At 59.2% G+C, this 137,284-nt stretch overlaps 7 protein-coding genes across 9 annotated transcripts in view; 3 read left to right on the top strand and 4 right to left on the bottom strand.

Annotated features, from left to right (window-relative positions):
- Positions 1 to 1,126, bottom strand: part of EWSR1 (EWS RNA binding protein 1) — a gene marked incomplete at its 5' end in the record, with an annotated part of 20,813 nt that extends 19,687 nt beyond the window's left edge. For all 3 annotated transcript variants that reach the window (XM_084272274.1, XM_084272275.1, XM_084272276.1), the window contains one exon: positions 1,051 to 1,126. In XM_084272274.1, the coding sequence (XP_084128400.1) occupies positions 1,051 to 1,126 (76 nt within the window). The remainder of the gene's footprint in view (positions 1 to 1,050) is intronic.
- A 1,118-nt stretch (positions 1,127 to 2,244) lies between these two features.
- EMID1 (EMI domain containing 1) lies at positions 2,245 to 12,545 on the bottom strand (the record flags this gene model as incomplete). The annotated part of the gene is made up of 15 exons (XM_084272072.1): positions 2,245 to 2,783; positions 3,854 to 3,944; positions 5,637 to 5,681; positions 5,774 to 5,809; positions 5,922 to 5,975; positions 6,079 to 6,131; positions 6,216 to 6,302; positions 6,545 to 6,682; positions 6,904 to 7,002; positions 7,489 to 7,594; positions 7,712 to 7,773; positions 7,879 to 7,965; positions 9,498 to 9,604; positions 9,975 to 10,088; positions 12,397 to 12,545. The coding sequence occupies 15 exons, from the start codon at positions 12,543 to 12,545 to the stop codon at positions 2,653 to 2,655; spliced, it is 1,359 nt and encodes a 452-aa protein (XP_084128198.1). The 3' UTR covers positions 2,245 to 2,652.
- Positions 12,546 to 18,741: 6,196 nt separating this feature from the next.
- Positions 18,742 to 27,360, top strand: DTX1 (deltex E3 ubiquitin ligase 1; the record flags this gene model as incomplete). Its single annotated transcript, XM_084272035.1, has 9 exons — positions 18,742 to 19,000; positions 22,313 to 22,973; positions 25,033 to 25,094; positions 25,229 to 25,390; positions 25,559 to 25,620; positions 25,757 to 25,915; positions 26,033 to 26,194; positions 26,311 to 26,400; positions 27,136 to 27,360. The coding sequence occupies 9 exons, from the start codon at positions 18,742 to 18,744 to the stop codon at positions 27,358 to 27,360; spliced, it is 1,842 nt and encodes a 613-aa protein (XP_084128161.1).
- A 659-nt stretch (positions 27,361 to 28,019) lies between these two features.
- On the bottom strand, positions 28,020 to 36,919 carry RASAL1 (RAS protein activator like 1; the record flags this gene model as incomplete). Its single annotated transcript, XM_084272071.1, has 21 exons — positions 28,020 to 28,132; positions 29,296 to 29,416; positions 29,491 to 29,647; positions 30,005 to 30,012; positions 30,186 to 30,323; positions 30,409 to 30,584; positions 30,829 to 30,973; positions 31,663 to 31,800; positions 31,893 to 32,085; positions 32,257 to 32,369; positions 32,487 to 32,551; positions 32,714 to 32,867; positions 32,951 to 33,068; positions 33,221 to 33,309; positions 33,624 to 33,761; positions 33,842 to 33,923; positions 34,791 to 34,920; positions 35,008 to 35,069; positions 35,169 to 35,282; positions 35,375 to 35,431; positions 36,855 to 36,919. 21 exons carry the CDS (start codon positions 36,917 to 36,919, stop codon positions 28,020 to 28,022), a joined length of 2,376 nt encoding a protein of 791 aa, XP_084128197.1.
- Positions 36,920 to 38,910: 1,991 nt separating this feature from the next.
- Positions 38,911 to 42,588, top strand: WSB2 (WD repeat and SOCS box containing 2). The gene is made up of 9 exons (XM_084272226.1): positions 38,911 to 38,951; positions 39,106 to 39,277; positions 39,391 to 39,620; positions 39,836 to 39,967; positions 40,323 to 40,423; positions 40,675 to 40,847; positions 41,092 to 41,205; positions 41,593 to 41,700; positions 41,902 to 42,588. The coding sequence occupies exons 1-9, from the start codon at positions 38,936 to 38,938 to the stop codon at positions 42,062 to 42,064; spliced, it is 1,209 nt and encodes a 402-aa protein (XP_084128352.1). The 5' UTR covers positions 38,911 to 38,935; the 3' UTR covers positions 42,065 to 42,588.
- A 578-nt stretch (positions 42,589 to 43,166) lies between these two features.
- Positions 43,167 to 45,785, bottom strand: RFC5 (replication factor C subunit 5; the record flags this gene model as incomplete). The annotated part of the gene is made up of 11 exons (XM_084271980.1): positions 43,167 to 43,435; positions 43,631 to 43,685; positions 43,783 to 43,860; positions 44,059 to 44,188; positions 44,286 to 44,367; positions 44,504 to 44,663; positions 44,779 to 44,852; positions 45,186 to 45,265; positions 45,361 to 45,497; positions 45,602 to 45,666; positions 45,754 to 45,785. 11 exons carry the CDS (start codon positions 45,783 to 45,785, stop codon positions 43,339 to 43,341), a joined length of 990 nt encoding a protein of 329 aa, XP_084128106.1. The 3' UTR covers positions 43,167 to 43,338.
- Positions 45,786 to 49,649: 3,864 nt separating this feature from the next.
- Positions 49,650 to 128,577, top strand: KSR2 (kinase suppressor of ras 2; the record flags this gene model as incomplete). Its single annotated transcript, XM_084271905.1, has 19 exons — positions 49,650 to 49,826; positions 56,561 to 56,701; positions 57,502 to 57,652; positions 63,999 to 64,503; positions 79,442 to 79,623; positions 87,658 to 87,727; positions 88,443 to 88,526; positions 91,215 to 91,282; positions 92,582 to 92,700; positions 95,231 to 95,399; positions 98,130 to 98,171; positions 98,552 to 98,618; positions 101,487 to 101,535; positions 102,198 to 102,565; positions 115,877 to 115,973; positions 120,605 to 120,738; positions 125,356 to 125,487; positions 128,004 to 128,133; positions 128,440 to 128,577. 19 exons carry the CDS (start codon positions 49,650 to 49,652, stop codon positions 128,575 to 128,577), a joined length of 2,823 nt encoding a protein of 940 aa, XP_084128031.1.
- Positions 128,578 to 137,284: the final 8,707 nt, after the last annotated feature.

Genomic DNA, 137,284 nt, shown 5'->3' with positions numbered 1-137,284 from the left:
AGGAATCTCCTAATTCACTCGAGTTCAGATTAACACAAAACATTTGGGGAGAAAAAAAAAAAACCAAACAATATTATTCCAGTTCATTTAGTTAAAACCCTCTCAGAGCCTTTATTTCCAGTGGGAAATCAATCTTCATCCTTCTATTTCACGAGGCTCAAGAGCACAATAGCTGTGCCGAAAATAGCAGCTCCCATGGAAGAACATTTCCATGTCTTGAGTGGAAAAGCAGCTGCGTTTTTAAAGCCCATTTCCACAATTCCATCGGCACGTGTTACTTTAGGAACTTTCGGGTTGCTCGTTTGTTTCCCCCCCGCCCCCTCCAAGGTGATACTCCTCATATTCCCCCGCGGCTTGGGATGCTTCTTCCCCCCACGGAGAGACCCGACCTTTCGGCTGGTTTCAGGCTCCTTTAAAGACTGATATTGCTGAGCTTTGGTTTTAACCGACTCGCACCCAGCCGGAGCTCTCGTTTAAAGGCACATTTCCCCCTGTTTTGCTTGGCTGGCTTTATTTTTTCTTTAAAAAACACACCACGTTTGGGAGCGGGAAACCACCCTGCAGCGAGAGGCCGAAGGAAGCCTTGGGGAAGGGCAGGGATCTCCTGGTAGAGCGGAACTCCAAAGAACCTTCTGGGGCCGGGGCACGCAGGACGCGGTGCTGAGGACGCCCCTCTCACGGGCACCCGGGGAGGGACCGAGGGGATCCCGGCCACCGCGAGGGCAGCGCTGCTGGGGGTGGGGAGACGGGTGCGCGGGGGACAGGACGGCCACGGAGCCCGGGAGGGAGGGAGGAGGGACCCCACCACCGCAGCGCGGGAGGGCCGGGCCCAGCGCCTCGCCTCGCCTCGCCCCGCCGTGACAGGGCCGCGGCCCGGCCCCGAAGCGCTGCCCCCGCCCCGCTCCCCACAGTACGGGCGGTCCCGGCACGCCGCCGGCGGATCCGGCTCCGGGCTTAGGTTCATCCCGTCCGGGTGGGCCCCGGCTCCGGAGGCCGGCCGAGCTCCCGCAAAGGCCCCGGGCCGACCCGACCCCCCCCGGCCCCGCTCACCCGTCGACGCCATTTTCTCGCCTTCCTCCTCCGCGCTCCCAACGTCCGGCCGCCGCCGCCGCCCCGCACCGCGCATGCGCCGCCCGGCCCCGGCGGGACGTACCACGGCGGCGGCGGGGGGAACCCCTGGGCGGCCGTCACCGAGGGCTGGCTTCGCCCCATCCCGCTGCCCTTCCGAGGGCTCTCACCGTCCGCGAACAACCGGCACCGCCCCGCGCCGCCGCGGCTGTTGTTCGAGAGGACGGTTCTCCAGCAGCGCTGGGTGCTTCTCCCCCCCCCAACAACTGGCAGAGGGATGGTACGGCCCTCGGCGGTTAGGGACCGTCGCGCAAGTGCCGTTCGGGCCGGGAGGCGGAGCGGAGGGCGGGGCCGAGCCGGCGTGATGTCATCGTCGGCGTGATGTCATCGTCAGACGTCACGTGGCTGCGAGCGGCGCTGCCGGGCCGTGCGGTGGGGCGTGCTGTCAGAGCCCGGCAGCGTGCGGGGGTGTGGTCCCCCCTGGCATCACGCTCTGGCGAGTGACGCCGTGAGCTGCGCATGACGTCACCAGCTGCGCATGACGTCACCAGCTGCGCGTGACGTCGCCAGCTGGCACGTGGCACGTGCTAGCGGCTGACACCGCAGGCCGAGCCCCCGCGTTGTGCCACCCCACCCTGCCCACGCGGCGTGAGCGCGGTGGCGTGATGTCACGTGTGACGTCACTCTGCCATGCTGTCGGTGGTGGCGTCCCATGAGGCCACAGGTGCGCTGCAGGGCCAGCCCCACCTGCCACAGCACCCCGGGGGATGCCCCTGACCCCAGCAGCTGCCCCCAGCCCTGTGTCCCCCCCCAGCACCCTGTGCCATGTGCCCCCCACCCTGGCCTGCCAGCCCGGCTGCCCTGCCCAGGGTGGGTGTCCCTTGGGTGCTTTGGTGTGGGTGGGTGTCCCATGGGTGTCACTGTGTAGGTGTCCTGGGTCCCCGCATCCCATCTCCCCATGGCCAATCCCACCCCACCGCAGCCCCAGAGACGCCCCGTGGGACGCTGCCGCTGCCCCCAGCCCCCCCACTGTGGGCGCAGGGGACCCCCTCCAGCCCCCCCCCCCCCGCCCTGTGGCAGCACCCATGGGTGCCCGCTCCACCCGGGGTGCTCAGTGACGCCACAGGACGCGGGTTCAGGAGGCGTTTAATGACCTCGAGGGTCCCAAAGCGGCGAGACAAAGCGCACAGCGCAGCGGGGTCCCCACCCAGGGGATCCCCACCGACATCCCCCCCCCCCCAAGAGCCCCTTCCCCAGCGCGGGGGTGGCCACGGGGGCTCGGGGAAGGAATTAAGCACCCCCAGAGCTGCACATCGGGGTGGGGGCAGAAAAGGGGGGTGGGGGAGCCATGGCACCCCCCCTTCCCCAGGGGGGGATGCGAGCAGTGGTGATGAAGGGGCAAAGCAGGGGGGGCCGGTGCCGTGCCACCGGCTAGCACCAAATGCCCTGTGGGGCTGGGGGGACACAGCGGGGTGACCCCCACCCTGCCCCCCCCCCAGAGACGATGCTCCTGCCTGTACCGACACGGCGGTGGGCGCAGGGTGGGGGGTGACAGTGCAGGGACCCCTTCCCCTCCTGGCTCCGTCACTGCCTGCCGGGGGGCCGTGGGTGGGGGGCCACGATGCGGTAGGGGGGCTGGCTGCTGCCACGTTTGCTGCGGGGGAGCCCGGGCGCTGTCGTGCCAGGGGGGGCACTGCCCGAGCCAGGCTCTGGTTCTGTGGGGGGGCAAAGGAGAGAGGTGTCAGGGTGTGTGGGGGGTGGGATACCAGACACACACCCCCCCCCAGTCACCCCATCATCGGGTGCTGCTGGTGGGGGTCCCCCACCCCGCAGAAATGGGCTCTGATGTGCTCCGGCCACGCAGCAGCGTCGTGTCCCATGGCTCCAGATTCCCCCCCAAGGGACCCCCATGCTGGGAGGGGCACACCGGGCCCAGGGAAAGGGGGACACACACAGACAAGGCCCCCCCAGCTGGCACCCCTGCCTGGCACACCCGCTGGCACCCCGAGGGCAGGAAAGCACAGCTGGAAAGTGGAGGCAGAGGGAGGGGAAGGGGGGAGCACCTGCCGCCCCCCAGCTGGTGCCAGGGACTCCCGTGGGTCAAGGGGGTCCAGAGACCCTGTCCATCCTTGGAGAGCTCCAGGTATGCTCTGGGGACAAGAAGGTCCCCAAGGGTCTCCCTTGGTTTGAGAAAGGCTCCATGGTCTTCCCTTGGTCCTTGGGGATCTCCAGGGTTCCCTTGGCCCAAGAGGGTCCCAGTGGGGGTCTCTCTCAAACCAAGGTCTCCATGGTCGCCCTTGGTTCAAGAGGGGCTCCAGGGTTTCTCCTGGTCCAAGAGACTCTTTGTGGGCTCCCTTGGTCTCCTTCGGTTTGAAAGGGGCTCCAGGGGCTCCCTTGGTCCTTGGGGAGCTCCAGAGCCCCCTTGGCCATGGGTGTCTCTCTCAAGCCAAAGTCTCCATGGTCCCCCTTGGTTCAGGAGGGGCTCCAGGGGCTCCCCTGATTTACAGAGCTCCACAGTTTCTCTTGGCCCAAGAGAGTCTTCATGGTCTCCCTTGGTTTGAGAAGGGCCCCGTGGTCTCCCCTTGAACCTTGGGGCGCTCCAGAGTTCCCTTGGCCCGAGAGGGTCCTGGTGGTGATCTCTCCCAATCCAAGAGTGCTCCAGGGACCTGACCCCGGGGTGAGGGGGGTCTCCAGCCCCTCATGCTCCATGCCCGCTCCCGGGGAGGGCCGCGGCGCACCCAGCGCATGCGGGGAGGGGAGGAGGGAGGGAAGGCGGCGCCGTTACCTGGCCAGATGATGGCTTCCAGCAAGGTGACCCTTCTAGCCAGGACCTCCAGCCGGGCCTGCTGCCGCAGGAGGGTTTGGAAGCTACTGGCCTGGGGGAGAGTGAGAGAGCAGAGCAGAGCGCGCGTTCGCCCCGCCGCGGGCACGGCCTGGGGGGGCCCAGGGCACGGCCTGGGGGGCGGGGGGCACAGCCTGGGGGGCAGGGGGCACGGCCTGGGGGAGCGGGGGGCACGGCGTGGCGCAGGGGACGCGGTGTGGGGGGCGTAGCGCGGCGTGGCGGGTGTAGCGCGGGTGCAGCCCTGGCGGGATGGGGGGGGGTGCCGGAGCGCCGGGTGGGGGGTGCCAGGTCTCCCAGGATGGTGCTCCTGGTCTCAGAGGGGTGCCGAGGGGGCTCCCGTGGCCCCAGGGGGATGCGAGGGGCTCCCCCATCCCCGTGGGGCCAGGGGGGGCCAAGGGGGTCCCTTGAGCTGGCCCTGCAGCAGCTGCAGTTGCCTCGGTGTCCCCGGCAGCGCCCTGATGGGGACATGGTTGTCCCCTGCCTGGGCGAGTCCCAGCGGGGTGCTCCCTCCACCAGCCCCCGGACATGTTGGGGGGGACGTGTCCCCAACCTGCCTGGGGGGGCCACCAGCTTGTCCCCGAGACAGAGCCTGCAGCGAGCGTCCCTGCCCGAGGTGGGCACCCCGGGCCCTGCCCCAGGGTGGGGGGGGGGTGTGCCCAGCTGTGGGTGCAGGCAGGGGGTGCCCCGGTGACCCTCACCCTAGGACAGGTCCCCAGTGCTGGCCATGATGCCACAGTGTGGGTGATGACATCATGCACGGCTGATGACATCACACCACAGCCAAGGCGGGGCTGACACCTTGCCCCAGGGTGCCTGAGCCCCAGCGAGCCAAGGGCCCCCGTGACGTCATGGGGACCTGGTGACCTGCCGGTGGGGACGGGGGGGGCCACCCTGTGGAGTGGGGGGGGGCCACCCCGGGGGTCCCCGTCCCCTCCCAGGGCCCGGGCTGGCCCCCCCCCCTACTCACCATAGAGCCCAATCATTGTTTCCAAGATTAAAACCCTCTCCGCTAAAATCTTCAGCGCCTCACGGAGCTGGTGCAAACCCTCCCCCTGGGGAGAAGAGAGGGATGGGGGTGAGGGGGGGGGTCGGACCCCTGCATGGCCCCGGGCCACCTCCCCTGGGAGGGGGGGGGGCACAGGTACCCCCCACTTCCTGTGATGCTGAGGAAGAAATTGGGGGTACATGGAGGGTGGGGCGGTGCTGAGCCAAATCCACCCTGTGCCCCCTCCCTGTGATGGGCATTCCAAGGGGGGCTGTCTCTCCCCTTCCCCCCCCACCAGATTTTTTGGGGGGAAGGGGCAGTCGTATTGATGATGTGACCCCATCATGGGAGGGGACAGTGTGCAGCAGTGGCACGCCCCTGGCTCCAGAATCTGGGGGGGGGCGGAGGGGAACCAGCCCAGCCAGGGATCCCTGCCCCTCAGCAGGGTGCCAGGGATGGGGCACAGGCACAGCCAGGAGCCCCCACACCACCGCCAGGGTCCTGGCGTGGGGCAGCACCAGGGACCCCCATGTTGTCACTGGGGTCCAGGGGACAAAGTGTGGGGCACCGGGCACAGCTGGGGACCCCCACGCCACCACTGGGGACCCAGGGATGAGACACAGGGGAGAGCAGTGGAGGGGGCTGGGGTTCCACCCCCATGCCCATCCCCGACACCCGTGGGGAGCTGCCCCCCATCAGCAGACGTGTCCCCTCTCCCCTCCCTGGGGACCCCCCACTCACCCAAGCGCCCTTCTCGCCCGGCTCGCCCCTGGGGCCCGGCTCGCCCTGAAACACAGAAAGGAGAGGGCCTGGCAGGAGGGGGGCACGGGAAGGGGGGGCTGCACCCCAGGGATGGGGGGCCTGACCCACCAACCTACCTGTGCCCCGTCCTGCCCACGGCTGCCCGGGTGACCCTGGGGAGGGAGAGAGCCTGTCAGCCCCAGGGAGAGGGGGGCACGGCTGGACCCCCCCTCCCTGCAGAGCCCCCCCCAACTCGTGTCACGGTGCTGGGCTGGCAGGACTCACCCTGTCTCCCTTCTCCCCAGGGGGGCCGGCAGCTCCGGGTGCCCCGGCTCTACCCTGTGCAAGGACAAGATGGGTGCTGTCAGCCCCAGGGTGGGGTCCAGGGTGGGGGGCTCAGGCCACCCCGTGGCCCCCCACCACCAGTACTCCCAGCACTTACATCAGGTCCTGGGGGGCCAGGTGGCCCGACGGGACCGGGGGGGCCTGGGGGACCTGCAAGGAGAGGGCACACAGCTCAGTTTGGTCCTCGTGGGGTGCCCCACATCGGGGGGTGGGGGGGGGGTGTCACACACTCACCCATTGGCCCTGCAGGTCCGGGGGGCCCAGCAGGACCCACAATGCCCCCCACGGTGTCAATGAAGGTGTTGGAGAGGAGCGGGTCCCCTGAGACAGAGCACGGGGGGTGGGTGGGGGGCACATCACCCTGGGGCCCCCCACACCACCCAGCCAGGCAAGATCCGGCCATACCACCCCCAGCCTGGGTGATGCTCCCAAATTCCACCCCCCTCCAGGGCAGGGATGTGCTGCTCTGGTGCAGCTTCCTCCCTTCAGCCCCATCCTGGGGGGGTCAGCCCAGGGAGGGGACCCCCACTGCAGCCCCCCCACCCTCCCCAGCCTCTCCTTACTGGGCTCAGCTATGCGGGGTATCGCTGGCCCCACGGGGGCAGGGGGTCCTGGGGGGCCAGGGAGCCCAGGTAACCCCCTCTCTCCAGGGAGCCCCCTTGCTCCATCCCGACCAGGTGGTCCTGGGGGGCCAGGGGGACCTGCAGGGAGGAAGAGGAGGGTGTGAAGATTGGGGGGGGTGCCTGTCAATCTCCCGATGCCTGAAGCTGTGTGGTGGCGTTGGGAGCCCCAAAACCTCTGCACCAACCCCCTGACATCCACCCAACAGGAAGGGGTTGCTCAGCCAGAGCTGGGCCCCAAGGCTGAGACACCCCCCTGCCCCCCACCAACCCCCACAGCAAGGCACCCCATCCCCTCTTACCTGGTGGTCCCACTGGACCCTTCGCCCCAGGGATGCCCGATGGTCCCCGTCCTCCTGCGTCTCCCTTGGGACCCGAAGGGCCCCGCAAGCCAGGTCTCCCTGCAGCCGAGCAGCATCCTCAGGGGAGCACCCCAGGGACAGCCCCTTGGCAGGTGCCCCCCACCCATACCCAGTGCCCACTCACCACCATGCCCCTGCACAGTTCCCTGATGCCACCCTGATGCAGGGAGGGGAAGAATTGGTCGGGGGGGGAGCGCACCCCAAGGGCAGCAGCCCCACACTGGTGCCCCCCTGCCCCAAACCAAAGCTCTTGGAGGGGGGCAAAGCCCATCAGATCCTCCCTGGAGTTGGCCCAGTCCCCATATGTCACCACTGTCCCCTGAGGGTTGTAGGGATGGGACTGCAGCCCCCAAGGTGAAGGGTTCCCCAGGTGCCTCCCCCACCCCCAGTACTGAGAGCACCCTGGTCCTTCTCCCAGCAATGGCACCGCCAGCACCATGGGATGCAGCATTGCCACCAATGGAGCCCCAGAATGTGGGTGGCTGGGGGTTGGGGAGGGGGGCAGCTCCCTGCACTCCCACTTACCGTCATCCCCTGGGCTCCCACGGGCAGCTGGGGACCCCCAAAGCTGCCCAGTCTCCATCCCCCTACCCACTGAGGTGGGGGGTTCAGCCACTGACAGTCGGGCCACCTGGCAAAGAGACAGGGGGGGAGGATGGGTGCCACCCCAGAAGGCGACACCCCACAGGCTCCTGTGCCCCTTGAGGGGTGGCCAGACACGGGGTCGGGGGCATTTTGGGGGTCTCACCTGTGCCTCGAGGGTGGCGAGCCGGGCCGTCAGCTCCCCGACACGGCTGCAGTTCAGGCACCCTGTGGGGGGGAAACAAGGGGGGGCACAGGCGGTCGGGTGGGGGGCACCCACCCCTCTTTGTCCATGCTGATGCAGCACGTGGTGGCAAAGGGGGGGACACCCACCTGAGAAAGCCGTGGGGCGCAGGGGGGGCCGTCGTGCGGCTGCGTCGGGGCGCCCGGCGTCCCGCAGGGCGAGGAAGGTGTGGGTGTCTGCGAGGGGTGGGGAGGGGTCAAGAAGGGAGATCTCCCCAAAGTCCTTGGGGCTGGGAAAGCCTGGTTCCCCTCACCCCAAAATGTGTGTGTGGGAGGCATTGTAGGGGGTTCTGCCCCATCCCTGCTCCTGGTGAGCCCCCAGCCCACTCCAGGCCCCAGGGCACATCCCCCAAAACCCATGTGGGACCAGCCAGATCCTCCCAGCCCACCCACAGCCACACACCAACTCCCCTCCCCCCAACCCCACCATGGACCCAAACCAGACTCCCCCAAACCCCCACAAACCCTCACCCTGGCCCCCCAAACCCTCCCTGTTCCTGAAGCACCACCCCCCAAAACACCCCTACGGCTCCCCAGTGACCCCCCCAGCTCAGACGTGGGGGTGGCTTTGAAGGGGGGGGTGTCAGTTCCTGGCGACACAGCCCACCCCCATCGCAGGGTCCCAGCACCTTGTCCCCCACCAAGGGACCCTGGGGACAGCAGCTCGGGGCCACCCAGCACGGCAGGATCAGGGTGTCTGGAGCAGAGCTGGCGGCAGCGCGTCGCTCCCACCCCCCGCTCCCCCCCACGCTGCCACCCCACCCCGGCACAGCCACCGCCATGCTGCAGGGGACAGCCAGCCCTGCCCTAAGCGAGCCCAGATGTGGGGCACCCAGCCAAGCACGGAGCGGGAGGAGGAGGAGGAGGAGCCCCCCTCGCCTCGCTCCCCTCCCCTCCCATGCTGCTGCCACCCAGCTGGCTCCCCAGCTCCTTGTGCCAGCCACTGCCCTGCAGATCCTTGGTGGCACCGTGCTGTCCCCAGGGTGCCCCCACCTCTGGGTGCCCCCTGCTATTCCCCCTGTGCACCACAGAGCCAGGGCTGGGCTGGGGACCCACAGCCAGGCTGCTGGGGCAGAGGCAAGGAGGAGGAGGAGGGTGATGGTGGGGATGAAGACCCCCTCCCCCAGTAAGGAGGCAGGCAGGGTACCACCACGCATGGCGCAGCCTTGCACCCATTCATCCACGTGCAGGCACACAGGGACAGCAGGCAGGCAGGCATCTCCTCGCAGCATCCCCTCCCACCCAGACAGAAACATCCACCCACCTGTCCGTCTGTCCATCCACACCCCATCCCAGTTATCCACCTTTCCAGTTCTCCACCCCTGGGCACAGCAAGCCCCCAGCACCCATCTGCCCAGCCACCTCTGCACCTACCCAAAACACTCACTGTCAGTCCTTCTGCCCACCCACAGGGGTCTCTGTCCTTCCACCCACTCATCCACTCAATGATCCATCCACCTACAGGAACATCCATCCATCCATCCATCCATCCATCCATCCATCCATCCATCCATCCATCCATCCATCCATCCATCCATCCATCCATCCACCCCACCCTCCCCACCCATCCCCAGCAGTGACCTGATGCCCAGGTGCCACATCCCACGTGCAGCCCCTGGGTGACACCACCCCACCCTGTCTCTCCAAGGACCAGCAGCCCAGCACTGGGGCAGGATGAGGCCCCTTCCCACAGCCATGCTGGCCCTCACCTTCCTCACAGTTGGCCCCAGTGTGCCCGGGACAGCACCTCCACTCCAGCGCCGTGACTGTCTTGTAGGTCACCCTGTAGATGGGCCGGACGATGGTGCGGTAGCTGCTGGCACAGAGTGGGGAGATGATTTCCAACCCACCCCCCACCTTGACCCCCTGGGAGCAGTGGAGCCCCACAGGGTGCTGGGGTGGGATGCAGGGTGCTGGGGCAGGATGCAGGGTGGTGGTGGGGGATGCAGGGTGCTGGGGTGGCATTCGGCGTACTGGGTCAGGACGCAGGGTGCTCGGGTGGGATGCAGGGTACTGGAGTGGGATGCAGGGTGCTAGGGCAGGTTGCAGGGTGCTGGGGCGGGATGCAGGGTGCTGGGTCAGGACATGGGGTGCTGGGTCAGGACGCGGGTGCTAGGGTGGGATGTGGGGTGCTGGGGTGGGATGCGGGGTGCTTGCTCCCCGGGGACCCCCGCGGTGCCGCTCACCTGCCCCCGCTGCAGGCCAGGGGCCAGCGGCAGCCCTGGAAGACCCTCTGGAGGAAGGTGCCATTCTGGATGTGGCACGACACGGTCCGTGTCACCGTGTAGGAGCACCAGTTGCTGGAAGGGAAACATGGCATGCATGGTCAGTGCTGCCTGGGGGACACTGCGGGGCGGGCAGAGGTGGCACTGCCACCTGGGCTGTAATCCCTCCCCATCCCAGGGGCTTCTGTCCCCCAGATTGCCCCGGGAGATGCTCACTCCCAGCTTTTGGGGTGCCCGCGGGGGGACCCTCTCCTCCATGGGCTGCCCTGGCAGGCTGGGGGGAGCTGGGGCCCTGCATTCCTGCCGCATTCCCGGCCCAGCACAGTGCTGGCGCCGGCTGGCCTGGAGCAGGGCCCGGAGCCCCCCCCTGCGCCCCCGACCCACCCTGCACAAAGGCTCCTTTCTTTGGGCGCCTGCCTGCCCCACGCCGGCTCCTCATGCCAGGCTCTGCCCACCCTGCCTGCCCCGGGCATCGCCCCCCCACACCCCCAGCCTCAGTTTCCCCTTGCAGGGACACAAACACCCTGGTGCCACCACACCGGGTGCCCCCACCCCGGTGGCAGGCAGGACTCGCTGTACCCCCGGAAGCTCTGAACTCCCAACACTGCACGATTTGGGGTCAAACCCAAGGATTTTGGGACCGCCGCAGCGCTGCTCAGCCCCTGCGAGCAGGGAGGTGGCGGTGGCGGGGACGAGTGGGCGCCGCAGGGGGACAATTGTCTGGGAGGGGATGGGGAGGGGGGACGACACAGCAGGGTGGCACAGGGCTTTCCGGCCGGGCAGCGTCCCAGGCGGCCCCGTGCCAGGGCCACGAAAGCGCTGAGCACGCCAGGGCTGTCTCCACGCTTCTGCTGCCGCCCCACCATGCCAAGCGGGGTCCTGAGGGGAGCAGCAGCACCCCCGAGCCCCCTACCCAGGGTGACAGCCCCCAGCATCATCCCCCCCCGGGCCCTGGGGTGGGCATCCAGCTGCTGGGTGATGTTTCCCACGCATCTGGGGCCGCTGTGTCGGGAAGCGGCTGCGCCGTCTCGGGCTGAGGATGCAGCAGCGGTGCCAGCCCCAGCTGCGCAGGGTGCCCGCGGGGGTGGGGATGGGGATGGGTTCCGGCCCGTTTTGCATCCTGGCTGGCAGAAGGGGGATGTGGGGGAATGCCCTCCCAGGGAGCGGGGCAGGAGCCGGCGGGCATCGGCGTGTGAGCGCTCGCATGGCCTGGCCTGACCTGGCCCACCCGCTGCCAGGCCGGCACTCGTGCATCGAGTGGGCCCGGGCTCTGCTGCCAGGGCATGTACCCACCTGGGGCAAAGCCCACACTGGGGTGGGCTCCAAATCCCACCTCCCTTCTCAAAACCAGATGGTTGGACTCGTGCCCCCACCTTTCCTCTGCTTGGGCACATCGGACCGCAGCGATGCGTTAGCGCAACGAGAGGGATGGGGTGGGGGCTTGTGGGCCCCCTCAGTGGCAACAGAAGGGTGCTGGGTGGTGGGTGCTGGGTTGTGGGCTGGGGGCGATCCGTGGGGGATGCAGCAGGGTGGTGCCAAGGTGCTGGGGGCTTCCTGGGCTTGGCCAGGAGGGGAAGGGGAAATGAGGCAGCTTCTGCCCGTTGCCTCGCCGACCCGAGCGGAACCGGGAGGTCCCGGCAATCCGGTGCCGGAGACACGGACGGAGCCAAAGATTTCCTGTAAACAACCCCCCCCGCCACCCCCCCTGCCGCTCCGGCGGGACGGGCAGGACTGTGGGGACAGGGACCACGGCCCTCCCTAAACTGGGCAGCGGGCTGCCCCAAGCCCCTGCCACCTCCGAGGGACAGACAGGACCCTGGGCCAGGGCTGCTCATTGGCCCAGCAGCCCCAATGTGCCCAGAAGCCCCAGCAGCCCCAGTGAGCCCAGTCGCCCCAGCGCATCCAGTAGCCCCAGCAGCCCCAGCCTGGTAGCTCTCACAACCCCAGTGATGATGCCAGAAGATCCAGTAACGACCCCACAAGTCCCAGAAAGCCCTGCCAGCCCAGCCACAGTAAGCCCCAGTGCCGGCAGCCCCCAGCAGCCCCTCAGCCTTTCCAACCCCCGTAGCCTCAGCAGCACGGACCAAGCAGCCCCTGCCCTGCCCTCCCTCGGTGCCCCGGTTCCGGCTGCCTGCCGCGCTCGGTACCCGATGCTCCCCGGTACCCAATGCTCCCCGGTACCCACAGCCCCCTCGATACCCACAACCCCCCCGTGCCCGATGCTCGCATCCCCATCTGCCCGGTGCCCCCCAGCGCCCGGTCTCCCCCTCCCCGGTTCCTGCGCTCCATCTCCTCGGTGCTTCCTACCGCCCATGCCGGGGCCCTTCCTCACCCCCCGTGCCCCCGATGCCCCCGGTGCCCCCGGTACCCCGGGAGCCGGTACCTGCGGGCGGCGGGCTGCAGCACGGCCGGGCTCCAGGAGCCGGCGGCGGGCGGCGGCAGTAGCAGCAGGCAACAGAGACACAGGCAGAGCCCCAGGGGTACGGGCAGGGGCAGGCAGCGGCGGCAAGGGCCCCGGCCGCGGCCCGCCATGCCGCTCCGCTGGGCACGGCGTGGGGCGGCGCTGCCCGGGCACCGGCACCGGCACCGGCACCGAGCGGGGCGGCGAGCGGGGGAGGGGAGGGGAGGGGGAGGAGGGAGAAAGGGGGAGGGATGGAGGAGGAGGAGGGGGAGGAGGGATACCCCCGCCCCCCCTCCCCTCCGTCGCCCCCCCCCCCGCCTTCCGCCCCGCTGGCCCGGGGGTCCCGGCACGGACGGGGGATGGGGGGCATGAGACACCCCCCACACACACACACACACACACGGGCGGGATTGGGATTGGGATTGAGATTGGGATCGGGGGGCGGCCGAGGGACAGTCGAGAAGAGGCCGGGGCGGGGGCGGGGGGTCGCTGTTGGGCGGGGAGCTCAGGGCAGGGAGGGGGCACGATGCGGGGGCTGCAGCTGAGCGGGGTGGGAGCCCCTCCGCGGGGGTACACGCGTGTGTGCGTGTCCTTGTGGGGGGCTACATGTGTGTGTCCCCTTGTGTGGGGTACACCCGTGTGTGTGTGTGTCCTTGGGGGGGGTAGACACGTCTGTGTGTGTGTCTGTGTGTCCTTGTGAGGGGTACACACGTGTGTGTCCTTTTGTGGGGTACACACGTGTGTCCATTGGAGGGGTATGCGTGTGCCTGCGTGTGGGGGGGGGACATGTGTGTGTGCATCCCTGTGTATGTGTGAGTACACACGTGTGTGCACGGGTACTCGTGTGCATGTGTCTGCATGTGCATGAGCACACACGTGTGCATGAGCACACACGTGTGCATGTGTGAAGGTGTGAACCCACATGCCAAGCTGCCTGTCCACGTGCGATGCGCTGTGGGTCAGTGTGTGTCTGTGCACACACGAGTGTGTGTGTGTGTGTGTGTGTGTGTGTGTGTGTGTGTACACAGCCTGGATGCGTGTACATCCGCCTGTCTGTCTGTCTGTCTGTCTCTGGCTGGTCTTCCAGCTGACTCTCCCATGTGTGTGTGTGTGTGTGTGTGGTCCCTGTGCTGGGCGTGCAAAGAGGCTGCGTGTGTGCATGGGTGTGTGTGGGTGGTCCCTGCCGGGGGTGTTGGGGGGACGTGGGTGGGTGGGGGTGTGAGTGGGGGAGCAGTGTGTGTCTGTCTGTCTGTCTGTGCCTGAGGACACATCCCTGCGCCGGCAGCACCCCAGGACCTCCCAGCTCCTCTCAGGGTGTGGGTGGGAGCCCAGTCCCCTGATCAAGGCTGTCAGCACCCACCCCCAAATCTCCCCCCCCTCGCCTACATGGGGGACCCACGCAGCTGGGTGGTCGCTGCCAGCTCATCTGCCGACCCACTGCGTCCCTTCCCATGGAGACAGCTGGGACCCTGGGCATCTGGGTCCCCCATCTGTGGGGTGGGGGTGTGCGAGGGGAGCTGCACTCTGCCCCCTCCCCCCAGCATGGGGAGAGCCCTGGAAGGCCTGGAGCTGGGCTCAGGTAGGGGGGACAAGTGGGGCAGGAGGACTTTGTGTTGGAGCAGATGAGGGAGTGCCCCCACAAGCCCCCCCTCCATGGGTGTCACCTTCCTCTGGGCAGGGGTTAAGTGGGGAGCTGGAACACCTTAGGTGGAGGGGGTTGGGATGGCAACCCCAAAGCATGTAACCACACCTGGGGAGGCCTTTTGGCACCCCCAAAGCACATACCCACACCTGGGGAGGCCCATCACCCCCAATCCCTGGGGGGAAGCCCTGCCAGCCCCCCCAGCTAGCAGCCCCCTCCAGGCCCCCCCGCAGCGTGTCCTTGCTGCGGGGCCCAGGACGTGCTGTTTACCTTCGTGGGTGCTCAGAGGAGCCGAAGGTCACCCGCACTCCTCCTCAGACTAAACAAGGCCGCAGTCAGGCGCCCAGGGTCCGGCCGGGGCCCTTGGGTGGGGGCGGGTGAGTATCGCACCGCATGATGCACGTGCTCCCCCCCAGGTCTGGGTGGCCCCCACATGCACGGTGGGGACAGGGCTGGGGTGCTGCCAGGGCTCAGTGCTGGTGGGACAGATCCTGCTTGGCCTCCACAGGCTCCTTCGGCAGCAGGGGGGCTGCAGGCACTGGGGTTCCCCATCTTGTGTCCCAAAGTGGGGCCACCCTGCTCCCACTGCTCCCGGGGGGCTGTCCCAGCTGTCCCCAGCCCAGAGAGGAGCACACAGGCTCCAGCCTCCTTGTCCCCACGGCTCCCCGCAGTGATGCTCCCTGCAGTGATGCTCACTCAGCCCCGGAGTCCACTCACCCATGCCCACCCCCTGCTCGAATCCCTCCAGGGCTCCTCGGGTGTGTTTCAACACAGCTCCATGTCCCTGCACTGTGTCCCTTTCCCAGGCCCCCAAGTCCTATGGCCCAGCTCCAGGACCCTGCCCTGGCTCCATGTCCCCAGACCATGTCCCCCTCCCAGCTCCAGGTCCCCTTGCCATGGTCCAGGCAGGTCCCAGAGCTGAGCTCAAATGAGGCCAGGGAAGGGCCAGGGGGGAGGGGGGGAGGCAGATGGAGCCAATCAGGGCAATTACAACCTATTAGTGCCCACAGGGCCCTGTCCGTGTCCCTACCAATGTCCCCACCTCTGCATCCCCTGAGTTACCTCTGTGACCCCATTACTTCCCCACTCCAGCCCTCCCCAGCCCAGCTCCCACTGAGATGCTGGGGCACACTGGGATGGGCAGAGGCTGCTGGTGGGTCCCAAAGGTGTTGATGAGGACCCCCCACCCCTGCCTGAACCATGGCATAGGGTGCCAGCCCCCATCACCATTCACCCTGAGGCCAGCTCCCGGTATGAGACCTGGGCACACTTCATTGCATGGATGGAGCCGGGGGTGTCTCCCGCCCACGTGGGCTGGCAGGGGCCGAGTCCCCCACTGCGGGAATGCGGCAGGTGGATGTCCCCGTGCTCGGCCCCGCTCAGTCCCTGCCCGGCCCCAAGGGCTCGGGGCCCCACTCGGTCGGGACCCCCCCTGCGATTCCACCCCGGGCGGTCACGCCGCGGGGCCGAGGCCACCAGGTGGCACTGCGAGGCCACCACGGCCACCGCTGCTCGACCCCGGGGTCCCCCGGGGCCGGCCCCGACCCCCGGCGGTCCTGCCCCGACACCCCCCTGCCCATGAGTGTCCCCTTCCCGGCGGCGGGAAGGGGATGGACGGACAAAAGACGGGAGGAACACCCTCTCTGCCCCCGGATCTGTCCTCCACGGGCGTGGCCAAAGTGGCAGCACCCCTGTCCCCATATCAGCCCTCTCCGTGGGTATGGACAGGGCAAGAAACCCTCTGTCCCCAGACCTATCCCTCCATGAGCACAGACAAAGCGACAGCTCCTCTGTCCTCAGATCTGTCCCCAAATCTGTCCCTCAGCAGAGTCACGAGAGCCCTTGGGCCAAGGCAGGTGTTGATGGGGGTGACACTGGTGTGTCCCTGTGGCTCAGGGCCTCCCGCCAGCTCCCGTGCCTCAGTTTCCCCACAGGGCTATAGGAAACACATGCCCTAAAAGAGACAAAGTCCCTTCAGCCAGGCTGGTCAAGCTGGGGGTCAGGCCCCCATGGGGACACCCCATTGCACCCCACGTGTGTGTGTGTGTGTGTGAGCACACATGTGCTCGTCCCTCTGACACCCCTGTGTGCCCCTGCCCAGGGTTGGGTCACCTGCGGGTGCTGCTGCCTGGTCCTACACTGGGTGCAGGTTCCTGGTGTGGGTCCTGAGCACTCGGCGTGGGTGGGGGTCCCCGGTGTGGGTGAGGGTGATAGCCTTGTGCCTGGGCCCACACTGGGTGGTTGGTGCACTGGGTCCCAGGTGGGTGCCCATGGCAGTGAGGGGTCCTGGTGTGGGTGCTGGCTGCGGGTGCCCATTCCCTGTGTGGGTTCCCAATGCATGTCCCTGGTGTGGGTGCCCAGTGCCCTGTGCCCATCCCCAGAGTGGGTGCCTGGCCCCAGTGTGTGTCCTGCTGTGGGTGCCAGCCCTGGTGCGGATGCCTGGTGCCCTGTGTGTCACACGTGTGTGTCCCCAGTCACCCGTGCTGTGGATGCCTGGTCCCAGTACGGGTCCCCAGTGAAGATGTCTGATCCCCGGTGCACGTCCCCGGTGTGGGTGCCCATTCCCAGTACAGATCCCTGGTGCGTATTCCCAGTCCCCTACATGAGCCCGGTGCGGATGCCCAGTCCTCCGCGCGTGTCTCCGGTGCAGATGCCCGGTCCCGGTGCCTGTGCCCGGTGCCGGTGCCTATGCCCCGTGTCGGTACCGGATCCCCCCCATGCGCATCCCTAGCCCGCGTTCCCGGTGCCGATGTATGCCCGCCGTGCAGATGCCCGGTCCCGCCGCGTGTCCCCGGTGCGGGTGCCCGGTCCCGGTGCGGGTGCCCGGTGCGGGTGCCCGCGCGGCCGTGCGCGCCGCCGCCGGTGCCCGTGGCTGCCTGGCGCTGGCGGAGCGCTGCCGCCGCCCGGCCCCGAGCCCGCCGCCGCCGCTCTCGGTGCGGCTGCGGGTCCCGCTGCGGCTGCGGCTGCCGGAGGTAGCGGCGCGGGGAGCGGGGAGCGGGCGATGCCGGGCGGCGGCGGCGGCCATGGCGAGGCGGGGGGTACCGGCGCCGGGGAGGGGGCGGTGGGACCGTGCACCGGGCGGGGGGGCGGAGGGGAGGACGGCGGACAGACCGTGCAGCGCGGGGGGGAGCCGGGGGTCGCCGTGCACCGGAGGGGGGGAACCGTGCTCCGGGGGCTGCCGCGCCTCGGGAGTGCTGGGGGCTGCCGGGCGCCGGGGCGACCGTGTACCGGGGGCTGGGGGCTGCTGCGCACCGGGGGCACCGTGCACCGGGGGCCGGGCCTGGCCTGGCCACCCCTTCCCAGAGCAGCCGGGCCCCGGGGTAGGAGCGGGGGGGGCTGGCACCGGGGTTTCTCCCCGCAGCCCGGTACCGTGGGGGACCTCAGGTTGGGGTGAGGGTCCCTCCAGCTCCGGTGGTGTTTGGGGTCACGGCGGGTGCTGGGTGAACGTCAGGGTGCACACGCGTGTAGTGGTGTGGGGCTGAGCGTGTGGCCGTACTCGCGTGTGCATCCCTGGGGGGGGGGGTGTATGGGGGGTAGTTGTACTGCCGTGGGTCCCCGTGTCTGTCTGTCCCTCTGTCTCAGCCCCGCTGTCTGTGTCAGCGGCTGTGTGTGTGCCAGCGCTGTGCCTGTGCGTGCGTCTCTGTGTCAGTGTGTCTGTGTGCCTGGCTGTGTCCGCGCGGTTGTTTGTCTACGGCGGCTGTGCAGCAGCCCCCCTCTCACCACCCATGGGGTTGGGGACCTCTGTAGGTGGGCGAGGGGCTGGATGGGGGAGCAGGGGGCCGGGGAGGGCAGCCCGGGATCACCCCCAGCCCGATGCCTGCAGTGCAGATCATAAATCAGCGGCAGCTGGAGCGGGCTCGGGGGGCCGCAGGCTCCCCCCGCACCCAGACTGCCTGGGCAGGGAGCGAGGGGTCTCCCCAGCCTTACAGAGCCCCCCCACCACCCCCGAGGGTGTGAGCAGGATTTCCTGTGTCCCCCCCAGTCCCCCCGTTGCCACTGTCATGTTGGAGGCCAGCAGCCATCCGGGGCTGGCAGGCAGCCCACGCTGCCAGGGCCGAGGGCACAGTGGCCTCACTGCCCGCCAGCTCCGTGGGGGTGATGGGGGGTGCTGGGGACAGCCCCCCAGCCGCTACTCGCCCGGGTGACACCCGGGGTGACCAGAATCACGGCCCTGTTTTGCAGGTGACACCCCCCCTCTCTTGCCACTGGTGACGTGCTGGGCAGCAGGAAGAGCTGTGGAGCCACTGAGGACAGAGCGGAGCAGCAGGACACGCCAAGGAAGAGGAGGGGTGTCTTGTGGACAGCGGTTTTGGGTCCCCAACATTGTCTGCAACCACCGGCCACCCTCGAGACAACACAGCCCGAGGGGGGGGGCCCGCTGTGGCTTTTTTGGAGCCTGAGCCCAGCCAGTGCTGCAGGGAGGAGGAAGGGCTGAAGAAGACGTGCCGGGTGATGGATGGCCCCAGCCCAGCGCAGCAGCCCCAGGGGAGCGGGACTGGGCAGCCTGGGGACCTTGGGGACCTGGCTGGCAGTGCCTGTCTCTGCAGAGCCCCGCAGCCTTTGCTCCACTGAGCTCTGGAGCCCGCAGCCAGCAGGAGCTGGGAGGAGGATTCGGAGGGGCTCCTGGTGAGCCCTGTGTCCCAGTGCTGGGGTATGGCACGGGGCTGAGCCACCGCACCCCCGGCATGGCGCGGCAGGGCTCGGGGGCCATGCTGGCCTCCGGTGGCCTGGGCTTCCCCCCCCAAAACCTGGCCCGAGTGGTGGTGTGGGAGTGGCTGAATGAGCACGGGCGCTGGCGGCCCTACTCGGCTGCCGTCTGCCACCACATCGAGAACGTGCTGAAGGAGGATGCCCGTGGCAGCGTGGTGCTGGGCCAGGTCGACGTCCAGCTGGCGCCCTACGTCATCGACCTCCAGTCCATGCACCAGTTCCGGCAGGACACGGGTAAGGGGCTGGCACTGAGCTGGGACCATCCGTCCATACGTCCGTCCGTCCGTCCGTCCATCCATCCATCCATCCATCCATCCATCCATCCATCCATCCATCCATCTGTCCTTCCATCCACCCCAGGGTGTGTCTATTTATCTGGCTGGTGTTCCATTCATCCATCTGTCCATCTGTCTGTTTATCCATGCACCTATCTCACTGCATATCTCTTTGTCTGTCATTCCTTCTCTCCTAGTGTATCCCTACTGGTCTGTCACTTCATCCATCCATCCATCCATCCATCCATCCATCCATCCATCCATCCATCCATCCATCCATCCATCTGCCCGTCCATCTGTCCCACTGCACACACACTCCTGTCCGTCCATCTGCCCCCCCTGTTCCTTCTCCCCTCCTGTCATCCCCCTGGGCTCTGTTCCCCCTGTGGACCCCAAAAGCTCCTCCTGGCCTTTCTGCTCTCCCTCCCCATGCACATCGGACCCCTAACTCAGAGTGACATGTCCCAGGTCCCTCCATCCCCTATCACCCCCCCTGGGGCACTGGGGGGGGGGGTGTGGGGTGTCACACTGTCACAGTGGTCACCCTGCTCATCTGCCCCACAAAGCTGCTCCATTTGGGGTCCCTGAGGAATGGGGGAGGCACCAGTTTGGGCACTTGGAGCTGTGGTGAGCACTGGGCTGGCTGCAGCCACGCAGCTGCAGCGCACATCCAGGCCACACGTCCTCGGGGGAAATCAAAGCCGGTCCCATGCCGGCACCGAGCCCAGACCCCATTAAATGTGTCCTCGTCGCAGTGTGACCCATTAAATCGGCACGTGCCGGCTGTGCCGCAGGGGACTCGCGGTTCGGGTGCTTTCCTGGCCATCCCTGCATCGCTGCCTGCCGGGAAGCACGGGGCTGTGTGGGCAGGGTCAACCCCAGGGCAGGCAGAGGACCTGCTCCCCTCCTCCCCCCAACCCCAACCTGCCTGGGGACACACAGGGACCAACCCAGAGCAGGGTCCCCACTGCCGTGCCCTTCCTGCCCAGCCACCCATGCATGCTGCCATTCCCAGTCACCGGCGATGGGGAATGACCCTGAGTGTGGCTGTGGTGATGGGCTGGGGATGAAATGGAGACCAAGCCAGGGACCTGCTGCCCTGTGGCAGCTCCAAATCGGTCTCCGGCTGGTCACTGGCTTGGCAAGGGGCAACTTGGCACCTGTGGCCCTGAGTCAGTGCGGCTGTGGGTGCCACCAGGTCACGCTGGCTGACCCCGTGCCAGCTCCTGCCAGCTTTGGCCAGCACCCATCCCCTGGCAGCAGGCAGCTGGCATCGCGTCCTGTGGTCATGGGTGCTCCCTGCCAGGAGCCAAATCGCTCTTCCTGGGATGTCCCTGGGTACCGCAGTCCCTGTGCCAGCAGGGCTTGGGGACAGGGATGCTGAGAAAGGGGCCTCACCGTCCCCAGGGGTGTCACAGGAGGGGATGTGGCCATCTCTTTGGCTCCATCCCCTCGGCATTGTCATCTCCATGTGCCCCATCCCTGCATCTCCCTCCATCCATCAGCTCTGCCCTTGGCTGTGGCCTGGAGACAGCCTAGGGATGGCCTCTGGGGTCCTGTGGTGCTTGGGGACACGAGGATCCCCAGTGCTGAGGGTGCTCCTGGCACCCACTGTGGTGTGGGGACACAGGGAAGGTGGGCAGGAGGCTAGGGGTGGGTGGGGGAGCTTGGCCTGGGGTGGGGGGGAGAGAAGCTCAAGCCAAAACAGTGATGATGTGAAATGAGGTGACCCCGTTCTGAGCAGTGGGGACACACGTCCCCTCCCTGCAGCCCTGGGGACACTGGCACGGCCCTGCAGCTCCAGCACGGCTAGTGGAGGGGCAGGGGCTGTGGGGCTGTGAGTGGCCCTTGGGGACATGGAGCTGTGTGTGCCCATGTGCACAGGCTGGGGGGTGTCCCCCCGTCATTCCCCCCTGCTCAGTGGCAGCAGGATGCGGGATGTGGATGTGAGAGGGCAGTGGGATGTGGGCTGGAGATGCATGGGTCGGTGGGATGTGGGATGGAGATGCACGGGTCGGTGGGATGCGGGATGGAGATGCACGGGTCGGTGGGAGGCAGGATGTGGATGCACAGGTTGGTGGGATGTGGATGGAGATGCATGGGTTGGTGGGATGCAGGATGTGGATGCACAAGTCAGTGGGATGTGGATGGAGATGCAAGGACCATTGGGAATGGGATGTGGATGTGAGTGGGGTGTGAGCAGGAGCGGGCAGCAGGCTGGGGGACACGAACATGGGGAGGAAGCCATGTATGTGACCACAAGCGGGATGTGGGGCCTGGGCATGAGCGGGTTGGGAATGTGAGCGGGCGGTGGGATTTGGGGTGAGGGCAGGAGCGAGCAGGGGGGACGAGCGGCTCTCTGTGTGTGCTGGAGCGGGACGAGCAGCCGCTCAGCCTCCCTCCCGCGGGGCCGCCAGTGGAGCTGCCTCAGCACGGGCCCGCAGCTGGGGCCAGGCTCTGCTGCCTGCCGCGGCCTGTGATTAATGACCGTTATTAGCGCCGTTAATCGGGCTGGGCAAGCGATGCTGGCAAGGGGATAGAAAGGCATTAACTGCGGGGGCACTGCCGGGGCTGCAGCTCAGGGAGGGAGCTGCGGTGCCTCCCCCCCTGCAGAGCTCCAGGGGCATCCGCAGGATACACTGGGTGAAATGAGCAGTGAGGGGCCAGTATTTGGCTGTGTGCAGGGAGTGATGCTTCGCTGCTGTGGCTGTCAGCGCCAGCTGCAGCTGTGGCAGCTGTCGGGAAACCCCCCAGCCCAGAAAAGCTCCCCCAGCCCCCAGGATGCCAAAGGGACCTCGGCTGGGCAGGGCATGGATGGGCCTGGACCAGAGGGATGGAAAAAGGCGCTGGGGGCTGAGCGGCATCTCCCTTCCCGCGGTGGCTGCAGCCGGCATCCTGACAGCCGGCAGCCCGGCTGGCAGCCAAACCGCCGCGGCCGCCGCTACGGAGGATTGTTGAACCTCACGAGTCCCCGGGGAGGTGTAGCCCTGCAGACACGCACATCGATCCATCGCACGCCGCGGCTGCTGCTGCTGCAAGGCGGCGGGGAGGCCGGTGCTGGCGGCTGGGGCACAGTGCCTGTCACCCCTTCTGCACCCTGGGGTGCTCTGCAGGGAGTGAGAGCAGCTGCTTGCACCTCAAAGTGCCTCTGCATCCCTGTCCCTGTGGGGTGCCGGGCTGGGCATGCACACACACATGAGGGTGTGGGTCTCCACACCCACACCCTGGGGTGCTGGAGCCCTGTGGGTGCTCATCCTGGCTGTCTCCCCAGGAACCATGCGCCCTGTACGGAGGAACTTCTACGACCCGTCCTCGGCCCCGGGGAAGGGCATCGTGTGGGAGTGGGAGAACGACAACAACTCCTGGACGCCCTACGACATGGACATCTGCATCACCATCCAGAATGCCTATGAGAAGCAGCACCCCTGGCTGGACCTCTCCTCCCTGGGCTTCTGCTACCTCATCTACTTCAGCAGCATGTCCCAAATGAACCGGCAAACCCAACGCAAGCGCCGGCTCCGGCGCCGCATGGATTTGGCGTACCCCCTCACCATGGGCTCCATCCCCAAGTCGCAGTCGTGGCCGGTGGGGACCAGCACGGGGACACCCTGCTCCTGCCCACAGTGTCTGCTGGTCAACAGCACTCGTGCCGCCTCCAACGCCATCCTGGCTTCTCAGCGCCGCAAGCTCTACCCGGGCACTGTCCGGCAGAGCAGCACCTTCGCCGGGGGAGCTCTGTGGCCAGCTGGGACAGGGACAGCAACGGGGACAGGTGGCACAGCCAAGGGCGAGGGGCTGAGGGTCCCCAGTGGGGCGTTTGCCCCCAGCCAGAGCATCCCCAGCGGGGCACCGCTGCCTGGGCTCAACAACCTCAACCGGCCCGGGACACAGCGGGGGGCTGGACTGGGCGCCCGTGCGGCTGTTCCCCCGGGGTAAGCGGGCTGGGGGAGGGCAGCCTGGGCTGTGGTGTCACTGTGGTGGTGGGGATGCTGGGTGAGGTGGGCACAGGGATGTGCACAGGGGGAAAGGAGAGATGGAGATGCCTCATCCCTCACACACGCAGCCCTGGCCCTTCTGGCACTGTCTCCAGCCCCACAGCCCACCCCGGGGACATGGTGGCACAGCCCCAGCACCCGTCTCATCCTGGGTGGTCCCCTGGATCTCTGTCCCTGCAGAGGGGCTGCAGTGACCCATGCACTGTGCTGTATGGCTCGGGGCCCGACTACCAGCCTCGGTGTATCCTCCATGGATGGGAATAACTGGCTGAGGGGATGGAGGTGGTGAGCAGACCCGCAGTGGGGTGTTCCAGTGGGTGTCCCTGTCCTCACACCCAAGCCCCATGGCGATGCCCCATGGTGGGCCAGGCCTGTCTCCCCTCAGGAGTCTCCACACCGGGCTGAGGGGGTGGGTGGGAATGGCCATGGCCCGGAGCCTGGCCTGGCAAGCTGGCTGCGATGGCACCGCTGGCAGCCCTGGTGCTGCTTGCTGGGCTGGAAACCAGCCCGGATCCGGACCCAGGGTGTCTGGCCAGACACCACCCTCCCCGAGGGGGCTGAGCACCCAGGGCTGCAGCTGGCCAGCCCCAGGGACCAGGGCGAAGCTGGCTCCCATCCCATCTGCCTGCTGCGACAGCAGGATCCAGTCCCAGACTGGGGGCCACAAGGGGAGGCAGAGGGGTCCCAGCTGGGGCTGGGAGGGGGTGCTGGGGGCGTGGGCAGGTTCACCGAGCCGCGGGCAGGTCCTGGTGTTTCCTTCCCCTGCTGACGTGCTGCTTTCGCTTCCGTGTGCCGGGCACTGGGCCAGGCACTCCCTGTCCCCATCGCTGTCCCCATCCCCTACCGGCACGCGGGTCCCATCCCGCGCATCCCCATGGACAGGTAGGAAAGGGACAGGAAGACCCTGGGGGAGGGCTGAGCCAGGACCACCCCCACTGCCCTCCCTGGCCTTGGTGTGGGTAAGGGTGGCTTTGGGAACGGGATGGGAAATACCTGCAGTCCCATCTCTCTGGGGCTGAGCACTGCTGAACTCACCACTGTGATGGCTGAGTGAGTGGGGAGCTTCCTGGGTTTGGGAGGGGGGTGACACTGCTGGCAAGGGCTGCTGTCCAGGATGCTGAGCTAGCAGGGAGAGCACTTGGGCACCATGCAGGGCTCCTCAGCTGGGCTTTCTGACTTGCTCTTCATCTCAGTGGGTGCTCCATTCCGTCCGTCCTTCTGTCTGTGTCTGTCCATCCATCCATCTGTCCATACATCCATGCATCCATGCATCCACCCATCCATCCACCCACTCACACATTTCTCCCTCCCTCCATTCCTCTCTCCACTCACCCCCCTGCCCCATCCGTTCCTCTCTCCACTCACTCCCCCACCCCATCCATCCCTCTGTCCATCCTTCCCTCCGTCCCCACCACCGCTGGGCACAGCCACATCCACACCTGCGCACACCTGGGCACAAGCCCCCAGCTCCCACCCAGACCTGCCTGCACGTGCTCCTCCTTTGCCAGCTGCACACCCAGCCTTGCACGCGTGGGTGCTCACCCGGCACTGCGCACACCCGGCTGCATGCCCAGCCATGGGTGCACACACGGGTGCACCCACCCATCAGAGGGGCCATGGGGCAGGGGGAATAACAGGTGGGGAAGCACCGTGCTTTCACCCTGGGGGGCTTGGTGCTGGCAGCCCAGAGTGGGTGAGGGTGCGGGGAGGGGATGGCTAAGGGGCATGGGTGAGCTGACGGGGAGGAGTGGTCCCCATGGCGGGATGTGGGACACAGGACATCACCATGGGGACATCCCGCTGAGGCACCACTCCAGGTAAAGGAGGAGGTGATGTCCCCAGAGATGCCAGGAATTGACACGTGGCACCGGGTGACCCCCGTGAGGTGGGACAGCAACCCCCCAGGGCTGGCAGAGGGACACCCCAGGGATGTGCCATGGGTGGGTGCTGGCTATGCCAGCCTGGCTGAGCCCCTTCCCCTCCCATCTCCCTGCAGGGTGCCAGCCCTCCCAGTCAAGAACCTGAACAGCACTGGCCCTGTCCATCCTGCCCTCGCAGGTAAGGGGGGGTCCTGCCACCAGCCGGGTGTCACCGCAGGGTGACATCGTGGGGCTGGGGGCACGGGGCTGGGACACAGCCAGGCAGTGGGAAGGCTGGATGGACAGATGGACAGCACATCTTCCCTGCCACAGGGATGACAGGCATCCTCATGTGCGCTGCTGGGCTGCCCGTCTGCCTGACCCGCGCCCCCAAACCCATCCTGCACCCGCCGCCCGTCAGCAAGAGTGACATCAAACCCGTGCCCGGGGTCAATGGCATCTGCAGGAAAACAAAAAAGAAGCACCTCAAGAAGAGTAAGAGCTGCTGCTGCCCCCAAGTGCCCTCAGCTGTGCCAGCCCCTGCCAGAGGGGAAACTGAGGCACGGGCGCTGCTGCTGCCCCCAAAGGGTTTGCCCGGGGCTTTTGGGGTGATGCCCACAGCTCCTCAGGCTCTGACAGCACCCCTCCCTCTGCCCGTGGCAGGCAAAACCCCCGAGGACGTGGTGCGCCGCTACATCCAGAAGGTGAAGAACCCCCCAGATGAGGTGAGTGGGTGTCCCTGGGCACTGCAGCTCAGCCCATGGGACCACCAGGAGTTGGGCATGGGGACGGGCAGCCACTCATGGGGAGCAGGGAGCCGGGGTGAGGTCCCCATCCCACATGGGTGCTGGCTTCTGGCAGGATTGCACCATCTGCATGGAGCGGCTGGTGACCTCCTCCGGCTACGAGGGCGTCCTCAGCCCCAGGGGCATCAGGCCAGAGCTGGTGGGCAAGCTGGGCAGGTGTGGGCACATGTACCACCTCCTCTGCCTCCTGGCCATGTACAACAACGGCAACAAGGTGAGCCAGGGGCCACTCTTGGGGGGGTGTGGATTGGGGAACCCTCCCCACGGCCACCAGTGCCTGTGGGTGGGGGCTGTGGGGTGGGGGCTGTCCCTGATGCCGGCCCGGACGCAGGACGGCAGCCTGCAGTGCCCCACCTGTAAGGCCATCTACGGGGAGAAGACGGGCACGCAGCCCCCCGGGAAGATGGAGTTCCACCTCATCCCCCACTCCCTCCCTGGCTACACCGACTCCAAAACCATCCGGATCGTCTATGACATCCCCACCGGCATCCAGGTGAGGTACCTGTGCCCGCTGCCCCCGGCACCCCTGCCAGGCTGGGGGTGTCCCCCTCTGCCAGCTGCTCACCCTATTGCCCCCCCTCCCACTCCTCCTCCTCCTCCTCCTCCCAGGGCCCGGAGCATCCCAACCCCGGGAAGAAGTTCACGGCACGCGGCTTCCCGCGGCACTGCTACCTGCCCGACAATGAGAAGGGCAGGAAGGTGAGCGGGGGGTGGGATGGGGTGGTGGGATTGGGATAGGGAGGGGAAGGGGAAGGGGAAGAGGAGGTGGGAAGGAAAGGGGAAGGGGAAGGGGAAGGGGAAGGGGAAGGGGAAGGGGAAGGGGAAGGGGAAGGGGAAGGGGAAGGGGAAGGGGAAGGGGAAGGGGAAGGGGAAGGGGAAGGGGAAGGGGAAAGGGGAAGGGGAAGAGGAAAGGGAAAGGAGAAGGGAAAGGAGAAGGGAAATGGGAAGGGGAAGGGAAGGGGAAGGGGAAGGGAAATGGGAAAGGGGAAAGAGAAGGGGAAGGAAAGGGGATGTGCGAAGGAAGAGAAAGGGGAATGGAAATGGGAAGGGGAAAGGGAAGGAGAAAGGGAAGGGGAAGGGGAAGGGGAAGGGGAAGGGGAAGGGGAAGGGGAAGGGGAAGGGGAAGGGGAAGGAAAGGGGATGTGGGAAGGAAGAGAAAGGGGAATGGAAATGGGAAGGGGAAAGGGGAATGGAAATGGGAAGGGGAAAGGGAAGGAGAAGGGGAAGGGGAAGGGGAAGGGGAGGGGAAAGGTAAGGGTGCAGCAGTGCTGGGGTGGGGCTGTGGCATGCCACAGGGAAGGGTGTCTCCATGTGCTCCATGGGGTGTCTGGGCCGGGCTGAATCCCACACCCCGGGTGCTGGGGGGGGTGGGGGGGGGGGGTGTGGGCTGTGTGTGCCGGCGGGGCGAGCAATGGCCACACCGCCTGGCTGCAGGTGCTGAAGCTGCTGATCGTGGCCTGGGACCGGCGGCTCATCTTCACCATCGGCACCTCCAACACCACGGGGGAGTCGGACACGGTGGTGTGGAACGAGATCCACCACAAGACCGAGTTTGGCTCCAACCTGACGGGTCACGGATACCCCGACCCCAACTACCTGGACAACGTCCTGGCCGAGCTGCTGGCCCAGGGCATCTCTGAGGCCACCCTGAAGGACTGAGGCAAGGGTGAGGGGCTCCCCACCGCCCTGAAGGACTGAGGCAAGGGTGAGGGGGCTCCCCACCGCCCCCTCTTCGGCCGCGCGTCCCCACTTGTGCCACGCTTCGCTGCCGACGCCGCAGCCCTACCAAACGGGCTCGTCTCCCATCCCGGGGTCACCCAATGTCACCCTGCCATGTGTCCCTGTGTCACCCACCCCAGCCTCCCTCCTTTGCCCCTTCCCAGTCCCGGTTCCCCCCGCTCCCCCGTTACCCGTGTCACCCCCACGGAGCTGCGTCCAGCCAGTGCCATGTGTACATCTCCGTGTTACACAATACACAGTGTCCCCACCCGTGTCCCCGTGTGTGTGTGTGCCCCCTCCCCCCCCCCCCCATCCATGGGGTGCTGGAGGAATGGGGGCATCACAGTGGGGTGCTGGCGAGGGGGGGATCCTATCCCCGGTGGGTGTCACTGAAGGAGGGAGGGTCTATCCATGCGGGGATGCTGGGATGCTGGAGGAGGGGGGGGGTGGCTCTTTGGGGTACCCCCCGTGGATGCTGGATGGGTCCCGCACACACACGGGAGGGGTAAGGACTACAACTCCCAGCATGCCTCACGCGACCCCCCACCCCCTCCCACCCCCCCCGGCATGCTGGGAGCTGTAGTCCCACCCGCCGCCCTTCATCTGCCGTTGGGGGGGGGCGGCCCCGGGGTACCGTCCCGGTGGGCGAAGGCGTCGTGAGCGGTGTCCAGGTCCCGCAGCACCGCCCGCAGCCGTTCCTCCAAGGGGCTCCCTGCGCCCCCCCGGCAAGGTCAGGGTCAGCACCCGCATCCCTCCTAACCCCCTCCCGCACCTCCCCCCGCCCCGCCCCCGTACCCATCCCTCGTCACCCACGCCCAGAGACACCCCACCCCCCGGTTCCCACCCGTGGAAACCCCCATACCGCCGTGTTCCGCTCCCACCCCCTCCCAATCCGGTCCCACCGGCCCCCATTCGCGCCCCCCCTGCCCCGGACACAGACAGGCACTGCGGTGGGTGGGGGTGGGTGGGTTTGGTAAGGGGTGCAGGGATGTGAGTGCAGCACCCCAGTGTGTGTCAGGGCGTGTGCCCGTGTGTCCATGTGTGTCTGTGTGTCCATGTGTGTCCATGTGTGTCTATATCCGTCTGCGTGTCCGTGCGTGTCCGTGTGTCCGTGTCTGTGTGTCCGTGTGTCCATGCATGTCTGTGTGTCCACGTCTGTCCATGTGTCTGTCTATGTGTGTCCATGTGTTCTCGTGTCCATGTGTCCATGTGTGTCCCCATGTCCGTGTGTCCATGTGTGTCCGTATGTCCGTTTGTGTCCATGTGTCTGTGTGTCCATGTGTCCATATGTCCTCGTATCCATTTGTGTGTCCGTGTCCATGTGTCCGTGTCTGTCTGTGTCCCCGTGTCCATGTGTCTGTGTGTCCATGTCTGTCCATGTGTGTCCGTGTGTCCGTATCTGTGTGTCCCCATGTCCATGTGTCCATATCTATCCGTGTCCCTGTGTGTCCATGTTCCCGTGTTCCTGTGTCCATGTCTGTGTGTCCGTGTGTCCCCCTGCCTGTGTGTGTCCATGTCCCCATGTCTGTCTGTCTGTGTGTCCCCGTGTATTTGCTGTCCTCTGCTGGAGGACCCAGCCGAGTGCCGGGGGGGGGGGTGGGGGTGTCAGTGTGTATGTGGGTGTGTGTGCTGTGCCTGTCGTGCCGGCAGCCCAGGCAGCACCCCAGGGTGCAGACCCCCATCACCCCCAAACCACCCCCCGGCAGCAGGGTGCCCATACCTGTCAGCCCTGGGCATGGGGGCTCAGACGCTTCAGCACCTTCAGCTGCCCTGCAAGAGAGGGACCCTCGGCATGCTCCCACCCTGCCCATCAGCACCGGGGTCCCCTGGGACCCCCGCACTGCACGCCGCCCCCCCATCACCCCCCAGCCTCACCGCAGCTCAGCCCCTGCCCGCCGGAGGTGCCCGTAGAGGGTCTGTGCCGCAGCCGCGGGGTCCAGGGGGTCTCTCCACTCGCCCAGTGCCACGGTGCCGTGTGTCTGGCTGCACCCGGGCGCTGCCAACAAGTTGGGGTGTTGGGGGACCCCCAGCCCAGGGGAGCCCCCACCCTGGGCTGCCTGACGGCCTTACCGGCGCAGGCGGGGTGCAGGCAGCAGGTCCAGCGCCCGGCGCGGAAGGTGCCCGGGTGGTAGGTGGGCAGCATGGCCTCGTTGGCGCTGCTGGCCTGACGCATCGCCCAGAGCCACTGCCACAGCTCCTGGGCACTCTGCAGGGACACAGAGCGGGGCTGGAACCCAGCAGGGCACCCACGGGCACCCTATGCCGGGTACAGCCGGTGGGGAGGAGGAGGAGTAGGAGGAGGGGGGAGGTGGGCATGGGCGATGCTGACAGGGTCCCTGGCAAGGGTGGGCACCAGGGATGGTGACTGGGAGTGATGGTTCGATGGCAAAGCTGCCCAGGTGGGAGCTGGTGGGGAGGTGGCATCTCATGAGCAAGGGTATCCCAGTGATCCCAGTGCAAATAGGGTGGGCACCTCAGTGATCCCAGCACAAACATGGGTGGATATCTTATCCCAACGCAACCAGGGCTGGTACTCCAGTGAACCCAGTATGGCCAGGGTGGGATACCCCAATTTTCCCAGTACAGCCAGGGCTGGGCACTCCAATGTTCCCAGTACAACCGGTGCCTGGGTACAGCTGGGTTTGGGACTGGGACCAGTCCCATTGTCCCTACGGAACCCAGGGGTGCTGGGGAAGGGGCTCCCAGGGTGCTGGGGCAGGTGGTTCCTGGGGTGCCTGGGGCAGGGGGTGGGGGGCAGCACCCACCTTGCACTGGATGTAGGTGGTGTGGAGCTGCCCACTGTCATCCTGTGCCACGATCTGCATGACGTGGGGGTGCTGGAAGGTGCCCTCGTCCACGAGCTCCACCGCCCGCATCCACGGCACCGGGATAGAGCAGCGCACCCGGGGACCCTAAAACAGCCACTCGCTGCACCCGTGTCACCCCCCGGGCTCCTGGGGTGGGGTGGGGGTCAGGGACAGCACTCACCTGCCACTCTGGGGACTTGGAGTAGGTCAGGGCCTCGCTGCTGAGCCAGAAGTACCTCTTCTTGAAGGCGAAGCGGGGCAGCAGGGCAGAGCCCCCCGCCACGCGGGTGTGCAGGTACCCCTCCTTGATGGTGGCCGAGGGGTGGAAAAGCACCGGCGACACTGTGCCCTCACCCTCTGCCACCATGGCATGGCCAGGCAAGGAGGCAGCAGTGTCACCCCAAGTGCCACTCCCATACCCCAACCCAAGGATGCCCATCCCCAGCCATTCTGGCAGCATCCGCATGGCACTGAGTGGTCCCCCTCCCTGGAGATGCTCCCGGGATGATGCCACCCCTCTGTGATGGGTGCTGGCATGGCCAGACCCGGCACCAGTGGTGCCCCCTATATCCCCCCTGGTCCTGGCGTGCTGCTCACCCACCCTCGGTGCTCTCCAGGGTGACCAGGCTGTCCAGGAAGGCCTTGACACGGGTGACGCTGGGCAGCAGGTCGGCGTGCAGCGGGGCCATCCACGGCTCCTTGCCCTGCCCCAGCTGCAGCCCCAGGTTGCCGATGCTTTGCAGTGCCTGACCAGGGTGGAAAAGGCCATACCCCCATGGTGTGGGGAGGCTGCAAAGGGGAACCCCCTCTGCCTGCTCCCCTGCGCCCTAGGAGCTTGGGAATCAGGGCAGGGGGAAGTGGAAAAGCAGAGCAGCTGGGAGGGTGATGGGACCCAGACACCACCTCCATTGCTACCTGGCATCCCCATCCCTCCCCAGGGTCTGTATCCCTCTCTGAAGACTCTGTCCTTTCTGGGGTCCCCTTTGGAGTCTGTGCATCCCTCCCCAGGCTCCCCATCCCTCTTTGAGACACCCCTCCCTCCCCAGGGTTCCCACTCCTTCTCAGTTTCCCTGTCCTTCCCCAAGGTCATCTCCCTTGGGGTCCCCAAGTCTCTCCAGGGTCTTCATCTTTTCCCAAGGGTGTCCAACCCTCCCTGGGCTACCCATCCCTCCTTGGCATCCTCATTCCTCCCCAAGAATATACATCCCTCCCTGGGATCCCCATCCCTCCTCGGCATCCCCATCCCTCTCCAAGAATCCGCATCCCTCCCTGGGCTCCCCATCCACCCCTGGGCTCCACATCCCCCACTGGGATCCCCACGCCTCCCTGGGATCCCCATTGCCCCTGGGCTCCACATCTCCCCCTGGGATCCCCGCGCCTCCCTGGGCTCCCCATCTCCCCCTGGGCTCCCCATTTCCCCCTGGGCTCCCCACACCTTGGCGAGCAGCAGGAGCGTGCGGCCGGTGCGGGGGTCGGCGTGCTGCTCCCGGAGGCTGAAGAGCTTCGGGGTGAGGACGGCGGGGGCGAAGAAGCGGAGGAAGAGAAACCCACTGATGGAGAAGTACCGCACCTCCTGGCCAGGGGGAAGAGCCCAGCGCTCGGGGTGGTGGTCCCAGCCACGAGCTGGTGGGCCTCTAGTCCCAGCCACACTGCATGTCCTCCCACCTCGTGCTGTGCTGCGGGGAACCGCTCCTCCACCCGGCTGCGGAGCTGCTTGAAGGCCATCCTCATGACCAGGGGACACTTCTCTACCGAGCCCACGATGGCATCGACGATGTCCCCCAGGTAGCCCTTCAGCAGCTCCAGGCTGCTCTCACGCACCCATGCCTCCGACAGCGACCCCTTGAAGGAGATCCTCCTGCGGGGACACCCCCGGCTCAGGGGGCACCCCATGCCCAGGAACAGGCCAAAAGCCACCGAGGTCACCCATGGGCTCAGCAGCAACGGGAGACCCTCTTCCTATGGGGGACACCAGGATGGGGGTGGCTTTGGGTGCACCACGTCCCCCCGGGCTGGACCCCTCGCTTGCCTGCTGCGGCTCAGGTCCATCTTGCAGGGGTCCAGCTCCACGTACTTCTTCTCCTCAAAGATGCGGTTCACCACAGGCTTCAGGACCTCATGCAGGTAGGGCAGCCCCACCACCTTGCAAGGGATGGGAAGTCACCACTGTTGTCCCCACACTGGGACACAGCCCAGCTCTGCTCCCATCACAGGGAGGGCACAGCGGGGACCTGGCCGGTGTCCCCATCCCATGCTCACCTTCATAAACTGCTCCACGGACTTGGAGGCCAGTGAGTTGGAGCGAAAGATGGTGTTGGGGTCCGCTGGAAGAGTGCAGAGCCCATGGCAAAGTGGGCATGGGGCAGTGCCCCAGCTGTCCCTGGTGTGCCCAGCCCCATGGACACATGGCACCTTTCACTATCCCCCTGGGTAGCATCACTCAGGGCTTGGGAGGGACCCTGGGCACCCAGTGCCCTGGTACGTACTGGTCCTGGCCAGCTCACGGGTGATGAGATAGTCCAGGAGGGGCACAGCCAGCCCCTGCCCCAAGAAGATCTTCACCAGCTTGGTGGCCACGTCCTGCCGGCTCTCCCCCGAGGTCACCTCCTCCAGGATGGCCAGAGCTGTGCTGGTGGGGGGCTGTGAGGAGGGCAGGGTGGGCACGGCAAAGCCCCCACACCGGGGTGCCCAAGGATCCCCCCACCCTACCCCACAGCACTCACCTGGCCCGGGCAGAGGATGGGCTCAGTGAGGAGCTGGATGAGGGGCTGGTAGTAAGGGGAGGGCAGGACCCTGTCCTCCACCAGCCGCACCGCCAGCCGCAGGGCACCCAGCTGCCCCCTGCAATGACACAGGAGGGGCTTGGCCGGATCCTGTACCTGCCACACTCCATCCCCCCAGCTCCTTCCCAGCCAGGATTGGGGAGTGGGGGGGGCACCCCGTGCTGCCCTGGGCACAGGCACCTTGGGGGGCTGCGTACTGCCCGTGCTCACCCGCAGTCCTCGGTGGTGCTGGGGAAGGGTAGGAGCTGGAACCAGCCCTTGGTGGGGTCTGTGTGGATGGTGTTCAGGGGGAACTCGACCTGGAGAGCCGGGGGTCTAAGTGTGTCTGTGTGGGGGCACATGCCAGCACCCTGTGCCAGCACCCTGTGCTGCATGTGCCCCTTTATCAATATGGTGATAGGTGCTTTATATATATATATATAAATATATAAATGATGTATTTTTTTCAAGGACCCCTCCTCTGGGGAGAGCCCAGGATGCACAGGGCAGGGTGCAGCAGTGCTCTGTGGATGAACACTCCCCTGCCCCATCCCTGTGGGTCCCGAACTGTGACCTGGACCCCAGGCACAGGGAGTGTGGAGGTGCCCGAGCCAGCACATCCTGAGGTCCTCACCCGTCCCAAGAAGTCATTCTTGCCCACGATGTCCCAGTCCCACACCTCCACGCTCAGCACAGCCTCCCCTGGCTCCCCCTCTGCCAGCTCAAACTCCAGCACCTCGTCCCAGTGCGGGAAACGGGTTTTCTTAATCACCTGCTGGGGACAGGGACCGGTGGCCACAGGGGACAAGGTGCCCGAGCTGCTGGGTCCCAGCATCCAGCACCCCAACTCACGGAGGTCTCCAGCGTGTGCCTGCAGCACGACACCCGGGCAAAGGGGTCTGAGGTGCCTGACAGGTCCCGGGGGGCCAGGTCTCTGCAGGGAGGTGGGGGTCAGCAGGGGTGTGGCAGGCAGGGAGGGCCCCACAGCCCTGCATCCCCCATTTCCCCAGCTCGCACAGGCACAGTAGGCACCCCAGGACAGCCAGCATGGTGCTGGGGGGATGCTGGCAAGAGTGGGGACCATCCCCAGTGCTCCTGCACCAAACCCCACCGTCCTCCGGTCCCTGAGGGCCAAATATCACATTGGGGTTGTTTTGGAGGGGCACTGCTGTCCCTCCTGTCTGTCCCTATGGCCATCCCGTTGCCTTGGTACCCGCTTTGGTTGCCATGGCAGCAGGATGCTGCCTCTGCTGCCTGCTCCTTACCAGCATCCTGCTGTCTGGCAGCTGTGTGTGTGGGCACACACGTGGGCACCCGTGCACACACATGCAGGCACACGTGTGCAGACACGCTTGCACGCTCACACCCCAGAGCAGAGGGGCAGCCTGGGGTGTGCCTCAGTTTCCCCCCATTTTGAAGCTGAAAGGGAGAATTGTGGCAAGAGAGCCACCTGGTCTGATGGGGACCATCCTGTGGTACCCCATGGCCTGCTGGGCCACCTCACTCTGCCCCATGTTCCCCTCCCCAACCTTATTCCTCCCCCCCCAGCAGCTGGCAGCATCCAAGGCAGCACATTCCCTGCTGAGACCCTGGGACATCATGATGTGTGAGTTGGCATCATCAGCATCCCCAAGCAGGATGCAGCACGGGCCCTTCCCAGTGCTGAGAGGGGACAGTGAGCGTTGTGCCACCATTGTCCTATCACCTCCCCCCCACATTGCTCACACCCCCCTCCCCCAGATAAAAATACAGCCCCCGGGGGTGGCAGCACCCCTGTTGTGCCCCACAGTCTCCCCCTTACCTGGCTTCGATGAGGCGGCAGCGCAGCACCCGTGGGTGTCCCTGCTCGGGGACCCACAGCTCCAGGTGGATCTCACCCTGCACCTCCTTGTCCGGCTCCACGGGTGCCAGGCTGAGCCAGCTGTCAACACCTGCCAAGGGGACAGGGTGGGCACCCTACAGTGCCAGGATGGGCCCCGCTGCCCCCCCCCCAGGGCCCCACTGTGCCCCCCACTCACCCCGCGGCTCGGCTGAGATCTGCTGGCGGCTGAGCGAGACCTTGCCGATCACATCGTCCTGCCTGCGAGAGAGGGAGAGACATGGTGGGTGCTGAGCACCCCATGGGCAGCGGGGCCCACCCGTGCCCCCTTTACTCCCCCTACCCCTTTTATCCCCCTACCCGATGATGTCTTCATCCAGCACGTAAACGGCGAGGCTGTGGAAGCCGCGGGGCAGGCGCAGGGTGTACTCCTCACCCCAAAAAGGGTTCAGGCTCTTCCACACCGTGGCTGTCCTGCCAGTGATGGGAGAGGCAGCTGCACCCCCGGGGAGAGCACCCATCCCCACATGCCCCCTCCCCAGGGTGGAACGGTGTCCCCCCCATACCTGGCCACCACCTCATTGTCCACCTTGACCACGCAGTAGGGATCGCTGGAGCCAGACCTGGGCAGGGAATGTGGGTGCATGGGGTCAGCACCCCACTTAGGGTGGGGATGCTGCTGGGAGGGCTCAGGGAGCCCAGCCCAAACTTCACTTCAAACCCCACCAGTGCAGGACCAGCCCTGACAGGTGAGATGAGTTGTTGGGTCTCAGCAGAGCCCTGCAGCTGACACAGAGGTATGGGGACAGCACCTTTTCCTATCGCCCCCTGAGCTGGGGCACCCCGCTACAGGCCACCCTGAGCCATCGCTCTGCCTGTGCCCCACTCCTGGGCACCAGTCTCTGGTCAGTGGCTGAGCCCTGAGTTCCTGTGGCAAGCCCGGGTGTCACAGTGACACCAGCCTGGCCCAGAACCCTGCCAAGGCTTCACCCCTTCCGCAGGGGAGGATGGCACAGGGGGGCGAGGGCTGGATCTGGGGCTCCCCTCCAAAGACCCCTCCCCACTCATTTTCAGCCAGAGGGATGCCAGACCCGGGGCAGTGTGTCCAATGCCTGAGCCCTGCAGCTGCTAGAGGCAGGGGATGATGGGGGGCCCAGGGAGGTGACCCCAGCCTCTGTCCCAGCCACATGCTGTGGGATGGGGTGGGGGGTCCTGCCTGGCTAACAAATGGCTTTGTTAATCCTGGGGCATCTCAGAGCAAAGCCCACAGCCTGGCTGCTCCAGCAGGGATGGGCAGGCGAAGCCTGGCCATGCACCCCCTCAAGAGCCTGGATGAGAGCGGGGCACCCCACAGCCCCCCCTGCAGCCCCAGGGTGGCCCTATGCAGGGTTCAGGGGGCTGGGAGTGGCACCAGGCACCTTGCCCCACTACCAGTGGGTCCAGATCACCCCACTGTGCCCGGACACCCCGAGCAGGGCACCCAGCATGGTGCCATTGTCCCCAGCGGGTGGGGAAACTGAGGCAGGGAGGCTCCACTGCCCGCAGCTCTTGCCGGTTGCCTGGCTCTGGGAGCGGCCGGCGGTGCCAGGCTGGCACATCCGGAGGAGCCCGGAGCTGCCAGCTCTGCCGAGGCGTATCCGTGGGGCAGGAGCAGGGAGGGGGCTCCCTGTCCTCCCCCCCCCGAAGGTGTGTATGCCCAGCAGGTTATGGGGGGGGGATAGTGCAGGGGGCTGCTCTTCCCCAGTGCGACCCACAGCCTAGGGGGGGGAACACCCTGTGCCCACCCTGCTGTGGACACCGGGGGGATGTGCAAGGGGTTGGGGGGGCTCATAAACCACAGGGGGCTGGGTGGTCAAGGGGGCTGGGAGTCCCGTGCAAACCCTAGAGCCACCCCACCCACCCCCACCCCCCGCCAAAAGGGTGCAAGCAAGGGTACAAGCAGGGACCCCCAAAACTGTAGGGAGAACGGAGCACCCCGCACTCCCAGCCCTCCCCGCCAGGGTGGGGGGGCCAGGGGGAATTGGGGAGGGGGGGGGCGCAACTTACACGTCCTTGGCGGGCAGGTCCTTCCCCTCCACCACCCGGCAGTGCAGGGAGGTGGTTTTGGCCATGCCGCTGAACTTCGGGACAGGCACCTAGGAGTCCATGGGGGGCGGAGGGGAGCGCTGCGATGGGCGTCCCTGGGGCTCCCCGAATTCCCCGCGCCGCTCTAGGGTTGCCGGCACACGCTTCCTCCTCCTCCTCCTCCTCCTCCTCACTCCTCCCCCTCCTCCTCCCCGATCGCTCCTGGCTGTCGCTCCTTCCTTGTCCCCCCTCTTCTCGGCTGGTTTTCTCGCCGCTTCGCTCCCCACCAGTGTCGGAGCTGGCGAGCCGGGGGGGCGGGGGTCACGCGGTGGGCGAGCTGGGTGGGGGGACTGGCCTCCTGCCCACCAACCCAAGGGACGAGAAGCTCGTCGTGGGCGTCCTACCGCGTCCCAGAGCCCACCGGCGTGGGGAAGGGTCTCTTTGCTCCTCCAGCCCCTGGGGAAACTGAGGCACGGGGCCCTCAGCACGGTGGAGGGTGTAGGGGGGAGCGTCGCTACTGTCACACCTGAGTGGCACAGGGAATTGTGCCCGGGTTGGGGTGTGTGTGTGTGTCTGGCTGTACCCTAAAGACCCCCACGGGAATTGCACTCCCCCCCTGAGCCAGAGCAGGGGGGCTCCAGCATGGCAATGCTCCCTGGATCCCCACGCACCCCAAGGAGTGGGGCACAAAGCGGGCGTGAGGTCCCCCTGTCCCCACCGCCTTGGTGTGTGGCCCTCCTGCTGCCAGGAGGAAGGGGGGCACTGGGGGGGCTGGAGTGATGGCGAATTCGGGAGGTGTGGGGGTGGGCTGGCCAGATGTCTTCTGCAGTGACTCACGGTAGGGACTGCCAGAGCCGGCGTCACCGGTGGGGGCTGAGTCCTCGGGGGGGTCACTGCTGGGGGGTGTCATTGAGTGGGTGCTGGGGCTTTGTGGGGGGGAGCACTGCTGGGGGGGGGGAGGGCGGGCATTGCTGGGGGGGTGTCACTGCCAGGGACATCACTGAGTGGGTGCTGGGTCTTTGCGGGGGGGGGCACTGCTGGAGGGGTCTTTGTGGGGGGGAGCACTGCTGGGGAGGTTACTGCTGGGGGTGTCACTGAGTGGGTGCTGGGTCTTTGTTGGGGGGGGGCACTACTGCGGGGGGGGGTCTTTGTGGGGGGGAGCACTGCTGGGGGGGGGGGCATTGCTGGGGGGGTGTCACTGCCAAGGACATCACTGAGTGGGTGCTGGGTATTTGGGAGGGTGTCACTGCCTCACTGCTGGGGGTGTCACTGTGTGGGGGCTGGGTCCGGGGCGGGGGGCGATCACTGCCGTGGGTGTCACCGTGGGGGCTGGGTCCTTGGTGGGGGTGTCACTGCTGGGGGTGCCAGTGTGGGTGCTGGGTCTTTAGGGGGTCGCTGCTGGGGGGTGTCACTGCCGGGGTGTCACCGTGGGGGCTGGGTCCTTGGGGGGGGGTGTCACTGCCGGGGCGAGTGCCGTGCTGGGCGCCCCGGGCCGGGCCGGGCCGGGCCGCTCCGGCTGCAGCCCCGCCAGCCCTCCCAGCTCCCGGGGCCCCGGGCGACCGAGGCGTTCCCGCGGCGGAGGCCCCGGCGCTTTGTTTGCCGTCCGACCCGTTCCGCGGGTGCCGCGTCCTTGTGCCCGCGTCCCTCCCGCTGCCGCCCCCGGCGACTCCCGGCGCCCCGGGACGTGGGGAGCCCTTGAGGCTGTTGCAGCCGCTCCTCCTGCCAGCGGGCTTGTCCCCGCTCCCCGTCCCGACCCCGGGGAGCCGCTCCCGCCCAGGGCACCGCACGGCGGCGGCGGCGGGGGGGGTCCTCCCCGGGCACCCCGGTACCCCCGGCGGCCCGTTGCCCAGGCCCCGGCAGCGGGGCGGTGCCGCCGGCGGAGGCGGGAGGCGGAGGAGGCGGAGGCGGCAGCGGGGTTCCTTTCACCGCGCCGCCACCGCCGCCGCTACCGCCGGCCGGGGCCTGGGCCTGGGCCGACGTAGGCCGCGCCCGGCCCGGCAGGGCTTTGCCGCGGCCGGGCGGAGGCGGCGGGGCCGGGCCGGGCGGTCCGTGGCGGCGCCGCCATGAAGCCGAGCGGAGGTGAGGCGGGGCGGGGAGGGGAGCGGCTGAGGGCCGGGGGAAGCGGGTACCCCCCTCAGCTTCATGTCCCGCCGCCTCCGGGATCCTCATCCCTGCGGGGCGGGCGGGAGGAGCGGGGCGCGGGCCGGGGTAACGTGTCCGTCCCGCCGCGCAGAGGAGCCGGTGCTGCTGGCGGAGCTGAAGCCGGGTCGCCCCCAGCGCTACGACTGGAAGTCCAGCTGCGAGACATGGAGCGTGGCCTTCTCCCCGGACGGCGCCTGGTTCGCCTGGTCGCAGGGGCACTGCGTGGTCAAGCTGATCCCCTGGCCCCTGGAAGAGGCCGAGCTGTGAGCTGGGGGGGGGGGGGATGTGACTGGGCGGGGAGGGGGCTCTGGGGAGGTGGGCTGTGGGGGGGGCTCGGGGCTGAATGTGCACCCCCCTTCCTCCTTTCTCCTGGCAGCTGCACATCCTCGGAGCGCAAGAGCCGCGGCAAGGCAGAGGCGAGGAGCCGAGGGGTGACCAAGGAGAAGACGCTGGAGTGCGGCCAGATTGTGTGGGGCCTGGCCTTCAGCGCCTGGCCGGCGGCGGCGGAGGGCGAGACGGACCCTGCCTGTGCCGTGGGTCTTCCCTGCCTGATCCTGGCCACCGGCCTAAACGACGGGCAGATCAAGGTCTGGGAGGTGCAGACAGGTGAGCCCCGTGCGGGGGCAGCCATGGCTTCGGGGTGGTTCCTCTCTCCTTGCTCCACCTTTGGACGGAGATTCCCATCTTCATCCTTCCCCGAATACTTCCCCGGGGTGAGCGGGAGCCCCTTGCCCTGTGCCAAGCAGGGACGTGCCTGTGTGTGAGGGTCACTGCCTCGCTCCCCATGGCGGGATGGCACCAAGCACATCCCCTCTCTGCAGGACACCTCCTCTTCAGCCTTTTGGGGCACCAGGACGTCGTCCGGGACCTGAGCTTTGCTCCCAATGGAAGCCTCATCCTGGTATCAGCCTCACGGGACAAGACCTTGCGCGTCTGGGACCTGAGCAGAGATGGTAGGAGCATGAGGGGATGTCCCTGGTGCTCAGTCACCCTGGGCTGAGGTTGGGCTCTGATATGGGAAAGTGGAGGGAGAAACCCATCCTGGTAGGGGAGATGGTGGGATCCGGTGGGACAGCATTCAGGGAAGAAGGGGAAAGCCCTGTGACACAGAGCAGAGCCATCATCTTCCAGCTGGGTCCTGGGACGTGTGGGAGGGGGTTGCAAGTGCACAGAGCTTGGGATCTGCCATGGGGAACCCCCCAGCCCCAGGTGGATTCCCTCTGAGTAAAGGGGGGGGAAGAACAGGGGCTGGGCCTGGTGCTGCCTCTCATGCTCCCCTCTTGTGATTTGTGTGTGTTCCCTCCCCAGGGCGGCAGGTCCAGGTGCTGTTGGGCCACGTGCAGTGGGTCTACTGCTGCTCCATCTCCCCAGACTGCAGCATGCTCTGCTCCGCTGCTGGCGAGAAGTCGGTGAGTGCTGTGGGATGGGAGCCATCCCCTGCCCCCCTGAATCCAGTGATCCCCTCAGTCCTCTGCATCCACACCATGCAAGAAGCTCTGCTCTGAGAAGGGGCCAGGCCAGAGCCACTCTTGCTCCTCTGCCCTTCTGGCTGTGCCTGGAGGAGCGGGGAGCAGAGCCCTTAAACCCCAAGGTGGAGATGCCTCTCCTCCAGTCCCACCCCAGGGATGCTCAGAGCCTCAGCCCCTGCCTGTGCCCCCAGGCGCTGCTGTGGAGCATGCGGTCCTACACCCTCATCCGAAGGCTGGAGGGACACCAGAGCAGCGTGGTGTCGTGTGACTTCTCTCCAGACACAGCACTCCTTGTCACCGCCTCCTATGACGCCTGTGTCATCATGTGGGACCCCTACACCGGGGAGCAGCTGAGGACGTTGCGGTATGGGACCGGTGTGGTCATTGAGGGACTGTGGAAGGGGGGCAAAGCGATGTCCAAGGGGAGTTTGTTGGGGCTGAGTGTGGCCTTCCCTTCTAGCTGGGTACAGCCAGTACCTCTCCTCCATATCCTGTGGCTGAAGGGGGCTCTGGCGTGCCAGGTTGGGCCCCTTGCCAGCCCCAGAGCCTTGAGGATGGGGCTTATGGCACCCTGGAGCTGACAACGGGCTCCTTCTCCCCACCCACAGCCACGTCCCCTTGCACTCAGCGGTGGACTACAGCAGCGAAGTCCACACCAGCTCCCTGCGCTCTGTCTGCTTCTCCCCTGAGGGCCTCTACCTGGCCACAGTGGCGGACGACAGGTGAGCAAACCCCCGTGGGGAGCTGCAGTGGGAAGAGGGTCCTTGGAGGGCACCCCCAAACCACACTGGGAGCTCAGAATGTGCCGGTGGGGACCAGACCTCATGTACCAGGTCCCCCCTGGTGCCCAGTGTAGAAAGGGCAGGCTCCTGGGGACACGGTGGCTTGGCTGCAGCAAGGGGTAGTGAGCCCATTGCCTCTCTGAGTGATGAGCCGGCACTCACGCCCTCCTGCGAGCTGTGCCGCCTCAGTGCCGTGTTGTGACACCTCTGGGATGCTCTGAGCCCACGGGAGGAAAACCCTACTGCAGAGTCTGCACGCGTTCAGGTGAGCCCAGAAGCTTTGTTTTACTTGGGTGTGGACCTGGCATTGTGTCCTTGTCTCTGTAGGCTCCTGAGGATCTGGGCGTTGGAGCTGCGGTCTCCAGTTGCGTTTGCTCCCATGACCAACGGCCTGTGCTGCATGTACTTCCCGCATGGTGGCTTCATCGCCACAGGGTGTGTATGGGGGAGGATGAACAACGTGGCTGCTCCTTCCTCCTGCAGCTCTGGGGCTGCTCAGCAAATCCGGGGCTTCCCAAGGGGGTGCAGGGTGGTTTCCTGGGCTGGGGAACGTGCGGTTGCCAGAACTTTGGGATATCTGAGGGTACCAGGAGTTCTCTTTGTGTTGCTCACAGCTTTGTTTGGGTCCCATTGCAGGACCAGAGATGGCCACGTTCAATTCTGGACCGCTCCAAGGGTCCTCTCCTCGCTGAAGCACTTGTGTCGCAAAGCCCTGCGCACCTTCCTGACGACGTACCAGGTCCTTGCGCTCCCCATTCCCAGGAAGCTGAAGGAATTCCTTACTTACCGGACCTTTTAAAGCAGCGTGGAGAGCAGAGGCGTGGAGGTGAGAGCCCTCTGCCAGGCGCTGGGGGCTCGGCCTGGGCTGGAGGAGGCACGGCACGACGACGTCTCGCTGCATTGTGAGCTGTGGGGCAGGAGTGTTGCTGCTCCCCTTGGTTTTGGGCTGTGTCTTGTGAACGTGGAGGGATTTTTCGGTATAATAATACTAGAACCCAGCAAAACTGCATGCAGGGGGCAGGGGGTACAGCTGCAGTGACCCCACGGGGGACATGGGGCCTCCCTGTCCCCCTGCTACCTGCAAGTTTTGGGTCAGGTGCTTTGGCTTCTCAGTGCAATGTTGTGGGTTGAAGGGTAGAAGCTGCAGCCCGGGAGGAGCTTTTGTCGTTCCTGCAAACATGGGGCTACAACCAGCCCTGACAAAACCCACCCTCACTGGGACCAGCTCGTACCAGAGCTTGGTTCCTGGGGGAGCACGGGCTCCATGTGAGCTGGACAGGCAGCTCCCTGTGGGCTACACGGCGATGACAGAATAAAATGGTTCCTCACATCTTTCCTCGTGGCTCATCCTGGTGACAGGGGATACCAGGCAGGGTGGGCTCGGTTGTGGCTCTCCAAGTGGCAGCGAGTGCTCACTGGGCTCTGATGTGCAGCAGACTGTGTTGGGGGGGATCAGTCCCATGTGACTGTGGGACACAGAGCTCTGCACAGCCCCCCGCTCCTCCCGGTTCCCCATTGCTTTCTTTCCTTGCTGGAGCTTGGTGCTGTGGCAGCTCGGTACCCAGAACTGGCCTGATGTGCACAGCTGAACCCAGAAAGCTGGTGGTTCCCTCTCATACCGGGGGGTGTCCCTACAGGAACCTGTGCTGTCCCTGTGCAGCTCTGCCCCGTGATGGGGGGAGTGACCCACACCACAGTTGTCCCCTTTGGCGTGTGCGTGCAGGGCAGCTGTGCCCTGCGAAGTGGGGGTTTTGCAGGCTGTGACCACAGCCAGACTTCAGCCTGTCTGGGGGCAATGGGACAGGGGTGGCATGGGGGTGAGGGGGTGGGGGGGGCTGAGGTTCAACCACCGCCCATCAGTCCTTGCTGTACAGGAGGGAAAGGACAAGACAAGTGGGGTTTAGAGAGCTGTATTTCCCAGTGAGGCTGTGAAACACGTGCCAGACGCTTGCACCACGGCTGCAGGCTCGAGGCTTGCAGCCAGGGAGGGAAGAACTGGATGGAGCCGCTCCAGGCTGCTGACTCCTTCCAGCTTCTTTCAGACCTGGAAGCGTGGATCCACCTAGCAGGGCTTCAGGCTTCGGCCACAATCAGGTCCCTGGTGACTTGGAAAGCTGCGATGAGGGAGCTCAGCTGGACCTTTTCGTTGGTCCCAGCAGCCAGCCGGTACCTGGAGCAGGGGGTAAGGGCAGGTTTGGGTGTTTACAGGTGGCAGGTTCCTGTGGCAGCGATGGGTGCATGGGGGCTGTGGGCTGCAGACTGCCAGGACTCAGCACAGCATGGGGACCCCTGTGGGATGGGCATTCTGGCACCCGCCCCCCCAGCTGGGGTGTTTTGGGGCAAGGGGTGGGGACTGGACACTTACTCGATGTCTGCCATTTTGATCAGCAGCTGGATGCGGACCGAGGGTGGGAAATCAACTGTGGGGAGAAGGAGATGGAGTACATCAGTGTGGGCTGGGGGGGGTTGTCCCTCCCTGGGTCAGGCAGGAGCCGGCCCTGTGAGCCCCCCCCTCACCTCTGTGCACAAAGAGGTGGATCTCGGTGAGGATGTCCTGCAAGGCCAAGCCCTTCAGCGTCTTCAGCTCCATGATTTCTGAGATGAGAGCAAGTCAAGGGCTTTGTTCCAGGCCTTTCCCTGCAAGATCCCACTCCTCATCCCAGCCGCACCCCTGAGGACCCTCCCCAGCAAGCAGGAGGTCTCTGGGCAGGAAGCCCTGGCAAAGCTGGGGGGGGAGGGGTGTATTTATAGCAGTGGGAATGAAACCCAAGGGCTGTTGGAGCGAAAGGATACTGCGGTAGGCGGTGGAAAAGTCCTGGTTCAGCATCCAGTCCAGGATGTTGGCGATGTCAGACTTGAGGGGGTGTCCTGTGCAGGTGTAGACGTTCTCCTCCGTCACCTTCCCAAAGGCCATAGTGGTGCTCTGAGGAAGAGAAGGGTGGAGGAAGGATGAAGAGCTCAGCCCTTCCTCCACAGCCCAGCTCATACAAGGAGGGAGAAGCCGCAGCCACGGTCTGAACCTGCAAAATATTGAGAGCTCTGCGCATGTCACCGCTCGAGAGGGTCACCAGAGCCTTCATCCCATCCTCCGTCACATCCACCCTGAAAGACAAGACCTGGGGCTGGAGAGGGACCCAGAGCTGCTGGAGGGGAACAGAACAGTGCAAACCCCATCCCGAGGCTCCGGAAAAAGGGGGAGCAAAGGATGCTACAGAGTCCCATGCTGCCCCCAGCTCACCCCTCCTCCTGTATGACGTGCTGCAGCCGGGGTACCATCAGCTCTGGGGTGAGGGGCCCGAATCGGAAGCGTGTGCAGCGGGACTGCAGGGCGGGGATGATCTTGGACAGGTAGTTGCAGATGAGGCAAAAGCGGGTGTTTTCCGTGAACTTCTCGATCACTGCAAAGAGGAGGGGGGAGAGGCAGGTAGGTCTTCAGCTGCCACCCCGCACTGGGCTGGGGATGGCTCAAGGGATGTGTATGGTACAGCACAGGGGGTGCCCGGCACCCCTCACCTCGCCTCAGGGCGTTCTGAGCATCCTGGGTCATGGCATCGGCTTCATCGAGGATGACAAGCTTGAAGCCTTTCCTGAAGAGGGAGAAAAAAGCAGGGGGGCTTCAGGCTGTGGGCATGGTGCTGGAGAAGGGGAGCGGGGGACGCTTCTTCCCAGCCTGACCCCCCAAAATGGTCCCTTCTTTACCTCCAGCCCCACATCCTTATCCATCCCTATCACTCATCCTTACCCCCCTCATTCTCTCTGCTCCCTGGGCACCCCTGGTTCCTTCTCATCTGCGCTGGCACGCTGCCCACCCAGGGAGTCCCCCCTCAAAACCCACCTCTCAAATCAAAGCCAGGGGCAGGCTGTGTCTGGTGGGGGGTGTGGGGGTGTCTGTGACGAAGGGACTGGGACCTTTGGCTTACTTAAAGATGGTCCTGGTGCTGGCAAAGCTCAGGATGGGCCCTCGGACGATGTCGATACCGCGGTCATCAGAGGCGTTGAGCTGGAGGGAGACAAGGTGGATCCGCATCCCTGCCTAAGGATGCGCCGGGGGGGGGGCATCCCCCATCACCCCCCCCCCCCATCCCACCCCCTTACCTCCAGCACCATGGAGCCGAATTCCCGCTCCCGGTAGAGCTGCCTGGCGCAGGCGAGGATGGTGGATGTCTTACCGGTACCGGGGGGCCCATAGAGCAGGAGGTGGGGCAGCCGATCCTCGCTGATAAACCTCTGCACTGCGGGGGGACAGCGCGGTTTGGGAGGGGGGATTCGGGAGGGGGGGGTTGATGCCCGGTGCCCCCCCCCGCTGGCGGTGCGGGGGGGGGGCTGCGTTACTTACCGGTGCTGAGGATGTCCCGGTGAGACACCAGCTCCGACAGCGCCTGCGGCCGGTACTTCTCCACCCTGCAATGATGGGGGGGGGGGTGTCAGTCTGGGGTCGTCCCCGCCGCTATTCCCCCCCCTCCCCCGGTCCCTCCGTCCCCGCCGTACCACGGGAGGTTCGCGCCACCCGCTCGCGCCATCACCGCGCCGCCTCGCGAGAGCGCCGGGGGGCGGGGCGAGCGGAGGGGGCGGAGGGGGGGGCGGCCCGTACAGCCGCTCCGCCCCGCCCCGGGCCAGGGCCCGTCCCCCGGGCAGCGCGTCGGGAGCTGCTCTCCCGCCGCCCCCCGCGCCCAAAATGCCTTTTCCAGGTGCCCTCCCCGACGTGCCCATCATTCTGCAGCCCGGGGAGGGGCAGGAAAAGCCCCGCGCGCCTGCCCACGGCGGGGTTTCTCACAGAAACCTCTCAGAGGGGATCTGTCACCCATCTGTCTACCAGTCTGTCTGTCCGTCCATCCATCCATCCATCTGCCCACCTGTCTATCATGTATCTATCTATCTATCTATCTATCTATCTATCTATCTATCTATCTATCTATCTATCTATCTATCTATCTATCTATCTATCTATCTATCTATCCGTCTATCCATCTATCAATCTGTTTGTCCATCCTTTCATTCATCCATTCGTCCACCTGTCCATCCATCCATCCATCCATCCATCCATCCATCCATCCATCCATCCATCCATCCATTTAACTGTCTATCCATCTATATGTTTGTCCATTTGTCCATCCATCTGTTATTTATCCATCTATTATCTATCTATCTATCTATCTATCTATCTATCTATCTATCCACCTCTCTATCCATCTTTCCATCTAACAGCCTGTCTATCCATCCATCCATCCATCCATCCATCCATCCATCCATCCATCCATTTATCCATCTGTTATCTATCTGTCCATCTATTATCTATCCATCCATCCATCTACTATTTATCCATATAGCATCTCTCTTATCTATCTATCTATCTATCTATCTATCTATCTATCTATCTATCCATCCACCTGTCTGTCTATCCGTCTATCTATCCATCCATCCATGCATGCATCTATTATCTCACTCATCTATCTATCCATCCATCTATCCATCTATCGATTATCCATCCATCCATCCATCCATCCATCCATCCATCCATCCATCCACCCACCCATCCATTCTCTCTCTCTCTCTATTTAACCCATTGTTTTTAGTGTCATTAAAATTGATGGGTGCATCCCCCCCTCCCCCTTCCCCCCCCAGCAATACTCCTGCACCATTCAGACCAGCTGAATTATTAACCAGTGTCTGGGCTGCCTCTCGCCTTGTTTACCCGCGACACCTCCTGGGTCACACCAGCCTTTATAGACAGCCTGTAAATCCACAGCGCTACCCATGGGCTCGTTAGCAGCCCCGAGGGCTCCGGCACATCCCTTTGAGTGGCAGAGCAGAGCAGAGCAACGGGACCTCTCCAGGAGGTGAAGTCCAAGGGATGGACCCATCTATCCCACAGGCGTGTTGGTACCGAAGGAGCAAAGATGCTGATATCAGAGGGCCCCCTTGGCCTCAGGGCAGCATCGCAGCCTCTAAGGTGAACAGAGGCAGCCCGGAATTTAAGGGGTGAAGATTCAGCCCTCGTGGCTGATGCTCAACGGCACCTGAAGGCTTCCCAGGGTGGTTTGATGGGGAATCTGGTGAGAAATCCTTGTGTGACGTTGTGGGGACTTTCCAGCCAGCCAAGGGCTGGTTTCAGGAAGGTGGAATCTCCTGGCTGTGCCAAGGGGATGCTCTCTGCCTCCCCGGCTGGGTGCTGCACCCTGGCAGAGCACCCTTACTTCCTTCAAGGGGAATCAACTCTTTAAAAGGGTAGACACTGGCATGACAAGGGGGATGGATTGAACCTGAAGGAGGGAAGGTTTAAATTAGGTATTAGGGGGAAGTTCTTTCCGGAGAGAGTGGTGAGGGGCTGGAACAGGCTGCCCAGAGAGGGGGTGGGTGCCCCATCCCTGGGGTGTTCAGGACCAGGTTGACTGGGGCCCTGGGCAACCTTGTGTAGCTCCAGGCCTGGAGGTTGGTGTCCCTGCCTGTGGCAGGGGGGTTGGAGCTCTGTGATCATTGGGGTCCCTCCCAACCCAGACCAGTCTGGGATTCAGTGGTTGTGTGTTACTCTCAGGCACGTGTAATATGTACATAAAATTGTTTCTATCCAGGGTCCTGTAAAGTGTCCTGAGCTTGCCAGCAGCAGGGAGAAAGGCCCCTCTGCGAGGGAAGGGCTCCAGCATGGGGGGGTCAGTGTGTACTGTCTGCACCCCCTTTCCGCTGCTGCTCCCCAGGGCTGGTCTGGACCCCACAATATTGGACCGTGCCTGAGAGGGATGGGGTTCATCCCCTGGGTGTAGGGTTAATGCTTGGGAGGGTGGGGCTTGCTTGGCTTCCACACAGCGATCTGGGAGGGAGCATGAGGCCATCACTGTGACTTCTGGGCAGGAGGTGGAGTGGAGGGGTGTCTGGCCGCCCTCCTTCTCCCTGCACCCTGCTGCTGTTTCCCAAGCTGTATCCATGGGATTTTTAACCCCCTTTGGCACCAGCTGGAGCAGCACTGGGAGGGGGTGTGGGGGGAGAGGAGAGGGGTGCAGGCTGCAGCTCAGCATCTTGATTTTTATGTATTTTTTGCTCCTTTTTGGGCTAAATCCTGTTGTCAGGGCAGGGACTGGAGGGTCCCTCCTGGCTTTGCTCAGATCCCGCTGGAGTTTCTCCATCCTGGCTGCCCCCCAGCCCCCCAGTCCTCTTCTGTGTGATCCTCGGGGGCTGCTGGGCAAGGCAGGGGGGCAAGGCAGGGTTTGGCTGCTCCTGCTGCCCCCTGGGCGAGGTGAGTCCTTTCCCTCTGCCTTCCACAGCGGGGGCTGCAGTGCAGTGCCCCCCCTGTACACTTAGGCCTTTGGGGGTGCACAGCCCCTGGACTCCCCCAGCTGCACTTGCTGCTCCTGCCCTGCAGCTACACACACAGAGCCTGGGCTGGCTGCTCTGCAGCAGGGCCCCCCCATGGTGGGAGGCCCCCCCAGGTCCCCCATGGCAAGCAGGGTCCCCCCCATGGCAATAGGGCCTCCTATTGCAAACTGCACCCCTGTTGCATTGGGGACCCCCACTGCAGCAGCCCCCCAGTGCAGAAAGGCCCCTATGCAATAGGATCATCTGCTGCAACAGGGTGTCCCCCCCTTACACCAGAGATCCCCCAATGCAGCAGGGCCCCACTGTGACAGGGACCCCTATTGTGGCTGGGGCCCCCATTGCTCCAGCCCCCCACTATTGTCCTGGATATCCTCATTGCACCAGCCCCCCACCATTGCCTCAGGACCCCTGTTGTACCAGTGCCCCCCACTGCAGCAGGACCCCCTCCATTGCTCTGCAGATCCCCATTGCACCAGGCCCCCCCATTGTCCCAGGGTCCCCCATTGCATCAGCCCCCCCCACTGCACCTGCCCCCCATTGCACCAGGCCCCCTATTGCACCAGCCCCCATATTTCAGCAGGGTCCCCGTTCCACCAGCCCCCCCCCCCCCCATTGCACCTGCCTCCCCACTGCACCCCCCCCCTCCCCATCCCCCGCATCCCCCTTCCCGGGGCTCCCCCCGCCGCACCGTGCCCGCGGCAGGTGCCGGTACGCGGTGGCGGAGGGATGCCGGTGCGGGGGGGGGGATGCGTGCGTGTGTGTGTGTGTGTGCGGGGGGGGGGGGGATGTTTTACCGCGCGGAGCGGCGCGCAGCGAGCGCGGCCCCGCGGTGCCGGAGCGCGCCGCCCCCGCCCCCGCCCCGCCGCGCCCGGGGGGGGGGGGAGAAGCGGCCGCGGCGCCGCGCTGACGGCTCGGTGGGCACCGCGGGGCCGCGATGCTGCGGGCCGCGGTGGAGCGGGGCTGAGCGGCGCGGGGAGGGGAGGGGGGGGGCGGGTAAGGGAGGGGGGGGGCCGCGGCGGCGGCGGCGGAGGGTGGAGGGGAGGGAGGCGGGGGGGTGGGGGGGGGCGCGGCGAGCGATGGATGAGGACAACATGACGAGGAGCGAGGAGCAGCAGCTGAGTCTGCAGAAGGCGCTGCAGCAGTGCGAGCTGGTCCAGAACATGATCGACATCAGCATCTCCAACCTGGAGGGGCTCCGCACCAAGTGCGCCGCCTCCAACGACCTCACGCAGAAGGAGATCCGCACCCTGGAGGTAGGGGCCCGCCGAACATCCCCCCCCCACCCCCCCCCCAATTCACCCCCCACCTCGCCCCCCCCCCGGGCCGCGCCGGGCTCCCCCGCGGCGCTGCGGTGAGCCCGAGTGAGGCTGCGCGCTCTGCAGGTGGGTCCGGCACCGCCAAATCCTCCTGCCGGTAGCGCCCAGGGGGGAGCTCGGTACCCGGTACCGGCATCCCGGTATCCCCCCCGCAATCCCCGGCCTGGCCCCGGCCCCGCAGCATCCTCCCAGCCCGGCCGCATCCCTTCCCCCGGGCTCGGACCGCCCCGGCTGGCTGCATCCCCCGGCCCGGCCGCGTCTCTTCCTGCGCTCCCACCTCCCCACGGGGCTTTATCCCACTCCCCCGTGCCCGGCCGTATCCCCTCCGCCAGGTTACATCCCCCGCCGGCCTGGCGCTTCCCTCCTACCTTCCACGGGCAACGTCCCCTCCAGCCCACCTGCATCCCTCCCACCAGGCAGCATCCCACCGACCCGGCTGCATCCCTCCCACCAGGCAGCATCCCACCGACCCGGCTGCATCCTTCCTACCCCACTATGCCACGCTCCTGCCTCCAGAACTGGTCGCATCCCCTTGGCCGGGCTCCGGTGGCCCTTCACCGGGAGGCAGGCCAGCATCATCCTCGCCCCCAGTTCCTCCACCGTGGCGATGCGATGTCTGCCCAAACCCTCCAGAGCCCCGGTGGGAAGGGGGGGCTTTGCCAGCCCTGGCCTCAGCGCTGCAGAGGTGGCAAGGCCGTGCTAGGGGGGGCACTGGGGGGGTTTATTTATGTTTCACAGGTGGGGAGAAACACGTTGAAATAAAAGCTGCCGAGCAGGGCCCTGTCTGCTGGAGCCCTGTAGGATGAGGTTCCTGACAGGCTGTGCCGGGACCTGGTTGGGGATGGTTTGGGAGGGTTTGGCAGGCCTGGGTGGTTGGGGAAGCTCTGGGTGGGTTGGGATGCCCAGGGGTGAGCGGGACCCCGCAGCCCTCACAGAATGGGGAGAAGTGCGGCCGTGACGATGCCGTGACCCACAGCGTGGCCGCCGTGGCGTGGAGGTGGCTGATGCAGCAGCCGGGCTTTGGGTGAGGGGATTTTGGAGCCCTGCCCTGCTCAGGCCTTTCAGGTGGTGTTCCTAACCTGTCCGCTCTCACCAAGAGCCCCAAGGTGGTGGCACGGCGGGTCCTTGGCTGGGGATCCTGATGGGGCTCCTGTGGCCCCTCCGTGGGGCAGCTTCCAGCTCCGGACTGTGCCCACAGTGCCCCATCCTGCTGCTTCTTTGCTCCTGAAGGTCCTGAGCGCTGCGGGGTGAGCTGGGCATTGCTGTGCTGCACCACTCGCGGTTTGGGGGTGACCCTGGGGTTGGGGTGCAGCTCCTCACTCTGCACCCTGGGCACTGACTTGCGCTGCATTCCCAAGCGGATCCTGCCATCGCCTCTCCTTGCTCCGAGCCCTGCCACGTCCTCTCCTCTCCCTCCTCTCGGTGCGAGGGGCTCTGGGCTCAGCCTGGGACAACACTTTGGCCACATGTAGCCCCGGAGCAACCTCAGAAGAGGGATGGGGAGGTGGGGATGAAGCAGCAGTGGTTTTGGGGCATGAAGAAGGCTTTGTGGGTGGCAAGTGGGCTTGAAGAATACCCCAAACAGCTGATGCCCAGAGGTGTGGGACTACAGAAGTTTATCCCGCCTGGAGCGATGGCCTCGTTAGGGTCAGCATGGCTGATGAGTTGCTGATGGGACCAAGGGGAGCTGAGGAGCATGGTGAAACCATCCTGGTGGCATGCTCCTTCACTGGTGTTTCTGGGGCAGCTTGGGCTGGTCTGGATGTGGGGTTTGGAGGTGAAGGATGCCCTGTAAACCTTGGGTGCTCACAGGGAAGCATCTTTCCAGTCCCTAGGTATTGCATCATGAGGAGCCTCAGCATCACTGTCCCTAAAACACCCACAAATCACAGCGCTGGCCATGTGTCTCAGCCACAGGCATCCCTGCCAGTGCTTGCCCGGGCCTTTCAGCAGGAAGTGGGGTGATTCCCAGGCGGAGAGTGACAACTGGTGAATCCGGGACCGGATTCCCACCACAGGGCTGGACCAGCTCCTGGTGGTGTTGTCCTGGGTTGCCGCCAGCGTAAGCAGGAGCTGAGCTTGGCCCTGAGTGCTGCTGCCACCGCCGCGTCCCAAGGACGTGACGCAGACGCAGAGGCCCCGCTCGGTGCCGCTTCCCTTCCCATCTGGTGGCAGCGGAACTGGGCCAGGCGCTGGCATGGCAAAGGGGACTAACGGCTGAGGCTGGGCAGGCTGGGAGGGCATCTCACCCCCAGCAGCCCAGGCAGACTTGGTGCAGCCCTCGCATCGGTGTGAAATGGGTTTTGGTTAAACCTCATCTGCTGAACCCCGACTTTGCAGGATCCATAGTTTTACTATTCTTCTTTTCCCCCCAAGCACCTTAAGGTGCATGTGAGGCCCCATCCTTCCCCTGCTGTGGAGAGCTGGTTACAGCATCCTGTGATGCAGCATCCTTCCTTTGGGATGGGTACTGCTGGCTGCAGCCTGGCTTTGGTGGCAGTCCATGGGGTCAGGACACTTTTAGGACTTGCTTCCACCTTGGGACAGGCTCCAGTGGAAACCAGAGCAGCTGCTTGGACTGAAATAGGGACCAACACCACCCAAGGTGGGAGTCAGGGCTGGTTTGGTACCTATGGGGGGAGGAAGAAAATCTGGGGCTGAGCATTGTCGCATGGGAGGGTGGGAGCCGAGTGTGGGTGGTGGGGTTTTATTCCCTCATCCGAGCGTGGCAGCTGGGCTTTGCATCTCAGGATGTAAACGTGAAGGAGAGGGGTGCTTGCACAAAAACCCATGTGTGCTGGAGGTCTGAGCTGGCTGGGGTAAAGTGAGAGGGAGAAGTTCCTCTTCTGGTGGAAGTGTCTGGTGATTTTCCTATCTGTCCCGTGCTGCTCCTCATGCTGGGGTCAGACCCTGTCCCTGCCTCAAGGTGGGAGTCAGAGCTCCTACAAGCTAATGATCAGCTCCAAGGATGACCCCAGGATCAGCCACTGCCCCTCCCCAGGCTGCCATGCTCCTGCCAGGACAGGGGAACCCTCCTGGGATGCTTTTGGCATCGGGTGAGGATCAGGAAAAAGCACCCAGGGAAGAGCTGCAGCCCTTTCCAAACTTGCGTGGGCCACTGTCAGAGCAGACACTGCCCCAGCACTGGGTTATTTATTCATTGCCTGAGTGTGTGGGTTCTCCAGTGTCTAACACTGCGGGTGAGCACAACCTGCTTATCCCTGGGCATCTCCGGGGTGCTGGGTCGAGCCATTTTGGCCCCTGTACTCCAAGGGGGGAGCCCTGGGGACCATTTAGCAGCACTTGAAATAACTGGTGTGCAGAGCTGGAGGCAGCACACCAGCCTAGCAGGGCCTGGAAGGAGCCCTGAGAGGGAGAACACAGTGGTGATGAGGTATTCCCCAGCGCGGGGGTGCCCCGGGTGCCGCTGGAATAACGAGCCCCTTGGAGAGGGGTCGCTCTGGGAAAAGCATCCGCCGTGCCCGGGAGTGTTTGGAGTCACAGAGCAAGCGCTTCGCTTGGTGGCACGAAGGGTCTGGCATGGGGTGCACTCCCAACCCGCCTCCGGTGGCTCCCCAGAACGGTGACGCGTGGCCCAGCCCATGCTGGGGTAATTAACTCCCCCCCTGGTGCTCCCGCGGGTGGATTTTCCATCGCCTCTCCCCGGTCTCCAGGCAGGGCTCGGTGCCGTCGCCAGCCCGGTTGACGTCAGGGCAGGCACAGGGTGCTGTGTGCCAGGGGGGGTGCAGCCACCCTCCCTGCTCCTTGGAGACCGGCTGTTCCGCTCCCAGTGCCTGTTTGGGGGTGGTGGTGTTGAGGGGGTGGGGGGCAGGGTGTGGGTAACCACTTGCTGCTGTGTTGGGTTTTGGGGCGAGAGGCTGTGGAGGGGAAATCCTGCTTGGGGTGATGGGGAGAGGCTGGAAATCCCCATCAGAGTGTGGAGGGGAGAGCAGGGAGCAGGGTTGGTTTGGGGGCTCCAGCCCTGGGTGATGCCAGCTTCTCTCCTCACTAGGGTCACCTGGGGGGGCAATGTGAAGGGGGACATCCCTCCTCTGCTGTGGGGCAGTGGAGACCTGCTGGGGGGGTGATTTTCCCAGGGAGGAGATGGGGGGTGGTGTGGTGTGTGTGAAACCCAGGAGCTGCAGAGGCATTGCCATGGCCGGGGGAAGGGGCTGTTTGTGGCTTTACCCCCTTTTGTCAGAGCATCACACCCTCCCTTACCCCCTCGCAGTGCCAGAGTGGGGAGAGGTGCTTGAAAGGGTGCAAAAATTGAGCCCCAGCTCCAGGAGAAGGTCTGTGGGCCAATCCATAACCCTGCCTCTCCCTCCCCAGCACCCATAGTCAGACCAGCAAGTGTACCCCCCAAAAAACAAGCATCCTCCATGTTGCCAGCACTCTGACTCCTCTGCTTGGACCCCCACAGCACCCTAGGGTGTCCCCTTCCCTTTTCCAAATAGGTAAACTGAGGCACGGGGAAGCTGCGGGGGCAGGTGGTGGGGGGTGTGGTGGGGTGGGGTGGGTGTGCCCCAGCAGGAGCACAAAGCAGGAGCAGAGCAGCGTTTGGGATGTCTGCAAAGCCCCCGTCCGGCGCAGGGAGGGACGAGCAGCAGCTGGGGGTGAGCGAGAGCATCTCCGCAGCCGCGGGCCGGGGCTTTCCCCGCAGCACGGGGACGTCTCGATCGCTTCCCTTTCCAGCCCCCTTGGCAACGCTCTCGGCAAAACACGAGGCGCTTTGGGGCTTTGCAGAGGTTTACTGGGCTGGTTCTTCCCTCCCCCCAAATCTGAGGAGACCCATGGCCCAGAGCATCAACCCACACCTGGGGGGCAGGGTGAGGGTCCCATCTGGGTCCTCGTTTGCACTAATGATGACCCCTCTGGTCTCTCCAGGCGTGGGTGGGGGTGAATTTCCCCCCACCTGGAGCCTGGAAATTAAAGTTCCTCCCTCCACTTCCCTCCTCCTTTCTCAGCTCCCAGTGCATGGTGGTGCCCAGTCCCCAGCTCCATCCCTGCTCAGGGACACTGGTGAGGAAGAACAGGTGAAAACGGGCAGGTGGGGATGGAGGAGAGGGGTTTTCTGGAAGGTTTTTGGTTGTGTTTGGGTTCTGTGCATCTGAAGCAGTTTTTGGGGGGACCCAGAGCCACTTCTGTGTGCTTTCAGGGTGCCTGTTGGTGTTGTGGGTACCTGGGGTGCGTTTAGGGTGTGTGGTCAGGTCTGACCCTGAAACCCTTTGATGGTCTGTGTTAGGAGAGTGTTTTTTGTTAACAAGCAGAGCCAGCAGCTTCTCAGGGTGCTGGTGAGTCCAGAGAACCCTGGGGGGGGGGGGGGGGGCTCTGTCACCCCCCAGCTGTTTGCTTCTGTAGCCCTGGCTCTCTCTGGGGTATTAATTGTTGGTAATTAACCTCCATGGCCATTAGCCATGTTGGGAGATGCTGCCTGGTCTGGGCAGAGCTGTCTCCTGGGTGGGTGATGCTGATGGTGATGTTGATGGGACATCAGGGCTGGGATGGGGACCACCAGCCTCTCCTGTACCCACGCTGCTCCATGTCCCCCCCCCCCCCAAACCAGAGGGCTGTTTTTTGCCTGATTCACACCTTTCTCACCCCAACTGTGATGGGTGGGCACGAGGGGGCTGAGTTTCCCCCCCCTCTGCTCACCCACACCTCGTTGCACCCAGTGCCATGGCCATGACTGCTGGGTACTGCTGAGGGAAGGGGCTGGGAGGGACGGGGGTGCTCTCCCAACCCCCAGGATGCCGTGATGGAGCTTCTTCCCTCATCTCTCTGTTCCAAACCATTGAGCTCATCTATTTTTGGGGTGCATGGGGAGGGGTGGCGGGCCAGGGGCACGGCACCAACTAGTGCTGCCAGTGATGGGGAATCACCCAGCTGGAAAAGCAGGAGCAGGAAATCCCAGCAGGTCCCTCTGCTCTATATTCCTGGGAAAGGAGGCCAGGCACTCCGCGGCTTTATTTTGGGAGCTGTCAGGCTGCGTTTGCTAACGGGGTGTTTCTGGCCTCCTGGTGGGAGGGATGGGGAGGGGGGATGGTCAGTGGAGGGATGGGCAAAGAGTCGATGGGTCTGGTTGCGATGATGAAGAGCAGTGGGAGGAAGGAGGGATGGGGTAGATGGGGGTTGAAGGAGGGTAAGGAGCATCCAAGCCTTGGCACTGTGTGATGATGTGGGGGGGATGCTTGGGAGGGTCGTTTTGGGCCAAGCTGGGTGTAAGAGAGGGGAGTGTGTCCTCTGGGTGCTGGGAGAGGCTGGTGTTTGTGTTGGTGTGTGGGAGAAGCAATGTCCCTGTGTCTTCCATCCTTGCTCCTCATCCGTCCACTGTGGGGTCAGTTTGGTGGCAACTCTGTCCCCAGAGATGAAGAATCCAGGTTTTAACCCCATAAAGGAGCTGAGAAAGGGCTTTTTTTTGGTTTGGGGTGGGGGTGTGTGGGGGGAATTCACCCTATGGACATCCAGCTTGATGCTAAAGGAGCCCCTGGCAGCAGGTACCAGGAGGTGTTCTGAGGGCAGGAGGGTCTCCACGTGCCCTGGGGATGGAATGGGGAGGGGGGATGGTCAGAGCCCAACCTGCCTGTGGTCACCCCATCCTGCTGTGGGGTGGTGGTGGGGGGATGGGTCATGGCAGAGAGTTCCATGGGGCTTTCTCCTTCTTTTTCCAGAGCAAACTGGTGAAGTACTTCAGCCGGCAGCTGTCGTGCAAGAGGAAGGTGGCCTTGCAGGAGCGCAATGCCAAGCTGGAGGGCTTCCCCCAGCTCCTGCACTGGTTCCGCATCGTCGACATCCGCAAGGAGGTGATGGAGGTGAGGGCTGGGCATCATCCACCCTGGGAAGGGCCCTGCTCCAGGTTTGGGTGCTGAAACCCTCTGGTTGTATTTGTTTCCCCCAGGGTCTGTGGGATCCTTGAGCAAAACTGGGCAAGGGATGGGGTGGGATGTTTGTTCAAGGTGGAGACTGGCTTGAGGTGTGTTTGTGTCTTGGGGCAGGCTGGAGGGGAATGGTGGTCCTGGGGCTGGTGGTGGGGAGCAGGGTGGGAGACCAGAAGAGGGACAGGTCCTTGTCCTGTGTGGAAAGGTGCTGTGAGCCTCGGGTGGGACACATGGGCCAGGGCTATCCCAGCTCTGCTCCACTCACAGCGAGGACACCTCAGTGAAGGACACAGGTTCCAGGGGGACCTCGTGGGTGCTGCCACCTGTGTGGCCCCCATGACCCTGTCACAGCCTGGTAGTGGCCACGACAGGTCACAGCATCCTCCTGCCATGCTCTGGGCTCGTGTAGGCGATTGGTGTGGGGAAGGAGTGACACCTGGAGATACTCCTGTCCCCAGGTATGCCCAGGACAGGCTTCCATGGTGCCCCCAGATGTCCTGGTGTTGAGTGGGGTCTGGATATGCCTCAGACAGCGTGAAACCTGGGGGTAAAATCTGAGGCTTACACTGGGTCCTCAGGGATTGGGGTGGAAAATGGATGGGTTTGGGTCTGTGACCCAAGCGGGGCAGCAGGAGGGAACAGCTGCTCAGCTGAGCACCCTGAGATGCTGGTTTAGCGGATGTTCCAGGGCAGTTTCTTCCCCCTGCTCAGTCCTGCCCCGTTCCTCTCATCAGGAGATCGCTCCCGGGCAGCTCAGCCTGGAGGAGCTGCTGGACATGACCGATGACCAGGTCTGTGCCACCGTGGAGAAGTTCGGGGCCAACAGCGAGGAGTGTGCCCGCCTGAACGCCTCCCTCTCCTGCCTGCGCAGCGTCCACAAGTCCGGTGAGTCGGGCACCCTCCTACCCCTCGAGTCGCTTTGGGGGGGTGGGTGGCACCCTCTTATCAGGGTGATACCAGCGGCGTGGCTTCAGTGCATCAGGTTTTCCCCTTGGGATGCAGGGCTCCTGTGTCACCAGGGGATGGGGGGTACTCGCTGCCCGTGGGGGGACACGTTGGCTCTGGTGCATCCCTGTGGCATGAGGGGGAGGAGTGATGAGTTGTTAGTTCTCTGCAGGGAGGTTTTGCCCTAGGAGGGCGCAGTGCTTTATACACACTCCCCCCTACCCTTCCGGGCCCCTTTTGCTTGCAAGAGCAAAGCCAGCCGCCCTGGAGGGGGAGGGTTGGGGGTTCGGGGAGCCCCTGAGACTCGGCAAGCTCCGGTCGCTTCCCGGCTGGTCCCGGAGCGAAACCCCCCTCCCCAGGGAGTGCGGTAGTCCCGCTTCACCCTCCCCCGGCGCCGGGTGGGTGTAGGGACTCCGGGGGATGCCGGCGGGGCCGCGGGTGCCTGGGTGCGGGTGCCGGGCTGGCGGGTCCCCGGGCGGTGGCAGCAGAGCTCCGCGCTGCGGCGGCGGCTGCGCGACGCGGGAGCGGCTCCAGCTTTCGGGGGGGCGGCTGGAGCTGGGGGGGGGGCTGAAGCAGAGCACTGGGGGAGGTGGAGCAAAGGGCTGGGGGCTGGACCTGGGGGGCTGGAGCACAGCACTGGTGGGGGCTGGAGCTGAGGGGCTGGAGCAAAGGGCTGGGGGAGGTTTTGGGGCTGGAGTAGGGGGGCTGGACCTGGGGGGCTGGAGCAGAGTACTGGGGGTGCTGAAGCTGGGGGGCTGGAGCAGAGGAGGGGGGACTGGAACAGGGGCTGGGGGCTGCAGCGAGGACCAGGTTTGCTTGGGGAAGGGGCGAGCGGTGCAGCCAGTGGCCGGGCAGGATCGGGCTCTCCTGGCGCTTTGTCCCCGGCCAGCCGAGCCTCGCTGGGTGGTGCTGGCTGGGCACCAGGGGTCTCCCTTCCTGGGGCTGCTGGTGGTGAGGTCAGGTTTGGGAGCTGGGGGGGCTCTTCTCTAGGTATGTGCCCCTCAGGGAGATGGTAGCATGCTGGCTTAGCTGCGGTGCTGCTGGGAGTCCTGACCTGGCAGGATCCTTCTCTAGGATCCCCCCATCCTGCAAGACCCCCCTGGGCTTTGGGGGGCCCCAACCCCTCTGCCTGGCTCCTGTGCCCTCTAGAGGGGCTCCTCCAGTGTAGCTGCATCCCAGGGGTTGGGGGGGTCACAGATGAGTCCTGCTGGGGGGTCGCTGCTGGATTTTCCCTTGGGCTCTCTGGATCCTAAGCACCCCCTGGGATGGGGGATGGGGGGGCACAGAGCCGTGAGGGGGGTGATGTGACATGTGACGTGGTTTCTGTGGGGGGCAAATCGCAGGGACCAGCAGTGTCCCCGTGTTACCATCGCTTGGAATGACATGTCCCAGACAGGGGGATCTCAGCTCCTGCCCCGAGGGGTTTCGGTGGGGGTTGGATGGGACATCTGGAGATCGCCCAGCCCAACCCCTGCCACAGCAGGGCCACCTCGAGCAGGTTGTACATGGTCGTGTCTGGGGTGGTCTTGAATATTCCCACCTGTTGTGGTTCCTGCAGCCCCCCTGGGCTTCCTGTGTGTCAGGGGTGACAGCAGCAGGGTACCAGCCGCTTCCACCCCCGTGTGGGAGCAGCAAGGTGAGGATGGCTGAAGCTGACCTGACATTTCCCACGGAGCACGAGTCCCCCTGCGCTCCTTAACTCCCTAAATCCGGCTCCGGGCCGTGCCTCCGCCCTCCTTCCCTTTGGCATTTGGCTAAGTCTCTCCGCTGTTTGAGGAAGGGCCCCGGTGCTCCCTCAGAGCCTGGGGAAGGTGCTCAGCCTGCGCCTTGTTTAAAGGCTTTTAAAGCCCGTGGCAAACAGACTGCTTGACTTGCAGCCCAGCCCCTGCATCCTGCATCCTGCCCTTCCGTTCTCTCGGCCCAGGGGACCCCCCTGCACCCCCCCGTGGGACCTGTGCTTTGGAAAAGCCACACCAGCCTTTGGCTCAGCAGCTGCGGTGAAGATGCTGAAACATCTTCTGCTCCTCCTTTCTGGCTGGCTGAGACTGGGGAGGGGACACACAGCCACACCGCCCCCAGTGCAGGGTGTGGGATGCTCGATTTGCTTTTTAATGGGGCAGGTGATGGGGCTGGCAGCCCTCCTGGTGGGACTGGGCTCGTCAGGTCCCTGCGGGAGGGACCTCGCTGCTCTCCAGACCTTTGCCTTCCCCAGCGCTCCATTTAACTTCATCCATCATCACGCTGCTCCTTGTTGGGGGATTCGGGGGGGGGGGGGGGTGTCTGTTTGTCCCTCTGGCATCGCAGCGATGCTGCGGTGGCTGTTCCTGCTCCTCCGGGGCCAAAGGCTTGGGCTCTGCAGCCCAACAGTCCCTGGCACTGCTCGCTGGCGTGAGTCCCTGCCATGAAACTCCTGGGCACGGACAGGGAGGGGACTGGCAGCTCGGGGCACTGTTGAGCCCCTGAGGGGTGCAGGAGCCCGAATCTCCCTAAATTTCTGGAGGGTTTGGATGTGGAAATTCCAGCCAGGTCGGCAGGGGGTCTCTGAGTCCCACTCAGCACAGCTCCATGTTTCCTGCCTCTGTGCTGCTGTTTCCCTGCCTGGCAGAGCCTTTCCCTGGTCAAATGTCCCCCTGGGACAGAGAGAGGGAGGAGAGAGGGAGCACAGGGGAGAGGGGGAGCACAGCCTCCCCCCCACCTCTTCCACGGGTGGGACGATGGGAGTGGTGGTACCTCTCCATGTCTTGGTGACCAGCCACCAGCTGTGGTCCCTCTGCAAACTCGGCTGAGGAAGGTCCGTGGTGGCTGGAGAGTTGGCATAGCTCTCATGCATCCCTTTGGTGTCCCTCCCAGGGGCTCCATCCAACCCACCACCCACCCTCTCTCCAAATTACCTGCTGGGTGCTTAGCGACTGGGTGCTGGGGGGTGGTGAGGGGGGATGTTAAAGAGCATCCCAGGGCAGCAGTGACAATCCCTTGGGTCCCAGCGCCGGGATCTTGGGACCATGGGGTTATCTCAGCCCCTCTGGAAGGAGCTCCAGCTGCACTGTGCAGTGATGGCTGTGGCTGGTTGTCTGGTTTCCATCTCCCTGCAGACAGGGAGTCGCTCCTGCTCCGAAAACATAATTAATGAACAAGTTGCTGCCTCTTTAAAACATCGTGTAATTTCTTTGCAAGTGCAGCAGCGCTCGATTTTCTAGAAGCCAAGATTAGTATTAATAAAGCAGGAATGAGGTACAGTATTAACCTTTTCCATCAATCTCTATTTATCGAGCCGTTAATTAAAGACATCTAATTTCCCAGGCCAATTCTGCCTCGGCGCGGGGGCTGGGGAGGAGGCAGGGAGGAAGCAGGATGCTGGTTTAGCCCTTAAATGGCGATTAATTTCCCTGGGAATGGGGTTTGGTGGTGGGGAAGGATCCCCTTCCCAAACTGAGTGGCCTGGGGGCAGCTCCAGTGGCAGGGAAAGCCCCGGAGTGGCTTATAAACCCAAAGCCTGTTGTATTTATCTTATCTAGTGGCAATCCTGTCCTAAACTCGCTCCTGATGGTGTTAACGAGCCTGTATTGGATTTTTCTCGGCTCTGAAGCCTTACACTGGGCAGTGGGATGTTATTAGCAGCTGGGGTGTTGGTCTCGAGCTCAAAGAGGGATTAATTTAATATTGGGTGAGAGCTGAGCTGGGGGTGAGGAGCTGATGGCCATGACTGTACGCGGAGGTTATTGGGTGTCCTAAGGGCAGGGAGGATGGAGGGGGAAAAATGATTCAGAATTGAATATTTATGGGGTGTCCTGACCCTCGGAGTGCTGCAGGTGATTTGTGTCAGGAAAATAAAGCACTGAGCATCCTCTTTTGGTGTAAATTTGAAAGCTTAAAGGTTGATGGATGTGTGGGGTTTGTTTTGCCCCAGGGTGGGGGGCTTGGAGGGGATGCAGGTGCTGTGGGAGGTGTCTGTGGCTGTGGGGGGTTTCCCCTTGCAGAGGTCTTGCTCCCGTTTCAAGTGTGGCTCTGTTTGGGGTTCTAGGGTGGGGAAGGAAAGCCAGTGACCACAGCATCCCCTAAGGAGCATCGGGGAGCGGGGCTGCTTCGGGTACAGCTCCTCCTTTGGATGGGACCTGCTGCCCCCAGCTCCCAAAGGGACAGCAAATTATTCCTGATGCTTTATTTCAGGAATCAAAGCAGAACTCTCTATTTGTCTTGTGGAACAGGGAAAAACCCACTTATTTCCCCGCCCCCCAGGTGACATTTACCCATCTCTTCCCGTTCCTCCATCTCTGAGCTGCATCCCAATGGCAGGTGCTCCTCTCAGCATCCTTCCAGGAGTTTCTCCTGTTTATTTTACCAGAGAGGTTCAGCAAGAGCTTCTTCCCTAATTAAGCACCACGGAGTGAAGGAGATGGAGGTGACAGTGGCACCGAGGGGCTGAATGAACCCCAGTTTGGCCGAGGGGAGCATCTCCCCCTGTGCGCTGGTGGCCGGGACTTGGTGGCAGCTGGGGAAGGGGGGACTCAGAGGGGGAGAAGAGGCTGCTGGTGGGGCTGGAGAGACGATGGGTGACCATAGCTGATGCTTGTTTCAATCTGCTGTTAATATCCCCCCTCGGAACACAACACCTGGTCTGAGACCTGCTGAGGTGGCGGGGGGATGACAGGGGATGGGGATGAAGGGGAGTTTGCTTTTGGGCAAGCTCTCCCCTTGCTTTTCCAGCTGGGAATGGGCTCTGGCAGAGCAGTGATTCCTTGGGAAGGGGGTGAGTGAAATCCAGTGGTGTGTAACGTGCTCTGCAGAAGGATGAGCTTGGTGGGTGGGTGTATTGTTTTGTTTCTTCATTGTTATTTCCCACTTTCTCCTGCCTTCCCAGCTGAGGTCTATCCCGACGAGCCGAGCACCCGCTGCCTGCAGCGTGCCTGGGTGCTGCCCTGTGTGGGAAACATATTTTCCCAGCTTATCCCAGGTATTTTTAGCCTGGATGCTCCCACCAGCCCCACGCTGGGTTATTGTCACTCTCAGTCCTGTTACGGTGCAGTTGAGCATCTGAGTGGGATGGCAACAGGGACCAGGGGGAGGGACACACGGACACACGCACGGAGATGCAGCCTTGGCTCTCATCCTTCGTTAACCGCCGCTAATTACTGCAGGGAGCCTGGGGATGCTGCTGGGCCTGCAGCATCCGGGCAGTTTGGAGTTATGTAAATCTATGCATGCAGAGCAACCAATGGGGGAGCTCCTCCATTTGCATATATGCATGCCAACCCCCCTGGGTGCAGGTTAATTAAGCAGTTTGGGAGGGGGGGATTAATTACTGGCGTGGTGTTATCCTTCACTTGTGTCACCCTGGGGAGTCACTAGCCTTGGGGACTGATGGTCTGGGGTGGGGGGTGTGAGGGGGCAGCCTGGCTGCTGGGCTGAGGAGGGGGCTTGTCCATGTGGAGCATTCCAGCAGAGGTCAGGCTCTCCTACCGCAGGGATTGTTTCCACCCCCCCATAATTAATAAAAATATGAGGAAGGGGGTTAACTTTTGTACTAGGTTGAAAAGGTTTGTGTGGCTGCAGGAGAAACACCTCTAAAGGCAGCTGGACAGGACTTGCTTTATTTTTTAATTTTTATTTTCAGCTTTGGGAGAATGATCCAGGAAAACTTCTCACTGCCCCCTCCCCTTTTTCTCCCCCCCTCCTAAAACTTTCATCTCCAAAGCCCTTTCCTCCTTGACTTTTCCCTGTGGAACCTGAAATAAAACATTCCCCTTGAAAAGTCTGGAGAAGGAGGAGGCCAGGCAATTAATAATCAAAAAGGGATGGGGAAGGAGCCTCTTGGAAATAGAGAGATTAGGGGTTTAGGTTGGGTTTCTTCATGGGGACGATCAAAAGGCGTCAGCAAAGGGACCATCAGTTGGGTCCATGGCTTTGGTGCTCTGAAGCTGCCACCGACAGCTCCTCACTCATCTCCGCGCCGGTGGAGATGAATAATTAGATGCAGAGATGAGCCCAGCTTAATTACAGTCCCCCTTCCTTTATGCAAATAGCACAACTGGCTGGTATGGGGATGGGCAGGGGGCTTTGCATGGGTGAGAGGGGGACATCAGCCTTGGGGATCCCATCCCTGTGCCACGTTTTGGGGTGTGGTGGGGGTGCATGTGTGTGTGGGGGTCAGCAGAGCACACGCCTCTAGACTTCGCCTGTGCACGATGTGGGGAAGGTCCTTGCTGGTGTTTTGGAGCTGGAGGGGTGGTGGATGGGGGTGGGATGTGGTGCTGGAGCTTCATGGCTGTGTCTGTGTGCTCTGTGGCAGGCGGCAGCCTCTCCAAGCAGGACTGGACCATCCAATGGCCCACGACGGAGCCGGGGAAGGAGAACAGCCCCGGGTGCCAGCCGGAACCGGGACAGTGGGGCAGGACGCACCTCTCGCAGAGCCCCAAGGTCCAACCCAAGTGTGGGCAGCATCACTGCCACGCGGGCTCGCCCCATGGACCTATGTACACCCACGTGGACAGGCTGACCGTGGAGGGGCACCCGGGGCTGTGCCCACCCGTAGAGTCCGGCCACCGCTCCCTGCCGCCCTCCCCGCGCCAACGACACGCTGCTCACACCCCTCCGCGTACCCCCAACATCGTGACCACCATGACGCCGCCGGGCACGCCGCCGGTGCGACGGAGGAATAAACTGAAGCCCCCCGGGACGCCCCCGCCCTCGTCACGAAAGCTGATCCATCTCATCCCTGGTTTCACCGCGCTGCACCGGAGCAAGTCCCACGAGTTCCAGCTGGGGCATCGCGTGGACGAGGCACACACCCCCAAGTAAGCGGGTGTCCTGGGGTGGTGGGAGGGCTTCTGGGTGGTGAATTCCATCCTGGTTCTCTTGGAGATGTGCTCTGGTCCCTAAATGTTGGGGTGTGGTGTCTTTTTTATTTGGTTTTGGTTGTTTTTTGAGTTTTGTGGTAGAAAAAAGCCCTTGTAGCTCTCAGGGGGGATGTTATTGGGACTGGGGATGCTGTTGGGACTGGGGCTACTTTGCCCCTCAAGACCTTGCTTTGGAGTGTGGGGTGGGTAGGGAGCACCAGGGTCACCACAGGTGCCACGGGTGGCCTGGATGGTGGGTTTCATACCTGTGTCATGGGGATGTGTGACCCAGCTGAAAGCGCTGCGAGGGCGAGAGTGAGGTGGGAGGAATTATCTTGAAGCTGAAACGTGGGATTGTATTTTTATATATATATGTGTATATATATATATCTACCACGCTTTATATTCTGGAGGCCTCTCCCGTGTCTCTCCCATCCCTGAGGGTGGCTGCGGAAGGCTCCTCGGGCGTGCCAGAGCTCCTTCCCGCAGCCCTTGCTCTGCGGCTTGGGCGCCGGCAGAGGCTGCTGCTGTGCAGGGAAAGGGCTCCCCGGCACCCACGCACTCCGTCTCCATCTCCCGTGGGTCCTTTCGGTGGCCGTGCTCAGAAACCTCTTCTCCTGCCTCCTCCGGGCATCGTCCCTTCTGCCCAGGGGTGCATTGGGATGGAGCACGGGTGGTCCCTGCGAGCATCCCAACCCAGGACTGGGACAAACTGTGTCCTCAGATTTGGGGGCCTGGGGGTGTTGGGGGGAAGGCCAGGAGCTCAGAGAGGGTTCCCAGAGAGATGTGCTGGGACCAGTTCTGTGGCTTGGCTGGGTGACAGCCTGCCGACAGACACCCCTGCCTGGCCCTGGGGGCAGCCGTGGTGCTTGGGGGGGGGGGGGGGGGGGGGGGAGAGGCTGGGGGGCACACAAAGGGTTAAAATCCACTCCCTATGTGGGGTGCTCCTGCTGCCAGACCCTGTTGTCCCCTTGTTGGGGTAGTGAGAATTTGGGATGGCAGATGTATCCGGTGGCCGCAGCATCACGGTGTCACTTGTTTCCCCCGTCACGTCCGCGGTGGCTGTCGTCCTCCCTCCCCTGGGCCGGGCGCTTGCTGTCTCTACAGGCTTTTAACTTTGGGAAGTGGATTTCTTTCAGCTGGACGATGTCTTGTGTCAGGCTGCCTTCCCTCCCCACGCCCCACCCTGCTCAGGCACCAGTATTTACTTTGGTCCCACCCCAGCGAGCATCCCCCCTGTTCCCGGCAGCGGAGCCGTGCACCCAGCCTGTCTCCTCTCCTGCATCCGATCCAAGCTAACCCTGTGGGTTTCACCACCGCCTTTGGTTACCCCCCTCCTCCTACCCCACAACTGCTTGATCCTTGATGTGGTCATTGCATGCCCTGGGTCACCCTGACATGGATCTGGGATGAGGTTTGGACACGGGTGGGGATGGGGCACCTTGACTTCCTCGCGAGGGGAAAGAGAAGGAGAGGGAGTGGAGGAAGAAACCGTTCCATGGGGTTTGCGTGAATGTGGTCACATCCCTATCCCTGTCCACCCCCCCATCATTTGTAGGCTGCCCAGGGGGGTGTGGAGTCTCCTTCTCTGGAGAGATTCCAGTCCCATCTGGATGCCGACTTGTGTACCCTGTCCTAGGGACCCTGCTTTGGCAGGGGGTTGGACCCCATGAGCTCTGGAGGTCCCTTCCAACCCCTGGGATTCCGTGATCCTGTGATCACAGATCTCTGCCTTCCTTTGCTCCCTGGCTGACTGCATCCAGTTGTGTGACACCCCCCCCCCCCCCCTTCTGGTGCTCCCCATCCTGGTGATGCTGGGCAAGGTCTGCTCACAGTTAGAGAATTAGCAGAGGAAAGGAAGACCCGGCGTTGGTTGGGCTCCGTTGCGCTCACGTCCTACCGGGGCTCGTCGTGCGGGTGCGGAAGGACCCGGCCTCCCGAAAGCCGCTCGTGGAACTGGGGAGGTTAATTTTCTCTAATGGCACTTAATGATTTTTCAGGAGGCAACCACTAAATCCCCTTTGCTAATCCCATTAGCGGTTCGGGATAGTAATTAGTACGTTAAAGAGGCAGCTTCTTCTTTCCCCCGCTTTTTTCCCAGCAGCCTCATGCTGAGATTTCAGCTGGATGGTGGTGAACGCTCTGCCCAGCACAGGGGAGAAGTGGCTTTTTGGGGCTAATTCCTATAATATGGTATGTCTGTATGTATTGTAGGGTTGGTGGGGCTGGGTTTTTTTAGTGTCATAACTTCTGTGGGCACTGAGTCCTCTGCGCTCGCTGAGGTTTCCTCCTGATGTCAAACATAGGATGGAGCTCATCCCTGGAGAAGGGATTCAGGCTTTGTCTGGTCAACCCTTCCTGGCTGTAGCTGTGCCAGTGGGCTCCTGGTTTGCTTTGGATTGTGACTTTCTGTTCCCTGGAATTTCTGTCCCACTGTGGAAAGAGGTGCTGGACCTGGAGAGGTGATGGTTCAGGGAAACTGCTAGGGACACTAAGAGCTGGGTGGGATCTCTTCAGGTGACTTTGGGTCTAGATTTCATAGAATCATCAAGGTTGGAAAAGGTCTTTGAGTTCATCAAGTCCAACTATCACCCCTACACCATGGCAACCACTAAACCATCTCCTGAAGCCCCTTGTTTATCTGTTTTTTAAACACCTCCATGGATGGCAACTCCACTGCCTTCATGAGCTGCCTCTTACAAGGTTTCACCACTTTTGGTGCCGAAATTTTTCCCAATATCCAACCTGAGTCTCCTCTGGTGCAACTTGAGGCCATTAATTGACCCCTGTACTGCCTCTTTGCAGACTGTTCTCTGTAGGGACCCATCTGAAACCCACCCAAGAGGGAGTTTGGTGTCCCTCAGGCTGGTTTATCTCCCATGTGCCATCTCAGGGTGGACTGAAATGGGCTCTGGGGAGCCAGGGGTGCCCTTGGAAAAGGCCAAAAGCTCTCTCCCCGTGAGCTGTGGGTCAGTGTTGATGGAGGGAATCTGTTGGGGTGCCACAGGGCTGCCCCCATGTATTTTTCCACCTCAGTGCAAGCACAAAGTAAACCACCACCATATATTTGGGAGAGCAGTAGCAGCGACCAGGTCCTCTCTGGAGCAAGGCCACCCCGTACCGCCTGACCTTCAATGCCAGCCCATAAGTTTGCTTGTGTTGTGTGTTTTGGAGCTTGTTTTGTGGGTTTAATCCATCCTTTTTTTATGCTAAGACCTTCTGAAGCAGGGGTTAATTTTTTTTTTTTGAGCTTACAGCCTCAGATTTTCCTACATGGAGCCTCCAGCTGTTGACCGTAACTCTGGGGTACGGAACATTACTCCTAAAAAGATCCCCTGGCTTCCATAAATCCACAATCCATAAACAGCTCATGAATGGTCCTGAAACGGAAACAAAACATTTAGAGTGGTTGATAATATAATGCCCATTTAATACCTCATGAATTCCACGGGCCATTTAAATCTTTCATGGATAGTTAATGATTATTCATCAGCAAGAAGTCAGGGGGGAAAAAAAAACAACAACAAACCACCTCTTAAAAATACATTAGCTGGGGAACAAAAACCCAGCTAGTTAAGAGTTGAGTGTGTGTTAACCCTTGGAAGGGTTGGTCAAAATCACTCTTTGGAGGGAAGATCTGCTTTGGGGTGTCCTGCCCCCAACACCGGTGGGTAGGTGGTCTTCAACCTTAGTCCCATTGGAAGAGGTGAGCCCAAAACCTTGTCTGCTTCTAGAGGTGGTTCCTTTTGCCATGCTGGTGCCTGGCCAAATCCATGAGCTCCATGGCCTACAAAGGATGGCCTCCAGCGAGCAGCTGGGGAAGGAAGGTCAGGGCGTTGGAATGGGGAATTAAAGCAGCGTGACCTGCCTGAGCTGAGCCCCAGAGGAAATGCTGAGGGCTAAAGGGAAGCAGCTGCTGGGGAGGACGTGCAGTTCTTGTGGTGTACCTAGGGTTTGGGCAGGGAGGAGGCTCCTCTAGCTTAAGGCAGCTTGTTTTTGGGTAAGTTTTCAATAAAGTTGCCTTATCCTGTATTGTTGCATTTGCATTCAAGGCGTGGATGCGGATAGGGTGAGGTGTTCTGGTGAGAAGGTCTGTTTGTCCAGAGCTTTATGGCTGTTGGCTTCCTTGCCTTTAGCCTCACTGACGTTAAGGTTGCTTTAGGGTGCTGGTTTTCAAGATTGGGATGAGGATATCCTGGGTGGGTGGAGGCAGATGTGAAGTTCACATCTGATCTGGTTACAGATAGTGCACGTATCCATTTTCTTTTCCTTTTTCCTTGTATTATTTCCAACTCTAGACCAGCTCTGACCTGACCACCTCCCCATTGTGGGTTTTTCTTCTCCATCCCACAGAATGGAGAAACCCCTGAGAACGGGGTATGTCCTACAGCACTTGGCCATGTCTAGTGTGTGGGGTCCTACTCAGGGCATCTGGGCAGGGAGGGGAAAGACCGAGGTCATAGACTTGCAGAAACCAGAGGTCTTCTCTGCCATTCCCACCACGTGGAGCAGCCTGCGGTCAGGCTGCTCCTCAGAGTTAATCATCTGAGCTGGTCTTAAATGCTACCGAGCGACAGGACATTTATTCTGCTGCTCTGCAGCCTTTATGATAATGACGTTTTTCCCTCCTATCAATTCCAATCAACCCTTCCACCAGGTAGATCAATTATTTGATATTCAGCGTGGGCTGGCTTTGAAAGAGCGGCATTGAGACAGCTCTTCTGCCTCTCTGACATTTCCCAGGCTTGGAAAGGCAGGTGTGCTCTTGGCATTGAGGATGAACAGGAGATTGATGTTCTCAGAGCAGGTGGATGCAGTGGGACACTACCAGCACGTGCCCACAATCCCTGTGCAGCATCCTCAGCATCGGGTTATTCATCCCCTGTGGTGTCCTGAAGTGCAGGGACCCGGCCGGTGCTTCGGTGAGGGGCAGGGTGTTGATGTGTGGGAATCTGGAGGGCAAAAAGAGCAGCAATTCCCTGTTTCCAAGTAATCTTTCTCACTAACCTCAGTGCCTTTGGTGAGTCAGGGCTGCGGAGTTTTGCCCAGGTCCTGGCCTGTCTCCAGCTCTCTCAAAGTATGGTCTGCACACCGTGTCTTGACAGTGATGGGTAGCCTCCGTAGCAAACTGGCTCTCTGCTGCAATTATCCCACTGCTCTGGGCTGTGATTCTCCTTAGGTATGTCATTAATGTTAATTACTGCTGTGGTATTCTGTCAAGGGTAGCGGGAGCTTTAACATGCTTGGGAGAGAAACTTTTCACCGTGTCCTTTAATGAGAAGTTGAGCCTCCTCTGGCCACTTTGAAAGCCAAGAGCGTGATTATGCATTTAGATAAGGATTAACGGCTGGGGGAGGGGGTGGTGGTGGGGGTGAGAGGCCACAGAGCAATCCTTTGCCCAATTTGCTGCCTCTGAGGTGTCCACGTGGGAGCAGAGGGCACGTTGGGGGCAGCTGCAGCGGGTGATGTCCTGGGGTGGCGACCAGGAGGAGGGAGACTGGCTGCTGTTGGTCATGATGCAGCCAGGAGGACACTCTTGAGCTCTTCTCAGCTCTCTCTTCCTGCTTAGCTCTGGAGGAAAGACCTGAAGCAGCTTCTCTTCCCCTTTGTTGCTGGAGAGGCTGGTGAGTACATCCAGTCACTGTCCTGCAAACCCCCACCAACCCATCGCTGTGGCCAGCCCAGCACCCAGGCAGGTGGTGGGCTGTCCAGATGCTCCAGTGGTTTCCTTTACCTAGTTGGAAACCAAGATGGGTGAGAGACGCTGGTCTTCTCAAACAGCAATGTCACCTCCCTGGCTTTTTCAACTAGACAGCTACCCAAGCCCTCTGTGCATCAGCAGCCTCAGGTCCAGAGGCAGCCTGGAAGCCAACAGCAGAGAAAAGCTACCCCAAGTCTCTCTGGAGATGGAGGGTTTGCAGAGATGTAGTCAGCCCACCTCCACCTCAGGGCTTTCTAGCCATGGGCAGTTGGTGCTTTTTCTCTCCAGGGGTGTAGTTATTTGAGAACAGCCTCCCAAAACAGGCCTGGGTGTGTGCAAAGGTGCCTGGACGGTGTGTGCATAGCTGCTCTGGTGTTAAAGCAACTGGTGCTTGAGTAGATCAACCTTTCTTGATTGAGCTTTGCAAACATAGAGATGGTGGTGGGTGGAAAATGAGGTTTGGAGAGCTCTGTGGTCTTCAATCCACTCCTTCCTCTCTTGTGAGGACAGGCTGAGAGAGTTTGGGTGGTTCAGCCTGGACAGGAGAAGGCTCTGGGGAGACCTTAGAGCCCCTTCCAGTCCCTGAAGGGTGTTTATAAGGAAGATGGGGACAGGCTCCTCAGTAGTGCCTGTTGTGGTAGGACGAGCAGCAATGGTTTTAAACTAAAAGGAGGTGGATTTTGGTTGGTCATAAGGAAGAAATCAGTTACACTGAGGGTGGTGAGACACTGGCACAGGGTGTCCAGCGAGGTAGTGGGTGCCCCATCCCTGGAGACATTCAGGGTGAGGTTGGACAGGGCTTTGAGCGACCTGATTGAGTTGACAGTGTCCCCCCTCCTTGCAGGAGGGTGGACTGGGTGACCTGGAAAGGTCCCTTCCAACCCAAACCATCCTCTGAGTCTAAGATTTGATTGAGGGGTGGGGAATGCTCAGAGCTGACCTGCCTGGCTGAGGGGGTCTTGCCTGGGGATGGAGACACCCACCCATCTGGGTGCAAGCCAGGGACACCCTGGGCTTGAACCAGCATGGGAACTGGTCCAGCAAGAGGAGGCTCAACCTCACCAGTGCTGGTTGACCACAGGCGCTGGTGCTCATCCACCACCCTTGCATGTCCCTCAAAGAGACGTAACTGTGGAAACCAAGAAAACAGAAGAGGATTAATGAGAAACAGGGTCTGCTTCAGGATCCTGGCAATTAGTTCCTCCAGCTCCTTCCACACAGCAGCCTGCGTCTGCTCCGCGCGGCGTTCCTGCTGCCCTCCTGCAGCTCCGTCTCGTCGCCGCACGAGTCCCAGGAGAGGGGGGAGTAAAAACCCACCTCGTTTGACTCGAGCTCCCTTCAAAGAACTTCCCAGCTTTATAATTTGCAGCCGTAATAAAAAGTTACACTTTGTGCTAGGAAAAGAGAATAATAGATCAGTGAGGCTGGAACCTTGAAATTCAGCCGGCCGGGGAAGCGGGGACAGGTACTTGGATAAATATTTAACTGTGGAGGCTTTGATATAGGGAGAACCTGCTTTTCCTCTGGCTGGAGGAGGAGGAGGAGGAGGAGGAGGGGTTTGTTGCCTCTTACTGTAATGAGGAGGATAAATGTAACATCTGGTGGATGGGCTCTTCTCTTTCTTTAATATCGAGCTACTATTGTGTGGAGCTTGATGGGGTCTGGGTGTATAATGGAGAAGGAGAGGTTCAAATAACCCTCTGGCTTTACCCCCACTTGCCTTGAGCCCAGGCGATGCCGGCACCATCCTTATTCCCACCAAGGTGACTTGGTGCCTCCTCCTCTGGCTGCAATGGCTCCAGCTGTGGTGGCTGTGGTCCAGGCTGCCCAAGCCCCTCAGTTTGGGGCTGCTCGTGCTGTTGGCTGGGGTTTTGGTTGGTTTTTTGGAATCATAGAGTGGCATGGGTTGGAGGGGACCCCAAGGATCACAGAGTTCCAACCCCATCCAACCTGGCCTTGAACACCCCCAGTGATGGGGCACCCACCCCCTCTCTGGGCAGCCTGTTCCAGCCCCTCACCACTCTCTCTGGAAAGAACTTCCCCCTAATATCTAACCTAACCCTTCCCTCCTTCAGCTTCACTCCATCCCCCTTGTCCTGGCATTATCTACCCTTTGAACAAGCTGATCCCCCTCCTGTTCCTCTGCTCCCTTCAGGGACTGGGAGGCTGCAATGAGGTCCCCCTGCAGCCTTCTCTTCTCCAGGCTGAACCAGCCCAGCTCCCTCAGCCTCTCTCCGTAGGGGAGCTGCTCCAGCCCTCTGATAATCCCCATGGCTCCTCTGACCCCTCTCCAACAGTCCCACATCTTCCTTGTGTTGGGGCCCCAACTCTGGACACAGGACTCCAGCTGGGGAGGGCAGAGTAGAGAGGGACAATCCCTGTCCCTGAGTTGGGCTTTGCCAGTCGTGCCAACCTGACAGGGATGGAGCAGAGCTGGCAGCTCTTCCTGCATCACAAAAATCCCAGGGGGGCACTTGTGGGGTGTCATCCTTTTGGGGGGCTTTTTTGGGTGTCACTGCCCATGGATGCTGTTTGCTCGGAGGGGCAGAGCCTCGCAGGCTGCCGTGGTGTGGGGGAAGCGAAGGAAGCACTTTCCCTCCTCCTCCCTCTGATTTAATACAGAATATTGTGCAATTAAGCCAGTCAAAAGGCCATAAATCTTCTCAGCTGAATCCTGACCGAGGCTGTGCACGCCAGGCCAGGCAGCCGTGATCTTTAATCCTTTGCAGAGAGCTACCTGAGATACCAAGGAGAGGATTTTCCTTTTCTTTCTTCTTTTTTTCCCCACCCCCCCTCTTTCCCCTCACCCCTTTTCCCTGCCTTTAAAAGAAATTGGAGTGTGCTGGAGAGGAGCAAAGTGGTGAATAAAACATAGTCTGGCGCGGTTAGCTGCGGGGTCAGCTCAGCCATCTCTGCCAAGCTGTAAATTTAAATAGATTTTAATTTTTTTTCTTGGTTTTTTTTTTTTATTGGGATGATGTTGGCAAGTGGTGAGAAATGCCCGTGGAGCAGATGGAAGTGGGGGAATTTGCTCTCTTAGTTAAGGAGCAGGCACAGAGAGCTGGATGCTGCTGGGGTGTGGGGGGCCGGTTGGTGAGCCCCCTTCGGGATGCTGGGTTGGATGCTGGGAGCATCCTGGACCCAAGAGCCCCATGGCCATACTGTCTGCACCCCACATAACGTTTAGGTTTGGTCCTCATACACCAACTTATCCTGGTGAGCACCTGCTTTGCTGCTGCATCCTGCTCTTCCAGCCTGTGAATCGCTGGGGGACAAAGGTCTGTGCATCCTCACTGGCTCCTTTTCTATCAGGGACCGTAGAGCATCCGTATCATCCTACATCCCAGCTCACACCGCAATGCCCTGTACACCCCTGCCCTCCTGCCAGGCTGAGAGCCTGGCTGGGGCTGAAAGGAGTGATGGGCCCTTTGTCCTGGGTGTCTGCTTGTGTTTTTCAGTGCCTGTTGAAACCCTCTATATTTCCCCCCTCCTCCCCAGAGCCGGTGATAAGCGTTTGACTGATTCCACATAGCAGGTGGGGATGAGCCATTCAGGCTGGATTGACACCTCCAGGGATTTGCATTAAGTGCTTCAAACTAGCCAGGCTATTTTTATTTTTATTCTTCTTCTTTATTTGAAAGCCATCATCATACATTTAGTAAATTCTCTGGTGGCATCACTGTCCCTAACAATTGGTATTTACCTGCCTGGGTGTGAAGTCGCTCCCAGAGAGCAGCATTGCAGAGTTGGTTGTGCAGAGGGTTAGGGGATGGTGGGAGGTGATGGAGCAGGCTGATGGGATGCTGGGAGAGGTCTGCGGGTCCAGAGGCATCTGTGGGGCTCACAAGGTGGGAAGGGTTGAATGCTGGGGACCTCAGAAAAGGTGGGGGGAGGCTGATGGCTGCGTGGGTCTGTCCCTGTTTTGACATCAGGGAGCCTGACATCCCCACGTTGAGGGGTATCTGGTGCTGGCAGAGTCCCCCCCACCCCCCGGGCTGCCTGGCTTTGCAGCATCTTGCAGCAGGGATGGGGGTGGGATGAGCACAGAGGGGGCAGTCAGGGTGTTCAGATTTAGGGATCTGCTCTGAATCCGTTGGGAGAGGAGCCCTTGTCCCTGCTGCAGCACTTTCCCTGCCATCCTTAGGGGTGTCAGGAACTTGCTGTAGTCACCCCAGGGAGTCTCCTAGATTTCAGGGGGTGGGCTTTAAGCCTAGAGATGGGCTGCATGTGGTCTTCTTCACCCCCCACAAACCTTTTAAAGCCAAACTAAAATATAACTGGTACATAACTAACCCCCTGCCCCCCTGACTGGTGCTTTGCAGCCTCTCCTGGCGCGGGCTGGAGACTCATTTTGGCAGCTGTCGAGCTGTGACTGGAGGAAAATGGCCCTTCCTGGGGGTGTATCCACCTAAACAGCCCCTTCCAGAGCCCCTCTGTGGAGCTGTGCCGTGATGTTTCCCTTCTGCTGTGGTTGCTCCTCCATCCGTGTCCCTGTGCAATCTCCTGGATGCTTTAGGGGAATCGCTCCCCTTTTCCACATGGATGAATTTTTCCAGCTTCTGGAGAGGTCTGAGATGGTGCTTGATGGGCAGATTTGTGGGGCTGGGCCCAAGCATTGGAGCAAGCCTGGCTTGTGTCTTGGCTGAACTTCACCAGCTCCTCCTGATCCATCCAGGTTTGCTGGCTGAGATTCCTAGTTGGGAAGTCCAGCTTGCCCCCGACCTGCTCTGGGACTGGGGCTCAGGGCTTTAACCCTATGGAAAATGGAATGAAGCTGATATTATTGGGTTTTGATTCTGCTGTCTTCACCAGGTTTGGGGGCCTGGTGAGGGGGTGATGCTCAGCAGCACCTGGCACAGAGGTGGGGGCTTCTCCAGTCCCACCAGCATGCGGGGTCTGGGGGGTTCAGGCTGTACTGGGAAGACCACAAAGGATTTCCACTACATGCTTTTCCCCCCCTCCTGGTGCATTTCCCCCTCTGCCCCCCCTTATTGGGCAAATGAGGGAAAATGGCAATGTTGGCTAAGGATGCTCTAAATGGATCCTGGGAATTGGCAGTTAGGGCTGGCGGGGGTGTAGCTTCCCCCCCCCCCCCCCCACCAGGGATTTACACCCTTACCTCTGCTCGCTGCCTGAAAAGCAAGAGATCTTTCACCCCCAGAGTAGGAAAAGCCTGGTTTAACTTAGGAATGGCTTAGTGCTCTGGAGGAGTGAAGGTTTTTTGCGGCAGGGCTGGGTTGGTGCAGTCCCAGGTGTGTCTCTCCCAAAGGATGGTGGCTGTGTCCTGCTCCCTGCTGGCACAGTCACCAAAGCCTGTCCCCTCCCAGCTCTCAGAAAGCCTGGAGTCCTCTGAGTTTTCCCAAGTGTCCTGTCAGTTGGGTGTGGAGAGGGGGCTCTGGTGTATCGTCCTTGTCCTGGAGCTTCTCCTGTGGGCTGAGATGAGCGTGGGGTGCTCTGGACAGTTGGGCTTGATGATCTTAAGTGTATTTTTTGACTTAAATGATTTTAAGAAATGGCATCCCCCAAAATGCCTCCCTCAGACCCCCCACAAAACCCTGATGGGGAGGAGATGCTCCTCGCTGCAGGGGGCTGGGGGAATGCCACTGGCATAAGGCTGAGGGGAACCATCCCAGGTTTGCAGCAGGGTGTTGGGATGCAAACTAATGGATGCAGCAGGCTGCCAGAAGTGGAGCTGTGACCCCTGCCCTGGCAGCAAGTCCTTCATACAGCATCCACGACAGGCCTTATCCTGCACCCCTGCTCCTAGCAAGGGCTGCGTTTGACTCTTCCCCCTGCACAAGCAGTGCCAAAGGGGGCACAGCTGGGAGGGGTGGCTCTGTGCTCCTGTGTCTTGTCCCCAAATGGGTGGTTGTAGCTTCAGGGCTGCTTGGGAGCAGCTGGGAGGAGTCTGCAGAGGCATCGCCTCACCCCGGGATGCCTTTGCAGCGTGCTGTTTGTATCCCCTGCCTCTCGTGGGACTTCACTTCCTCCAGATTTTGGGTTATTTGCTGTTCCCACCTCCCTCCCCATCACCTCCACCAGAGGATGGAGCAGCAGTTCGGTGCTGGGTTTGCGGTGCTGGGACACCCATGGCGTCCAAAGCAGGGGGATGCCAGCAAAGGGACAATAGTGTCCTTTACAACCTGGCCATGTGTTTGCCCTGGCCCTGCAGCTCACCCCGGGTTCCCCATGAACGCTGTGGGCTCTGTGCCCCTATCCTGTCCCTGTGTTGCTCTCCTGCAGACAGACAGACTGCCACCTCAGCCTCTTCAAGGAGGACCCAAAGCCTGGAGGCAGAGCCGAGTGCTTGTACACCAGGGAGGTGAAGGTGTAGGTTTGTTCTGGGTCCACCCCAGGGACACCTCAGGGATCCCTAAGAGCTGGGACGCTGCTGTCCCCAATGTTGAGGTGCTTGCAGCGGGGTACCCTGTCCCTGTGACCTCCCCAACCCTGTGTCAGGATGCTGCTGCCACAACATCCTGCTCCTCTCCATACTGGTGGGGAGGAGGGTCCAGTCCCTGTTCCCCCTCCTTTGGGACAAGGACAGGGGTCATGGCAAGCCAGGCAGCCCACCCTTGCCTGTTGCCCAGTTGGATCCTGGTGTTTGTGTGTATTTATTAATTCCTTCCCATCACCCCCCCGTCCCCAAAGAAACAGGGAGAGAAAAAAATCTCTCTCTGTCCAAAATCACTCATCCTTCCTAATAATGAGAGCTGTCACCAGCCCTGCTTGGCGAGGAAATGATGCTCGCGGTAAATATTTGGTCTGGAACTGATTTATGGGTGGAAAAAAATGAGATTAGTAGCTAATCACTGCATTGCAGGAAGCGCTTGGGGCCGAGCGCTGGAGCTGAGCTTGTGGGGAGCTGGGGCCATGCCCGAGCTGGGGGAGCTGTGCTGGGGGCTTGGGCTGAGACGCCGTGGTTGGGCCGTTGGGTTGGGGTCATGAAGTGGTAACGGAGTGGTTGGATCAGCCCTGGGGGACACTGGGCTTCTCACCTTGGAGATTCACTTTAAGGAGTGGGGGTTTAGGGCTGGGGGCAGCTCAGGACCCCCCATTAGGGCATTGCCCGTGGGGCTGCCAGTGCATCGGACCCTCGCAGGCTCTGAGCCAGGGAGGGATGTTGAGCTGTTGGTCCTGGCTGGACACAACCATCCACCTCATCCCTGAGCCCAGTGCACCCCAAGATGTCGTTACAGCCACCCAGCTTTTCCTGTGTGAGGAAATAATTAGCTTATTAGAGGGCAGTTTAATTTTCTTCTGCTGGAGCGGGCTGACGAGTGCAGCGCGGTCATTTCCTACGGCCTGGTGCAGCCAGATGCCCCTGGGCATTGCTGGGTCGGCTCGGGTGGGCACATCTCCGGGGGCCGGTACGGGGCGATGGCGCAGGGCGGGATGCGGTGCCTGCGCACCAGGGTGCAGGTGTTTGTGGGAAAGCAGCTGTGGGATGCAGAGGAAGGTTTAGGGAGAGCAAGCAGCACCTGGGTTTCTACTTCCCTGATGCCACCGTAACGGGGCTCGCAGCAGCACGCGGCTCTGCTGTGGGTTGGGGACCGGATGCTCTGGGTTTCCCTCCTGGGCTGTGGCAGGATGGGCTCAGGTGCTGCTGTCACCGAGGTGCCGTGAGTCCCCTGCCTCCCTCACCTTGGGTTTTGTGCTGAATTCCTGTGGTGTGGACACGAGTTGAAGGCAGCGGGTTGAATTAAGGGCTGTGGTTCCGCTGTGTGTCTGTGCTGGCAATGTCTCTGTGAGAAAACTGCCTCCTGCCATTTGTGGGCTGTGCTGGGGGGACAGGAGGGTCCTTGGGGACTGTGGGCTGTCGCGCTGCCCATGCTGCCCTTGGATGGGAGTCTCTGCCCCAAACCCTCCAGATCCCTGAAAGGGCTCTGTTGCCTTTCTGGGGGCTGTTCTGGGGCAGGACAGATGATGCTCCTTTCCACCTTGAGCTACTGCAATGTGGCCAGGGTGAGAGAAGCTGTGCCAGAAACCTGGAGTCCAGCCCCTGCGAACTGCAGGTGCTGGGGTGTGTTGCAGATCTCCTGGGTTTGTGGGCTGGTTGGGGCCATGTGAGCCACCCAAGTGATGGCTGGTCCTTGTCACAGTGCAAGGCAGGTGGGAAAATGGGGTGTCAAGTGAGAGCTGGGCACCTCATACCCCCTGCTCTGCAGCATCCTGCTTCTGGTGAAGGTTTCCCAGTGCTTAGGGCTGTCAGCACCATGATCCTGTGCCCTGCTGGGCAGTTCCCTGGGTGGCTGATGTGACTGCCCATGGCGTTACCCCGTGTGTCATGCTCCAGTGCAGTCCCACCCCTTGGTTGTACTCAATTCCCCTCCTTGGGCCCCAAAATGGATGTAGGTGACATTAAATGACATTAAAATTGGAGCATGTGCTGAGTGCTGTGGAGTGCTGGATATCTGGGCACTGGTGGGGAGGAGCTGGGACCAGCGCTGCAGTGATGCCTGGACAGCAGCATCTCTCGAACTTTGCAGCACTGCGAGTGCCTCGCTCTGTTTTAGGGGCTGTAGCTGCTTGAATCTTCTCTGTAATCCTTCTGTGCCTCAGTTTCCCCCATTTAAAGCAGGACTGGCAGTAATGGCCAGTGGTTTTGGGATGTGGATGAACTCCATGTGATGGGTCCCTGGGAGAGCCACGCTGGCAGCCTCCGAGCTGGTACAAAGAGGAGCAGCGAAGCATCTGGCCCTCCTGGCCCCAAATGGGCCAAGGCAGTTACCCAGGGGCTCGTGAGAAGGTGTTTGAGGACTTGGATGCTCTGCAAGTGAGGTTCCACATGGGCTTGGCACCTTGCTTGCAGGTTTGTGGTGGAAATCGCTCGGGTCAGAGAGCTGAGGGGTGATGGAGCCCCACAGATGGCTGGCGGGCAGGGGGTGATTTTGGGGTTGTGATAAGGTCGGGAAGACAGGGAGGTGATGGTGGGGCTTTGGGACCCTTTTCAGCCAGTTTTGCAGGAGGAACAGCTCTTGACAGCCACGTGTTCCTTAACAAAATGGCCTTGAGACACCCAAAGGTCTTGTAGCAATACAGGTCTGATTATTACACAAGCTCAGGGGGTGGCACAGGATCTCCCTGGGTGCCATCACTCCCTCCTCCCGACCTGTGAGAAAATCCCCTTCCCAGTGTCCTGCCTTTTGCTTTTCTCTCCTTTATGTTTATTTTTCTCCTCCTCCTTCCTTCCAGAGTCAAGAAGAAGAACAAGCCCTTGAACCTTAAGATCCACAACAGCGTGGGGAGCTGCGAGAACATCCCAGCGCAGCGCTCCCCGCTCCTCTCCGAGCGTTCCCTGCGCTCCTTCTTCGTGGGGTACCCGCCTTTCCTCCCCTCTACTCCTCCTGTCCACACCGAAGCCACCTTCTCAGCAAGTAAGTCCCAGTAGCTCCCCACCACTGGTGCCCCTTCCATGGTGGTGGGTGCCAAGCAGAGGATGCAGCCACAGGAAACTCGGGGTGTCCACCCTGGTGGTCTGGAGGATGTTGGTTGAGCGTTTCGCGGTGAGCACAGCCCTTGTGCCAGTGCCTTGTAACAGTGTTGGGAAATACATGGGTGCTTCTGGCCCTGGCAACTTGATTATATACATCAGGATATATATACACACAAAATCACTGCTGCTGAGTGACAGAGAGATACACTCTCCTGTCGTGATGACGGGGGGTTTGGAAGACCCACGAGCCTGGCTGGTGATGCCAGCTGGCTGCACCCTCAAGAGTGACTCTTCCAAGGGCTCCTCTGTAAATCCAGACGTGGTTCCAATCCTCTCCTGCTTGATCCCAGCCAATGGCACCCATCCTGCCTGCGGTGGCTTGTCCTCTTTAGGTAGACGCTGGTGGTGGGACTCGGTGGGTGGGTTTGGGTCGATGAGCTCACCCAAGGGCGTTGCTGCTCACCCTTAATTTCCTGGTCTCGGACTGGTGCCCTGATGAATTCTGTGGAAGTTGAAGCTTTTACAAGCTCTGAGCCTAAACAAAACACTCCCAGCAAATGTGTGGCAGCTGCTGGGAGCTATTTCCTTGCCAAGAGCTGCTGTGGGGAGGGCGAGCTCTCCTTGCCTCATGTTATTCAGCTAAAAACTTCCTCCAACTCTGTATCCAGGCCGCTTTTCTGCCTCCTTCCCCACCCCAGGTTCCTCCCTTCCATTTGCTTTCCCCAAAATGTGGTCATTCTGCCTCCCTTGGGATTCTTCTAGTCATCCTTGCTACTTGGGTTTTGGCTGTAGCAGGGATTTGAGGCAGTGCCCCTCCTGACTGTTCAGCTCCCCTGTCCAGCCTTCGCTCCTTGCCAGGGCAGGAAGCAGCATTGAGGTGGCTTCACCAGTTTGTGGCTGCTGGTGGGATAGGACAGCTCTTCTAACCTTCTTCCATCCCCATCCATGCCTCTCCCAGCCCTCTGCAAGGCAAAACCCTCATGATTTATTTCTTTCTTTGCTTTTTTACTCCGATCAGTGGCTCTTCGGGATCATTGAAGGGTCATTGAGGCATTTCTGGCATTCTTCTGCTCCCCATCCTTCTGCTCCCCATCCTCTGGCTTTGGGGACAGCGGGACCTGGCAGGAGCTCTGCAGGCAGGAGATGATGTTTCTAGAGATGTCCAGCTACCTGACTCTCGACTACCAGCAGGCAGATTTGCCTGGGGCGAGGGGTGTATTTGCATTTCTCCTTCCCCCGTGGTGTCGGCCGAGTTCAACTTGCAGCCCAGAACTAGATGAGGACCAGCAGACCAGAAAACCAAGAGATGAAACCCGTTCTCAGCACCCTCCCCACGGTGTCTCATTGCATTAGGTTTCCTCACGCATCAGCGTTGGATTACATCCCGTGGTGTGATAACCTGATGGAACGTGGCATCACAGGAACGTGATGCAATGAGAAGTGATGGGCTAGCAAGCGACCAGCGCTGCTGGAGAGGCGTCTCCTCTCATTTCCCTCAGCCATCCAACTTCCCTGGCTGCTGTAATGTTCATTTTCTGGGCTAGATGGGAGCTGTGGAGATGGGGGCTTGGTTGCTTGAACCCTCTTGAGAGGTTTTTTAGCGTCAGCCAAATCATTTGGTCATTGCAGGAGCTGCATCCATGTGAACAGCAACCTTTACTCCTGCCGACCTGCAGGCAAAAATCCCTGCTAGGTCATAGTTTTCCTTGGTCCTCTTGTGTTTTTGTGTCATTTCTGTACTGGTGGCCTCATCCTCCCGCTACATCCCAAGTTTCTGTCTGCTTCCACATTTGCTTTCTGGGTTTATGGCCCTGTGGGGAGAGCGGCCGCATCCTGTGCGCAGCGGCGTGGCCCTGCGTGGAGGGAGCTGGGTTTAATGGAGCTTGGTGCCAGGGTTCGTTACCTTGCAGGGAGAAGATGAGTTACAGCAAGCCGTGCAGAGGCACGTTAATTTGTGGGGAGGAGTAGGTGTCTCTGCAGCTTTCCCCATCCCCCACGTTGCTGTTATGGGACCTGTGTGGCTTTGCTCCACTCTGGTGCACGACACTTTGTGTGTCCTTGATCCCCTGCTCTTCTCTTGCTTCTCCTGGAGCTTGTATGTCATAGGAGAAGCGCTGGTCGTGGTTTTGGGGTTCACCAAGGGTGTGAGCCACTCCATCGTGCCCGCTCTGCATCCCAAGGACCTCCCCATCCTCCCTGTCCCCATCCCCAGGACACAGATGTTGGTTCAGCAGCCAAGTGCTCCTCACCATTCCATCCCTACGACTGTGAGCACCTGAGCGTTTATAAAATCCCAAGGGAATGATGCCTCCTCCCCTGTTCTCCTGCAGGATCAGGGTTGCTCTGGGTTGATGCTGATTTACTTCCCTGGGCACTGAAACAAACCTGTTGGTTTTGGATTGAGATGCAGGAGAGGAGCCTGGCGAGCCCTTGGTGAGACCCCTCTCCGCCCGGCTGTCGCTTGATGATCTCTTCTCAACAGCCAGCTTGTGGCAGGAGCACGCTCCCACCTGAGTCATCTCTGGTCCCGATCAGACACGGGTTTGGATGCTTCTCTCTTATTTTTAAACAGCCTCTTTGCCCTGACAGGGATGGATTTTCACAGCCACAGAGCGAGAGCTCCAGGGCTGCCAAGGAGCTGCAGGAAGAGCCTCTTTCTCCTACGGCACAGATCTTGCTGGGGGAGGATGTGGGGGGTAAACTCCCCTCCATGCAGGGCCAGGGTCCCCATGAATTTTGGTTTGGAATTGGAATTTTTCAATCTCAGCCCTTGAAGTAAAGGCTCAGCCCTGCAATAGTGGAGAGGCTCTTTCTGTGGCCAGGGGCCAAGAGAAGAGCTGTGGAGCACCCTTGGGATGTGGAGTTTTGAGCAGTGACCCCTCAAAGCCTTGGTCTTACCTCTGGAGAGCTGCTTGTGGCTGTTCTGGTGCCCAGCTCCCCTCTCCTTGGCTGGGTGCCTCGTCCCATTCCGGTGTGCCAGCTCTGTCGCACCTGCCACTGCCTTTGGGGCTGCTCTGGCCTTGTCCCTGGTCAGGGACTTCTCCTAGACCCTGCTCCCAGCTCCACATTTTGGCTTGGAGACCAAGGTCAGCTCATGGCACTGACTTTCTGCCCTGCTAAGCAGCCTGGTGGTGCCTACCTGGGCCTTGGCGGGGGGCAGCCAGTAATGGCATCAAACCCCGTGCTGAGAACCTGGGAGCCCTAAATCTGGCCTGAACCAGGCAGGACCCAAGAGCACGATGCTTTGAGGGTGCGTGTGGGTGGATGGTGCTGTTCAGACCGTGGCCCCTCTCCGCAGGCATCCCACCCCTGATGCTGGGGGTGGTTTTGTGGGAAGAAACTTCCCCCTTAACGCTCTTCTGGCCTAAACCTCCTTCAGTGGGGGACTTCCCAAGCAGGAAACCATTTCCTTGTGCCCACCAGTAGTTTCCTCCTCTGTGTACCTGTCCTGCTGCTGAGACAAGCCACGGTACGAGCACTCCAGAACCTTCTCAGCAGCCCAGCTGTGAGACCTCCTTGCAGCCCACATCTGGCCACAGCTGGCTGCTTGGCCATCGGGCTACTCCAGCAGGCTGCGGGGCACCGGATGGTTCTCTCCATCAGTAGCTGAAGAACGCAGCTTTGTGTGGGGAAGCCTAATTGCCCCCACGAGGCTGCTATTCAGGGTGGGGCGGGGTGTGTGTGTGTGTGTGTGTGGAAATCACAGTGTGAGTGTTTAAGCCAGCAAAGCGACCGAACGTGACATTTTGGCTGTGTAAACAGGATTGTCACACTGCAAAGGGGAACTGCTGGGATTATAAAGTGGCTCTGTTTGCTCACTGCTCCGGGAATAGCTCTGGCTTGTTCGGCTGCTTCGGGTGATCCCCTCAGCGAGGGCTGTGGGGGTGTTTCAGTCCTGCTCCCACCTGCAGCAGGGATGCTGTGGGGACATCCCCGGGCTGGGACCCGGTTGTGGATTCTGCACAGAGTGTTTGTTGCGGGTGCTTGTGGAGGGGCCAGGCTGGCTCCCCCTATTTAGCTCGTATCCCACCCTGGGTTTCATATGGCAGCGAGGGAACATTGCTGCTGCTGCACCAAGAATCACTGCAACTCCCTGCTGCTGCTGCCGAGCTATTCGGGGACATCTCCCACCCTATTTTGATCCAAAAAACCAGCCAGAGCAAGGACCGAGGTGCCTCGTGGAGGGACTCAGCACCCTTGGGTGCACCCTCCGCTGCTTTGCTGCTCCACTGTCGCCACTGCGCAGACAGGAACATCCACTAGCATCTCCCATCACCACCCCAATATAGTCCCTGGGCTGTGTTTTCCGCTCAGGGATGGGTTTGGAGAGATGTACCTGATGCTGGAGGCCTCTTGTGGTTGTCTGCCAGGTGGTTGTTGAACTCTTTGGGTGAGTGGCTGCACCCTGGCGTCTCCCCACAATCTCCCCAGGGGACTTGACCACCCCAGAATCAGTGCTGGGGGTGTTTCAGTGGCTGCCCAGGGCAGACACAGGTCTATAGGATGTCTGCTGGCAAGTGCGGAGTCTCCTGGCTGTTCCTGGCTTTGCAGTGATTCATCCTGGGCTGATTTCCAAGTTTACTTCCATCGATTGTTATCTGTCCCATTTGGAACACGAGCATCGCCTGATGCTGTTTGGTGTAGTCGGAGGGTTTGTTTATGGGGCTGTTGTCGAGATGGATAACACATATTCACAGCAATTCTCTGGACATCCAGAAAGGTGCCAGGAGATGGATAAAGGGGGGTATCGTGCCAAAACAGTTTCTACTGGTGTGGTTTGGCATTGCTGCCTGCCCTGGGTGATGTTCCTGGTGTGTTTGATGAGGGTGTTTGGGCTTGCTGAGGGCATCACTGCCCTTCTGTTCTGCTCCCAGGGAGGGTGGGAACCCCCAATAGATGAAATAGGGGAACTCTGGCTGCTCTTCCCCATGCCCAAGATACCCAGGCATCACGGCTCCCAACTGGTGAGCGAGAGGAAAGCGTCCGTGCCGGCAGCCGAAAGGCAGCAGGGAGCTGTTGGTGTGGCAGTGAGGGTGAGGAGGGCGTCACGGCCGAGGCAGCATCCCGGTCCACGTCACCTCTGAGGCGTGCGGGTGCCACTCAGGGACCAGTGTCGGCTGTCACAGCTGCCTGTCACTGCCGGGGAGCCGGGCGGCAGGGCTCTTCTCCCGTGTCGGCTGTCAGAGACGTGCCGGAGGCGGCTGTCACCCTCTGCCCGGGCAGTGTCCCCCCCCTTCCCTGTTCTCCTCCTGGCACGTCTGATCCCCGTCAAGCGCAGGTTGTTGACTCAAGGATAAGCTGTGCCGCGCGGAGTAGGAGCAGTGACCTTTGCCAGCGTGATGCTGCGGTGGAGGGAAGCACCCAGGTTTTGGGGTGTTCAGGTGGAGGGCGGCATCCCTCTGCCGCTCCCTGGGGATCCACATGCTGGGTGGCATCGGGCAGCATCAGGGTGTTGGGGAGCAGGATTCAGCCTTTGTGGGTCCCTCAGGATGATGGGAGGGCAAGACAGGGACCGGTGCATGGCCAGGGGTCCCTGTTGGGCTGCTCAGTGGGTACCAGCTCTTTTCTTCCCTGGGAAACTACACCCGTGCCCATTAAATACCACCTCAGAGGAGGAGAAAGGGGGGGGGGGGGGGAATTCGTAAAACCACCCTCACACGCTCATGCAAGGGGAATTACGGCTAAAAACACTCTGAATTGGGTTTTTTCTCCTTCTTAGATGAGGTTGCCGGTGATAAACATCTAAGTAATGACTGACACCAGGGCAGGGGAGGCCAGGAGACATCAATCGCTGCAGGGCAGCTCAGGGTGGGTAGCGCAGGGCAGCGAGCTGCCAGCAGCAGCAGGATAGGGGGGGATGAGCAGCAGGCTGTCACACTCCAAACCGTGTGAGGGGTGTTTTTTTAATTTATTTTCCTTTTTTTCCTTGCAATTGCCTCAAATTGGGGCAGTTTTGTGTTCTCAATGGGAATATTCATCCTGTGCTGGGAGGCTGCTGCATCTCCACTGTCCCTTTGAGCATCGCCCCGACTTCACATTGTGTGGGGAGAAGCATCCTTTCCTTGGGGTGAGCATCCTGTGTGTCCAAGCCAAAGCGGAGAGAACCATTAATTAACTTCAAAGCCCCCCCAAACCCTTGGGGCTGTTCCCCATAGCAGTGGGGTGCCTTCCCCTGCCCTCCCACCCGGCTTTCCTTGTTTTCCTTCCTCCCAACAGCGGGTCTATTGTTAAACGCTGCGATCCTTCATATATCGCTCCCTCTAATGAACTTAATTAGCTGTGAATCACGTAGGTCTCATTTTTTGTTAGGAGGTTAAAATCCCTGATACACTTTAATACGTTTTTGCAGCGAGCACATTTAGAAAGTAATTAAAAGGCTTGGTCGTCTTTGCCTGCGTCCCCTCTCCCCCTCCCCGGGATGGCAGGATTTAATTGAGGCCAGCTGAAAGTTACTGGGAATAAATTGTGGCTGATAAAGCAGAGGTTGTAATTTAATTCTGGGAGAGGAGCTGTTCTTGCCTGGGTGTTCAGTTCATCGAGGGCCAGTGTTGAGGGGGTGGGGGGGAAACTTATTTGTCTAATGTGATTTACTGATGAGAAAACGACGTTTAGGGAGGAATAGTGCTTGAGCGTGGGGTGGGCTCACTCTTGAGAGCATCGGCTCGATGGCTTGTAGGCATCCCTGGGAGGCTGCGGATATCATGGTAGTGGGGGGGGATGCTGGTCTAGGAGTCCAGGGTGGGGTGTCTCAAGGGCTGCTGAGACCCATGGGTCAAAAATATGGGCGTGCTGCTGGTGTAAAACAGCCTCCCCCCGGGCTGGGGGCAGCAATTACCTTAATTAACTTTGTACTCCTTCAACATCTTAATTGCCGGCTGTACCCCAGGGGTGATCGGGACCGAGGCGGCAGAGTAAGATCAGGAGCTGGAGCAGCTGCTGGTGGGAGGCACGGGGAGAGGGCTGCGGTTTGGGGTGCTCCCCAGGCTTCTGCCGGCGCCTTGCATGGGAAGCGGCATGTAAATGTAACCTTCAGAAAGGGAGTGCAATTAAAACACCCCGCCGCCTGCTATATTAAAATGGGATATGAAAGCAAACAGCGGTTCTCCCTGCTCCGAGGGATAATATCGGCAGAGTGTTTAGCCAGGGATTTGCTGGCACGCTGAGCAAACGGCCGGGCTCGCAGCTGCGGCCTGCAGCTCGGCTCCGCTCACCTCGTGCCGGGGCTGGTAGGCTTGTGCCCGGGAAACCTCTCCAATCCCTTATTGAAAATCCAGCCTGTGAATCCCCGGCACGGATCTCCTCTCCTCGGGGCTCCAGCATCCCTCAGGGCAGGACGACTCCTGTGTCTGGAGGAGGAGGGTGGCTGAGGCTGAAGGGGAAGGTGCAGTCCAAGCACAGCACCAGCGTGGCTGTGCTGCTAATTACCTGCCTGCTCCAGCGCTAATGAACTTACCTCTTCCCTGCCCAGCTAAGGTCCCATCACCCTTTCCCCCTCCTGTTCCCTGAGGAGGAGAGTGCTGAGGATGCTTTTCACTCAGCTCTTCTATCCGATCACAGTTAAATTGCCCCCTGAGCACCTGGCTTTGCATTCAACAGCGAGATGGGATGTCTGATTAACGAATGATGTGGTTGCTGTTTCAGCTTGGCTTTCCCTTTCTTCTTTGGGCGTTGTGAAGCAGCTCCGAAAGCTTTGAGATCCTGCTCTGAGTGCAGGGGCGGGTGCTTCGCCTCCCACCTCTCTCCCTGGCCCAAACTGGGTGCTGGGGGTGTTATTGGGGGGGTTGGGAGACCCCTGGCTCCCCACACACCCATCTTGCTTTCCAAAAAGGGAGCCCAGCAGGGCATCTCTAAGGGGAAATAAGGCGAACTCTATTTTTTGTGTGTGCATCCTTTGCTGCCCTCCCCAAAAGCTCGAACCCCAGCTCTGTCCCTTGAGCAGCTGCTGATGGTTTCCCTGCCTCTCCTCTCCCTGCAGATACGCTGTCAGTGCCTCGCTGGTCCCCGCAGATCCCCCGTCGAGATCTAGGAAACTCGATAAAACACAGGTATGCCAACCCCACAGCAGCGCCGGGTGAACCTTCCCCCCCCTCATCGATGCTGGGGAATGAGCATCTCTGCTTCCATCCCTGGTTTGGGACGGAGGGCTTGGGGCTGTTCCCCTGTTTCCCATGCTGGGCTGTGCCATCCCAGAAGCCCATTTAAATTCCATTTCAGTCCAGATTCGGTTTAGATAAGGCTCGAGGCGCTATCGATAAAAGCTGTGTATTATCCATGACCTCACCAACCTTCAGCAAATTCTTCATCTCTGGATTATTGCCCTTCCATATCTACCTCAAGATGGAAAAGCACTAGAAACAGCCTCAGTGCTGCTATTTGATGGGGCAGCTGCTTCTCTGAGGGACTGGAAGTTTGGAGCAGAGGGTGTGTTTTCGGGGGGGGTGGAGTGGTCTGGCCACATCTGGGGCAGTCAAAGCTGGGGAGCTGCAGTGAGCTGGTGGCTAATGCCCATCCTGGCCATCTTGGGGCCCTTTGGAGCAGGTGATGCCCTTCTTCACAACCAAAGTGGGGGCTCAGGTCTGTGTTTCGGCATCCCTAGAAAGATGCCTTGACGTCTGCATCAGTGTTTGAGGGCAGCAAGCACAGGATAAATCAGGGACTGGTAAGTAAGCGTGGCTCAAGAGATGTTTCTGCAGGAGCACGGATGGGGCAGCACAGCATCATTTCCCAACCCCTGGCAACTCTCTGTGTTTCTCTCCACAGGTTTTCCACCAAGTACTGGATGTCTCAGACCTGCACCGTCTGCGGGAAGGGAATGTTGTTTGGCTTAAAATGCAAAAACTGCAAGTATGTCACGGTGCCGGGGCTGTTTGTGTCACACCAGAGCTGCAAGGGGGATAATTAAGTTTGTTTGTTGTTTGGTTATAAGCAGGGGGAGACCAACCAGCCTCTCACCAGCTTAGCTTTGCAGGTAGTTTGAATAAGGTATGAAATCAGGTGAAGAGCAACCCCGACGTGGGGCTGAGGTCAGGGCTGCATGGCAGGGATGGGAGTGGGATCCTTGGGGAGGATGCTGCCCGCCAGACCTCGGCTCTGCTTTCACCAGGGCTCTGACTCAGATCCGGGCAGCCTCCCTGCTCGCTGGCCTGGCTTTAGCTGCCCATGTTAAAGGGTTACGTGCGCAATGATCCGCAGGAGGTGTGTGTGCACAGGGAAGGGGGGGTGGATGCACTCAGCCCGGGGAGGGGGGGGGGGGGGGCTGTATCCTCTATTTTTCATCTCGGAAAAATGCCTCGTGGCGCTCTGCTTCCTGGCAATGTCGTGGCACCAAGGAGCTGACCCACTCTAAACATGTGGAGAGGGCCCATGCTGGCTGTAAAATTGGACAGGACTGGAAGGAGATGGAGAGGCTGAGACTGGGGCCACTTAGAATACTTCAGGTCTGCTGGAGTCTGGCTCTGACGTGGTATCGTGCAGCCATCAGCACTCAGTGAAGCCGCTTCTGGAGACACAGTTGCCTTTTCTAGGGATGGGCGCTGGGAATACGTCGATTGTCTGCAGTTAACTGTGTTAGCCCCAGCTACCAAGCCATAGCAATCACTGCTGCCCTTGATTAAATGCTGATGAGTTAGCAAATTGGGATTTAAACCTGGCCGAGAAGTGCCTGGTGACTGGGCGGTTGGTTTTCTGGAAGTGATGTTATCCAGGGTCTATGTGTGCTTTAAAGCAGCGGTTCCTGTTGTGTTCAGTGCTCCAGCAGCTGGAGCCTTTGCTGCCTGTGAGCCCTGGCCCGGGGCAGGTTCCCATGTGGGATGCAGGGTGCTTGGACGCTCCCCTGCCGTGCTGCAGCTCCGGCTCTGTGTCGGTCCTGCTGCCCGTAGAGCAAATAAACCCCCCTGGCTGTTAAAAGTTAGGGTGAACACGAAGCATTTAGGGTTGTGGGCTGTTGTTGTCCCCCAGAAACGAGCCAGTAAAGCAACCAGACCTCACCCACCCCCGCCAAGCCTCGAATACCAAATTAATCTCTGCCTTTCCCTCTAGGAACGGCTTTGTAATAAAAGCCAACACACGCGGCTCCTGAATTTTCATTACCCAGCTCATTGACTTGTAGCTGCCGCCTTTTTTTTCCTTCTCCAACCCCCCCTCCCATCCTTTCCCCTTATGTTTTTAAATCCTTTCCTCTTCTTTCCCTTTCCCCCCGTGCCTCCCCCTGCTCCGCCGGGGCTGTCATGGCAGAGTGTGAGCCGGGAACTTGTTTCCATCCCTAATTAAGAAGGAACAGGAATGTTTTGGGGCAGCAGGAGCTGGCTTATGCCTGTATGCATGACCCAGGGGTGAAACCCTCCGTAGGTTCCAGCCCCCGGCTCTGCGAAGCTCTGCAGAATATTCAACGTAGCCGTAAATGCTCTCATTATGATTGTTAAATGTCCTGGTAATAAAGCTGGGAGGGAGGGCCACAATGGTTGGGATTCATCGGGAGCCAAAGGGGGGGCCGGGGAGCCACTTCCTTCCCCTCGGCTGCCCCCGAATTTAATTAAGCGTGAAACAGCGTTGGGGCTGGGAGGTGGTGAGGGAAGTGGCTTTTCCCCAGTGCTGGGCTCTGCTGCTTTTCTTTTAGCCCAGGCTGGTAGAAATGAGGATTTGAGGTATCCTCAAGCTGGCTGCAGCCAGCAGAGAAAAGGGGGAGCAGTGTATCCTGCCCTCCAGTTTTGGGGGTTCTTCCGCCCCTCTCCTTCACCAAGGGTGTGCAGCCCCTGCATCCTCCTGGAGAATGGCCCTGATGCTCCCACCGCCGCTTCCCCCCACACCCTGTCTGGGAATCGCAGCTCTTCCCGAGCACGGGCTCCAGGATCATGCTGGAGGGCGGGAAGATTTTACCCATGGGGACTGCTCAAACAGTGAGCAAACGGGCCTGTGCCCAGCCAAAATACTCCACAGAGTCACTTTCCTGGGTGGAGAAAGGGTCCCTGGTCCTCAGCAACGCTCCCTGATCCTCAGTGATGCTCCGTGGTCCACAGCAACATTCCCTGCCCTGCAGTGATGCTCCTTGGTCCTCAGGGACACCCCCTGGTCCTCAGTGATGCTCCTTGGTCCTCAGTGATGCTCCCTACCCCACAGCGATGCTCCATGGTCCTCAGTGATGCTCCCTGCCCCGCAATGACGCTCCTTGGTCCTCAGTGATGCTCCCTGCCCCGCAATGACGCTCCTTGGTCCTCAGTGATGCTCCCTGCCCCGCAATGACGCTCCTTGGTCCTCAGTGATGCTCCCTGCCCCGCAATGACGCTCCTTGGTCCTCAGTGATGCTCCCTGCCCCGCAATGACGCTCCTTGGTCCTCAGTGATGCTCCCTGCCCCGCAATGACGCTCCTTGGTCCTCAGGGATGCTCCCTGCCCTGCAATGATGCTCCTTGGTCCTCAGGGACACTCCCTGCCCCGCAGTGATGCTCCCTGTCCCGAGCTGCATCCCTCCAGCTGCGCCACAACGCTCCACACCCCCTTCACCCTTCTCACACCTTTTTCCTCTGTTCCCTGCCAGGCTCAAGTGCCACAACAAATGCACCAAAGAGGCCCCTCCGTGTCACCTGCTGATCATCCACCGCGGAGGTAAGGGCCTTCCTTTCTTCCCCCTTCTCTCTCTCCGTGGATGTTGCCACCAGGTAAAACTTTCAAAAGCCCCCCGGGCGATTCGGGAGCCCGACCCTCGTTGGCGGCCGGCGGGACAGAGGCTCCCGAACCCCTTGGGCGCTCTGTGAAAATTTTACCCACCGTTTTTTCCGCTTGTAGGGAGACGAGCCGTTCGGGGCGAGGCAGATTTGCATTGCAAACCACTTCCACCCACCCTTCCCCTGCCTCCTTTTCTTTTCAGATTCCCCAACGCACGGGGTAAGTGCAACAGGTTTTAGCCTTTTGCTACCGTCGAGAGCTTAGGGCGGACGCGTGGGACCCGAAATCTCCCGCGGCGCCGTCGGTGCATGGGGGTCCCCGCAATGGGGATGTGGCCGTGCCCTTGTGGATGCTCGTGGTGCTTTTGGAGCTGCCTTATCCTGCTCTCCTCTTGGAGAGCCCATCCTAAAATCCACAGAGGAAGGGAGAACTTTGCACCAGGACGACGGGCGTCACTTCCCACCTCTTTCCTTCCAGAGTTTGGCCGAGCGCTCCCTGACGGCCAGAGGACCACGACCTAAGGGAAATGCTTCCAATTACCCTTGCCTTGAATTTGAAGCTCTTAAGGCTGTTGTTGTGTGTTAAATACCACCAAAGACTCGCTGGCTGGTTTAATCGTGGGGAAACACATCGCCCCGGGGGCCTCACAAGGCGAGCAGGGATGCTGTGGCTAAGATGGGGTGGGGATGGACAATTTTTCAGCCTCCACTCCAGCCTCCATGCCCTTGCTTGCAGCAAATTTGGGGTGAAAGGGGCTGCAGACACAAAAAATCTCTTTGCCAAGAGCAGGGTGCTCTGAGCTGGCTCCTTCTCCCTACCCCAAAAAGCTGTGGGGAGGAAGAGGATAGTGCCTCCTCTGGTGCTGGCTGACCTCCCACCCCAGCTCATGAGGTGGCCCCTGTGGCTGCTGAGCCTTCCCAGGTTGCAGCTCCCCCCAGCTCTGGGGAGAAAGGTGCAGTTTGCATCCTGCTGCGAGGGGCTTTAAGCGCACAACCCCTGCCCTGTCCCGGTGGGGTTTGGCTCTGGGTGCAGAGGGGAGCCTGAAGGCTGTTTGTCATCCTGGGGCAGGAGCTGAGCGGCTGGAGGTGCCACGGGGGATTGCTTTGGAGAGCAATTCAAGAGCGGTTTGCAAGCACAGGGTTGCCACCAAGTCTTCCTTTGAAGCTCTGATGTGTCTCTGTCTCTCTCCCCATCCTCTCCATCCCCTTTTTCCCCCCTCTCTCTCCCTTCTCAATCCAGCGAGGTTAGTCCGGACAGAGTCGGTGCCCTGTGATATCAACAACCCCCTGCGGAAACCCCCCCGGTATTCAGACCTGCACGTCAGCCAGACGCTCCCCAAGACCAACAAACTCAACAAGGTGAGTTGAGTTTCCCAGGGCTCCACCAGCCCCCAGCACCCCCTTTTTGCACCCACCCCCTGCCAGAGGGGACTGGCCCATTGTTACTGAAGCATCCACGGTGTTTGCTGGTTTGTGGTGTGCAGCTGATGCTCTTGCAGACCCAGGGGCCAAAGCTGGTGGCATTTTCAAATGCTGCCTGAGTTGGGGTTCTTAAGCCACCCCATTTCCTTCAGCTTCCTCCGGGAACATCCTTTGGGAGCATCAGTCCCCTTTGCTGGGTGGAGGTGCAGCTCAGGGAGTGGTTTCTCAAAGGAGGGATTTAAGAGCCAATTAAATTTGTGTTTGGGGCAGGAGGGGAATGTTGGGTTGTGCCCAGGATGGGTCATCTCTCTGCCAGTATCAAGCCTTGCAGGTGCCTCCATGGGTCTCCCAGCACATCCCTTGCTGTGGGAGTGATGTGTGTGTCATTGTGTGGGCAGGAGCTGCCGAGGAACCTGCTGGGGGGGCTTAAATTAAAATAAATAGAGAAAATTAATCCTGTGGGACAATTGAAGGAACAGAGCGAGGGTGAGCTTGGTGTGGAGGCAGAATGGGTGTGCTGCTGCAAACCCCTCTCACCCTGGCCTTCCCAGCGAGGGCTGCATCTGCTGAGCTGCTTGTTCCTTAACCCATAAAATGGGGTCAGGGCTTTCAAAGCTGTCTGTGTCCCACCAGTCCTGCTCCGCTGGGGCCCCTCACTCTCCAGACCTAAACTGAAGCTTTTGGTGGTTTGAGGTCTCTGCTACCACCTGAGACTCCTGTCAATAAGTTTATTGTTACCAAACAAGCCCAGGATTTGATGACCTCCCTGGCAAAGCTGGTCAGGGCAGACCTGCAACTGGCTGGTTAACAGGGATGGAATGGTATGGGGCTATTTCTGATGATATTTAGAGCCTGTTGCTTCCGGTGGAAAACTTGTGAGTGCATGGGGGTAGTGGAGGTCCTTAGGGCATGCCCAGATCTGCTGGGGTAGGCAGGGAAAGGTGTTTGTTGGCTGGAAGCGCCCAAAGCGAGGGAAATCCTCATTGTGATGGGGAACAGGTCATCAAAACCTTGGTTTCTCAAAGCCTGGCAGGACCCCCCCAACTCCTCCTGGACCTCAGGATCTTCTGGTTCTCAGCAAAGGCTGGATACTGGGGGATGCTCTCTTGGGTGTGCTTTTAAAACCTAAATCTCTCAGGAGATCCTTAGTGGGATGGGCTGCTCAGCTGTTGTTACAGCACTGTGTGATGGCTTTCTGAGGCTGGAGAGCTACTGCAGGGATTCAAGGGAGAGATGTGGGGCTTCTTTCCTCCTTTTAGCACCCATCCTTCCAGTGATTTGTTTCCTTTCATTAGAGGGCAGCAGGGAAGTGACTCAGCTCACTGATAAAGGCTGTGGGCACTAAGGGAATCAGCCCTGCTTCTCCTTCTGCCCCTGCCACGCTGCCCTTTCACCTTCCCTAGCTTTTCTCTGACTGGAACATGCTGATGCACAGTGTGTGTGTATATATCTGTGTCCTCATCTATTTGGCTTTGACCTGAGCACTCCGGTTCTGGTTGGAGTTTCTTCTAGAAACGTGCTTCAGGCAGCAGAACCCTCTTCTTAGTTCACTGTTTCTCAGAGGTACCATGTAAATACCACTGTTAGTGGCCTCCAGCTTTGGCTAAAAAAGGTAATTTACCCAGGGAGGATTGCTGTGTGGGGGGGGCATGGTCTCCATGACATCTCTGTGGGTTTCCTGGAAAGCCCAGCACATAGAAAAATTAAACAATTTGGACCAAATTACCTGCTGGGGGAGACCCATGCAGATTTTCTAGCCTGGGAGTGATCCTGCCATGGGTGAGCCTGTCTGGAGATGGAAGTGGCTAGTGGTGCTGAAGGTCAGACACTGTTAACTGTCCCCAAGTTGGGCAGCAAGGTCATGGATAAGGTGGGGAATTCTGACCTCAGTTTCCCTTGTCAGATGGATGATATTCAGGGTCTCCTCCCCATTTGGTCTCAGGTGGTCCCGTCTCACCCATCGTGGTGTGTCCCAGAGAGTTGCACCTGAAGCTGCCTTGATGAGGAAGAGTCAAAGAAGAGCAAAGGGTGTCTCAGAATGCGTTGACTGGTCCTTTCAAATCTGCCTCAGCTCAGCCCCCTGCTCCCAGTGAGGCACTGGGGTTTTGGCCCAAAGGAGGTTGGCAGAAGCTGCCAGGTCTCTAAGGACCAAGCCCCAGGGATGCAGCACCCAGCTTTGGTCTTGGTGACCATGGCCCTGCAGAGGTTTGGGGAGCCCTCAGCTCAGCTCAAGCATGTGGAAAGGATGGCCATAGGGCAAACTGTGAACACAGAGGGCTTTGGAAAAGGCCAGTCTGGGTCTCTGGTTGTTTCCTAGGGCTTCTGGAAATAGAGCCTGGGGTGACCTGTGTGGGTCTTGCTTGACATCTGGGGTCCCCTGCACTGGAACACCTTGGGGTGGCACCGGCCAGCACTGCGCTCACCAGCTCCTCTCCTCTTCTCTTCTCTTCTTCCCTGTGTCTCGCAGGACCACATCCCAGTGCCCTACCAGCCAGACTCCAGCAGCAACCCCTCCTCCACCACCTCCTCCACACCCTCCTCGCCAGCCCCACCGCTGCCACCCAGTGCGACGCCGCCGTCCCCCCTGCACCCCTCCCCGCAGTGCCCACGCCAGCAGAAGCAGTTCAACTTGCCAGGTACCACCAGTTCCCATGTCCACATCTGCCTGATGAGAAGGGCTCCTGCCCTGGGGGTGTCCTCAGGGTAAGGGTCTGCTCCAGCTGCTTGCCTGCCTGGACATGTGCTGGGGTGGGAAAAAACCCTTCAAATTGCAAATGAGCAACAAAAATGAGTTTAGGATGGATCAGGTTGGGAGGGACCTTGGGGGTCTCCAGTCAAAACTCATGCTTGAATCATGGTCAGAGCTCAAGGCCTGATCCACTTTGGTCTTGAAAGCCTCCAAGGGTGGATCTAGCACAGCGTCTGTGGGCAATCTGTTGTGCTGGAGGCTTCAAAACCCTCTCCAGGCATGACTCCTCCTGCATTGCCTCAACAGTAAATGGAAAACAAGGTCTTACCCCTCTACAAGGGTAACTTGGGTTGACTTCACTGTGTCTTTGGGGTGTCAGGTTGCTAACAAGCTTGTTAGCAGCACACATGGGGTGACTGTGGGGTGTAGCAGATGCTGGGGGTGTCTGACAGGGCTTGTCTTGGTACGTGGGACCCATCTGCTCCAGGAGCTCAATCTCTTCAGGGATGGTGGAAGATGCAATTTGGTCTCAGTGGTTGCAGGACACAGGAGTCCCATTAAATGGCCAAAGAAGCTCCTCTTGGCCCGAGGATGTGTCAGAGCCTGTCTCAGCACATCATCTGCCTTCAGGATGTTTTTGGGGCAGTGCTGCTGCTCCAGGGAAGGTCCTTTTCTGGAGGACAACAGCTCAACATCATTCTTGGCAGTGTGGAGCCACCCAGCTGCCTCTCCCAAAAAGGGCCTGGCAAGGGGAGAGGAGGGGGACCTGTGGCCCTGACCTGTCTCCAAGATGCTGAAGCTGATGTATGGCTGCTCTGGGACCAGTGAGCTCCATTTGATCTGTGGCTTTGAGTCTCTTTGACAGAGCAGCAGCTGGGAGACTGGGGTCCGTCCTGCACCCTGAAACCCCCAGGGTTAATGAACTGGTGTGATAGGAGAGAGGGTCAGGACTGCTTTCACCAGAGGAACAAGATGGCACCTTCATGCTATGCTCTGCTGATCCATGGTGATCCCTCCAACCACCCAAACCCCACCAACCAAACTGGACAGGTCCTCATGTGCCTGGAGAAGCTGCAGCTGCGTACGAGTCTCCCTGGACACAGTGCCTGGGGCTCAGGCATTGATGCTGGGGGGGGGGCCATGAGGAAGACAGTGGAGGAACACCCCAAGAAGCATTGACCCATCGGTCAAGGAGGGGCTCGGCTCCCTCTGCAGCTCCCTGGGTTGGGACTTTGCCAGCTACAGCCCTCAAGACTCTGAATGCCAGGAGGACAGTCCACAGGTGGCTGGGAGCATGAGAGCATCGTGCAGGTTCCTGTGCCAGAATAACTGAGTTTGAGGTGGTCCAGCCAAAGCCAAAGCATCCTGGTGTCTTGGCAGCATGATAGCTGGGCTGACAGTGACTGACATCCCCAAACTGCTTGCTGGACAAGCCCTGGACCCTGCCTGGCTCTGGGAGGAAGGACAGAGAGGGTCCAGGGTTCAGTGAGCCTGTCATGCATCATGTCTGGAGCAGAGCCCTCCCTACAGGTCTTTTGAGATGTTATTTCATGTTTAAAGCAGAAACCACCAAAGTAACCCCCATAGCAGGGAGCAGCAGCATCTCCTCATGGAGACCTGGACATGCTGGTGCCACCCCTGAGCCAGCGCAGGGAGCCTCTGGCTGGCAGGATGGAGTGGGGCAGGATCAGACCCTGGCAGCTCAGGGCTGGGGGGTGGTTGCTCCCTGATTTCACTCCAGTGATGAGCAGAACTCTGTGGCAAACGGGAGCCGATCGGACAGAAAGCAGGACTTCTGTGCAGGGAGTTGAAAGCACAGTGAAGTTCTCCATGGTTCATCTCATCAAGATGGTCATCTTGGAGATTAGCATTTGAGCTTGGAAATTTGCAAGATGATGACCTTTTCCTGCCAGAATTATCTTTGGGTCTCCTTTGATCTCAGTGACCGGGTGCTCAGGTCCTGCTGCAGAGCTGAGTTTGATCTTCAGGGTCTTGAAGCTGGAGAGAAGCAGCTGAGGAACAGCCTTTAGGGTCCTGAAGCTTAAGAAAGTGACTTCAAAGCTGTGACCTGCCTGCCCAAATGAGTGAAACCAGCCCCTGGGCTTTGCCTGCTGGCAACAGGGGTACTGACAGAGGGTAACACCACCTAGATCCCTTCTACAGAGCTGGCTTTGGGCATCAGCTCCTTTCAGACCCCCAGGAGGCAGGCAGGGAGCCCAGGAAGGACACATCTCCAAAAGCATGGCAAAACTGCATGGATAGATGGGCTGGGCAGAAATGGGCAGCAGCTGCAAATCCATCACTTGGTGCCTCTGATGCCAAGGGGTTCCCCAAGGCTGAGCACTCAAACCCCATGGGCCTTCTCTGGCAACCAGGTGTCCAAGTCCCACGGGTGACTTTGTGGATGAGACCGGTGCTCTCCAAAGGGCACAGAGCAGTGGCTGCTGTTGGAAAAGGAAAAAGGTTATAATCCAGTATTATTTTTGGCCTGAGGCACTCTGCATGCCATCATGGGTGGGATCCAGTGGAGAGGTGGAGGTGGGAGAGGTTGGCTGCACGGCAGGGGGGACCCAGACCTGGGGCTGGTGTTTCGTGGTGCGGGACTGGGCACAGGTTGGAGTCTTCCCAGTGTCTGGCTCTGTGGGTCAGTGTTTAACCTCCCTCTCCTCTTTCCCAGCTTCCCATTACTACAAGTACAAGCAGCAGTTCATTTTCCCAGGTAAGTCTCTCTGAGAGTAAGTTACTCTTCCGTAATGTGGGGTGCTGAGATGGGGGGGTGTGGGTGCATGGCTGGATCTCCCAACCCCTGGCTTGGTGCAGGGGGTTGTGCTGGGGTGGGATTTCTTCCTTGTTCCAGTACGTTGTTGCAGGACTGTGCACTGCTAAGATACTGCGGGTGTATGTTTGGTGGGTGTATCTTTGGTGGGTGTTCCTTAGAGCCACCCGACCCTAAGTTGTACCCCCCTAAGGGTGTAACTGACCCAGACCTGGGGCTGAAGGGGGGTTGTCAGCAGGATTTTGTTCCCCTGGGTGCCCCCAGCACTGGAGGGGGCTCCTGGTGCCTCTCAGCTTGCTCTCACTCTGCTCTCTGCTCCCCAGATGTGGTCCCGGAGACGCCGACCCGCGCTCCACAGGTGGTCCTGCACCCTGTCACCTCCAACCCCATGTGAGTGCCTCCCCCTTCCCCTCCCTAGGCAGTGCATCCTTCACCGGGCACCTATGGGTGCCTCCCTGGCTTTGCAGGACCAGTTTTGGACTCAGGGATGCCCTTGGGGTGGATGGTTGGGGGGAACCTAACCCAGCTGCCCTAACCCATCTCATGGCTCTGGAAGGAGGAGAAGGTTTGAAAGGAGAAGGCATGGCATTGATTGATTGACTGATTGATCACCCACAGCAATGCACCCCCTCAGCACTTTGCCATGAGGGGAAAAATATTACTTTCAGTCTGGGAAGCCCAAACAATCAATCTTTTACTGAATTATTTAGCAGAGACCCAGGGACTTTGAGACAGCTCTGACTGAGGTGGCTCCGGCAGCCCCACCTGTAATATTTCCAAGTCCAATAAACTCCTCACTGGAGTGAGTCTGGAAGCTCAGTGTCTGACTGACGTTAGGACCAGCGCTCCCCAGCTCTGAGCCTGAGCAGCTCTGCCCAATCCAGCATTCGGAGGCTACTGAGATGATGAAGGGCCTGGAGCATCTCCCCTGTGAGGAAAGGCTGAGTCAGCTGGGACTGTTCAGCCTGGAGAAAAGAAGCCTGAGAGGGGATCTGATCAATGGTTATCAATATCTGAAGGGTGGGACACAGGGGGACATGGGCAGCCTCTTCTCAGTGTCTGTGGGGACAGGACAAGGCGTGATGGCCTCAAGTTGGAGCACAGGGAGTTCCACACAATCTGGGGAAGAACTTCTTCCCGGTGAGGGTGAGGGAGCCCTGGGACAGGCTGCCCAGGGGGTGTGGAGTCTCCTTCTCTGGAGAGATTCCAGACCCGTCTGGATGCTGACCTGTGTGACCTGTCCTAGGGAGCTGCTTTGGCAGGGGGTTGGACCTGATGAGCTCTGGAGGTCCCTTCCAACCCCTACTATTCTGTGATCCTGTGATTCACCGAGGTCCTTGTGCCTGCGCTGGCCTGGCTGCGGTGCTACATTTCAGGGACATTTACCAGTCTGCTGTATAAATGCCATTGTTTGAAGGATTTCACAAGCTGGGAGTTTAACAGATAGCATCTCATCCAGGCTGCAATGTGATTCATGTCCAGCTCACCCACGCTCTCCAAACCAGGGGGGTCTGGCAGATCTCGCCTTGGAAGGTGGCACTGGAGGGATGGGGATGGAGCCGCTGTCCCCAGGGGTGGCTGGTGGCCTGGAAATCAATGTCAAAGTGGCAAAATCAAAGCCTTCTGCTCATTTATTTATTGATTATTTTCCTTCCCTGCCTAAAGTGAGGTGTTGGGCGTTGGGCTGGCAGGCTTTTGTGGGAAAATAGCTTTCAATATCCCAACCCCCCCCGTGATTTTCTTCTTGCTGACCCCACTGAGAATAACGGCTGAGGTTACCCTGGGTTAAACAGCAGGTTGTGCTTGGGGTGCTCCAGAGATGAGTATTCGTGGGCTAAAGATCAGCCAAGGAGGCTGTGAGCTGCCTGCACATTGTGATGGCTGGCAGAGGCTGTCTGCATCCATCTTGGTTCTCCATGCTGCTTCACGTACCGGCGCTGACTCCTTTTGCGTACGGACCCACGTTTCCCCTGGGATCTATGGGATTTACAGCTTGTGAGCAAGCCTAGAGAAAAGAAGACTAAGGGGGGACCTTATTAATGTTTATAAATATCTTAAGTATGGGATGCAGGGGGAAATGGCCAGCCCCTTTTCAGTGTCTGTGGGGACAGGACAAGGGGCAATGGCTGCAAGTTGGACCATAGGAAGAACTTTTCCCCAGTGAGGGTGAGGGAGCCCTGGGACAGGCTGCCCAGGGGGTGTGGAGTCTCCTTCTCTGGAGAGATTCCAGACCTGTCTGGATGCCGACCTGTGTGACCTGTCCTAGGGACCCTGCTTTGGCAGGGGGTTGAACCCCATGGGCTCTGGAGGTCCCTTCCAACCCCTGGGATTCTGTGAGTGGCCATTGAGGAGGATAGGAAGCACAGGACTGCTACATCCGAGGGGCTTGGGGAGTGTCCTGTCTCTCCTTGCTGTCTCTGGAGGGGATGCTGTTATTGATGTTATTGATGATAATATTAATTTGTGAGATCTGATGCCCAGAGACACTTTTGAGCTGCTCCAGCTGATCTTCCCCAATTCCCTGTTAACTGTTGGGTGCAGTGAGACCCCAGCTGTGGACTTGGTGGTGGGAGATGCTGTGTAAGTGGGAAAGAAAAGGATGGAAAAGAACCTGCTCCTGGCCACCGGTGCTGGGAAACTAGGCAAATTTGGGTGCTCTGGCTACAGGGAGGGTCTTTGAAACCTCCCCTTCTCAAAAAGAATTGAAGAACCAGTTTTCTTCTCTTCTGGCTGCTAAAAAGCTGTTCACCTTACTTTGCCTGGTGTAATTCCGATCTTAGAAACCACCTAAAAACACCATGAGCTTGTGTCCCAGCTCTGCTGCCACAGAGTCAAAAGCTTTTCAGGTGTAAAGCCATCCCTTACCCTGGGTTACCCCCAGCAATGGCTCCTGGGGTGCATGGCAATGGTGCATCCCCTGTGCTGTGTGCCTTGGGAGATGGGATGGAGACCGGGTTGTGTGCTCCCACATCATCAAATCCACTCTGGAGCTTAGTGCATCAAATGTTAATCAATGCCATAATTAATACTGCTCATCCCTGCTATCCTTCCCCCTCCCGTGTGGGCCATCCTTGGGGATGGAGGCAGCCAGGGTGTGGGTGGGAAGGGGGTTGCTCCCCTGAATTAGCAGCAAGCCTGGCTCTTCTCCTCCCTGATCCCTTGGGTCCACGTCTGAAGTGACGCTGTGGGAAGCGGCGCTGGATGCTCCCCACCTCACTGTGCTGTTACCCAGTGGTAATTCATTAATTCTTTTAACAGCCTGGAAGGAAACCCCTTGCTTCAAATTGAAGTGGAGCCCACCTCGGAGGTGAGACAGCGGGGCTTGTGCCTCCACTTTGTGGGCCTTTAGTTCCTACCCATCCTGGGGCACGTTTCAGGGGAACCAGATGAGTTCAGCATCTGTGCAGTGAAATTGGTGATCACTGAGTTAATGGCAGGGCCTGATCCCGCCCTGTCATCCACATCCCAACCCCATGAAGAGGGACCCTGATGGGCTTTGTGTCTGCCCTCGAGCTTATAACTCAGTGAGCTTTCCTGAGAAGCATCGAAGAAGTGATGGAGGGGAAGGGGTTTGGGGCTAGGACAGGGGTGCAGCTTTTAAATCCCACAGAAAGCATATACAGAGCTTCAAGGGGTTGGGGGGAGCTGGGGGCTGCAGGCCCTGGGTGTTGGGCTGTGAGCAGCGGATGTTAGCAGAGCACAGCTTGGCAGGGCTATGATGAGGATGCTGCTTTCAAGCAAATGAATTAAACGCCCTAGTGGGTCCCTCTCTTATCTCTATCCCTGGGGTGAATAAACACCTCCATGCAGAACCCGGGTTTGTGCCAGCTTCCTGCACCCCTGCCTGGTTCCTCTGGGTCTGAGCGAGCAGTAGGTGCCTTGATGGGGCTTTATCCATGGGATCTTCCTGGGCTAGGGTTTCTTTTCCCCCCCATTTCACCGTGCTCCCCTCCCTTCGCCTCCCCGCAGAACGAGGAAGGCGCCGAGGAGGCGCAGGAGTCCGAGGACGACTTTGAGGAGATGAACCTCTCGCTCCTCTCCGCACGCAACTTCCCCCGCAAGGCCAGCCAGACCAGCATCTTCCTCCAGGAGTGGGACATCCCCTTCGAGCAGCTGGAGATCGGCGAGCTCATCGGCAAGGGCCGCTTCGGGCAGGTCTTTCACGGGCGCTGGCACGGGGAGGTGGCCATCCGCCTCATCGACATCGAGCGGGACAATGAGGACCAGCTGAAGGCCTTCAAGAGGGAGGTGATGGCGTACCGGCAGACGCGGCACGAGAACGTGGTGCTCTTCATGGGAGCTTGCATGAGCCCTCCCCACCTCGCCATCATCACCAGGTAAGCTCCGACGCCTCGTGCTCAGCCTGAATACTTTCTTTCTTTCCAAAACACCTCTCTGCCTTCAGATGGTGGCCATGTCTCCCTGCCCTGCCAAAGGGATGCTCTCTGTCTGCTGGGATTTGTGCTGCGAAGTAGATAGCACACCCATTTGAGTGAGTCCTGGCAGGTTCACCTCCTGTGGGAGTGGAGCTTGAGATGGGAATAGTTTGTTTTAACCAGGGACAGGAGTGATTTGGTTTAACAGGGAGAGAAGTCACCTGATGGGCTCCAGCAGCTTCTGTTCTGAGGTTTTATTTATTTTGTTGATTTTAAATGTTGCCCTGGCCAGGTTGCTGGGTGGGGGATGGGGTCTGGAACCCGCTCAAGCACCAGTACGGTCTAGAAAAGCTGGTGATGGCATAAAGCAGCCAGCCAGGCACAAACACCAGGAATAACTCGGTGCTGCGGAAGCAGCTCTGGCGTCAGAAGGCTCTGCAGGGTACTGGTGTGAGGTTCGATGGTCTGTGAAATGGCTGGAAAGCCAGCAGTGGTGGGAGAAGCAGGGGCTTGCAGGGAGAGCTTGTGCTCCCTGAGACTGGAGCCTGTACGTGGGGTCTCCTCGCTCCCAAGGTTGTGGGAAACCTGGCAAGAAAACTCATGGTCTCCTGGGGCATTTCCTCCCTTACCCAAAGCTGTTGTTTCTTTAAACCCCAAAATGAGTATGAGAAGAATAAGTGAGTTTGGGATGGGGTTGGGGAGGGGGAATAGGGGGCTTGAAGAGCTGCTGGCTGGGTGGCTGGTGCTGCTTTATTGGGTTGCAACAAGGCACGGGAATGGAACTGCTGGAGGAGGCTTCTCACAGCTGGTTGGGGAGCGAGCTGGGATTTAGGATCTCCCAAACCATCCCAAACAGCTCCATCTCATGCAATTGCCGCGTACCCATCGTCACCCACCATCACCCTTGTGCCCAGTGGGAAAGGCAGCACCGAGCAGCCTGGCGTGCTCCTTTCATGGGTGGGCAACCACAAAATCCCCGTGGGGATGGGATGCTACAGCTGCTCCTGGAGCAGCTGTTGTCACGTGAGGCACGTTTATTTGTGAGCATTCCATTATTTCCCTGGGCTCCAGACGATGCGTTCAGCCGCGGGGTTCGCTGCTGTGCATCCTGCCACGGGGTTACCTTCTCTTGGAGAAGTTTCCCCAAGGTGGAGCTGAATTTTCAGCCGCCTCCTGGCAGCGTTTCAAAGAACCTTGGGCTTTGAAATGGCAATGTGTCCAGCTGCAATTAGCAGGGGGATATTGCATCAGCCCTTCCTAACATCACCTTGAAAGCAGCACCTCCTGGGCCTAATTCTGTGGGTGCTGGAGTGGAGGAGGTGTGGGGTTTTACTCTGTTCCCCCTCTTGCTCAATAGCAGAGGATTTCTACCCAAATTTGTGGCTCCTTCATGGCATTGCATGGATCCCTGCTCCACTGTGGGCTCATGGGAATTTCATCCTCTGGAGACAGGGTGACTCCGAACTGGGGCTGCTCCTCCCCAGCTGGGGACTGGAGAGGGGAAAACAAAACCCAACAAAAAAGCTTTTAATTTTGGACTAAAAAAAAAAAAATCAGTAATTAGGGAAATTCAGCAGCGTTTCAGCTCTCCAGCCATTAGCTAGCTTTGGGCCAGAGAGCCTTCTGAAAAGGGTGCAAACACAGGAATCCATGGATGTGTCAGAAAGCCCAGCTGGGAGTTATACCTGGCAGCTTCTCTGTCCTGCCCCGCGCTCCCTCTGCAGCCCCTATTTGCTCAGCTTCCCAAGCCTATTCACTACCAAAACCTGGGCAATACAGCCTTTTTTTTTTTTTTTCCTTTTTTTTTGAGCTACAAAGTGTTTTCTATTCTAATGCCTCTTTATATAAACCCATAAAGGTGCCGTTTTTGACAGCTTGACAAAATAAATACGTACGCCGCGGGAGCGCGATGCATTCATATGAGGTGTGCTGCTGCTCGCCTCGCTTCCCTTCCCAGCTGCACTCAGCCCCCCCCCTTTTTTTTAAGGTCAAAGTACAGCTTTATTGGGTTGCCCCAAATACAACCTGTGCTCCTGACGGCCCCGAGCGACGCCGGCTCTTTGCCTGCAGCCGGTGATCCGCTTTTCTCCGCGTTCTTCGAAGGCTGAATCAACACCGTGAGTGATTTTTCGACTGCAACAGGAAACCTGTTTGGTTTTGATCCCTCTGGGATTTCTGCTGTGTGTCTGGTGCTGGGCTGGCCATGAGGATGTAGGAAAACTGATGGGGGATGCTGAAAGGGGGCTCAGAGCTCAGTCTCAGGGAATTTTTGGGCAACCCAGGACAACCTGAGCGAACATCTCATAGCCTGGAGGTTATTTCCAGACACGATTTAAACCCCTGGGAAGATTCCCATGGAAGTGGGGTGGAGTCTGGTTTGCCAGTGCTTTCTGAGGAGGCAGCTCTGGGAGCAAAAGCATCCCTTGTATTTCCCGGGGTGACAGAACAGGGATGCTCCCTTGCCCTTGTGCCTGCAGTCCTCGTCTGGTTTGTCCTTGGTGGAGCAGTTCTGGGGGCTTTGTGGGGCATCTCTGACCATCTCCTGTGGGAAAAACCTTCTTGTTTCTCCAGCCCATCCATGTTTCCTTATCTGGCCCCTCAGGTCTTTCCTAAGTGATGTGACCACCCTGGGGACTCTTCCATGGCACAGGTGGGACCTGCTGCTTGGGTGTTGAAGGGAATGAGTCTGGGAAGAGGACAATGAGCCCAACTGAAAATGGTCAGGGATGCTGGGAATGGTCCAGGATGTGGCACTGGGGAGTAAGGAGGATGGTGACCCAGCACAGGGAAGAACATCGCTCTTCAAACAGGACTTTTTGGAAGCAAGTCAAGTTGTCCTCATGGGTTCAGAGGAGTAACTTTAAACCAGGCTTTGCTTGGAGTGAGGGAAAATCAGCCCCAGCTTCCTGATGGGGCTAATTAAAGACAGGAACCCAGAGTGTCCTAATGTCCTCACCCGTTCCTCCCTGTGCGTGTCCCAGCGCTGAATGGGCTGGGTGCAGAAGCGGCTCCTTTTCTTCTGGGTGCCCAGAGGTTGTCGCTCAAGGACGTGTTTTCCACCAAGAAAAAAACAAACCAAAGCAACCCAAAAAAAGAAGAGAGCAATTTCTTGTAGCTGTTAAAGAAATGTCCCTTTTCCTGCCGGCACGCCGGAAGCAGCTGCCCGTCCCTGGAAGGGGCTTTACCACGCCGTGCTGCCCGGAGCTGCCGGAGAAGGACTATTTATAGATGGGTTTATTTTTGCTTTTTGACGTCCCTACATTTTCCTTCCTGCCCACTTGCGTTATTCAGGGATCGTCTCGTTAGCAGAAAGAAATCTCCCCCTCCCCACCCCCCACCCCAAACACCATGGGCAAAATCTGGGAGGGCTGGCAGGGGAAACTGAGGCAGCAGCCCAGGGAGCTGATTCAACAAAGACAGGTTGAGAGTGTTGGGGTGGTTCAGTCTGGACAGGAGGAGGCTCTGGGGAGACCTTAGAGCTCCTTCCAGTCCCTGAAGGGTTTATAAGGAAGATGGGGACAGGCCCCTCAGTAGTGCCTGTTGTGGTAGGATGAGTGGCAATGGTTTTAAACTAAAAAGAGGTGGATTTTGGTTGGATGTAAGGAAGAAATTAGTTACACTGAGGGTGGTGAGACACTGGCACAGGGTGCCCAGCGAGATGGTGGATGCCCCATCCCTGGAAACATTCAAGGTGAGCTTGGACAGGGCTCTGAGTGACCCGATCGAGTTGATGATGTCCCTGCTTCTTGCAGGAGGGTAGACTAGGTGACCTGGAAAGGTCCCTTCCAACCCAAACCATCCTCTGAGGCTTAAGCCATCCCTCACTGCTACCCCCTGGGTCAGAAAGGAGGAGAACCTGCATCTTTTGGCAGCGGGAGGCAGTGGCTCCAAAGAGCGCTTCCGTCAGAGCCGCTAATAGGTTTTCTCTTGGGTAATGAGCGGTGGGGATGGTTAACATCCATCTTAATTAGTCTTGAGCAGGAGCGAATGTGAGCCTCGGCGCTTTGAACGCCGCGTAACGGCGAAGCACAAAGCGGTGCCGACGGCTTCGTCCCGGAGGAAATGAAAGGACCGACAAAACCTGGATCGTGCTGCCCACGGGCAACCGGAGGGTTGTTTGTGCCGGTGTTGAACGAGACAAAGCCAGCTGGGGTAGGCTCACGTCAGCTCCTTGGGGCTCCCAACCCTGGTCCCTGTTGGCAGTGGCACGGGAAGGGGAGGCAAAGCCCCCACCACCCAGGAGGTCCTTCCAAGGACAAAGCTGAACAGTTCTCTTGTGCTATTAAAGCAGCTCAAGCCACCCACGAAGGCAAGGGCTTAGGATTCCAGGTGTTCCTTCTGGGGGAAGAGGGGAAAAATAGAAGAAAAGGGGATTTTAATGCTTTTTGGTCTGATCCTTCCTGAGGCTCCTGAATCTCGAGTATAAAACGGAGGTTGGGGGAGGGGGGGATCAGCGTGCTTGGATGCAGCTTTCTGTGGGGGCACCAATGGCTTTTGTTGGGTGTGAGCATTGTTAGCAAGAGGTTAGCAGGTCTGAAAAGCATGAGAGCAGAGGCTGGAGCTGGAGTTTGCTTATGCTCTGAGCTCCCACTGGCTTGTGGGGGGTGGATTTGGTGCAGCTTGTCCCAGGAGGTACCTTTTTTGTCAGTTAAAAGCTCAAACCTGGCACTAGGAGCCTGTGCAGGCACCTGAGATGCTTCTGACCAGTTCTCTGCCCCTCTCCTGTCACAATGCGACGCCAGGCTGACTCCAGATTTACAGGGTCCAACTGGGAGCCAATGTGATAGCTGCTGGTCATCCTCCCCAGGGATGCATGGCCATGATTTATGGCCCTGCTGCGGTGTGTCAGGAAGATCAAGGAGAACCTTGAGGAACATTAGGAATTAAGCTTGACCACTACAGGACTATATAAGGAGAATTAATTTGTTGAAGGTGCCTTTCAGCAGCTGCCGGGGAGGGAGCAGCATCTCCCAAACTGTTCCCAGGAGCTGGCGGTCAGTGGCGGGGAGCTGAGTGACGAGGACGAATATAAACCTGGGCCCCTCTTCTCGTGTGAGGCACCAAAGGTGAAAGCAGGCTTGACCTTTTCTTCCTCTGCAGCCAAGCAAATAGGCTTTAATAACAGGGAGCACGTTACCTGGCACGGATTAATTGGGAAGGTGTGCGAGCGAGGGATGCGGGGAATACTGGGGATGCTGCCGCTCTGCCTTTCAGGATGACTCTCTTGCACTTCATGGGCTAAATATTGGGGCTTGGTTTGATTCTATATTTTATTTTGCTGCTGGCTTTTAGCAGTGCCTAACACTTGGCTCCACTGCTAGGGGGAACATGCCCGGCTCCTAGGAGGGGTTCTTCTCCTGTCTCCAAACCCAGTTCCCCGTGGGCACTGGGAGCTCTGGGCAAAGCGCGGCTTTAAACACACAGCTCTTCCAAGGCTCTCCCAGTGCCAAACCTCCTAACATTTACAGTGTCCTGGCTTAGCTGCTAAGGATTTGGGGCTTGTATATCTTAATGCTTAGGGAGCTGGAGGCCAAGCGGGTATTTGATGTGATTTGGAGGATGTGGGAGTAGATGGATAAGGGTGTAGGCAATCATGCTTAAGACAAAACAGATTGGGGATGCTTGTTTTACCCCTGGCAGGGGCTCTGTGGGGCCAGGACGGGCTGCACAAGCCTGTGTGTGCTGCTTGCAGCTGGCCCCTTGTTCTCCCCAGGGAGCGATGCTGGCTGGTTGGTCTTTAATAAACAGAAAGTTAGCTTCTCCTCATTGCAACCCGACCACTTCAAAACGCACCCTATCAGCCTTCTTTCCTGGCCTGTAAAGTTAAGAAGGAGCTCTCATTCCTGCCTGACACGAGGGAAACTGAGGCACAGAGCCACCACAGTGTTTTTCTTTGTGCCAGGCTGGAGCTACACATCCTGGAGCTGGGCATTTGCTGAGAGAGATGCCTTTTGGCTCTGGCCCTTTCATGCCTGCTCATGTGCGAATCTTAGGAGCAGAAGCCACGGTGTCCCACTCATGGCTCCTTCCTTATGTGGAGCAACTTGTTTCAGGAGTCAGAGCATCGCCTCCTGCCCTGCCTATCCATTGCTCACCCTCCTGTTCCTTTCTGCTGCCTTTCCCCTTCCCTAGCGGTTAAATAATGGAGCTCGTAGATCATGTAATAAATAGGTATCGACTTGGTGCCACAGGCTGGATCAGAATTGATTGACCCATGGGAATACACTCCTTCACAATCAATAGGAGGCCATCAGGCTGGATAAATCTTGATAACGACTGACAACAGGAAAGTCGATATGTGTATTAATATATACGTTAATCGAGTATATATCTTCCGCCTGGAGACAGCGTTGCTTTCGGCAGCTTGGGCAGTGGGATGGGTTGGGGAGGAGACTGAGATATCCCAAGCAAAGAGGCTGGCAGGGATGGGGGAAAGGCAGCGGCGCGATCCTCTGTGAGGGTGTTTGGTGTTGAAATAAGAGCTGGCTGCTCCGGCACTGGCTGAGCTCCTCTTTCCCCTTGTCGCATCAAATCCCCGCCAGCGGCTGTTCCGTAGCGGCGCCTCAGCGAGCTCCTCTGGCAGGGGATGCTCGAGGGCAAAGTTCTCCTCTGGGTTTGAAAAGCGCTTCAAAATGTGCTGTAATATCACTGTGTTGGCCGTGGCTTCTTGGGGAAAGTACTTAGACGCAGCGGGACGCGGCGCTGAAGCACTTTACTGGAGAGGAAGGGATTTAAGTGGGTGTTTAAGGGAAAGCCTGTGAGAGCCCCGCTGAGACATGGTCCCACCAAGTCTTTCTGCTGGGGCCAGCTCCTCCCTGTGCAACTGAGTGACATCCCAGCATGATTCCTTATTTTATTTCTTTTATTTCCTGAGCATCCTCAATGCTAGGGACCCGCTTTGGGACCAGCAAAGGCTGTTTGCATGGGCAGGGCGGGGAGGACCCCGGTGCTGGCGGCATCCTGCCTAGCCAAAGAGGAGGCTGCCCAGGGAAACAGATCCTTTCTGTGACAGCACAATTAATTCTATATCAATAATTATTATTGCTATTGCAAAGCAGGGTTGGGTTCTGGTGAAGCAGCTGTCTCGATCGAAAGACTCGCTTCTTCCCTCTCTTCAAAAGAAGTTTGGGGTTGGGGTTTGGGGTTTTTTTTGTTGGTTGGTTTTGGTTTTCTTTTTTAATTTCTCTTCCTTGCCAAAGTTTAAAAGTTGAGGAGCACGCTGTGGGGAATATATTAGGCTCCTTCAAAGGCAAGGGGAGGTCAGAGCACCTTTATGCCAACCCGAACGCCCAGCCAGCCCTCTCAGCGCTGAGAGCAAGTGTGCCCTTTCAAAAGGCAGCAGCAAGTGCCACCTGAAGCATCAAGGATTTTCGGATGAGTTGTTTGCGAGCAGGGCTTTAGATAAGCCGCCGGGGCCCGAGGCTGCTTTGCATTCACCTGTCTCCAAGCTCTTCTCCCCACAGCTGTAGAATAGCTCGTCTCCTCTGACACTATCTCCCTCACATAAAAATGCATGGAGTTTGCTTTTTCTAAATAACTTGTTTTTTTCCAAAGCTGTGATGGAGTTGGAGCTACTTTTCGGGAAGGCTGATTTCTCCCCCCTCCCCAACCCCTCCTCCTCCTCCTCTTCCTCCAGCCCTCATGGTTTGGCTGCGCTGACTGTAGTTATCTCGTGTGCCAGCTGCTGGGAGGAAAATTTTGCTTCCTAAGTAATATCCATCAAAGGACAGTGCTTCCATCGGGCGGAGATAGCGAGTGTGGGACAAGGGGAACATCGTCTCTTCGGGGCTTTTCTATTTCCCCGTGCTAATTTTGCTCTGCAGAGGCTCCTCTGTGTAAAACAGGAGCTGGGCTGGGGACCTGGCCAAAATCCTTAGCTTATGGCAGGTAACAAAGTCCCTGCCTCCCCCTAAGGTTTCTTTGGGGGATGGTAAGGGTTCAATTTGGAGGTGCAGAGTGATGGGAAAAGTATTTTCACCCCCCCCAGCTCGAGTGATGAGCCTGGAGGGACTGGGCTCTGATGAATGCTGATGCTCGGCATCAGGTCTGTAGGCTCCTGGTCCAGCATTTCACAGCACTGCGTTGCCACAAAGCTGTTGGACACTGCTTTCCTCCCTGCTTGTGGTCCAGCAAGGATGGGTGGTGTTTCTCCAGGGCCTGAAGAGGAAGGAAAGCCCAGGAAGGGAGACAAGGGGGACAGTGACTCCCTGCTTGCCAGCAAGTGCAGCAAAAAGGAGTGGAATGAAGTAAAACTTGTAGCACTGGGGCTGGGATGTTTCCTTGCTGAATCTCAGGTATGTGTGGCTCAGAAGAGCTGCTTCACTTCACAGAGACCTTTTTGGGATGGTTAATCCCAGTGACACCAATCCTGAGCATCCTTGGTGGAGCTGGGGGTAGTTGGGGTCCCAATAGCACTGGGGGGGCTGCTGGCATCCCAACAGGGAAAGCTGGCCCAGGAACCAGAGGAGGTTTTTTTATTCCCCCCCACCCTGCCAAGCTTTTCATGAGAGGGGAGAAGAATATGTGTGTGTGTGTATATGTTTTTATATATAAATTGGTGTGGGGTCTAACACGTGCTGACTTTCTCCTTGGTCTGAGACCTAACAAACTCATTGCAGCTCATGTCCCCATGACCCCGGTTGTCCCAGCCAGCTCTCCCCTCTGTCCTCAGGGCAGCATTCCCATGCGGAAGGCTGGGGGAGCCGGGAGCTGGGAGCTGTGCTTGGCTCACCCTGGCATCGCCGCGGGCAGAGTGTGCGTCAAGGGGCGCGATATTTCTTATTGATTTGGAGGTAAAACAAAGCCCGGGGATAAAAATTAACCCAAGCCTCTCCCTCTGCTAGCCTCCCAGCCTTGTTTAATGTCCCATGGCGTGAAACACAGTTGTGGCTGTTTTGTTGCACAGTTGCCAGATGCCTGTAAAAAGAGAAAAATCCAGCCAAAATATGGAAACAGCTCGAAAACTTCCCAAATGACTGAGGCACGTGCAGGCAGGCACAGTGCTCCTTCCTCCCCTCCCTGCTGCAGCTTGTCCTGCTCAGAGGAAACCCAGTAAGTCCCAGTTTGGTGGCTCTGGTTGCTCTGGCTGTGTGTTTCTTAATATTCCCCAAAGATTCCTTCTTTTTCTGTGAAATACTACAAAAAACTGTCAGTAAAACTGAATGTGGAAACATCTGGGCAGCCTCCCCCCACCCCCACCCCCCACTTGCTCTGCCTTTCCTCGAGCACAGATGTAACCTGCTAGCAGAGGTATTTTTATATTAAAGTGCTTATTATTAATTCCCACTCTCTCTCCTTGCATGTCTCCCCTGGGTGCATGGTGCCGGCTATCACCATGGTATCTGAGCTGGTTCCCCATAAATCAATATACTCAGCAAGTAATGAGCTTCCCAGGGTCTGGCATTTATCACTTTGGGGTGTTCAAATGATCCTATTTAATTTAATGGGCATTTATGTGGATGGTTGGGCAGAGGGAAGAAGAAAAACACTGGTAGGTACCGGCATCGCCAGGCCATCGGCTCTGGATTTATTCCTGCTCCCGAGCAGGAGCCAGACTTGGGTCTTCAGCCCTGTGGAGGTGATGGCTGTTAGTGAGTAGAGGTGATGACCATCAATATTGCAAGGGGGGGGACGACACACAGCCCAATGGGTGGGAGATGGATGAGGCTGTTTTCCTATCAAATGGCAAAAAAAAAATACCGAGAGGCTCCAGCTCTTCCTCACTCATCCCTCTCAAATTGTTCCTCTGCAAGTCGCTTTGGCTTTGCTCCCGTTGCTGATGTCTTCAGCCCACGCTGGCGAAATGCAGAGTGTTTATAAAGCAATTTGGGATTTGGCTTGCTTGGCTGAACACTTCACAAACTCATTTTGAATAGAGAGTTGCATCTGCAGTGGGATGGGGCCACGGGGCCGGGACTCGCGAAGGGGAGCTGGTTTGAGGAGGAGGGGGAGGCTGTGCTGTGGGTTGAAGTGTGCTCCTGGGCGCTGGGGACCTTGGGGTGGACCTCTGCATCCCCTCGCGCTGCCCGTTCGGGTCATCCCTGCCACCCATCAGCCCTGGCTGGGGGTCGGTCACCTGTAGGGCACCGGTGCACATGTCATCAACCTCTTCACTCCGCTGATGGGTGGGATGGAGAGGTTCAGGAGGAGAAGATGATGCGTATTTGTTTATGAATACGTACTTCAGCGGTGAATAAGCCGCGATCCGTCTGAAGACAGAAATCATCTGCTTTTTGTTTCTGGTGTCAAGCGTAGGCAGCCTCCAGCCTTGTGATCCGCGGCGTCGCTCGCTCGCAGCCGGTTGGGTACCTCGGTGCCGCGGTTCGGCGCAGTCCTCTCAAAGAGGAAAGGCAGAGGATGATGTGCGCGCCCCGGGAGCCGCGCTTTGTGCCCGCCGCTCCTGCCCCAATAGGGAAGCGATTGACGGCAGCCGAGGAACGCGCGGCAGCAAAATTGTTGAGCTCTGCCGTGAAAAGGTTGTGCAGGTGGCGGTTGAATGAGCTCAGGTGCCACATAATAGGTATCAACTGGGCTTTATCTCCGCATCGGCGGCTCCTTATCCAGCAAGGAAACTCTAACAAACACTGGCGTGGCGCTCGCTAGTTGAATCCGTGCGGGGGAGTTATTCGGCGAGGGGAGGAGAGCAGCACCTGGGATGGGCTGCCTTGCCACCTCTCCCAGGGTCTGAGGGGTGATGGTGGCATGTCCCCATGCCCACAGTACTTCACCACCAAGCAGGTAGCACTCTGTGGCTGCTCTGCTTGCGCCGGGTGCATCTGCTGCCTCCGTTAATGCGGTCCCTCCGTAAATGAAGTGGAGAGATGGGAATCTCACGAGCGAAGGGCTGTGAGCTCCACTCCTGGGGTTATCTCAGCACTTCAGATAGGCAGCAGCGTGAGGATCTTTTTCTCTCTCTAAATGACCGTTTTCCAGGAAAACGGCTGATCTTAACTCACTTCAGGGCTGAAATCAGCTCCTCTCCCAGCACTAATCTATCCATTGCATTGGTGGTGTCGGCTGGTGGCTAACGCAGGCTGCAAGCAGCTTTCAGGAGTGTTTTTTCTCTGGGGGAAAAGAAGCATTTGTTGGGGAGTGGGGAGGGCCAGGGGAACCCCATCACGTGTGGGTCAGTCACAGGAGGAGGCTGAAAGCCTGTTGCATCGCAGGGCTTAAATCCTTACTGGTTTATTTAACAAATTAGTGAGAAAAGGCTTCCTATGGAAGAGGTGCTCTGTCATTAATTTGCACCCTTTAATTCCAGTTATAGAAGCCCAAGGGTCACCTTTATCACGTATTTCCAAGCAGTGGTTTGAGGGCTTGGACCCTAATCCTCCAGTGCATTTGTGTTTCTCCATGGGTGCAGCCGAACCGCTGCAGATGATGGGAAGCGGCCGATGTCATCAGGGGAAGATGGTGCCTGTAATTGCTGGTGCCTCAGGTTCACGATCTGGCTTGTGTGCCCTGGGGAAAGCATCAGTGAGGAGGTAGTTGTGTGGGCACAAAGGTGCCCAAAACTCCCTGGCATCCAGTGAGGTGATTTCCAACACACCCTACGGTGAGGTGCTCTGAAGGATGCTGTTGCCTTTCCAAACCCTGTATGATACCAGGCCAGTCCCGTCCCTGCTTCGCTGCTGGACCTGAAAATTGTACTCTCTGCCCATGGAGGCATGTGGAGCTTTTGGCTTGGGAGTTGGAGGGTCCTTTGTGTCTGTGACCTTCGGAAGAAGCAAGCAAGCCTGTCCCAATCCCAATCAGTTTGATCCCCCCAAAGGCTGCCAATTGCTCAGCTTCCCTTGTGGTCCGGATCCCATTTTAAGCCCTCACAGGGACCTTATTTGCATCTGGGTGATGGCCTCAGCATGGGGACATGTGGTAGTGATGGGGGAACCATGTCTGCCCTGCGGTTTGTGGGCACTGCTGTCATTTTTGATGTCCCCAAGGAAAACCTGGTGCAGCCTCCTGGGGCTCGTGGTACTCCTCTGCACCAGCCTCGGAGTAAAACATAAACATGGGACTTTATGGCAACATTTTGTTCCCATTTCCACTGGATTCACAGCATTTTGTTCCCAGTTTCTATGGATTCGCAAAGTGAACTGGGGGGGTGGGTATCTCTGGGGGGGCTGGGCTGCTTGCCTCTCTGGGAGGCTGCACTGAGCATCGCTCCCTTGGCATCCCCCTTCCCTCTCATCCATGCTGGAGGTCTGAACCGGACCCTCTCCCTGTCCAAGCACTGCAGTACCCGGGCAAACCCATGCTGGCCCGGTGGGATGCTCCACCAACCCTTGTAGCAGGGTTTAGTACAGGCTGGTTATTTCCATCCCAAACCTGTTGTCTCCCAGGGGACAAATCCAGACCAGTCCATGCTGGCATCCCTGGGGCTGGAGGACCTGGGGGAAGGGGAAAGTGATGGAGCCCTGCAAGGATGCAGCAGTGGGGCGAGCAGAGGAATTAGCACCTGTAACTTTTCATTTGCTAACTAGAACAGGAACAAATTAACGCCTGTGGCTGCCGAAGCCTCTAACGAGATGCGTGTCGGTCGATTTATTTGCTGGGCACAGGTATCCAGTCTCATCTTTCTAAAGTTGCCCATAATAAGCGTGGGTGGATATAGAAAAGCAAAAAAGCCCTTTTTTGTGGGCGGGAGTCGAGGCAGCATCCACCCACGTACTCCATTATGATATTCAAATGTCAATATATTTTTAATTGGTTTATATCCCCCCCCTCCCCCTCCAGCTGCCTTTGGTAATTAAGGCTCTGTAAATAGATTTTACTGTAATTGGTACAAGAAGGAAAATTGGAGGACATTGTACAGTGTGTTGGGGTTTGGGGTTTTTTTCTCCCCCCTCCCCTTCCCTGTCTTTCCTCTTTTGACTCACATTACATCTGTGAGCATTGTATGCACCGAGGGAAGAGGCGGGAGCCGCGGCCGGCTTTGCACAACAAGTCTGATGCGAGAGGACCAGGTGGTTTCCTCATGGCAGGGACGTGGGGACATGGGGATGAGGTGGGGAACCAGCCCCGGTTACCCCTTACGGGGCTCAGCACCACGGTGCTGGGACCAGCAGCGTGAGCTCCCTCCCAGTGCTAAACTGGGGAGAACCCCTGGTTTCTGTGCTGAATCTTCAATCTGCCTTGAGATGCAGCCAGAGCTTTTAGGGTTATTTATAGTCCCCTGTCGCAGCCGCTGCCGTTAGAATTTGGGGATGTTTCTCGGCGGGGGGTTTATAAACTGTGGTTTTATCTGTGTTCATCTTTATTCTCCTGTTCCTTCAGCCTGTGTAAAGGACGGACTCTCTACTCGGTGGTGAGAGATGCCAAGATCGTCCTGGATGTCAACAAGACGAGGCAGATAGCTCAAGAAATTGTGAAGGTATGGCGTGGTATGACATGGAATGACATGATAGGGTATGATATGACATGGTATGACATGGTATGGTATGATATGACATGGTATGACATGGTATGGTATGGTACGGTGTGGGGGCAGCTTGACACTGATGAAGGTCCAGATCCATCCGAGAGCCTGTCTGAGCTACTCCAGGCAGTGGGAATGAAGAAGTCAAGGAGGTTGGGTGGGATAGCACCTCTTGACTTTAAAATCCAGGTCCCTCAGCACTTTGAGGGGAACTGGGGTAGCATCAAGTCTTCCCCTGGGGTGAGCCTGTAGCTCCTCTTCCCCCTTCCAGTGCAGATGTTTAAGTCTGACATTTGCTGCTGCTGCTGTGTGTTGCTGATTGGAGATCCCTCTGCTCTTGAGGTGAACAAATAACTTTAATTTTCAGTTGGTCCAAGGTTTCCATGTCTCTGGAATAAAAGCATCGCCGCAGCCAAGGTGCCTGGAGGAGTTGGTGCTGTGGTGATCGTGGTGGGGGGCTGTGCGTGCCACAGGGCAGAGCACACGTGTGTTTTCCAGCTCTGAAAAACATCTGTCTTTTTTTTTTCCCCCATGGAGATGACTCAAAGTGTGTCTTCAATGCTTCAGACGTGCTGTATAAGTAGATGCCAGGGAGGATCCTTGTGTGGTAGGGTCAAGTGGCTGGGAAGTTGGGTCCTGAGCCATCAAAGCTCCCCATTCAGTGTCATCTTCCCAAGAAGGGTCGAGATGTCTGCCAGAGCAGCATTTTACTGTGATTCCAAAGCTATTTAACACCAAGTGGAACCAAAAGCATTTGACCTTGTGCCTCTCTCAAGGTCAGCCATCACCTCGGGCCCCTGGGAAGCCCAAATCACCTAGGGCTGAGCTCACATTCAATGTATTTCTACAGGGAAAAGAAGGAAAAAAAAAAAGGAAAAAAAAAAAAGGAGTTTTTCTGGCTGATCTTAAGCCCCTTAAATATTCAAATCCAGGTTATAAACCAGAGTATAATCTGCAGTGTATCCTGAATGCTGCCATTCCCCTGCCATGCTTATGCTGTGTCTTATTGGACTGTCTATTTTGTGTTAGTTTGCACCCAGATGTAGCAAAGTGCATCCTGCTTTTAAAGTAAATTCCTTAGGTGCCCTCAACATCTCTGGGGTACGTTGGGCGTCAGCTTGACCACCTTGCTGAGACTGTGTGGATGTTGCAAAAGGTGCCTTGGAGCAGTGAGGTGGCTGAGCCCCGTGCTGGGGCCATGAAGGGAAGTCACAGGAGATGAGCAAGTCTTTGGTGTGTCCTGCAGCACTGAGCAGTGCTGCACCCAAGGTGGTCCTGGATCTCTTAGGTGATGCTATCGACCCTGTGCAGGGCTGTGGTAGTCTCTGAGATGGGTGGTGACAACTTCTTTCAAGCTCTGGCTCACAGGTTGGGTTGTTTGAGGCAGCCAAGGGCCTCTTTGCTTAATTTCTATTTTTTTATCTGCATTTTCTGCTTTTTAAAGATGAATTTTCCCCACTGAGCAAACATCTCAAGCATCACGTAGGTTTGTCTCACGTTTTCTCCCCTATCTACCACTGCTCTTGTGCTCAGGGTTCTTCGCTGCCCAGATGTTCACAGCGGGAGGCAGAGGCTTGGTTCAGCCCCTTTCTCTGTGTGGGCTGCGGGTGGATTGGGGTTTAGAAGACTAGGCTGAGACACCACTGTTCTCTGCAGCTGCAGATGTGTTAGGAATGGCTTGGAAACCTCAATCTCTTTGTGGTGTTGTGAGGCATTCCCAGCACTGGAGAAGCATTGCTGGATCTGTGACATTAAAGCATCTCCATGAGGAACATCACCCATGAGATCTGCTGAAGCAAATCCACATGAACTCATGTAGACCCAGCTGTAGCCCCAGCAGCAAGCCAGCTTCCCTGCATCCCCTCGTTCTCGGGAGTACGGGGCTGGGTGATCCTGCTGCAGGGCAGAGGGGTTTTGGGTCCAACCTGGGTCCCTGTAGGAATTAGTGGAGGTCCAAAGGCAAAGCTCTGCAGCATGGTTGCTGAGCCCAGGCTCTGCCTCCACACCAGAGGGATTTTAAGACAACAGCTCCAGCTCACAGGAGAGGTCCATCACTCAGTCACCCTGATGCTGTGCCCCGGACACATGGCCCATTGCCCCAGAAGGAACAGTTTCTCTGCTGTCCAACCTCTCCATGTCCACCATCAGCAGAATAGGCTGCCCAGGGAGGTGGTGGAGTCACCACCCCTGGAGGGATTTATAAAGGCCTGTGGATGAAGTGCTTAAGGACATGATCAAGAGGTGGTCTAGGCAGGGTCAGGCTGTGGTTGGACTCGATGATCTTAAGGGTCTCTTCCAACCCAGGAGATCCTGTGATTCTGTTATGGATGTTTTGGTGGACTTAGAGGGGACTGGTGAGGAGAAGTGAAGGGAAACCCTGACAGCCCTTGTTGGGTTGGTCTTGGGGCAGCATCACCAGAGGAGCTGGCAGCAGGACCACAGCAGAGGCTTCGGCTTCGCTACCGGGCTGTGGCAGTTATTCAGCTTTATCCTTGGGGTCCCATGCGCGACAGGAGAGATGTGCCAGTTACTGGGTTAGCTGGTGCAAGGGTTCTGCTACACCGTGGTCTTCCGGAGGCAACAGTTAACTTCTTTCAGAAGGGAAGCCGGCAGAGGGAGCTGGCTTTTCACACACGCCGGGCGGCCGGAAAATGAAGGCATCGCGGGGCTGAGAGTGTTTTCTCACAGATCATCCCAGGGGGGAAGGCGTCAGGGATGGAATTTGCAGTGGGATCTGCACGATGCCCCACGGGGCGAGGCAAGAGGTTTGGGTTTGCTGAGAGCTCCTGGAGAAATACCTTCGGCAAAGGCTTGGCTGCGCTGGATGATCATGCGGGACGTGCGTTCCCACCCGTGCTGTGTGGAGCATGGGTCTGAAGTCTTTCCTGCCTGTTCCCAGCTCCCACCAGTCCTGGCCAATGGGAGGGGGGTTGCAGAGCATCCCCATGGTGCTGGGTCTCATCCTGGCCCGTGGGTGCTCAGGGCTCTGCACTGCACCTTGCTAGAGGAGCGGGCTCACGGCATTGAAATGCTGTTCCTTGCACAACCCCGGCACTTCGTGAAGGTGACAGTGACATTTTCAAGCAGAATTTTAAACCTCATCATTATTTCATGTGCTGGGACCCAGAGACCCATAATTAATCCCGGTGCCTGGAGTGGTCCTGGCATCCCACTGCAGCTCTGGCATCTCGGGGCCAGCTGCAGCCCCAAATCCATCCCTTCCTCCAGAATCCCTTACCAGCAGCTCCTCAGGATTTGACCACCAAGGGGTGTGCAGTTAAACCCCAGTGACTCGCTGGGTTGGGGTCTTTGCTATCCCCAGCATCACGTTGTCCCTTTCCCACTGCTAGAGCAGAGCCCCACAGGTCTGTGCTACTGGTGAGTCCTTGGTACCTTCAGGATTTCCTTCCAACACCCCAGGTGTTTGCATCTGAGGGTTTGTGGGGTTTCCAGGTTGCTTTCCTCAATTTTTTCCAGACCCTTTCTGAATTTGGATCGTGCCTCCCAGCTATGGTATTGGCTGCAAATTAACAGATATCCTGGCTCCCCAGCCTGTGTGGATAATGACGAGATGTGAAAAGATCAGACTGAGGATGTGGCCCTGTGGAGATCCCATTGATAAATCCCCCCATGGCAGTGACAGACAACCCACAGTCCCTCTTCAGCACCAGTTTGCTGGCCCGGTTGGCATCTGTTCTGCAGTAGCTTCCTCTAGACTGAGTTTCCCCTGCTCTGCTTACGAGAATGAAAAGTGAGACAGCATCAGAAGCCCTACTGAAAACAGGATAAATGGCTTTTATACCCTCCCCGTTCTCTTCCCTGGGCTGGTTATCCCATTGAGCTGAACGCCTGCCCCACAGAGCTGTCGGCAGGCTGCTTGATTTGCCAGTGCTAAACAAGCCTCGTGCAGGGGAGTTTGGATTTCCCACCCATGGCCTTTTTTTTTTTTTCCTTCTTTTTGCATCATTAGCAATAATTTTAATTAACCACTGAGTAACTTTTCTTAGGGGAAAAGAGTGAAGGCAGGACTCCTGCGAGGCGCTTGTTTGTCGGTGAGCGCTTAGGAAGCACTAATGGCTCAGCCAGGGTAAGCGAGAGCGGCGATGGAGAGCTTTGACTTATTACCCCTTCTGCTCCCAGCCCCGAAACACAGCGAAGGCGAAAACATCATCATCATCAATTTCTCAGCAGAGGATTTCAGGGAGGCGACGTGCCGCTTTGCTTTGCCGCTAATTTTCCTCGCGTAACCAATTAATCAGGAAGATGAGTGGGCACTGTTGCAGCCGAGACAGCCACAGCGTGATCCCATCGCCCTCCGTGAGCACCACCCCGATGCCTGTCCCAAGCCCCCTGGGCATCTGTCCCGTTCTGTGGGGACATTTAGGGATGTGTGGGCTTTGGCTGTTGCCCGGTTGTATCTCGGTGGTGCGGATGTGCTGCTGTGGCACGGGGATCCCTGCAGCCAGGCTCACCCCATCCATGGGGGGTTGGGGAGCTGTCCCTGCCCTGGCATTATCCTCTTTGTGCTGGGTTTTTTTTTCAACTTTGGGGTATTTTTCTCTCTCTCTCTCTCTCTTCCCTCCTAGGGAATGGGCTACCTGCACGCCAAGGGGATCCTTCACAAGGACCTCAAGTCAAAAAACGTTTTCTACGACAACGGGAAGGTGGTGATCACAGACTTCGGGCTCTTCAGCATCTCGGGAGTTCTCCAAGCAGGCAGGTAGGACGTGGTATGGTGGGAATACTGGTGTTCCTCCCCATGCCCTAGAGCTCCCCTTTGAGCTGGGAACACGGGGAGGGAGCTCAAAAAACCCCTCTGCGAGTGTCTGTCTGGATCTGCAGTCTCAGTAGATGTAAGGACAGGGTGCCTTTGAGTGTCCCAGGGCTGCCTTGGGGATTTCACCACCTCACCTCCTGGGATCGTGCTTTAGAGGAGGCTTAGTTTTGAGGAAAGGACAAGATGTGTAAATCCTGCAGAAACCCCTCTGCCCCACAAGTCTTGCTCCCTTGAAACGTACCTCTGCACTCAACGCTGGCATTGGGTGTGTAGTGCAAAGCCCCAGAGGGATGGTGAGGGCAGGGTTGGGGCTTTCAGAGCCAGGTGGGTCATGGGCTCAGTGACACATGGTGAGGACAAACTGCTCTGCTCCTTGGGTGCAGAGGTTGCAACTTGATTTGATTTTGCTTTTTGTTGTTGTTGTTATTGTTGTTTAAAGGCAGACTTACTTTTGGTTTGTAGTAATGAGCATGATGCTGCATGGGAATCTCCAGCAGCATGGATCAGAGAGGTAGGACCTGGCCCCAGGTGGGGGTCTCCTGGACCCAACCTCTTCCTACAGGATGCATCATTTCCATGGCCAAACCGCCCTGCTAGCGATGCTCCTCAGGCTTCGTTTGACCAGGGCTGGCAGAGCTGGTTCATTCCTTGGTCTCTCCCTAACATTGTTGTTATAATCCCTCTGCATCTGCTTCATCTCCTGCCTCTGGGCTGATGAGCAATGTGGGCAGAGCAGCAGCCTGGTCGAGTGGTGCCCTCCCCGCGGTTGTCCCCCCGGACGTTCTGGTGACCATTCGGGTGCTGCAGACATCTGGCCTTGGTGTCTGGGCTGAGCCAAGGCATGGAGAAAGACACAGAGGAAACGAGAGCCAAGCTCAGGACATTTACAGCACTGTGATATTATTTTGGTCTCTCTGGGTTTGGATCCAAGCCCATTTGGTCAATGTTCCTTATTAAATGGTGGGGTTTGTTTTTTCCCCCGAGTGCTTTGGGAGGTTTGCAAGCTGTGTAGGTACAGCAGGGCAAAGAGTTTCAGCAGCCATGGAAAGGAAGATAAACAAAGCTGGAGGGGGTGGGGAAGGAACCAGAAGAGGGGGAAAAAAACCCAAAGATCATATTTTTCTTTATTTTTTTTTTTGTAAAACTAAAAAAAAGAAAGAGCATTGCTGACTTCCTGGGGGGAGAGCACTTTTACACAAATCCCTTTGTGTTAGAAGCAGCACGGGCCAAGTGTGGTGTTATCGGTGTCGGCAGCTCGGGCAGGTTTCCTCCTGCAGCGTGGTACCCGTCTCCATCACCCCACGTGATGGGCTTTGTCACTGGGGAGGTTGTCACGGCTGATCATTGCCTTGTGGCAAAGATGCTCTGGAGATAAAATGCATCTTGGAAATGGCATGTTTTTTCTGCTGGTTCCTGTGTGATGAGGTCAAAGGATTAGAGGAAAAGGCGATGGCCACCTCCCTCCATCCCACGCCGCGAGCAGGGCAGCCAGCCTTTCTGTTCTGCTTGTTTAAATATCACCCGGTTTTAGCACAAAGTTAGTCAAAAGCTTAGGAAGTCCAAGAAATCAAGCAGTGCTGCTGCTCTCCCTGCAGCTGAGGAGTAGGTTTTGGTTCTGGTTTAGCATCTGGGCGGGGGGTTTGGGACTTAGGTCTTGCCAGGATGAGGTTGCAGCTCATTCCAGCAGCGGTAAATGGCAGAAATGGCCAAATTTTGCCAGGGCCCTTTGCTGTGAACATCAGAGATGTTCTGGAGATAAAATGGGAGATGAGATGCTGGGGAAGAGGAGTTTTTGAGGGGGTGGACCAATGTGTGGACATCTCTGCTCAAGATTGGGGTGTTACTTGGAGGGTGAGGTCCAGGAGTGGACTCAGGAGCGGAAGGACTGTCAGACATGCAAGGCTGGGCAGAAAGGAGCAGTGTTTTACTAGAAAAATGGAGAAAAATTTCTGCCCCAAGGAGCTGCCCTGAGGGGTGGCTGCCCCATCTTCTGCTGGTGTAGGCTTTGTGCATCCACACTCACTGGTCACCATGAATTTTGATGCGGCAAATGCCTGCAGGTCTGATTTCCCTTCTCAGGGAGGGTGTGTTTGCTGCTTATCGTTTTTCTCAGGTGGAGAAGAACAATAAAGCCCAGGTTTGGGTCCTTGGAGGCTTGCATGGCTTCAGGACAAGCAGGTATAGAGAAGGGAGCACATTTCTGCAGGTCGAGGATGGTGATGCTGCCTCGGATGGGAGTGAGAACCACAAGCTGGATGGTTTTCACAAGGGTTAAAACATAGATGGCTTAAAAGTCCTCCTCATCCTCCTAGAGCAGGGTCACCTTCAGTTCATGAAAGCATCTGGCACCAGGAGCTAGCAGTGTCCATCCGTGCTGCGACACGCTTGTGCTGCTAAAACACGAGACAGCTATTGTAACTATAAAATACCTTCAGCAGAGACCTTGTAAGTCAGCACCTTATCCTAGTGAAATCAGGCTTATTTCTTCTTTATTTAAACATGGCTGGGTTTGGTGGGGCTGCTCTGTGATTTTGAGGAGTTTGAGCTCCTCTGCTCCTGGTTTTGCCTCGGAGCTGTCCTGTCCTCTGGTGGGTTTGGGAGATGCTCGGCTGGTCGTGCTGCTTTCTGCTCCTGGAAGCGGCCTCGTTAGTTGTGATGCCAGGCAAACTTTTGTCATGAAACCTCAACGTGCTGTAATTGCACCATGTTTGGGATAACATCAAAGCTCAGCCCTACAAGGAAGCTCGTAAACCTGTAGCTGCGTGCTGGGGTGCATGTGAGCTTTGCAGAGGGTTGGGGCTGGGCTCCCATAGGAGCTGCAGAGCCAAATCCTGTTCCTGGAGCATCCCAGGGTGAGCCTGAACGCTGCTCCTGGGATGTCACAGCACTTGAGTGAGCAAAAGTAAAAGCCCCAGGTGCAGTTCTGGCCTTGCTGAGGGTGGTGGGTCTGGAGATGGAGACTGTAGACATTAAGGACCAGTGAGCAAGAACCTCCATGACTTTTCTAATTGCCCCGCTGCTTAACACTGGCTTGTAATTAAGAGCTGTGCAAGGCTGGGGGATGGCAGCAGGAGCTGGCTAGAGAGCTGAAAGCCACCCCACTGAGACGAAGTGCTCTTGCCTCGGGCTCTAGGGGACCAGAGGGTTCCACGCCTCACCGATGCCACTGTTTGCGGCAGTGGCTCTGACACAGCAGGGTGAAGAGGAGCCGTCAGGTCTCTGGTGGGGCACAGGGGCTCAATCAGTGATTTCCTGGACTGGCAGCATCCTTCCTTAGGGAAAGTCACTGCCAGACTTGGGCGTGATGCCTGGGGATGGAGAATAGCTTTATGGCCTGGAGGATCCAGACTGGTGATCTCGGGTTGGTGCACATAGCTGTGCAGGGGAAGAGCCAACCAAGGACTCAGCATTTGCAGTGGGAGCTCCTCATCCTGCTTTGGGGGTGGATGGAGATGTCCATGCCTTAGTGATGTCCACTGGGACCTGGGCTCAGGGATTTTGGCCCCAACAACCCCACAGCCATCCCTCACCCCTGCAGATTGCCACCCCCAGGAAGGTATTCAAGCACAAATGGAAAAATTCCTTCCGATGAGATGGTGGGTTCCTCCTTCTCTATCCCAATGTGATGTGGAACAGGTTTTGTTACCTCCTGCATCCTTGTACCTGCGCTGCTGAGTCTGGGCTCAGAAACATGATCAGGCTCCTTGATGTGTTACCACCACCAGTGGTCCCTGCCCAGTTCCCTGCCTGGGGACCTTTTCCATGCCAACAGTGCATTCTAGGTACCTGCTGGAGGATATAAAGGACAAAGAAGCAACCAGCAACATCCTCTACTGTGGGCCAAAGGAGCCTAGTGTATCTGTGCGAGCAGGGGGACCCTGAGGATGTAAAGACAGCTGAGGTCAGCTGAGGGGCTGGTGAAGGGGATTAAAGATGAAGTGGAATCCCTGGGTGGCAACCCAAGGATTAACAGCAATGTCACCGTGAGGTTCAGCCACTCCATATCATGGGGCAGGTGATTATAGCAAAGCAGGTGATAGCATGGGATGCTTGGACACCAAGGTGGGCCTGTTTGGGGCCAAACACCCCAAAACTGCTAATTTTCAAGCTGTTGTTATAGGGTGGGTTTGGTTGGAGGAACCCTTAGAAGTTCTCAGTCCATCCTCCCGCTCAAACCACTGGCTCAGGTGCCATCACTGGTGGGATTCACCCCTTGTCCCCCTGCTCCCTTAAGGTGTTTTGGTGCAGTGATCACAGCGAGGGTGTCGGCAGACCCTGCATCCCCATCACCAGCCCAGCAAAGCCAAAGGTCCCCTTTTTCCACTGTGCTGTGCCCAAACTGTGCCCTGATGCATGGCAGGGACAGGCACGAAGCCGCTGTGCCAGCATTTCCCAGAGCAGGGTTAAAACCTGACTTTGTAAGGATGCTGTAGGGAAAACCAGGCTTAAATAACCTGGGGAGAGAGCAGGAGGGCTGGAGGGGGCGTTGCTTGCTGGTGGCATGGTGGCAATGTCCCCCTCCCTGCGGTACCCATGGCTTTGGCTCCTGTGTTTCGGCAGGCGGGAGAACAAGCTGCGGATCCAGAACGGCTGGTTGTGCCACCTCGCCCCAGAGATCATCCGCCAGCTCTCCCCGGACACCGAGGAGGACAAGCTGCCCTTCTCCAAGCACTCGGATGTCTTTGCACTGGGGTGAGTCCCTGCAGAGTGTGGGCAGGCTGCTGAGAACTGGCACGGTTGTGCCAGGTGTGAGCTGCCCTGAGCAGCTGGGAGGGAATGGTGACGGTGCTTGTCACAACGCTGAGGGGACTCTGCCTGTGGGGATTCCCATTGCTGGGCTCAAAGCACCTTCCTGCTTTGGGAATTTTTGGGTTAACCCCCCCAAAACCCCCAAATCCTCCTGGTCTGCCTATAGACCAGGGAGGCTCCAGGCAATGGGATTCAGAGCATCCCAGAGATGCCAGCCTGGTACAACCTCTCCCCTGCATCCTCCTGGGGTGCATACTGTTGAGAAGGTGCACAGGATGCTGGCTGGGGATGCAGAGGGTTGGACAAACTGCTCTGAGAGCCCCCAGACACCCCAGTTCTCTCCACCAGCTGGCTGCTGGCACGGGGAGATGCTGAAAGGCCAAGAAGACGAGAATCGATGAGCCTCCTTCAGCAAACCAGCTCACTGCTCCTGCCTTTATCTGCCTCTCCTACGGCAGGAGCTCAATCACGCCTGGAAAAACCTTTCCCAGGGTGGACGTAGGACTTGGGGTTTTACCCAGAGGATTAATTTTCTCACAGATACCTTAAAGGCTGCGGGGATTAGTGTGCGTGGGACTGTTATCAGAGGTGATGTTTCCATCAGAGCCACAGTAATTACAGCTGGAAGGGTCTGGCTGGGGTGGGTTTTTTTCCCTCCCCGAGGCATAACTTTAGCACACACAAAATAAAAGAGAAGTAATTAAGGAATTGTATTGAACTAAATGGGAGTTGGTTACTTAGAGCTAGGATTTTCTGTAGGTTGGGGTTGTTTTTTTTGAGTGTGAGCTCTGGCCTTATGAAAAGCATGAGCTGCCTGAAAAGATTAAGATTTCTCCTACTTTTTTTTAGTCTTTTTTGTTTCTGCTGCCCTCCGCCGAGCCCTGGAGGCTCAGAGATGATCCAGAGGGTTATTGCCATCACTGCTTCCCTCTAGGGATTTGGGGATCAGCGACAGCAAGAGGAAAAGACCTTTTAAAGAAGACAGAAATGTTAAATTGATGTGTGTGTGAGGGTGGTGTGGAGTGGGGGGGGAGCTGGGGCTGGGAGCGTGTGCTCGCCCGAGCCTGAGATTGTGGCAATAATTAATATCAGATACGTGGTCTCCTCGTGCAGAGGGAGATGGAGCAGCAGACTGCTCTCTGTAGCACTGTCAGTACCCTGGGCAGTGCAGTCCAAGTGTTTTGGATGCTTCTGAAAGTGGGAAAGGTGAAAAATAAAGCCCCAAGAAATCAACTAGAAATCTGATTTTAACTGCATCAGGTGCATTGAGGCACCTTCAAAAATCTCCACTCTTGCCTCAGCATCTTGTCCTGTCCCACAGGGAACTGCCCCTCTCTGGTCCCCCCCCCACCATTCCACTGTGCCTCAGCACCAATGGGCATCTCATATTATTCACATTTTTGGAGATTTACATCCAAACTATGTGTATTTTTTCCAAAACCAGGAGGGCTGGTTTCCAAAACCAGGAAGCCTCCCCTATCCAAGAGTGATCCTTCCTTTACCAGACACCCTCCGCCAGATTTTTTCCACCCTAATGCCATTGTAACCTTGTTCCTTGCTGCTTTAACTGGCCATGATGGCATCCCTTGAAGGGAAAATCAGCTCTGGGGAATTTGCCTTGGAAGTCGGGGCCAGCGCTGTGGGAGTCGGGGGGCATCCAGCCTCCAGGTACCGGAAAACAAGGATGCAGAACTTCCAGGCGGGAGCGGGGGCGGAGGACCGCGGGGGCGGCCACCAGTTCAGCCAGAGATACCAAGTATGCCCTTGTTTTGGGATATTCCCTTGGATTTGGGAGTCCTCACAGAAAGGAGGGCTTGGCTGAGCAGTAAGAGCGGTGTAGTGGCAGATGGCTGGGGGTTCACGTGTGCCATTGCCCGGTGAGGGCACCGGGGATGCTTCATGCCATGGCTTGGATGGCTTTTTGTGGCTTGGAGTGCTTTTTGCATGAAAAACCAGGGGAAAGTCAGAGTGAAAGCCACTGCTGGGGCTCGTCCCTCCCGGCGCTCGCTGCCCGGCGCAGCTGGAGCAGGTGGCAGAGTTCGGAATGCCAGCCCGGCAGCTGGACCCTGTGGTTACCCCCTGCATCATCTATTAAGCTGCTCTGCAGGCAGCAGGGCAAAGTGCTATTGCAGCCCGGTGGGAGATTCCCACTTGATGTAACAGGCTGGCTGGTGGCTCTGCCTGTGCCTCTTCCCATCTACCTCCAGCCCACAGGCCATGCTCTTCCTTGGTGTAAACTGAGGGCTGCAACAGGCTTGTTCTCTGTCAACAGCCTCAGTTTCCCCATCTGGATAATGGGAGTGGCAATATCCCTGCGGTGAGCACTGAGCACCTCTTGGATCTGGGATGAAGCATCTCCTGTATGTCGATGATTTTGGGGCAGGGAGAGATGGTGGATGTGGGTGCCAGATGTCCTGTGATGCCCCCTCCTGTCCCTAACCCTTGTACTCTCCCAACAGCACCATCTGGTACGAGCTGCACGCACGGGAATGGCCCTTCAAGACACAGCCAGCAGAGGCAATAATCTGGCAGGTGGGAAGAGGGATGAAACCCAACCTCAGCCAGATTGGGATGGGCAAGGAGATCTCGGTAGGTGGTGTGAGGCAGGTGCTGGAGCCTTGTGTGTGTGTGTGTGTGTGTGTGTGTAGGGGGAACGTGCCCCACTGGTGCATGCTTTGGGGGGAGGGTCCTTTTGGGAGTCCTGCTCTCCCCAAAAAAGCAAGGAGTTCCTCCCTCCTCAGCTGGTGAGGGACCAGCTTGCACGTCCCCTCCACCCCAGCCCTACACAAGGATGCAGAGGTGGAGATGGGGTCCTGGCAGGGTCAGCATTGGGCATGGGGGCTGTGGTGGGAGAGGGACCGGCTCTGTTTGCTCAATCACTTGTCTTGTGTACAGGACATCCTCCTCTTCTGCTGGGCCTACGAGCAAGAGGAGAGACCCACCTTCACCAAGCTCATGGACATGCTGGAGAAACTGCCAAAGCGTAACCGTCGCCTTTCCCACCCTGGGCACTTCTGGAAGTCGGCGGAGTAAGTCTCTGGCCCTGCCCATCCTTCCCTGTGCAGAGACTCCTCAAGACCCCTCTGTCACCGCTGAAGGGCTGGTGTTGGTAGTGGGGGAGCATGGGGGTGAGCCATGGGTACACTGATGCTGAGTGGGGGGACGAGGATGGGTAGGAAGGGTGGTCACAGAGTGCTGTGCCCATGCCAGCTGTCACTCCAGTGCTGGCTGTCCTTGGGGTGGAAAAGCCTGTGAAAGTAGTTGGAGATGATAAGGAGGAACCCGGTGTTGTTACTCCAGCGATGCTGGGGGGAGATGCAGGGTAGGTCTAGGGGGACCTTGAGGGCTTCATATCCTTTGGGAACATCTCCTTTGGAAACAGGCACCAGGGTGAGAGCACCTTTCCCTCCTGGGAAGGTGCTTTTTCCTGCTGCCCAGATTTAACCAATGTGGTGGGATGCTCTTCCCGGGGCCCCTCCCCAGACCGGCACCCTGTGTCAGCCAGCAGAGCTTCCAGTGGTAGGAGAGGAACGTGATCTCTTCTCTTCCTGCAGACAGCTCATGGCCAAGCCCAGCTCTGTTGTGTTGCTTTGGCTTAGTCACATCTCTCTGCTTCAGCAACTGCAGTGTAAATGGCTCCTGGGCCAGGGCTTCAGCATCTGGCTGGTTGGTAACAGCAGGAAAAGGGCAGAAGCAGCACTTGGAAATTAATTTTCTTCCCTGGAATTCATCATATTATGATAAATAGGACCAAAAAGCCTATCCCATGTGGATGTTGAATGCATGTGGGGAGACTTCTTCTTCTCCCAGTGTGCATCCCCAACCCATGGAGGCTGGAAACTGGGATGGGGGAGATGAGGGAAAGGTGAACTAAGGCAGAGAAGTGAGGACACTTCAAGCATCCCTCTTGGACCCCACTGAGGGTTAGAGATGCTGATTTCTCCTCCTGCATCTCATAACCAAACCTCCTTGCTGACTTATTCACGTGGCAAGCCCCAAGGTTACCAGTGCTGCTGGGGTGTCCTCTGTGCCATCTCCCATGTCCTTGGGGCTGATGATCCTTCTGGGAGCAGCACAAAGCCCCCCAAGTCACCCAGAATGTATTCATTAGTCAGGAGTGAAGTCAATTACCCAGCTGTATTCTGAGCAGGCACTCTGGTGGCTCTGCCTGTGGGCCCTGAGCAACCTAGTGTGGATCCAGGCCTGGAGGTTGGTGGCCCTGCCTGTGGCAGGGGGGTTGGAGCTCTGTGATACTTGGGGTCCCTTCCAGCCCACGCCATTCTACGATTCTATGATAGGGCTGTGTAACTGCTCCTTGGGTTTGTGAAGGTGTTTGCAGTCATGGAGCCATGCTCTGCCTGTTGCTGGCTTTGGCTGCCTGGCAGCCCCCCCTCAGTTGCCAGCAGAGGGGAGGGAGGATGCTTCAGCTCCCCCGTTGCTTTCCATCTGAGCTGACTCCTTCCATAGGGATTTAGCTCCAGCCACTCTCCCTGTGTTAGGTCCTGGCTTCCCTGCAGAGATCCTAGCTGTGCACAGGGATGAGCCAGCCACGGTACCTGGGGTCTCTGCCATCCCTGTGCAAAAGGGATGGGGCAAAGCACCCCACCCCCAAAGGTCCTGCTGCTGGGAGACCTTACATGTATATATATGGGGGGTGTGTGGTACCCAACAAGCCCTTTCCCCTCTAGATGATTCCTGCACCAGGAAAACCTGATCTGGGATGGTGGGGAGCTGTGGATGTGTGTGCCATCCCATGGCACAGCTGCATTCAGGGGCAGCTTGGTGGCAAAAAACCCCACAGGGCCGTGGGATGAAGCGCCCAGTGCTGACCCTGCCGTGTCCCTTCTCTTCCAGGCTGTGACGGGAGGAGTTAAGGGATGGTGCCTTCCTCCCCCTGCGGTTCTCCTCTTCCTCTCCACTTCCCAACCCAGCGCGATGGAGGAGCAGCGGGCGCTGCGGGCCGACGGCGGGATGGGAACGAGCCTCTTCCCCTGCAGCGTTTCACCCCGTGAAGCCTCTCTGCAAGGGCTGGAGGAGCCGAGCCGGCGGACGAGCCCCGGGGACCCCCGGGGACCCCAAGCTGCAGTGGGATGGGGACAGCGGGCGCCTCTCCGTGTGCACGGGGTCAGGTCTTGGGCTGGTTCCCCACAGAGCAGGGGCAACCCGCGAGGCAGACGGCTTCAATTTAACCCCAGGACTCCTCTGATCCCAATCAGCATGGTCAGTGCTCATGATGCTCGGTTTGGGGGGGGGGGGGGGTTGCTTCTTGGTTCTCAGTAGGTTTGTTTAATTTTTTTAATTACTCTTTTTTTTTAATTTTAATGAAAAAAAAAAGGGGGGGGAAGCATTGCTGATTGGTGAGGTTAATGTCAGAGGCTGCCGGGTCCGGGGAGTGCCACTGCTATTAGCTGCCCCCCACGGGGAAATGCATCTGCAGAGCAGGAGCTGGAGGAGTCCTGCTCCCCCCACACCTCAGCAGCCCCTTCGTGGGCAGCAGTGACCTTTCACAAGTGGCTTCTCTACCTCCCGGCCATACCCATTTGCGCTCTCCCCTCCCAGGTCTCCCTCTCTGCAGGGCACATCTCCACATTCCTGTTCATTTAGCCGTTGGCCCCAGCACACACCTCATCAGCCAGCCCTTCCCAGTCCCCGGCTCTGCTTTGCTCTCGGCTTCCACCCTCACTCCCAAAGGTGCTGCCCAACCCCTGGGTTTGGGGACGCTCTGGAGCCAGGTGGAGCGGCTGGGTTTGGGGTCCCTCCCCTCTCCCATTGCCTTTCCCAGGGAGCTGGGGATGCAGACAGGCTCTGGTTGTACAGAGCATCTCCCTTGCCAGCCTTTGCAAGTGAGCCACAGAGGTCTTGCTGTGCCCAGAGCCATTTCCCTGCATATTCACCTTCCACTGCAGACCACCCTGAGATGTTCTTTGGGCAGTGTGTCGGGGCTGGCACTGCCATCTGAATGCCGTGTGCGGTATCTCCCTCTCCCCATCGGCTCTGATGGGCCCATTAGATGAGCTGTCAAGTGACAGAGGATAGCAAATTGTGTTTTCAGGCCCTTATCGAGCGGAATTGCTTGACAGGAACCATCCCAAGTAATTAAATCGTAGTCTAAGTTAGCTTTAATTTGGAGACATGACGAGGGGCTGCAAACTAACCGGCCCTGGTTTGTTTGCTGCTCCTCTAACTCCCCCTTGCCGGTGTTTGAACCACTTTAGCCTAAGCAAATGAAGATTAGAAACCTAATTGCAGCAAGGAGGAGACATTGCTTTAACCATGGGGGCATGTATGAAGGGGCTTTTGTTCCCTGTATAAAATCTGGGGTGGGCAGGAGCAGGGGGCTGAATCCAGCCCACGAGTGGAGCGGTGGAGGGTGGGTCTGGCTGGGTCTGTTCCGATGCTTTGGAGACTGTCGCTGTGCCACGTGGCTGCATCTCACTCTCAGGTGCTTTGCGTGAAGTGGAGGTGAAGCAGGGTCACCTCCTCCTGCTTTTGATGCCGAGGCCAAGTGGGATGAGCAAGTGAGGGCAGGATGAGTCCTTGTTTGTGCTAATTACCCCCTGCACCAGGCAGCATGGGTGGTTTGTGGTCCCCTGGGTGTGATGCTGCGGAGTTCAGCAGAGGTGGCTGAGCACCACTTCATCCTGGTGATGAAGAAGGATGCCCCATGGCTGTTTGCCCTCTGCCTCCTCCACACCCCATCTCTTCCCTCACTGACACACACCCCCACCATCTTCTTCATCCCACCCTGGGCCGCAGCAGCAATGTCCTCTGCTGCCCATCCCCTCCAAGCCAGCCCTTCCCCACTGCCTTGTGCCCTCTCCATCCTCTGCACGTGTGTGCACGTGTGCCATAAGTGTTGCACTAATCCTCAGGTCTCTCTGAGTTTTCACCAATGCCTTCACCCACAGTGGTCCTGGGGCCTGGGGGAGGGAGCGAACCCCCAGCAACAGAGATCTCCGCTGCCAGGGGGATGCAGGGAGGTCTCACCATGAAGTCATTAGTCCTCAAACCACGTGCAGATGGAGCGATCCCTGTAGAAAGGTGTTGTCCTTCTTACTCGGTGGTTTTAGTTCCTAAGTAGGTATGAGGTCCCTAGGTGTGCACCAGGGGAGCATGTTGGAAAGATGCAGGGGATGATACCACAGGTGATGCTCAGCATCAGGGGTGGTTTCCCACCTGATGGATGTTGTGCAGCTTTACTGCAGGAGGAACAATGTCCATCTTGAAAGACTCACTGTGGGTTTGCTTTCTGTGCACCAAGCCCTCTTCTTGCCTGGAAAGTCTCACCCACTCTGTCCCCCCACGGGGTCCCACCGGCCCTTGGCAGGCACCTGCTCTATTTTATCAGCCGAGGCTCAAGGAAACAAGTGACCCGATGAGCACATTGGTTTGGTTACCCCACAGCATCAGGTCCTCACACTGCACAGGGCTCTCTGCAGTGGCCTCAGCCAAGCATTTCTCCCCTGGATTTTGGGCATCCAAAAGGAGCTAAGCGCTCCCACAGCCAACAAACCTTGCCAACTCTTCCCTCATCTCCCTCCTCTTTCTTCCCCGCTTCCCTCACCGTAACGTCTCAGCCGGGCCACGAGCAGAGCTGTGGCACAATAATATCGATGGAAAAATAGCTGCCCTGTATTTATCATAAATTAGCTCAGAAGAGCAGCTCCTTCCCTTCCATTCAGCGCAGCAACGGTTGTTTTGCAGCCGTGTTATTTGCATCATGCCTTCTTATTTTTGAAAGTCTTAATTATTGGAGGGGGGGGGGAACCAACAACCCACAAAAACAAAAACCCAACCCAACAAATGTTACTTTTTGTTGTCGTCGCTGTTGTTGTTCTTTGGTTTTTGACTCTGGCTTTGGGAGGGTTTGGGTTTTGTTGGGTTTTTTTTTTCCCCCAGTTTAAAAATATCCATCCCTTCAGCAGGGAGCGAATGTAGTAGAAGCTCTCCACAATGCCCTCTAATAGGAGATCCGAAGGAGGGAGAAGGTCCATCCGGCAGCTCAGTTTAGCTGCGGGAGCTAGAGGAGAGACAGGGGTTATTTCCAGATGCGCTGGGAGTGAGAGAGAGAGAGAGAGAGGAGCTGTTTTTAGCACGCTGGTGTTTTGAGAGGCAGCTTGGGATGTGGGGAACCATCCCCAACGGTGGGGGTACGTCCCCGGGCTCTCGCAGCGGAGGAGCTGCAGTGATGCCTGCCTGGTGTGGTCCTGCTGTTTCCCTTTGCCTTGGTGCTTTGCCCTTTTGGCTGCCAAGGCCCTTCCCTGAGCCCCCCCAGCCCCTGACCTTGTTGCTGTCTGAGGGCTTTTCTGCAGTTGGGGCTGGGTGGTACCAGTGATGGAAGTGGTAGTGTGGCCCCAAAGTGCTACGTCCCTCTTCGGCTGCTAAATTAAATCCCCTGGTCCTGCTGCATCTTGTGTCCACCCCCACTGCAGATCACCCACCCAAATGCTTGCGGAGCCACGACCGGGTGGCTCCCAGGGCTGATGAGCTCCGAGTCCAGCCCCAATGGCTTTTATCCAGCATTTGCCCGTGGCCCAAGCTGAGATGATTAAGATTGAGGACAGACAGTAGGCAGAAATGAATGTCTTGGAGGTGGAAGATGCTATGGGAGGATTGGTGCCCACAGCTTGGTCTCTTTGGCCACGCTGAAGGAGAAGAGGTCCATGTTGGTGGTGCTGTGAGATGCTGCCCGCACCCCCCAAAGTGCCGTGGGGAGCCCTATGTCGAGCCCACTGCTCTGCTGGGCACCTTTGCTTTCCTTCCTCCTTCCTTTGCCATTTATTTATTTTAATTTATTTTAATTTATTTAAATTTGTAATTATTTTGTTTCTTCAAATAGCGATTCTTTGGGCAGCCGCAAAAGCCTTCGTTCATTTCCAGTCCCTGTAAAGTAAGCTGTTACATTTCCTTGTACATAAGGTATATATAAATATATATACATATCTCTATATGTATGTATATAGATATATACATATCTAACGAGCTCGAAATCCTGTACAGTTTCAATCTGAACTCGATGGCCTGCTTTGTTTTCTCCGTGTTAGTTCTGACCGTTGCAGAATGAGCTGACTTTTCGTTTCCCTTTTTCCTCCTTCCCTTTTCTTTTTATAAATATATACATAAATATATATATATATATATTTTTTGTTGTTGTTGTTGCAAAACTCTCGTCACTGGAAAAGAACAGTTGATTCTGGTGCAAAAATAAAATCGAATAATAAAAAAATATCACCCCACAAACCGACAGCAAAAAGGCAAAGAGAAAGGCAGGCTGGATCTCCCCGCTGTAAATTTGTACAGTAACATTTCTAACGTTTTTCTACACTTGAAGAAAGTATTTATAATTTCAGCTGTCTGACTGAGTGCGAATCTCTGTGACCTGCAGAAATGGATAGCCATTTGTTCCCGTGGTTTCTCGTGCAGTGTTTGGTGAGGTGACAGTGTATGAATTATTTATGCCAATAAAAAACAAAAAAACCAACTAAAAACCAACAAAAAATAACCCACTGCAAAAAAAAAAAACAACCCCAACAAAACCCTCTGGAAAGCATCATCCCCCCTGTGCTGCTCTGCGTCCCCGCGCCGCCCGCTGCTCTCCTTGCATCCTGGTGATGGGGTGGGAGTAGTTGTCCGTGGTGGGGTCTGGATTGCTGTCCTCCAGGAGACCCCCAGGAGCACCTCAGTGCCACGCTTCAACCTGGAGATGCTTGCAAGGGGAACAGAGTGCTGCCAACCCCACCCTCCCCCATCTCCTCTCTCCCACCACCTCGGCTCCCAGCCCAGCCCCTTGGGGATGATAATTCACGGTGAACATTTGGATGGGAGCCACGGCGGCCTGAAAACATGGGAGTGAGGAAAATTATGGGGTGGGCAGCAGATAAATCTCTGCTCGGTGAAGGGGCTGGGGCCAGGGTGGGGTGTGTATGTGTGTGTGTGTGTGTGTGTGTGTGTGTGCTGGGGGGAAATCCTCCCCAGCCGGACCCCTGTGGGGATGGCTGAGCCTAATGATGAAGCGTTGGAGGCTCCTTGCATCTGCTACTTTGTTTGTTTGCTTCTCCCATGCTGTTTTACTGGGGGGCCACCATAAATCTGGAAAACAGCCGGTCAGGAAGCAGCGGCGGCGTTTGCTCATGGGGCTGGCGCAGGCGGTACCCGATGGTGGGAGATGGAGAAGAAAATCAGAGGGAGTTTGTGTTGCTTCTCCCCCTCTCCTTCCCTCCTCACTATCACCCGAGTGCTTGAAAGGTAAAATAATGATGGCTCACCATTAATAAACCATGAACACTCAACGCTTCTCCTGTTGAGTGCTTTTCATCTTTCAAAGCCTTGCAGGAGCTGGTAACCAATTAGACCGGGCGCATCCCAGGTGGGGAGTGACGATGGAGCCGGCTGGGAGGGGGGGAATTTTCCTGGGAAGGATAGGGAAGGTGAGGCTGGATGGAAGTGGGCTGCTGTATCCAGGTGTGGATGTCCCAGAGGGGAGAGATGTGGGGCGTTGAGGGAAAGATTCCCTTGTCGTGCTGGGATGCTGGCTGCATCACAGTGTCACCATCTCTTGCACCCATGCAATAAACAGGGGGCTAAACCCTGCTGGTGTTTCCCTCTGGAGCATAACTGGTCAGCACAGGTGGGTAACTGGGCAGGTATGGGCCTTGGTGGCTCCAGGGATAGAGTCACTAATTGAAGTGGGGGCAGCAGCACTGAACCCCTGCTGAGCCCAGTGCAGAGATGCTGAGCTCACTCCTGGCTTGTGGCTAATGAGATGCCAGCACCAGGATGGGGATGGATGTGCAATATATCCCCCAAACAGCCTTTACAGAGGATTAGAGGCTCCTCTGAATTAATACCACACATATATACACATGCATGTGTGTGTGTGTGAGAGAGCCACATGAACACACAGAGACATGTCTGACATCCTTCTTGCAGCCACAGACCATGAGCCTTTAATATTCACAGGCAAAGAATAAACTCAGGGAGTGAGAGAGGAGTCAGACTCCCAGGACACCAGCTCCAGCTCTCCTGCTGCCGCTCCTGGGTGAGCCCACAGCAACGCTGTGGGACCATGGGGTGGGGGTCAGGGTGGGCACCACTCCCACCTGGGTACTGGTGACATGGGCACATGGGGGGAGCAGCCAGCCTGGCTGGTGTGAGAGGGTATGGTCACCAAACAGGGGCATTTTCTTTGGGCTAGTAACTGTTTTGGGGTGGGCTGTGTTGATGGAGAAGGAGGAGAGCAGGGGACACAGGTCGGCATCCAGGTGGGGATGGAATCTCTCCAGAGAAGGAGACTCCACACCCTCTGGGCAGCCTGTCCCAGGGCTCTCTCACCCGGAAGAAGTTCTTCCCCAGATTGGTGTGGAACTCCCTGTGCTCCAACTTGAGGCCATCACCCCTTGTCCTGTCCCCACACACACTGAGAAGAGGCTGCCCATGTCCCCCTGTGTCCCACCCTTCAGATATTGATAACCAGTGATCAGATCCCCTATCAGGCTTCTTTTCTCCAGGCTGAACAGCCCCAGCTCACTCAGCCTTTCACAGTAGGAGGTGAAAGTCTCCTACTCCTCGTAGGGGAGGTGATCCAGGCCCTTCATCACCTTTGTAGCCTCCACTGGACTCTCTCCAGGAGATGCTTTTCACCAAGAGGGTGGTTTCAGAGGTGTCCCCATGTGTCTGGTGTGCTGCTTGGGTGACGCACCCTCCCTCTGGGCACAGGAGGGTGGGGGTGGAGTGTGTGTGT

Source organism: Gallinula chloropus (genome assembly GCF_964237585.1).
Source record: "Gallinula chloropus genome assembly, chromosome: 17".
Lineage (NCBI taxonomy): Eukaryota > Metazoa > Chordata > Aves > Gruiformes > Rallidae > Gallinula > Gallinula chloropus.
This window is presented reverse-complemented; position numbering and strand designations above follow the sequence as displayed.

Bases quoted from the DNA above. Each gene is read 5' to 3' on its own strand.
- WSB2 (XM_084272226.1), top strand. The intron at 39,278-39,390 runs GTGAGCTGGGGG...TTCTCCTGGCAG, and splicing joins CCCCTGGAAGAGGCCGAGCT to CTGCACATCCTCGGAGCGCA. The intron at 39,968-40,322 runs GTAGGAGCATGA...TTCCCTCCCCAG, and splicing joins CTGGGACCTGAGCAGAGATG to GGCGGCAGGTCCAGGTGCTG.